The sequence below is a fragment of the Beta vulgaris genome, chromosome 6 (genome assembly GCF_026745355.1).
Source record: "Beta vulgaris subsp. vulgaris cultivar EL10 chromosome 6, EL10.2, whole genome shotgun sequence".
NCBI lineage: Eukaryota > Viridiplantae > Streptophyta > Magnoliopsida > Caryophyllales > Amaranthaceae > Beta > Beta vulgaris.
The window spans coordinates 43,504,123-43,605,764 of NC_079207.1; the positions used below are offsets into that span (position 1 = coordinate 43,504,123).

At 37.4% G+C, this 101,642-nt stretch overlaps 2 protein-coding genes and 2 long non-coding RNA genes across 5 annotated transcripts; 2 read left to right on the plus strand and 2 right to left on the minus strand.

Annotated features, from left to right (window-relative positions):
* Positions 1 to 11,541: 11,541 nt before the first annotated feature.
* LOC130591954 (uncharacterized) lies at positions 11,542 to 18,222 on the minus strand. Its single transcript, XM_057395971.1, has 2 exons — positions 17,500 to 18,222; positions 11,542 to 11,687 (listed from the first exon to the last, which is right to left on the minus strand). The coding sequence occupies exon 1, from the start codon at positions 18,216 to 18,218 to the stop codon at positions 17,595 to 17,597; it is 624 nt and encodes a 207-aa protein (XP_057251954.1). The 5' UTR covers positions 18,219 to 18,222; the 3' UTR covers positions 11,542 to 11,687; positions 17,500 to 17,594.
* A 15,388-nt stretch (positions 18,223 to 33,610) lies between these two features.
* Positions 33,611 to 35,430, plus strand: LOC130591945 (uncharacterized). The gene is made up of 3 exons (XR_008969928.1): positions 33,611 to 33,684; positions 33,787 to 33,857; positions 35,226 to 35,430. It is a non-coding gene; the product is annotated as an uncharacterized LOC130591945 (long non-coding RNA).
* Positions 35,431 to 39,410: 3,980 nt separating this feature from the next.
* LOC130591835 (uncharacterized) lies at positions 39,411 to 40,135 on the plus strand. Its single transcript, XM_057395770.1, has 2 exons — positions 39,411 to 39,553; positions 39,775 to 40,135. The coding sequence occupies exons 1-2, from the start codon at positions 39,411 to 39,413 to the stop codon at positions 40,133 to 40,135; spliced, it is 504 nt and encodes a 167-aa protein (XP_057251753.1).
* Positions 40,136 to 56,860: 16,725 nt separating this feature from the next.
* On the minus strand, positions 56,861 to 71,386 carry LOC125499000 (uncharacterized). 2 transcript variants are annotated; one of them, XR_008969966.1, is made up of 2 exons: positions 70,420 to 71,386; positions 56,861 to 57,163 (listed from the first exon to the last, which is right to left on the minus strand). It is a non-coding gene; the product is annotated as an uncharacterized LOC125499000 (long non-coding RNA). The 2 variants fall into 2 exon arrangements; XR_007275652.2 differs by lacking the exon at positions 70,420 to 71,386 and adding an exon at positions 58,884 to 58,899.
* Between the last annotated feature and the right edge of the window lie 30,256 nt (positions 71,387 to 101,642).

Consider the following 101,642-nt stretch of genomic DNA (forward strand, 5'->3'; position numbering starts at 1 on the left):
TAAGTCACTCAACTCAAGTTCCCAACGACAGTTCCCAACAACTGACGTTTTCTCTCAAACTTCACTCGAAGTTCCTTTCTCTTTCTTCTTTCTCTTGCTTCACTCAAAGCTTTCTCACACTTACAAGAGTTCACTCAAACCCTTTTTCTCAAAAATACACTTTGTAAAACAATGGAAGAGTAATAAAAACTCGATTAATGTAAGTATGAATTCTCTTAAGGAAAGGCACTGACACTTTAGATAACTTAAGACAAATTAACTAAGTCAGACACAATTTTCTCAAATGAATTAGGCGCCTATTTATAGACCTTTAAGACAAGACATGATTTCCACTAACTTAGACCATTATCACATGTTCTCCATGATTTCTAATTAATTAATTAAATTAAATTATTTATTCTAAGTCATGTGCATCATCCACTAATCCATTACTTCATTCCATAGAAGCAGTAACAATACGTGGTTTTGCAAACTTGGAGAATAATTAATCTTATTTAATTTAATTAAATACTTGGAGGATAATTAACTTAGCCACTAAATCCACTAACTCCATAAACATGTAGCAGTAAATATTTAGGCGTGTAAGCTAGAATTTAGGAAATAAATAAATAAAAATCCTTTAGCTAGTTTTTAGGAAAAAATCTTTTTCAAAATCTTTTATAAAAACCGGAAAACTTTTTTATTTCAAAAAATCCGAAACATTTTGAAAACCGGAAATAATAATTTTTCGAAAACTAAATCTTTTAAATAAAATTAAAAGATAAAATATATATTTAAAAAGATAAGATTTGAAAATCAGTTATTTTAAAATCAGAAAATCTATTTAAAATCTTTTCCTAACAAACTTAAACTAACTTCCTAAAATTATGGATCTTAGTCAAATTATCCCTAAAAACTCTAACAACTATATTGGGCACACAATTATCTTAGGCGCACAATATTAGTCACTTAAGTTCCTAAATTAGTTTTAAAGTCTTGTTCCCTAATTATTAAGTCTTGTTCCTAAGCCTTGTTCCTATAGTGCCAGGTCTGTTCCTTTCATGGGAACAGAACCAAGTTCCTTTGAGAATTCACCACGAACTTAATAAAGCTATTACTCAACCTTAACAAGAAGATTAATAAATACCCTAATGTATTCTAATCTTCATTCCATGCTTGATTCTTCATTTCTCGAACATCTTTACTTCGATCTTGATTAATTCTCCGCTTTAATCTTCAATCAAGTATTCTCTTAGCTCGAGCATGAATTACCTTGCAATCAACAAATAAAAATATACTATGTCTTTTGTGGTTAGGTCATCTTCAAAACTCAAGGGTCAACAATTTCCCCCTTTTTGAAGATGGCAACAAAAGGCATATACTAAAAAAATACATATAAGTCATATAAAAATAATTTTAACAAAGTTGTAACCAAGTTAAATTAAGTATTATAGACTCGTTATTTTATTTTGTAAAGTCGAAATGTGAGAACATAGATCATGACAAAAAAATTTACTCTGATTTGCCTTATCTTTCCCCCTTTGGCATCTTCAAAAACATAGTCCACGATTTCAAAAAGATGAATATTATTCACTAAACACATCACATACATCACCAAACTTGTAAGAAATAAGTTGGTTAGTATAAGCAAATAAAGCATTCAACTCTCAAAAACCGCAATCCAAGAATATTAGCCATTCATTTAGACGCACACATGCAAAAAGATCAAACTTAGAATTAAGCAAACCAAGAAGTTCCATTGTAGCATGATTAAAGGAGAAGGATAGAAAAGACAAATATTAAACAAAGTTCATGTTCCCACACAAATAAAACAAGCTAAATGAGAAAAGTTTATGATTTAGGAGAGGGAGGTTGTTCTACTTCTTCCACCACATCATGAAGCTTGCCATCACTTCTTGATGATTTTCGGCCAATGTATCATTTCCCTTGAGCACAATGTCTTCCAACTTCAACAATCGCGAGTTCATTGCTTGAATGGAGGAAGAAAGTTCACCAAGCCGAGCCATAATCTCTTGTTGTCCATCCAAGGCTTTGTCAACTTTGCTCATAACCCCTTTTACCAACCCATTTAAATCCTTAGCTTCCGTAGCAAACTCCATCATTGCTTCCGAATGACCCATTACCAAGGAAAACAAAGAATCCAACCTTCTAGCATGAGCTAGAGTATATGTAGAACCAATGGTAGGATTTTGAGAAGTCGAGGCAGCAAAATAAACCAAGAAACAGAAAAAAAAAACCTAAGGAGCATTGAGGGAGAATAGCAGCTACGCGGCAGGGGGGACGAACAAGAGACTCACAAAAGAAGGCAGAAGGACAGTAGCACACCACAGGCGACGATAACCTTACGCAACATCTGATATGATTACTAAACCAAGAAGTCTAATAATCAAGTATGAATATGAATCTTGAAGATATGAACTGCAAGAACTTCGAACAAACAAGTAAAGAACTCGAACAAGGATATGGATTTATTCAAGAACACTCCTGAACCTTGAATAAAAACTCTAAACACTCTTAAACCACTCCTGGAATTAAGATGTTTAACACTAAGAAACTTATCACTCCTGAAAAGTTATTAGTGGTTTCAATTGTAAGCAAATAAGCACACAATCAAGAATAAGTTTAAACACAAAAAATCACTAAGTCCTTATTGAAAGAAAACGCCTCCCTTATATAGGGTACAACTTATGCTATTCTAACTAGGAAAACATAAACTTATCCTACTCCTACTTTACTTTAGACTCCTAATTAGACTCCTAAAGATAACATGTACAAGTCACATGTTTATCTTTTTAAAACATTAAAACATAAAACATAAAGATAAACATAGCAATCCTAATAGAACTAGGATTCTATGTACCAAACAAGGAGTAATCCTAACAGGACTAGGACTCCTCTTCACTCCTTTCCACGCCAACCTCTAGGTCCCATGTTAGCACACAAGCTAAGACTTGGTTCTTGTTTTTGATTTGAAACCCTAAAGTATCCATGATCAGGTCAATAGGCTCATGGTTAACAAGTGCCTTTGCATTTATATCATTATCCCCCTCCACAAAAGAATTTGTCCTCAAATTCTCATCATCATAGTAAGGAGATAGATCACCTACATTGAAAGTAGCACTTACATTCCCATACTCATCTGGTAAATCAATTTTGTAAGCACTATCTCCAATGACTCCAACAACCTCAAATGGTCCATCAGCTCGAGGCATAAGCTTGTTCTTCCTTTTGCTAGGAAACCTCTCTTTCCTCAAATGTATCCATACAAGATCACCAACCTTGAACCTAGGTTGTTTGCGCCCCTTGTTAGCCTTGTCTTGTATTGGATGTTCATCTTTTCAATCCTTGCCTTCACTTGTTCACAAGTTTTGTTGAATGCTTCTAACCTCTTCTTTGCATCCATGTGTATCTCATGTTTAGGCATTGCAACAAAATCAATAGGAAGTAAAGGATTAATACCATACACTACCTCAAATGGTGAATGAGATGTAGTAGAAGAATGTGCTCTATTATAAGCAAATTCTGCATGAGCAAGCTTGATATCCCAATCCTTTTGAGTCTTACTCACCAATCCCCTTAGTAAAGCTCCCAAAGTGCGATTTGTTACCTCAGTTTGTCCATCTGTTTGAGGATGATGACTTGTACTAAAGAGTAACTTAGCACCTAGCATGCGCCACAAACACCTCCAAAAATGACTTAGGAATTTAGAATCCCTATCAGATACAACGCTCCTTGTATTCCATGTAGTTTAATGATCTCTCTAAAGTATAAATCAGCTACATGTGAGGCATCATCAGTTTTATGCATAGGAACAAAGTGAGCCATATTTAGAGAAACAGATCATCCACCACCACCATAATGGCATCTTTCCCTCTTTGAGTTCGAGGCAACCCTACTATAAAATCCATACTCACACTATCCCATGGTTGATGAGGAACTGGCAAAGGTGTATAGAGTCCTTTATGGAAAGTACTCTTAGACTTTTGGCAAGTAGCACAATGTGTAACCACCAAGTGAACATCTTTTACCATGTGTGGCCAATAGAAGTTTTCTTGTAATGTATCAAGAGTCTTTTTCAATCCAAAATTTCCAGCAACTCCTCCACTATGAACCTCCCTAACTAGAAGCCTTCTCACACCACACTTAGGCACACATAACTTGTTTCCTTTGAAAAGAAAACCTTCATGTAACACAGAAGGACCTTCTTGTCGAACCATTTTCTCCTTGAAATCCACATCTTCATTGTATAACTCCTTTAGATGCTCGAACCCTAGGACTTGTGCATCCACAATAGTTAACAAATAGGAACGCCTAGACAATGCATCTGCTACTATGTTTGTCTTACCTTCTTTATACTTTGAAGAAAATGTGAATGATTGAAGAAACTCCACCCACTTAGCATGTCTATGATTGAGCTTTTGTTGTCCATGAATGTACTTTAATGCTTCATGATCAGAATGAAGTATGAAAGGTTTTGGTCTAAGATAATGTGACCAATGATCTAATGCACGAACAATGGCATAAAATTCTCTATCATAGTTAGAATAATTGAGTTTAGCTCCACTCAATTTCTCACTAAAGTATGAAATTGGCCTCTTTTCTTGCAATAGAACAGCTCCAATCCCTACTCCACTTGCATCACATTCCACCTCAAATAGTTTATGGAAATTAGGTAATGCTAAAACAGGTGCACAACATAGTTTACCTTTTATATCTTCAAATGCTTGTTGTGCTAAGGAAGTCCAAGTAAACTCTCCTTTCTTCATTAATTCTGTGATAGGTGCCATGATAGAAGAAAAGTTTCTAATGAACCTTCTATAAAAGGATGCCAAACCATGAAAGCTTCGACATTTAGATACATTCTTAGGTGTTATCCAAGTTGAAATTTTCACTTTATCAGGATCAACATGTACTCCTTCTTTTGACACAATGTACCCTAAAAACGCCACTTTGTTTACAAGGAACTCACACTTCTCTAGTTTTCCATAAAGTTTTTGTTCCCTTGTTTTATGAAGAGTTGGCGCAAGTGAGCCAAATGTTCTTCCACACTCTTGCTATAGATTAGTATATCATCCAAATAAACAACCACAAATTTATTAAGGAAAGGACGAAGTACCTCATTCATTAGCCTCATAAAGGAACTAGGCGCATTGCATAAGCCAAAGGGCATGACCATCCACTCATACAACCCTTGCTTGGTCTTGAAGGCTGTTTTCCATTCATCTCCTTCCCTAATCCTCATTTGATGATAACCACTTCGAAGATCAATCTTAGAAAAGATTGAAGCACCATGTAATTCATCCAACATATCCTCCAATCTAGGCATAGGAAACCTATATTTCACTGTTATGTTGTTTACTGCTCTACTATCTATGCACATCCTCCATGTTCCATCTTTCTTAGGAACTAACAAAGCTGGCACATCACATGGACTCATACTTTCCCTTACATAACCTCTTTCAATTAGCTCTTCTATTTGTCGTTGCAACTCCTTAGAAGCCACTAGATCACATCTATAAGCAGGTTTGTTAGGTAATGTGCGCCAGGAACAAGATCAATAGCATGTTCTATCCCTCTTAAAGGTGGAAGTCCTTGTGGTAACTCCTCCGGAAAAACATCTTTGAATTCATGCATCAAAGTTTCAAGTTGATCATTGTTAACCTTGATACTTGTAGTCACTTGCCTCACAACCAAAGCATAAGCATAACATCCTTTCTCTACTTCATGCTCGAACTCTTTTGCATTTAGAAAGTAACTTGGTGTCTTAGGTTGTTGTTTAGGTGCCACTTGAGTAGGGTTTAGAGGATGTAATCTAACCCTTTTTGAACCAACCAATACAGAATAGACATTGGTGTCCCCTTCATGAATAACCTTCCTATCAAATCGCCATGGTCTTCCAAGTAGAAGATGGCATGCACTCATAGGTAATACATCACACCATAGCTCATCTTTATAGCTTCCAATAGAGAATGAAATAAGGGCTTGGTTCTTCACTCTCATGCCAGTGTTATCATCCAACCAACTCAATTTGTAGGGTTTAGGGTGTGCCCTTGTGATGAGATTGAGTTTAGACACCACTTCAGCTGCAATAACATTAGTGCAAGAACCACTATCTATTATTACATTACAAGTATACTCACCTACCTTGCATCTAGTATGGAAAAGATTCTCCCTTTGTGCCATGTTAGGTGTGTGATCCACATGTAAGGTGCGCCTAACCACTCCAATAAGCCTTGAATCATCTTCTGCAAAAGCATCCTCTTCTTCATCATCTTCTCCCATGCTTTGCTCCTCTTCAGGGATGAACTCATACTTCTCTTCTTCTTCTTGCAAGGCTAAGTATTCCCTCATGGTAAGGGCTTTCTTGGTAGGACAATTGCTTGCTATGTGTCCTCTTCCTTGACACTTGAAACATTTTCTCAATTCCTCAAACTTCTCCTTAGGCACGACCACTATACTTTAGGTTTTTCCATAGTAGTGTCTTCCTTAGGTGTCATGTTAGGTTTACGGTTTTCGGACCACCTTGTATAGGAAGTAGTAGCTTTTCCTTTTGAATTAGGGTCATACCTAGGTGTGTATGTTCCCTTAGGTTTTTCTTCCTTGTCATGCTCTTCAAACTTCATAGCTAACTTAGTCACATCCTCAAAAGTATGGTAAGAAGAAACTTCAACTCTCTTAGCTATGTTTCTATTCAACCCTTTAATGTACCTTGCTGTTTTGTGCTTCTCTTTCTCCTCTATATCACATATAAGGCCTAGCTTCTCAAACTCCATAGTGTACTCATGTACACTTAGGCTACCTTGGCTTATTGATGTAAGCCTTATGAACTGCCTTTGCTCATAATCATCCAGCAAAAACTTATCTTTAAGCTTCCCCTTCAACTTCTCCCAACTACATAGCTTGGGTTTGTTTTTCTTGGCTATTTCTGCGTGCAATCCTTCAAGCCAAATCCCAGCATATTTCGTGAGCCTTATGGCAGCAACTTTGAACTTCTTTCGATCATCAAGACCCCTATACTCACTTACTTTCTCTAGTTGGCGAATCCACTCCAACAAGTCCTCAGGCTTGCCTTCACTAGTGTAATCCTCAAGCTACAATCCTTTATCATCTGGATAGGCGTTCTTGGGTGGTCTTGAATCACCTTCACCCCCTTCATCTTCCGAATGTATGCCTATATACGACGCACTATTGGGATTGAGTCTCTTGTTGATTATGTCGGCCATAGCATCTAGGCGTGCGTATATCCTCTTGGAATGGTTGCTTGCCTCAGTTTGAGCACGAGCTAACTCACTCATAGCCATAGTTAGCTTGTCCATCTCGGACGCCATAGTTAAGGTGTCTCCAAGTACCTCCTACACCTTTCTTGATCCTAAAGATTGGATCTTGATGCAATCTTGGATGTACAAAGTAGAATCTTGAATGGCCTACCTCTTCTTGAACCTTATCGTGACAATCTTGAAGTGTCAAGATTGGTTCTTGGTAACCAAAGATCAAATCTTGCAATGTTCGAACCTTTCTTTCTTTCTTTCTTGATATGAGAATCCTTTCTATCCTCTCCTCCTTGGAAAACTGATACCACTTGATATGATTACTAAACCAAGAAGTCTAATAATCAAGTATGAATATGAATCTTGAAGATATGAACTGCAAGAACTTCGAACAAACAAGTAAAGAACTCGAACAAGGATATGGATTTATTCAAGAACACTCCTGAACCTTGAATAAAAACTCTAAACACTCTTAAACCACTCCTGGAATTAAGATGTTTAACACTAAGAACTTATCACTCCTGAAAAGTTATTAATGGTTTCAATTGTAAGCAAATAAGCACACAATCAAGAATAAGTTTAAACACAAAAAATCTCTAAGTCTTTATTGAAAGAAAACGCCTCCCTTATATAGGGTACAACTTATGCTATTCTAACTAGGAAAACATAAACTTATCCTACTCCTACTTTACTTTAGACTCCTAATTAGACTCCTAAAGATAATATGTACAAGTCACATGTTTATCTTTTTAAAACATTAAAACATAAAGATAAACATAGCAATCCTAACAGAACTAGGATTCTATGTAGCAAGCAAGGAGTAATCCTAACAGGACTAGGACTCCTCTTCACTCCTTTCCACGCCAACCTCTAGGTCCCATGTTAGCACACAAGCTAAGACTTGGTTCTTGTTTTTGATTTGAAACCCTAAAGTATCCATGATCAAGTCAATAGGCTCATGGTTAACAAGTGCCTTTGCATCCATATCAGCATCAGAAGAAGGACGCAAGAGGACAACGGAGACCAGAGACGCAAGAGGAGATTGCACGAGTTGTATCTGGCAAATCCATCCATTGTGTTGGGAGTTTCTTATGTTTCTCTACTCAACTTTTAATCAATTGATAAACTTGTTAAATTACTATGTCCAGTAATGATTTTCCATTGTAATTCAATTGGATTGATTAGTTATTATGTCTTTCTAAATTTATATGTTATAGGTTAGGGATGCAGTCTTTTATATTTCTATCAATGAATTGAATTTGATGTTTGGGTTTGATTTATTATAATTGCAATTTGATAATCTTGGTTTGTTTTCATGTAATTTATTTGGCCAATTGATTATATGATTAAGATATTGGATTATTAGCGGAAGTCAAATTTCAATATTAGTTCGACGGATTATTAAACGTCAAGTAGTATAATTTTAGGAATAGTTATACACTTGGTGTAATACTCCGTATTTTTGGAGTTATTTCTTTATAAATAAGAAAATATAAAGAATATAATTGAAAGTTTTTTTAGTATTAATTACAAAAAACTAATAATAGAATAATAATAATACAGTTTGAGTAGGTCGTACGAAGAGCCGAAGACGAGTGTTGGTGTGTGTGTTGCTGTGCGAGAAGGCGAGGGCTAGACCTCGAGTGGTTCGAGCGTTGCGCGAGTGTGGTGGTGCGCGGCTAGTCGTCGCGGGACTTCGTTGCCGGTGATTATCACCGACGAGTTTTGCGGTATTAAAAAAAAATCTAATATGTATAGTATATATTATATATTAGTTTTAATATTGTACATTCTGTTTTATATTATTTTAAGTTGTAAGTTGATTAATTTGTAATTTGAGTAAATTATAAATTAATTAAGTTGTATGATTAGTTTAAGTTATTAATCTGATTTAGGTTGTAAATCTAATTTAATGTGTTGTAATTAAGTAAGGTGTGAAGTAAAGAAAGTAGTTTATTGATTTTAGATGGAAAGTTATAATGACCTTTGCTATTCAAACCTGATTTTAGGAGTATTGGACATAAGACTTGAATGGACTTGGTAAAGGTTTGGATTATTAAACTAACTAAAATCAGTTTGGCCCACTAACAGTGACTCTTAAAAGACGCTAAGCTCAATAGAGTACGAAAGAAAAGGAAGTTAATAAACAATGAGATTAGCTATTGTTTATACTTCGAATTACTAAGTCGATATAGTTAGTCACGTATTAGTTGATAATATTATCAAGGACGTAGCAGTGAAGTACTTCCTTAATCGTTTAGGTCCCAATTTCATAAGCAGAACGTTTGCCTAAGACAGCGAAAATTTTCCGTCAGAAGGTACGTACGTGTACCAGTTTAGTTGCAAGTACTAGTATTATGATTAGGTTGTGATTTATTTCATCGGAACCTAGAATCATGATAGGGAACGATTTTGATTGTTGAGATTGTTTGGTAACATGTTTATGATTGGAAATCGATATATGGCATTGTAATGCGTAATTCTATCGTATTATGAATATGAGCATTGGATTTGTATTATTTGATCCATGGTGTAACAAGAGTGTTACAAGAGAAAAGATTTGAGTACTTATCTAAGAAAACATGTTAAACGACTCTATGTTGTTATTGTGGTATGAATGGACAATATTAAGAATGAATTATGGCAATAAAATTGTAGTTGGACTCCCTACAATTGATGAACAATTGGGGGAGTGTGGGACTTACTCTACACTCCTACGCAGGCCTACTGTGACGACAGTAGTCCTTATAAATTTTGATAACTCAAGTAGGCGGAAGGTTCCGTGGGGTATGCATACTAAGGTGATGGATGTGATGTAACACCCCGATAATTCTCTCTTTTCAGAACAACCTTTATAATATAAAAACTTAGAGAATTACCAAAGCATTATGGCCCGTGTGATAAACGTATCGGCTTATTCAGAATTTTGCAGCGGAAAAACAAATGACTAATCTTTAACTTTATTATAAGTAAATAAATAAACAAATGAATAAGTACTTAGAACTCAAACAACCTAAATGAGTCTATTCAACCAAACTTAATAACATATGTTCTTATAAATACAGAAAAATTAAAGTATTCTAGTTACACATTCTCTCCAGATTCCCAATGATGCACATCTGCGAACCTATAATGTCAATGCTATACTGAAACTGCTCACCAAAATGGATCATCATAGGATCAATAAGGCAAAGCCATGATCACACACACAAATAAAGCACGTAATCAGCAAAGTTGAGTACTATATACTAGAATATAAGCATTCATAACATGATACTAATAACAACATGCAGGGATAAATAATAATATAATCATATAACATTCAGCAGATAACTTTTACTGAACTAAACTTTAAACATCTTTTTATTATTCAAATGGAATAGCTATTGGACCTGAGTTGTCCTACCAACAATGCCTTCATTATGAAGACGAAATACGGGAGCTACCACGTATTCCAGACTGACCTGCGATATCGATGAACATTTGAAATAAAAGAGGAATTTGGATCAATCCATCTCCTAGAAAAAGCCATGGCACGCTCACCATAACTCCAACTCCCACTATCCAACTCTAGACGTGCACAAGTCTAAAGTCTACAACTATTCTCGTCACTATAATACTCCGTATTTTTTGAGCTAATTCTTTATAATTACGAAAATATAAAGAATATAATTAATAGATAATTTTAGTATTATTTACAAAATAATAATAATTGGATAATAATATTATGGTTCGGTTTAGTTAATTTTGGAATTTTAAAAGATTAAACCGAGTTTAGTTAGACCTAAATATGCCACACTATAAATAGAGAGAATAAAATAAAAAAATCAGAAAAGAATTTCATAAAACCCTAACTCTCTCTCTTTTCTCTCTCAACGGTCCCTTTTCTCCCTCTCTCCAATTCTCTCTCCTCTCCCTCGTTGTTCTCTCTCTTCTCTATCTTTCTCCCTCGTCGCCTCCTCGGAATCTCGTCTACGGAGACGAGGTTTGTTCTGTGTGGTGTTCGAAGGTGCGAGTGAGGGAGTGCGAGCGTTTGCGATGAGGTTCGTGTTCGAGTGTTGTGCGAGCGTAGCATCGAGGGTTGTGCGAGTGTGCTGTAAGGGCGAGGGTGTAACACCCCCAAAATCCATACACGTCTAAAGCTACGTCGCATCGACTTTGGGAGTGTTACTGCCGCGATGGAACGCAAGGCATAATTAGAAAAAACGGTAACTCAAATTCATTGTCTCAAAACCAAATTGCAGCGGAATAAAAAATGTAATTACAACTCGGGAATCATAGATGACCCCTCTTTATTCAAACTCAAACCATGTAACAATGTTCTATAAAATTCATTAATGATCAAACCAAAAGTTAACTTCAAACTACAGTCTAGCCCCCATATGCTTGATGTCATGCAGCAGCACCAGCTCACCTAGTCTGCTCCCCATTGAAGTATCAATAGTTCATCACAGGACAACAACACTAATAAACACACAGAGTCAGCTATGCTGAGTACGTAATGAACCATTGAAACTATATGAACATAAATGATGCATACATTACAACTGTTATATGAACCTACGTTATCTCACATCCTTTAATCTTTCATTATTTGGCATCGAACGGGCACCGTCATCTTACTAGAATCATACGGGCTACTGAATCCTTAATAGACGACTTGGTCTATTAGATGAAATGCAAATACGGTTTTGTTCCGTCTCACACCATCACCTTAGTATGCATACCCCAAGATCGAACGGAACCTTCCGCCTACTTGAGTTATCAAAATATAAGGACACTACTGTCGTCACAGTAGGCCTGCGTAGGAGTGTAGGACAAGTCCTACACTCCCCCCATTGTTCTATACTTGTAGGGAGTCCACTACAAGTATCGCCATAATCTTCTTTTATTACCAATCATTCTTTTATAACTTTAAGGAGTCATTTACATACTCTCTTAATTACCAAACTCAATCTTATCCCTAGTAACACTCTTGTTACTCTATAGATCAGATTAATAATGCTGATGTTACACTACGATAGAACTTCGCATTTCAATGCAACATATTTCAATGCATCATATTGATTTCACGTTATAACGTCTAACCAGACAATCACAATCAAATGTTCCCTATCATGGTACTAGGTTCCAATAACATGAATTGTAACCTAAACATGATACTAAGCTTTGAAAGTAAACTGGTACGCGTACGTACCTTGTAACGAGAATTTTCGCTGACTTAATAGAACGAGCCGCTTATGAAATTGGGACCTAAATCGTTAAAACAAAGCTTTTAGTGTTACGTCCTTGATAACTCTAACAACTACTACGTACTAAGACCATAACGATCTAACGATTCGAATTGCGCAATAGTTAAAACCTTATTCCAGAACTTTCGTTATAATTCTAATCTAGTGAATTTAACGTCTTTTAGAAGTCAGAATTAGTGAGTAACTAAGTTATTTAGTAACATTAGCCCACTAATTTACCAATCCAAAATGTCATAAGTCCAGCCTGTCTTATGTCCAAAAGTCAAGTCATATGTCCAAAAGGTAAGTCATATGTCCAAGAGCAAGTCATATGTCCAAGAGGTAACTTCCATGTCCAAAGGGTGAGTCATACGTCCACAGTCAGATTTCATGAAACAGGTTACTCTTGAAACAATAATAACTGTAACTAATAATAAGACACACTTTTCCTACTTTCAACTTATTCCAATTACAAACCTAATCAGAATTAATACTTAAAACAGAACAATAACTTAACTAGTTAACAATCTAATAAATTACTAAACACTCTAATTATTAATTATAAATTACAAACCTTTCTTAACTACGAAAACAGTAAATATAAGAATAATTAATAAACTGACATACTAAATTAAGTACAAAATTATACCACTGACTTTCGCCGGCACAAAGATTCCGGCGACGGAACTCCGGTGGCCTCTGCTGTCCAAACTCACACACGCGACCCCGGTTCCTCGCGCACAACCCTCGAACACCGCGACCCCCTCGCAGCACTCGAACCACACACACGCCGCACGAACCCGCGGACGAAAGCCTCGACACACCCGCACAACCTTCGACACGCCGCACCGAAACCTCGCCTTAAATCGCACAAACCTCGAGCCAAACTACGCGCAGCACCAACCCTCGCGCGCTCGAACCACCTCGTCGCTCGCACCAACTCTCGAACCGCACAAAACCTTCGAGCCAACCACGCGCAGCCTTCGTCGGAATGTTTCGCAACGAAGCCAACGAAGAAAGGCAGTGAGAGAAACCCGAGAGAGAGAAGATCTGAGAGAGAGAAGAAGAAATTCGAAAAGAGAGAAGAAGATATGAAAAATCGCTGAGGGAGAGAGTGAAAGGAAGTCGGCTGGGAGAGGAGAAGGAGAAGGTTTAGGGTTTCTGAAATTCCCTTCCTTTTCTTTTATACTCCCTTCAAAAGATAGTCATCCTAGGTCAAGTGAAGATTAGGTTATTCTTTTAAAACTCCGAAAATTCCTAACAAATTCATATTACTAATAATTTATTCCTATTAATTTGTAAATAAATTAAAAATACCTTTTTATTAATTCTTTTATATTTTCTTAATTAATTAGTATTAAAAATACGGAGTATTACAGGCTTCCCCCCTTAAAAGAAGTTTCGTCCCGAAACTTTGAGGTAGCCCGTCTTAACGACGATCTTTTGCACTTCTAAGTCCCAAATTTCACAAGCGTTTTCTAACGTTCACACAATAGATAAGCAGTTTTCACACATAACTAGCATATAACTAACATAATCAACATAATTAACATACTTTAGGGTGAAAGCGCGAAATTCTATCGCATTCTTCCCCCCTTAAAAGAAAAGTTACGTCCCCGTAACTCACGTACCTCTTGGAAAAGCTCAGGGTACTTCAGACGCATTGCATCTTCGGCTTCCCATGTGGCTTCCTCGGTAGTTTGATTTCTCCACAACACCTTGACAATTCTGACGTCCTTATTCCTCGTACTTCGCACTTTGCGGTCTAGGATCTGGACAGGTTTCTCCTCATAGGACAAAGTTTCGTCTATCTCTACGTTTTCAGGTTCAAGGACATGTGACGCATCAGGTACGTATCTCCGGAGTTGGGATACGTGAAACACGTTATGGACCCTTTCTAGTCGTTGGGAAATAATAGCGAAAGCAACTTTCCCTACCCTCGCCAGTATCTCATAGGGCTTATGAACTTAGGGCTTAGCTTCCCCTTTTTCCCGAATCGCATCACTCCTTTCATTGGGGACACCTTAAGCAACACTTTTTCCCCAACTTCGAAATTTTCGTCCCTTCGCTTCTGGTCCGCATAGGATTTTTGCCTGTCCTGTGCAGTCTTAATCTTTTCTTGAATGACTCGCACTTGATCCATCGTCTCTTGAATCATATCAGGTCCTAACACTAACTGTCTCACTGATGTCGTTCCAACACAAAGGGCTACGACACTTTCTCCCGTACAACGCTTCAAATGGTGCCATCTTAATACTAGCATGGTAGCTGTTGTTGTATGAGAATTCTATGAGGTCCAAATGGTCTTCCCATGACCCTTGGTATTCTAAAGCACATGCTCGCAACATGTCCTCTAAGGTCTGAATAGTTCGTTCTGTTTGACCATCGGTAGCTGGGTGAAAGGCTGTACTCATTAATAGCTCACTACCAAATGCTTCCTGGACCTTTTTCCAGAAATTCGACAGGAATCGAGAGTCTCGATCTGATACTATACTTGTGGGTACTCCATGCAATCGAATGACATTTTTCACATAAGCCTTGGCTAAGGCTTCCATACTCCACGTATCTTTCATAGGTATGAACCTTGCTGTCTTGGTTAGTCTATCCACTATCACCCAAATGGTATTATTGCCTCCCCACTCCTAGGTAAGGCGACAACGAAGTCCATGGAATCGAGTCCCATTTCCATGTCGGAATTCTAAGGGTTGAATCTTTCCCTGAGGTCTCTTGTGTTCACTTTTGACTTTCTGGCATGTTAAGCATTTGGAAACAAACTCAGCTACTGCTCTCTTCATACCAGGCCACCAAAACATCTTCTTGAGGTCCTTATACAACTTATCTCCCCCTGGGTGGACAGAATACGTCGTGTTATGACCCTCGCTCATTATCTTTTGTTTCAGCTCTTCACACTTTTGTGGCACGCACCACCTACCCTTATATCGTATGCTCCCATCCTCATGGATCGCAAACCCCTCTGCTTTGCCCTCCTTAAGCTTTGCCTTGACTCGCTCAAGTTTCACATCCCCAGGTTGACTCGCCCTTATCTCTTCTAGGAAGTTAGGTTCGATGGTTAGGGCACTCAGCAATCTTTCTACCTCCCCTTCATGAACAACTTCTATCTGAAGTCTAGAGAATTCCTCACAAAGTTTGTCGGCAACGACTAATGTATTCAGGCTATGGCTAGACTTGCGACTTAACGCATCAGCAACAACGTTGGCTTTACCCTCATGGTATTGGATGTCTAAGTCATAGTCCTTGATGAGCTCTAACCATCTGCGCTGCCTCATGTTGAGGTCTTTCTGGGTGAAGATATATTTAAGGCTTTTGTGATCGGTGAAGATACGGCAGGTTACCCCATAGAGGTAGTGTCTCCAGATTTTGAGTGCAAATACTATGGCGGCCATTCTAGGTCATGTGTTGGGTAATTGACTTCATATGGCTTCAACTGTCGGGACGCATAAGCTATAACTTTCCCGTTTTGCATCAGAACACAACCCAACCCATTTTTGGATGCATCACTATACACATCATATCCTTCGTTCCCATTAGGCAAGGTTAGGACAGGGGCTGAGGTTAATTCTCTTTGAGTGTTTGGAAGGCCTTCTCACTGTCCTCATTCCAGGTAAACCTACAATCCTTCTTCATCAGGTTTGTCATAGGTTTTGCTATTTTGGAGAAGTCTTTCACAAATCTCCTATAGTAACCGGCTAAACCCAAGAAACTTCGTATATCCGTGACATTCTTTGGAGTAGGCCATTCACTCACGGCTTTGATTTTCGCAGGATCGACTGATACACCCTCCTTAGAGATAAAATGACCCAAAAATGACACTCTTTCCAACCAAAATTCACATTTCGAAAACTTTGCATAAAGTTGGTTGTCCCTAAGTGTCTGCAAAATGACCCTCAAATGATCCTCATGTTCCTCCTTGTTCTTAGAATAGATCAGGATATCGTCTATGAACACTACGACGAATTTGTCTAGGTAGGGTCGGAAAATTCTATTCATAAGGTCCATGAAAACTGCAGGTGCATTGGTTAACCCAAAAGGCATAACCGTAAACTCATAGTGGCCATATCTGGTTCGAAAGGCAGTCTTAGGTATATCATGATCAACAATCCTCAACTGATGGTAACCAGACCTTAAGTCAATTTTGGAGAACATCCCCGCACCCTGAAGTTGGTCGAACAAATCATCAATCCTAGGTAATGGATACTTGTTTTTCACAGTGACATTGTTCAACTCCCGGTAGTCTATACATAACCTCAAGCTACCATCCTTCTTTTTCACAAATAGACGGGTGCTCCCCATGGCGACATGCTAGGTCTAATATACCCTTTTCTAGAAGTTCCTCTAACTGGTTCTTTAACTCATTCATTTCTGCCGGAGCCATCCGATACGGGGCTTTCGAAATGGGTCCAGTCCCAGGTACTAGGTCAACGGTGAACTCTACATCTCTCCTTGGAGGCATACCAGGTATTTCCTCAGGAAAGACATCCTGGAATTCTCGGACTATGGGCACATCTTCAGGCCTTAACGGATCATCCTCCACTCTTCTCACTGAACACATAAATAGGGGCCAACCCTTGTCTACGTAGTTCTTAAGTTGTAACGCATTGATAACTTTAATTCCTGGTTCTCGAGGTATCCTCCTATATGACACTCTTTTCCCCGAAGGGTCCTTTAGTTCCACTTTTTGCGCATCGCAATCTATCTTAGCCTGTACTTCCCAAGCCAATCCATCCCCAGAATGATATCTAGGTTTGATAAGTTAAACTCTATCAGATCAGAGGGAAAGTATCCCTCACCTATCTTTAATGGCACTTTTAGGAATCTTTTAGAACAATTAACAGTCTCCCCAGATGGAATGACTATAGGCATAGAAATCGACTCAGACTCGACCAATGTTAAATTTCTAACAGTTGCATGGGCAATAAATGACAAGGATGCTCCAGAATCAAATAAAACTTTAACAGGAGTGGAGTTGATAGAAAATGTACCCGTGACAACGTCTCTACGAGCCTCTTCTTCACTAGCCGTCATCATGTACAGCTTCCCTTTGCCCTTATCTTGGGAACTAGTTGCATTGTTAGCATTAGAGACTTGGTTGCTGGTTGTTGGTAGCGGGCTTGGAATAGTTAGAATTCCCATTGTAATTACCTCCCCCGTTACCATTCCCGTTACCATTTCCGTTTCGGGGCTTGTCCCCATAGTTCCCCTTCCTTTGGCCATTGGGGTTTAGCTTGTTTTTCGAATAGCATTCATAGGCTCTATGCCCCATCTTCCCACATTCCCGGCATTCAACCTTGTTACCCTCACAATCCTTACCAGGATGGTTGTTCGGGCACTTTCTACACCGATATACACGCTCAGGTCTGCGGTTATTGGTGTTATTGTTGCGGTTGTTGTTGTTGGGATTAGGGTTATTATTGGGTCCCTTACCAAAATTTCTCTGAGGGTTTTGATTATTCTGGTTCCCGTTGTGCTTTTTCTCAAACTTTTGACCCTCAGGGTTTGGGTTATCCTTACGTTTCTCGCCCAGCTTACCCCCTTCCTCCCTTTTCCTGATAGCATAAAGGTGGGCAGCTTTGCCAAACACATGGTCCAGAGAGGTGAATGTATCTCCCCCCAGTCTACCCTGCAGGTCAAGGGTAAGTCCCAATTCAAAACGTGAGGCTTTAGCCTCCTCAGTAGGGGCAATCTCTGGGGCAAACCTCATCAGTTCAATAATTTTCGGTAATATTCCTCTACCGACATGGTCCCTTGCTCCAGCATCATAAACTCTTGGGCTTTTTGTTTCTTAAGATACGGAGGGTAGTACTTGTCTCTTAGGGCCTTTTTAAAAGTTTCCCACCCGAAACCCGGTTGGCTGAGAAGGTTGTCCTTAGCCTGGGTCCACCAGAAATGGGCATCCCCCTGCAGATAGTAACTAGCTAAGGGCACTGTTTTCTCGTCAGGACAGGTTAGGGTGAAGAAAAGCTTATCAAATTCCCCAACCCAGTTTTCCAACTCTTCAGGTCCCCCTTTTCCATTTAGTATAGGTGGGTTCCTACGGGCCACTTTTTCAGATAGGTCCCATCCCGGCTGTGACCTTGGGCTAAGTTGGCTGTAATCTGTACTAGGTCACGTATCGATTGCTCGATGTTAAGAGAGGTGTCAGGGGCGCCTCCCGATCGAACCATTCTGCGCTGAAATTAACATAGTAGCTATTTCAGTGACTTACACATAATTTTTGTTTTAACTTATTCAACGAATACACATTTAACATATAAACATATATTGCGAACACCTTTAAGTCTGTACTGACTTGCATTACAATCATCCAAAATAAGATGCCACAATTAACAATAAAAGATAACACATGCACTATTATTGAAAATGGGAATGTAATATTTGTAAAGAATACTATATATATATATATATAAATCAAATAATGTTACTCCCTAATCGGCATGCAAGCCTTATTATCCCTAACATAACAAATGAACAAAAACGATCAAAATAAAACAAAAATCCTAATCCTACATATATGTTCAAAAGAACTATGGGCCAAGACGGTGAGCTTCATCCTCTGATCCAGAATCCTCCATCCCTCCATCAAGGTCAATCTCATCTGCCTCAGGCTCGCCGTCCTCAAAGAATATATCCTCTAGTATGGGTCCTTGGTCTTCCTCGGGGTCTTCTTCCTCGATGGGATCCTCCTCCTCAATGGGATCCTCCTCCTCAATGGGATCCTCCTCCTCAATGGGATCCTCTCCCTGAACAGGATTCTCATCCTCAACAGGGTCTTCATTCTCAGCAGGGTCCTCCCTCAACTGGTATGTCCTCTAGTGGAGGTGGCTCATCATCATCATCCTCCCCATGTAACCCTGGTACAACCTGGACCCCACCCAACACTATAATGAAGGTCCTATTGTTCCTTTCATCATCAGAGACGTAAGTGACTGTCCTAAGATTCTGAAAGTCATCGGCAATAACTCATCCTCAAATGGCTGGTATCTTGGCCTCTTTGCCACAGGTGCTGATGGCGGTTCAGGTATGACCCCTGGGTTCTCAGAATTCCCATCTACGGCCCTATTGCTCGAACTTTCCCCTTCAGATGAAGTAGAAGGGTTTTGACCCCTGGTCTCACGAACCCTCCACTCATTCTCGCAGTATTTAAGGTCAGTGAGGAAGTGCTTTTCGGAAGGGAGGTTCTGGTATCCGTAGGTATGCTTATTCCTATTGAAATACCCTTCTGGAGTCCACATATCCCCATACCTACGATGAACAAATCTATATGGCTCTATATCTGGAACATAACGAAGCATGAAGTGTATCCTAGAGCCCTCAGATCGTAACCACTGTTCCCCTTGCATAATTCTGTAATCCATAGCAGACTTCATTTTAAAGAACCACATATCCCAGTCTTCCCCTACTTGTTTCATCAAAAAGTCCCTACAGCCTATGTCGTGAACCATCTGCGAAAGTAAAAACAAAATAGAATAGTCTAAGTTTTTGTAAAGAGGTAAATGCTCATTTTAACCTTGAAATCCATAAGTGAAATCAAGCTCATTTCGATCAATAAAATGGTTTTTATACTTAAATAAGTTTTGAGTCTAATCAATTTAGACCTATCTTTGTACACTCTCTTAATCTAGTCACATTTGAAGATTTCAAGAACCTTTCACCATTTCAATTACACAGAGAGTACATACAAGTTCGAGATACAAACAAAGTGCAATGATAACATGCCTATGACTTAATGCACATGACATGATCTATATGCTCCTAGCCCATACTACCCGTTTTGAAATCGTTTCGAAAACGTCTTTGAAAATAGGAGCTTCTGGCTCTGAATCCAGTTTTGTAACACCCCCAAAATCCATACACGTCTAAAGCTACGTCGCATCGACTTTGGGAGTGTTACCGCCGCGATGGAACGCAAGGCATAATTAGAAATACGGTAACTCAAATTCATTGTCTCAAAACCAAATTGCAGCGGAATAGAAAATGTAATTACAACTCGGGAATCATAGATGACCCCTCTTTATTCAAACTCAAACCATGTAACAATGTTCTATAAAATTCATTAATGATCAAACCAAAAGTTAACTTCAAACTACAGTCTAGCCCCCATATGCTTGATGTCATGCAGCAGCACCAGCTCACCTAGTCTGCTCCCCATTGAAGTATCAATAGTTCATCACAGGACAACAAACACATAATAACACACAGAGTCAGCTATGCTGAGTACGTAATGAACCATTGAAACTATATGAACATAAATGATGCATACATTACAACTGTTATATGAACCTACGTTATCTCACATCCTTTAATCTTTCATTATTTGGCATCGAACGGGCACCGTCATCTTACTAGAATCATACGGGCTACTGAATCCTTAATAGACACTTGGTCTATTAGATGAAATGCAAATACGGTTTTGTTCCGTCTCACACCCATCACCTTAGTATGCATACCCCCAAGATCGAACGGAACCTTCCGCCTACTTGAGTTATCAAAATATAAGGACACTACTGTCGTCACAGTAGGCCTGCGTAGGAGTGTAGGACAAGTCCTACACTCCCCCCATTGTTCTATACTTGTAGGGAGTCCAACTACAAGTATCGCCATAATCTTCTTTTATTACCAATCATTCTTTTATAACTTTAAGGAGTCATTTACATACTCTCTTAATTACCAAACTCAATCTTATCCCTAGTAACACTCTTGTTACTCTATAGATCAGATTAATAATGCTGATGTTACACTACGATAGAACTTCGCATTTCAATGCAACATATTTCAATGCATCATATTGATTTCACGTTATAACGTCTAACCAAACAATCACAATCAAATGTTCCCTATCATGGTACTAGGTTCCAATAACATGAATGTGAACCTAAACATGATACTAAGCTTTGAAAGTAAACTGGTACGCGTACGTACCTTGTAACGGAGAATTTTCGCTGACTTAATAGAACGAGCCGCTTATGAAATTGGGACCTAAATCGTTAAAACAAAGCTTTAGTGTTACGTCCTTGATAACCTAACAACTACTACGTACTAAGACCATAACGATCTAACGATTCGAATTACGCAATAGTTAAAACCTTATTCCAGAACTTTCGTTATAATTCTAATCTAGTGAATTTAACGTCTTTTAGAAGTCAGAATTAGTGAGTAACTAAGTTATTTAGTAACATTAGTCCACTATTTACCAATCCAAAATGTCATAAGTCCAGCCTGTCTTATGTCCAAAAGTCAAGTCATATGTCCAAAAGGTAAGTCATATGTCCAAGACAAGTCATATGTCCAAGAGGTAATTCCATGTCCAAAGGGTGAGTCATACGTCCCAAGTCAGATTTCATGAAACAGGTTACTCTTGAAACAATAATAACTATAACTAATAATAAGACACACTTTTCCTACTTTCAACTTATTCCAATTACAAACCTAACAGAATTAATACTTAAAACAGAACAATAACTTAACTAGTTAACAATCTAATAAATTACTAAACACTCTAATTATTAATTATAATTACAAACCTTTCTTAACTACGAAAACAGTAAATATAAGAATAATTAATAAACTGACATACTAATTAAGTACAAAATTATACCACTGACTTTCGCCGGCACAAAGATTCCGGCGACGGAACTCCGGTGGCCTCTGCTGTCCAAACTCACACACGCGACCCCGGTTCCTCGCGCACAACCCTCGAACACCGCGACCCCGTCGCAGCACTCGAACCACACACACGCCGCACGAACCCGCGGACGAAAGCCTCGACACACCCGCACAACCTTCGACACGCCCGCACCGAAACCTCGCCTTAAATCGCACAAACCTCGAGCCAAACTACGCGCAGCACCAACCCTCGCGCGCTCGAACCACCTCGTCGCTCGCACCACACTCTCGAACCGCACAAAACCTTCGAGCCAAACCACGCGCAGCCTTCGTCGGAATGTTTCGCAAGAAGCCAACGAAGAAAGGCAGTGAGAGAAACCCGAGAGAGAGAAGATCTGAGAGAGAGAAGAAGAAAATTCGAAAGAGAGAGAAGAAGGGATATGAAAAATCGGCTGAGGAGAGAGAGTGAAAGGGAAGGTCGGCTGGGAGAGGGAGAAGGAGAAGGTTTAGGGTTTCTGAAATTCCCTTCCTTTTCCTTTTATACTCCCTTCAAAAGATAGTCATCCTAGGTCAAGTGAAGATTAGGTTATTCTTTTAAAACTCCGAAAATTCCTAACAAATTCATATTACTAATAATTTATTCCTATTAACTTGTAAATAAATTAAAAATACCTTTTTATTAATTCTTTTATATTTTCTTAATTAGTATTAAAAATACGGAGTATTACAGAGGGTGCGGTGTTCGAAGGCGAGGTCGACTGTATTGTGCGAAACGCCTGCGAGATCGAGGGGTGCCAACGAGCGAATTGGCTGGGCCAGCAATGGTGAGTGCTCGGGTGTGTGCGTGCTGCTGGTGCGATTGTGTGTGCGGTGGTGCGACAGGTTGTGCGAAATGCGAGCGACAAGGGTTAAGTCGGGCGAAGTCGCGTTGTGCGACGAATCCGACTGTGGTGGTGAGAAGCAGCGTCGCTGCTGTGGTGTGCGACTCATGCGAGGGCCGAGATCCGGGGGTGTGGCGTGCGTATGGTGCGCGAGCGAGGGCTGCCGGAATCACGTCGCCGGTGATTTGCGCCGGCGAGTTTAGCGGTATTAAAAACCTAATATGTATATGATATTATATCAGTTTTATTAATGTTATATTCTGTTTTTATAATTGAGTTAAGTTGTAATTAATTAATTTGTAATTCGAGTTAATTAGTAACTAATTAAGGTGCATAATTAGTTTAAACTATTAATCTGATTTATGTTGTGAATCTGGTTTTAGGATTATAACTAAGTAAGGTGGGAAGTAGAGAAATTATATTATTGTTATTAGTTGGAAGTACAATCTTATTATGCGAACCTCATTTTGGACAAAAGACTTGATTGGACATAAGACTTGGTTGGACATAAGACTTGGTTGGACATAAGACTCGAATGAACATATGACTTGATTGGGTTTGGTAAAGGTAGTGGACTATTACACTAACTAAAATCAGTTTGCTCACTAACTTTGACTCCTAAAAGACGAAAAGAAAGGAAGTTCATGAACAATGAGTTTAGCTATCGTTTATATTTTGAATTACTAAGTCGTTATAGTTAGTTACGTATTAGTTGATAATATTATCAAGGACGTAGCAGTAAAGTATTTACTTAATCGTTTAGGTCCCAATTCCATAAGCGGCACGTTCAGTTAATACAACGAAAATTCTCTGTTACAAGGTACGTACGCGTACCAGTTTAGTTGCAAGTACTAGTATCATGATTAGGTTGCGATTTATTCTATTGGAACCTAGAATCATGATAGGGAACATTTTGTTTGTTGAGTTTGTTTGGTAGCATGTTTATGATTGGAAATTGATATGTTGCATTGGAATGCGCAATTCTATCGTATTATGAACATGAGCATTGTATTCATATTAATCTGATCCATAGTGTAATAAGAGTGTTGCAAGAGAAAAGATTTGAGTACTGTAACTAAGAGAACATGTTAAATGATTCTATGTTGTTGTGGTATGAATGTACAGTATTTAAAAATGAACTATGGCAATAAGCTTGTAGTTGGACTCCCTACAAGTGATGAACAATGGGGGGAGTGTGGGACTTATTCTACACTCCTACGCAAGCCTACTGTGACGATAGTAGTGTCCTTATAAATTTTGATAACTCAAGTAGGCGGAAGGTTTCGTACGATCTTTGGGGTATGCATACTACGTGATGGGTGTGAGACGGAACGAAACCGTATTTGTATTTCATCTCAAATACCAAGTTGTCTATTAAGGATTAAGTAGCCCGTATGATTCTAGTAAGATGACGGTTCCCGTTTGCTGCCCACTAAATACAGAGTAAAGGATGTAACGTGTTAGTCTTGGACGAACACTTAAGCAACTACAAGAGGGGGGTGAATTGTAGTTGGAGAGATTTTCAAACTTTTTGCGGAAATAGAAGAATGAATAAGTAAGAAAGAAATAATTGCATGAACTTAGAAAGAAGTAGGAACACAGAAGTTTTACAAGGAAAACTTCCTAGGCCCAATTGGAAGAAAAACCTTGACCACGAGGGATTTTAACTCAATTCTCTTTAATAACTTTTAGGCCAAAAGTCTCTCTTTTGTACAACCTAAACTCAGATCAACTCTGTTCCTCTAGGAACTGGTTCCCTGTCAGCCTGTTCCCCCTGAACAGTTGACTTCTCCCTTGACTTCACTCAAAGCCTTTTCTCTTTCTCTCTTCTCTTTCTCTTTTTCTCTCAAATTGATTACAGACTTAGATTCACTCAACCCAATTTATAATACATCAATTTCTAAGAAGAAGAAAACCGAATGTACTTTCTCTAAGAATATTACATAAAATTCTGAAAGTATTACTAAAAGATCAGTTACAAATGCCTATTTATAGAGACCTAATTTCTCAAGCACTTCTCCACGATTTTCTTCAAAAACTTCTCCATGATCACACGTAGCTTCAGCTACTTCTCCATGATCTTTCTGTTGCAGTTTTACCATTGATAGTTTGTTCAGTTTGGCTTCCACGATCTCAGCCACTTCTCCATGTTCACACGCCTCACAAATAGCTAGGTTGTTGCGGTTCCTAAATTATAGGAACTACCTCAACGTTCACTTTGTAAGCGCCTCCTTAGGTTAGTGTTTTGCGGCTCCTAGATTTTAGGTAACCATAGATGCTGCACAAGCACTTAACTAAAAGCAATATTATGAAATCTTAATATTTTTCATTTGTTACAACCATAATATTAATCGGATAACACAAATAAATTATAAATAACTTTAAACTTGATTAAACACCTAATCAAATCTTCATAAAGTATTTATCATTTTATTTGTGAAACCTAAAGATAATTACACTAATTAAAACTAGAAAAATAAAATAAACGTAACAAAATAAACTAGAGAAATAGATCTAAGGCATAAACAAATTACTTCTAAAAAGAAAACTAAAAACCGAATTAATAAACTAATAAAATATAAACTTTAATTATATGTCACTATCAAAATAGTGAAATAACATAACGTATTGTAGTATCATGCTTAGGATTGTTCGTTATTGCTTTGTTTATGTTTATATGCATTCAATTGTTCATTATGTACTCAGCATAGCTGATTGTGTGTTATTATGTATTTTTTTACCTGTGATGGACCATTGATGCGATAATGGGGAGCAGACTAGGTGTACTGGTGCTGCTGCATGATATCGAGCATACGGGGATAGTCATTAGTATTTGAACCTTAAAGCATTTTAATTATGTACTATAAGATTTACTATGATTTACATAATTGGTTTATGGTTTAAATAAAAGGGGTCGTTGATGATTCCGGAGTTGTAGTTACACTTTAATTTCCGCTGCATTTCAGTTTTCGAGACAATGGTTTGAGTTAACATTTTTCTTATTATGCCTTGCGTTTCATCGCGGCGGTAACACTCCCAAAGTCGATGCGACGTAATCGTAGACGTGTATGGATTTTGGGGGTGTTACAAAACTGGATTCAGAGCCAGAAGCTCCTATTTTCAAAGACGTTTTAAAAGGATTTTAAAATGGGTAGTATGGGATGGAAGCATATAGATTGTGTTATGTGCATTAAGTCATAGGAATGATTTCAATTGTGATTTCGTTTCGTGCCTTGAATTCGTATGTGTTGTTGATTGCTCAATTGAAGTTGTGAAAGATTCTTAAAATCTTCAAATATGAATAAATTAAAAGGATGTACAAGGATAGGTTAGTGTATAGTGGTCCAAAGGACTAAGTTAGCTTTAAGTTGTTATAAAAGATGTTTCCAAAATGGTGTTGAACTAAAACCTTATTTTGCGACAAAACTATTTAATTGCTTGAAACGATCGTTTTATCTCTTAAATACCTATATATATAATATATCTTTTAAAACCTTTAATGTTCCATTTGTGTTTTCTCTATTATTGGTTTTGACGTCTTATTTAAGATGTTTATGTGCAAGTCACTAGAGACTTAATGTTTGTTCGCAACCATAACTGGTTATATGTGCAATTTGATTGTTAGGTGAGTAAAAGATTATGTGTACGTCACTGAAATAGCTATCATGTTATTTTCAGCGCAGAATAGTTCGGACAGGAGGCACCCCTGACACCTCTCTGAATGTCGAGTAATCGATACGTGACCTTGTGCAGCTCACAGCCAACCTAGCCGAAGGTCACAACCGTGATTGGGATTTATCTAAGAAGGTTTCCCGTAGAAACCCACCGATACTGAATGGGAAAGGGGGACCCGAGGAATTAGAGAACTGGGTTGGGGAATTCGATAAACTTTCTTCACCCTATCCTGCCCTGATGAGAAAAATGTGCCCCTTAGCTAGTTACTACCTACAGGGAGATGCCCATTTCTGGTGGACCCAAGCTAAGGACAACCTCCTGAATCAGCCTGGTTTTGGATGGGAAACCTTCAAAAAGGCCTTAAGGGACAAATATTACCCTCCATACCTTAAGAAGCAGAAAGCCCAGGAATTTATGATGTTAGAGCAAGGGACCCTATCTGTTGAGGAGTACTACCGGAAGTTCATTGAGCTGATGAGATTTGCCCCGGAAATTGCCCCTACTGAGGAAGCTAAAGCCTCACGTTTCGAACTAGGACTTACCCTTGACCTGCAAGGAAGACTGGGGGAGATACATTCACCTCTTTAGATCACGTGCTTGGCAAAACTGCTCGTCTTTATGCCATCAGGAAGAGAGAAGAAGGGGGTAAGCAGGGTGAGAAACGGAAAGATAATCCAAACCCCGAGGTCCAGAAGTTTGAAAAGAAGCATAATGGGAACCAAAACCATCAAAACCCTCAAAGGAATTTCGGTAAGGGATCCAATAACGGCAACTCTAACCCCAACAACAATAACCGCAATAACAACACCAATAACCGCATACCTGAGCGTGTGTATATGTAATCCCCCACATTTTTAAAGGATTTTCATAAATATATTAAAGAATTTATGTAATTATATTTAAATCCAAATGAGTTTGGAAAATGATTTGACTTTTAAAAAGGGTTGACTATTTTTAAAAGTCAACTAAAAATATTTTCATAGCTTAATAAAATTGAAAATGTTTTAATTAAGCATGTCTTAATAAAAGTTTAAATATTAAAAGTATTTTGAAAAAGAAGTTTAATGGAATCGAAACTCCTAAAAAGATAAAAAAAAAGGAAAAGAGTCCTGTTGATGATTAAAGTCCTAAGTTGATCATCTTATTAGTCATCAAATCTTTTTAAATCTTATCTCTTTTCCTAACCCTAAAAGGATTAGCCTTTATGTAATTATCCTAAAACCCAATTATTTCACCCTACACACTTATTTTTTCAGAATCACGCCACTTTCTATTCTCTCTCTCCTCATGGTTTTCTTTTTTCCTCTCTTCACTCGTTTTTTCTTTCACCCGAATATGATTGGCCAGATTTCTTATAGTTCCGTTAATTTTTAGCCAAACTTCCTTCTTGAAAGTTGTAGATCTCGAAAAGTTATTGAAGTTAGGCTCAAGAATCACTCAATTCCGATTCTTATTCTATTAGTTATGGCCTCTGCAAGTTTCGCAATTCTGCTGCCATATTTCACTCGCGAATTCGGTATATTACTCTTTTTCTTCCTTTTTCCTTTTGATTCTTTTCCTCCTTATTGTTTTGGTTGTTTTTCTTTTCTTGTTCTTTGAGATTCCATTAAAGTATTAGTTTTTCATTATTTTATTGTTTTTAGCACGTTTATGATTTAAATTATTATTTTATATGAAGAATATATTTTCGGTTTTCATATGTATAAAAATAATAATTTCAGATTTATTATTTTCAGTTTTTATTATGAAAGATATGGTTTTTAGGGTTTTAAATCACTAGAAACTATATATTTAAAGTATGAATATGAGTTTTGATTAGAATATGATTTTTATATGCATTGAATATATTTTCAGAAGGTTTATAAATTTTTATAAATGCTGGAATTTCAGAAAGTTTGTATTTTAAAGGTTTTTAATGATTTTTAATCACTAGAATAGTTGTACTATACTAGGGATTAAAAATAACGAAAGTTTAATACATAAAAACGATTTTAAAGACGTTTAAAAGGGTTTGGGACGTTTTTAAAGTTGCTGTAAATTTTTAGTTCAAGTATTTACTTTGTTATTTTATTTTCTAGGCGGAGAATTCATAGTAGGGGACTTTTAGAGAGTAAAAGTGGCCTACCGTTTCGTTTACACAAGGTACGTACATAGTCTACGTGCTATATGGTTTAGAAACATGCCTTAGGGATGTTTTTATTTATTAGTATCATATATAGGACCTTGTTGTTCATATATATGATTTACTGAAATTGCTTTACATGTTACTTGCCTGTGTGCTACATGTGAACTAAGAATATGTATGAGTATGACTGTTTGTATGGAAGTTTGATGCAAGCAGATAAGTTCAGTTTTTGGTATTAATTCGTGAGTGAATTAATGTAAGTAAGTTTGAATCATGTGTTACATAGATTCTTTGAGATTATTTATTTATCTTATAAGAACCGTGGATCTTATTTGGTAAATATGAGTTATACCTATATAAAGGTACAGTTTACTGTTGGCTAGGTTCAACAGGCAAGTTAGTAAAGAATAAAAGAAGTTAAAGGAGTCTTGAATGATAAGTTGTGAACATTTGTTGATTCTAAGATTAAAAAGGAGTTTTGTGATGTTGATGTGATTGTTAGTTGTGAGTGTTATGTGCTTGGTTGGTGTCAACACAAGTATAAAAATGAATGCAACGTAAAGTGAAACGAGATAGGTTATAGACTTTAGACTGCTGCACGTCTAGAGTTGGACACTAAGGGTTGGAGTACATGGTGGTAGCCCATGGCTTTCCTGGGATTGGATTGATCACCTTTCCTCTTTAGCTCAAAGATTCCTCGATATCGCAGGTCAATTGGAATATGTGGTAGCTCCCATATCTCCTACTTCAGTATAGACAACTCATCCCATAACTATTCCATTAAAGAAGAAATAAAAGTTTAGAGTCTAGTTCAGTAAGAGTCATATGCAGTTTGTTATATGCTTATTATTATTATTTATTTCTACCAGTTATGTTGTAGTACCATGTTTAGGATTATTTATGTCTGATATGTAGTACTCAGCTTTGCTGATTACGTGCTTGTTTGTGTGTGTGATCATGGCTTTGCCTATTGATCCTGTGATGATCCTTCTAGTGAGCAGAGTCAGTATTGCATTGACATTACAGGTTCGCAGATGCATCACATTGGGAATCTGGAATGGAGAGGCTTATACTTAGCATAGTTTAAGTTGTTTTCGTAGGGACATCTTTACTTAAGTTTGAGGTTTTTAGTTGGTGTGCTTTAGTTTCCAAACAGTTGTCATTTATTTCATAAGTTTAATAAAGTTGATTTTATTTTAGTAAATTGTTTTTCGCTGCAAAATTCTGAGTAAGCCGAAACGTTATCACACAGGCGATAATGCCTGGGTAATTCTCTAGATTTGTTATAAAAGTATTTTCTAGAAAGAGAGAATTATCGGGGTGTTACAAAGTGGTATCTGGGAGCTTTAGGTTAGTTTAAGACTTATAGGCGCCTAACTAACTAGCTCATAAGTGACTTTAGTTTTTCTAGTTACCTAGCTTATTGGCTTTTTGGAGAAAACCTTAGTATTGCTCCTACGTTTTATTTCAGAATTTTTTTTTAGAAACACCAAAATCTTGGAAAAGTTAGAGGTACGAAAATGTTGTTTTCGAAAAAAAAAAATTTGTGAGTTCGAAAATTTTTTTTTCGAAAATTTGAGGAGTTCGAAAAAAAAAAAAAAAATTTTTTCGAAAACGTGCTGAGTCCTAAAAAGAAAAAAAAATTATTTCGAGTGAATCTTTTTTCGAGTAACCTTGGAGTCCGAATTTTTTTTATTTCGAAAAATTATTTTAGGCACAAAAGTAATGTTATTTATAAAAAGTGTCTGCATTATTTTTCATGCCTTTAAGGTTTATAGTATTGCATTGTGAGAATGGGTAGTATAAGAAGGGCTTATAGGATAGAAATATTATATGCCTGCATTAAAAAGTTAGTTCAGCATCATCATTATTTCTTCCCTGCAAATAAGTGCATTATTATTTTACTTCCCTGCTAATGATGCATGAATGTTTTTCTTCCCTGCTAATTGTTTATAATTCTTGCCTGCAAAGTGTATAGTTACATGCCTTTGTTTTTGTTTACCTTTTGATTATTTGTGGGAACACGTTAGAGAGAGTGCTAAACCATTATGGTTTATTTGTTGTAGATCCCTAACCATGTCTGCCATACAAGTTAATAGAATTGTCAGGCAAGTTAATAGAGTAGGAAGCCATCATAACCCAATTATATTGAGTGATGATGAGAATGTTCGATGTCATGAGCCTGGAAGTTATAGTTACATTAGCTTGGAGATCAGTATGCATTATGGGTTAAAAGTAGGTATCCTTGTTAGTGATATATGAAGTAATTCAAGAGTTTGATTGTACTAGAGTGCAAACCTGAAAGGACATCTACAATATTATTTGGAGACCCTATTTGAGCGATGTGAGTGTTTTAGAGATGGATGAAATGGACATCAATCCAAAAGTATTTGAAGATCTACTAGATCTAGGAACTCAAGTTATTATTGTTACTACTATTATTATAGTGAAAACTATGGAGACTTTGAAGATGAAATGTTTACTCCATATAAAGGAAACAAGGATGAGAATGATGGTGTAATTCCATAGAGTATTTATTTATGGTTTAAGATTAGTTGTTGGAAAGTAGTCAAGCTACAATGGTTTAAATTTCCTTATTGAGTATTCTTTATATTATTGAGGAATAAGTTGGTTATTTTGGATTGGGAAAATATTCTTATTATCGATTGAGGAATATAAGTTATTATTTCTCTATATGAGTGAGTAAGAATTCATTCTGCGCACGTGATGGGAATATTTTTTTTATTATTCTTTTGATCATGTGATTATATTCTTGCTTGCTTGTTTCTACTTGCACGTTGATGTGAATATATTTTACATGAACGATTATGTGATTATTAGAGAACACTTCATGTTGAAACTTAGTGGAATTGTTTGTTGATGCGATCTTTGATGATCAAATCAAATGTTGCCTTATTATATGACCATGTAAGTTGTGCTGGAACCTAAAGTAGAGTTACGTTAAGTTTCAGTCGCGAAGTAGAGTCTCAAACAATCATGATGCCTTCGCTTCTACTATTCGCCTATTGGCAGAGAATTTGACTCGAGAGAGTTGAGCGTCTCGATTCTGCTGGGACATGTTTGAGAGACTAGCTAAGATTAAACCGTCGTACCTTAAGGGGTAAGCTGACCTTATCCTCTTAGAAAGTTGGATTAGGGAGTTTGAAAAGATTTTTGGGCTGTGAACTGTCCTGAGAGTGTGAAAGTAGGTCAAGTTATACCGTATCTGAAAGATGAGACTGACTTATAGTGGAAAGAGAATGAGACTCGACTCAGTATTATGAAAGAGTTTATTTGGGAATCCTTTATTGCTGCTTAAAGAGAAAAGTTTTACCCTACTTTTATGAGGAAACTAAAAGCCCAGAAGTTTATAAAGCTTAGGATGAGAAATATGACTATCTCTAAGTATTATAGCAAGTTCATAGCATTGTCTAGATTTGCACTTGAAGTAGTAGCCACTGAGGACTGAGGAGTTAAAGGCTCAGTGATTTGAGCAAGCTTTGATTGAGGAAATTCAATTGGGTTTAGTAGATTTTGAAGTGTTAGAGTTGCCTATTAGCATACCTATTGAGGAAATCATAAGGTGTACCAAGTTATTTAGAAATCTGCCTTTGAATATAGGAGGCTTTGTATTTCCATCCGACTTAATTGAGTTCAACCTAGGAGACCTAGATGTGATTCTTGGGATGAATTGGTTAAGTCATTTCAAGGCCAAATCGAATGTGAGATTCAGAAGGTAGTGTTAAGAAACCCTTTGGGAAAATTGACCTCCTATAGACGTTTTGGGAAATCAAAGAAGTTTGGAGTTATCTATGCTATGCAAGTGAGAAAATTTAGGAAAAAGGGGTGTGAGTTATTCTTCTGTAGTGTGCAAGATGTGAGTAAGGAAGCTGAGTTAAAACTTGAGGATGTTCCGATAGTAAATGAGTTTATGGACGTATTTCCGAGTGAAATTTCAGGTATGCCGCCTGCAAGAGTTGTTGAGTTTACCATAGACTTAGTTCCTGGAACTGCACCTATATCTAAGGCACCTTATAGAATGGCACCTCCTGAGATGAGTGAGTTAAAGACGCAATTGCAAGAACTTTTAGATAAAAGTTATATCAGACCTAGTGCATCGATGTAATAGCCTGAATTATTAAGCTAATATTAGATTCAATAATCCGTAATTAACTAAGTTAATGACGATTAAGTAATTATAATCGATACGCTCCGAATTTTAAAAGTGTAAATAAATGTTATATGAATTTGTTGCTAACGTGGATATTTTGTGTTATTAACTAACTAATAACATGAGCTATGTGATAATTAAGTAATTTATGAATTATGATAGGTGCATTGAATATTGCCTCTGAATTATAGGATTTGTGTTAGTAGTTGATATCGAGGTATTAGCCGAGGAAGTAAGATTAAGGAGTTGATTAGGTTAAGATACCTTCATTAAGATATGTGGTATACTTTGGAGAAATTTAGCTAAGAATAATTAAGGATTAGGTAGGAAGTAAGGAACAAAATCCAAGTTGAAGCTTTAGAAAAATCTGATTAGTGCATAAGTAAGTGAAAGGACGATTTTACCCCTATTACTAAACCGGAAATGACAAGTTTTCCCTTACCCATTCTGCATATATGAGATGGGAAGACTCTCATTCAGTATCATCAAAATCAATTCACAAACAACCACAAGAACATCTCTTCTTTTCTCTCTCTCTCTTCACGCCATTTCTGGCGTCCAACAACAAGCTTTTGGCAGCTTGTTCTCTTGGGTTCTTTGCTCTGATTTTTCACATGAAAGCACTTCCCTGGGTTCTTCAAGGTGTTTTTCATACTGGGTAGACGTTAGTTTTGAGGTTTCAACATTGTAAGCCAAAGAAAAACTAAGGAAGGTGAGATATGGTTGATTTTCAGCATGCCTGAGGTATATCGGTTTTAAATTTGATTTCTTTGGGTTTATTATTAACTTTAAGGTGATGAATGTGTTTATTAAGGTCTTAAGGAGTTGCTGGAGGAGTAGTACGAGTTGCTAAGCAAGGGTTAAATTCCTAAACACCAAATTAAGGTACACAAGAACCACCGTTAAAGCTGATTTTCTTAATTTTTGTCTTAAAGCTTGTTTATGGAAATTTTTGAGCTACGAATGTGTGTTTTTATATGGAGAACTTACTGTATTGGTAATGAGTTATAAGTAAGTGATTTCAATATGTTAATTATACTTTAGGATTGATGATTCTGAATAAAAAACCATTGCATGTCAAGTTCCTCTTAAAAACCGATTAAAGCGCGTTTCTGTTTCGATTGTGTTATGGTATTCAGTGCTTCCATTGTTGTTACCCTTACATGATAACCTACTGTAAATACACTTATATTGCTTCTTAATGACCTTGCAACCTATCTTTTTCGTAAATTAAATCAAACCTATTTTGAGAAGAAAACTATACCTAAAAACTCAACTATTCGCGTAACAACTCTTGGACTTGTAAACCCTTGCGTTTTCAAACCTTTCGATGTGTTTCTTTTTATGAATCCCTACTGTATGTACCTATATATGAAGTGAGAATCCTAAACCTTGGCTAAACCCAACTAGTCCTGTTAATTCATCGCCTAGAGCCATTGTTAATCACACCAAACCGAGAACCATCTAAATGGACCTATGTTCTATTTGTGTAAAGTAATCTTTCTTATGATACGAGTACTTATAAACCTTTCACCTACTGTCCTATCTTGCTAAACCATCCTTTAATCACCTTATTTAACCATCACATCCTTTCGATTCATGGTTGTTAAGTCATTATTCCAAATATAGCGGAACTTGACATAACAATTGCGTTTTCGAAACTTGTTTTGATAACTAAGCTAAGTTGATTATTAAGTTGGTTGATCAAGTATTGGCAAATAAGTTTTGAATATAATTAAGTTATAAGTTAAAAGCTATTTCTAAGGGAAGTAACTGCATTGGCAGTGATGAACAATAATTGTAGAGCGGGTTTGCTCTTTGAGTTATTAGAGCGGGTATTGCTCCGGAGCGGGGATTGCTCTGTTATATAGGGTCATGACCTAGAAAGTCTTGCAAGCAGAAGTAAATAAAAGTAGGGAGACGTCCCTCAAAAGTTCCATTTATGTTCCTTCCCTAATTGAAAGTATTTTGAGTTTTGTATCGATATATTTTAGTGAGTTTTGGAAAAGTATAAGTATTGTTTTTGGAAAGTTATTTGTTATGATGTATGACTACTATTATGCTACCTAATTACGAAGGAGGAGTATTATAATATTTATAGCAAAGAAATATCGAGATTCATGGATTATGATTCTATTTAAACATTAAAGTCTAATTTCCGCCACCTTAATATTTGAAAACTAGTGGGACTTGTGTACCAGCGTAGCTGACTGTTTTGTTCCTTTGAACCTGTCCTGGTGGGGGCAGATTCAGTTGTTTTGCAGGAATAAGCTGAAGGTCAAAGATAAACTTTATTTGAAAGTTCGTGATATATGTTTTGCTGCTGCGTGATGTTATTGTATAAATTAATTATGGGATGTAACTTATATTTTTGGATTCAACTTTTAATTACTTAGACTACGATGTAATAATTAAGTATTTTAAGTGGATTTTCATAAACTATGCTCAGATTTATGCAGGTTCTTAACCTTCCAAGGGCAGGGGGTTAGGAATCTGTATTAACAGCATCTCTAATTAGTAGCTTATTCATTTATTTAATTAGAGTTAGTCATAAGTAAGCTGCTAACTATGGAGGGCTGTTACACTTGGTATCAGAGCAAACGATTTGAAAACTTATTACACTAAGTATTTTGAATTTTGAAATTTATAATGATATATATATTCGTAATTATATTTTCAAAAAAAAAAAAAAAATATAATGATAATAATAGAATAAAATAATGATAATAATTTTATGTGATGATGTGAATATGTGTTTATGTACATCAAGTTTATGTGCATATAATATGTATGTTATGATTGTATAAACATTAGAATTCTGTGTAGATGGCCTCAAGATCATCCAGCGAGAGTGTTAACCAGGAGGTACCCTATTTAAGAGAACCTGACACCTATACCGCTGTTGGTAAGTGGTGGGATGATGCTATTGACCATGCAAATGAGGTATTAGGATACATCCGGGAATGGAATGAATTGATGGGGCCGACTAGCAATAACCATTATTGGCGGACTGGAATACAGCATATGCTATAATAAAGACCTTGCCGAGTTGTGAACCGTGGGCTAGTTTCCGTAGAACTTATTGGAGTTTGTTAAGAATGTATGTGGCTACTGGGGCAATCCAAGGGTACGGGGTGACTATGGAAAATATAGAAAGAGCTTGATAAGATGGGAAGGCACAGTGGAGGAAGTTAGGCGAGAGATGGATATCACTATGGAACGGCAGAGACAGGGGCAAATTTATCCGAATGACCCACATTGGAGGGAAATGTATGATCGTATTACCCATAGAGAGGAAGAGAGGATGGCTGGAAGTTTGGAGGTGGATAAGTTCGTCCAGTGGGAACTAGGAGTCACTCTACCTCAAGAACCCAACAGTGCAAGGGTCAAGTATCTACTAGATTCAACCAATCTGGTACACACTTTTGGGGAAGATAAGGATGTAAGATTTGTGGGCCTGACTATTTCCGGAGACTCCGCCAATTAAGCAGTGACGATAGTGGTTATTATTATGATCCTTATAAATTGATTGAGCAAGGGAATGTACCAAGGAGGAAAAGTGGAGGGGAACTTCTGAAATATGTTATTTCTTTATGTAATGCTCAGTTTATCTAAAGATTAGTATGTATGTTGCATGAAAGGTGTAATTAAATAATAAGGAAGAATCAGTTTGTTTGTATCCAAAAACATATATAAATAAACAGCAAGGTTGCAATGCTATCATGAATTTATATATATGAAGTAGAGTTGCGAAGTCATTATATTAAGTAAGTGTAAAAAGAAAAAATGTGTATGAATATTTGACTGAGTATTGCAATTGAATATGTAGGAAATGGCAAGTCAAGAAGGTGCATCCAAATCACTAGAGGTCGAGAATGATAAAGATAAGCAATTACAGGAACTGAAAGAGATGAATGCTCGACTCTTGGAGATACTGGAAAAACAGAATCAGAATAAGAATGACGATGAAGGAAAGTTTTATAAGCGGTTGGCTGCTCATAGCAGCACCACTATGACGGTGAATCTGATCCGTCAAGTTCGAGGATTGGATTACATATATGAGCAAATTGCTGGATGTAGTCAGTTCCCTGAAGCTTTGAAGGTGAAGATGGCTACTTTTTATTTGGAAGGTCCAGCTGACATTTGGTGGAATACCACCAAGGGAATAGCTCAGAAATCAGAAGTTACTTGGACAGAGTTTGTTGAGAAAATGAAGAATAAATTCTTTCCTCCGCATTACGGAGGATGAAGGAAAATGAATTTTTATTTCTGAAGCAAGCGAAAATGTCTGTATTGGAGTATGCAGCAAAATTTCTTGAATTGTCTCGATTTGCACCTGACTTCGTGAGTAATGAAAGGGTGAAAATGATGCGATTCTTTGAGGGTCTGAATTTAAAGTATCAGAAACGAATTGGGACATATACCACCTTTGAAGAGTTGTATGATCGTGCTCTGGAACAAGAGAGAATTGAGATGAAGGATGAGGAGTTCAGAAAGAGAAGAAATGGAGGAAATTTAAAGAGGGGGATTCAAGAAGGCAAAAACAGAAATGACAGCCCACTCAAGTAGTCAGAGGGCTAGCTGGGAATGGCAGAGGAGGTAGAACAGAATGGAAGTGCAATCGTTGTGGGAAGAATCATTATGGCAAAAATTGTTCGGGGCAAATGGTGTGTTTTAAATGTAAAAATGTTGGGCATCGAATTAGTGAGTGCCCTTTGTGGAAGGAATCAGGAAGGATAGGAGGAAATAATAAACAGGGAATATGTTGATGCTGGCAGCTGGAGAAGGAAGTTCAAGTCAAGGTAGGGCCGGAAAAGGGATTCAGCATGGCAATCAAGGGAAAGCAGCAGGGAAGTTATTTGCTGTTAAGACAGAAGCGAAGGAGATTCCTGAGCTGCAGGAGTTGCCAGGTAATGTAATTTCAGGGAGATTTCTTGTATGTAACTTCGATGGTAAGGTGTTATTTGATTCTGGAGCTTCACATTCATTTGTTTCAAATGTGTTTGTTAGCAATCTGCCGTGTAGACCATGTGTGCAACCTTTAAATATGCATATTTGTATGCCAAATGGGGAGTCGATATGTTGTAAATGGATATTTAGAAATTGTGAAATTAGAATAGCAGGGTCCGAATTGCGGGTAGATCTGATACCCTTTAATTTGGATTATTATGATGTGATTTTGGGAATGAATTGGTTAAGTAAAAATAGGGCGGTGATAGAATGTTATGCTAGAGCCGTCAGATTGAGGTCTCCATGCGGAGATAACATTGTGTATAAAGAAGAAATGGTGGGACCGGTGGAAAAAGGTGAGGTGATAATTAGAATGATACAGAGATAATACCTGAAGGTATGGGGTATGTGAATCAAATAGAAGGGGTAAAAAGGAGGAAAGGAAAATTGAAGAAATTCCGTGGTAAGAGATTTCCAGGATGTATTCCAGGAGATTTACCGGGATGCCACCGCATCGGGTGGTTGATTTTCATATTGATCTGGTGCCGGGGGCGACACCGATATCTAGAGCTCCTTATAGGATGGCTCCTGCAGAAATGGCTGAATTGAAAAAGCAATTAGAAGAATTGTTGCAGAAAGGTTATATCCGACCTAGTGTGTCTCCATGGGGCGCACCAGTGTTGTTTGTGAAGAAAAAGGATGGTACGATGAGATTGTGTATAGATTATCGGGAAATTAATAAAATCACAATCCGGAATAGATATCCATTACCCAGAATTGATGATCTTGTTCGATCAGTTGAAGGGGGCAGGAATATTCTCAAAGATCGATTTAAGGTCGGGGTATCATCAAATGCGCATCGTGGAGGAAGATATACCGAAAACAGCATTCAGGACAGATATGGCATTATGAGTTGTGGTGATGCCGTTTGGACTCACAATATGCACCAGCATTTTATGGATTTAATGCAGAGGTACTTTAAGCCTTTGCTCGATCGGTTTGTGGTAATTTTTATTGATGATATATTGGTGTACTCTAAAGATCGCCAAGAGCATGAAGAACATCTGAGGGAGGTATCTGAAATATTGCGAAGAGAGAAACTCTATGCAAAGCTGAGTAAGTGTGATTTTTGGTTGGATCAAGTAATGTTCTTAGGGCATGTTGTAACCAAAGAAGGTATAGCAGTGGACCCTGAAAAGATAAAAGCGGTAAAAGAATGGCCTGCACCTACAAATGTTGGGGAAGTTAGAAGTTTTCTTGGGCTTGCTGGATATTATAGAAGATTTGTGGAGAATTTTTCGCGAATAGCTTTACCGATTACGAATTTGATCAAGAAGAATACAAGATTTCAGTGGACGGAGAAATGTGAGAAAGCTTTTGGGATTAAAAGAAAGATTGACTAGCGCTCCAGTCTTAGCTCTACCTTCTGGGACAGAAGGATTTGAGGTTTATAGTGATGCCTCTCAGGAAGGATTAGGATGTGTGTTAATGCAGAACCAGCGGGTTATAGCTTACGCTTCCAGGCAATTGAAGATTCATGAAAAGAATTATCTTGTGCATGATTTGGAGTTGGCAGCAGTCGTCTTTGCATTGAAATTTGGAGACATTATTTATATGGAGTCTCTTGCAAGGTTTATACTGATCATAAGAGTTTAAAATATATCTTCACCCAGAAGGAAATGAATATGAGGCAACGGAGATGGTTGGAATTACTTAAAGATTATGATATAGATATTCAATATCATCCGGGAAAAGCAAATAAAGTTGCAGATGCTCTAATAGAAGACCTCGTCGGGAAGTGAATGCATTGATATCAGTGCCGAGGAGTTGTATAACGAGCTGGTACAATTAGATTTGCGAGTGGTTGCAAGAGGTCAATTACAGGAGAATTAAATGCAATTATGATGAAATCGTCTCTCTTTGAAGAAATTCGAGAAAAGCAGGAAAAAGATGATTTCATCAAGGAGTTGAAGTTAAGGATAGAAAGAAATGAGCAGACGGACTTCCAGGAATATGCTGATGGGAGTATTCGTTTAAATGGAAGATGGTGTATTCCTAATGACGAGGAATTGAAGAATAAAATTCTGAAGGAAGCACATAGCAGTGCTTACTCAGTTCATCCAGGCAGAGATAAAATGATTCAAGATGTGAAGAAGTACTTCTGGTGGAAAGGGTTAAAGAGAGACTCTCACAGTTCGTGGCAAGGTGTTTAATTTGTCAAAAGGTAAAATTTGAGCGAAAGAAGATGTCGGATTGCTGCAGCCACTGCCAGTACCGGAATGGAAATGGGATTCGATCTCCATGGACTTTGTATCAGATTACCTAAATCAAGAAGGGGAAATGATTCTATATGGTTGTAGTGGACAGATTGACAAAGACAGCTCGGTTTATTCCCATGGGAGTAACTTGGAGCAAGAAACAGCTAGCAGATGCATATATCAGAGAAATTGTTCGATTGCATGGCGTTCCAACCACCATTATTTCGGACCGAGATACCCGGTTCCTGTCACATTTCTGGGAGAAATTGCAAGAAGCTTTGGGATCAACTCAGAAATTTAGCACAGCATTCCATCCAGCAACAGATGGGCAAACGGAGCGATAATCCAAATATTAGAAGATATGTTACGAGCCTGTGTATTGGAATTTAAAGGCTCCTGGGAGGATAAATTGGCATTAATAGAATTTTCCTATAATAACAGTTATCAATCTAGCATTGGTATGGCTCCATATGAAGCTTTGTATGGGCGTAAATGTCGAACACCTATTTGTTGGGATGACGTAAGTCCAGGGATACCGTCGGACCTGAGTTGATTCAAGATACAATGGAGCAGGTTCGAGTAATACGGGAGAAAATGAAAATCGCACAAGATCACAAAAGAAATATGCTGATTTGAGGAGAACGAAGCTGGAATTTAAAGAAGGGATAAAGTGTTTCTCCGTGTTTCACCACTAAAGGGGTGAAAAGATTTGGACTGCGAGGAAAATTGAGTCCTAAATTCATAGGACCATTTGAGATTTACGCAGAATCGGTGAAGTCGCATATGAATTAGCCTTACCAATAGAACTGTCTAGGGTGCACAATGTTTTTCACGTCTCACAACTACGAAGATATATACATGATCCTTCACATGTGCTATCCTACGAACCATTCAAATAGATGAATAGTTGTGTTATGAGGAGAGGCCTATAAAGATTCTGGACAAACGAGAAAAAGTGTTGCGAAACCAAACCATACCTTTAGTCAAGGTATTATGGACCAATCACGGAACAGAAGAAGCAACCTGGGAAAAAGAAAGAGATATGCAAGAGCGATACCCCAGTTGTTCCAAGGTATGTTATAAGTTTCGGGACGAAACTTCTTTAAGGGTGGTAGAGTGTAATAGCCTGAATTATTAAGCTAATATTAGAATCAATAATCCGTAATTAACTAAGTTAATGACGATTAAGTAATTATAATCGATACGCTCCGAATTTTAAAAGTGTAAATAAATGTTATATGAATTTGTTGCTAACGTGGATATTTTGTGTTATTAGCTAACTAATAACATGAGCTATGTGATAATTAAGTAATTTATGAATTATGATAGGTACATTGAATATTGCCTCTGAATTATAGGATTTGTGTTAGTAGTTGATATCGAGGTATTAGCCGAGGAAGTAAGATTAAGGAGTTGATTAGGTTAAGATACCTTCATTAAGATATGTGGTATACTTTGGAGAAATTTAGCTAAGAATAATTAAGGATTAGGTAGGAATTAAGGAAGAAAATCCAAGTTGAAGCTTTAGAAAAATCTGATTAGTGCATAAGTAAGTGAAAGGACGATTTTACCCCTATTACTAAACCGAAAATGACAAGTTTGCCCTTACCCATTCTGCATATATGAGAGGGAAGACTCTCATTCAGTATCATCAAATCAATTCACAAACAACACAAGAAACACTCTTCTTTTTCTCTCTCTCTTCACGCCATTTCTGGCGTCCAACAGCAAGCTTTTGGCAGCTTGTTCTCTTGGGTTCTTTGCTCTGATTTTTCACATGCAAGCACTTCCCTAGATTCTTCAAGGTGTTGTTCATACTGGGTAGACGTTAGTTTTGAGGTTTCAACATTGTAAACCAATAAAAACTAAGGAAGGTGAGATATGGCTGATTTTCAGCATGCATGAGGTATATGGTTTTAAATTTGATTTCTTTGGGTTTATTATTAACTTTAAGGTGATGAATGTGTTTATTAAGGTCTTAAGAGTTCTGGAGGAGTAGTACGAGTTGCTAAGCAAGGGTTAAATTCCTAAACACCAAATTAAGGTACACAAGAACCACCGTTAAAGCTGATTTTCTAATTTTTATCTTAAAGCTTGTTTATGAATTTTTGAGCTACGAAATGTTGTTTTTATATGGAGAACTTACTGTATTGGTAATGAGTTATAAGTAAGTGATTTCAATATGTTAATTATACTTTAGGATTGATGATTTCGAATCAAAAACCATTGCATGTCAAGTTCCTCTTAAAAACCGATTAAACCGTTTCTTTTCGATTGTGTTATGGTATTAGTGCTTCCATTGTTGTTACCCTTACATGATAACCTACTGTAAATACACTTATATTGCTGCTTAATGACCTTGCAACCTATCTTTTTCGTAAATTAAATCTAACCTATTTTGAGAAGAAAACTATACCTAAAAACTCAACTATTCGCGTAACAACTCTTGGACTTGTAAACCCTTGCGTTTTCAAACCTTTCGATGTGTTTCTTTTGATGAATTCCTACTGTATGTACCTATATATGAAGTGAGAATCCTAAACCTCGGCTAAACCCAACTAGTCCTGTTAATTCATCGCCTAGAACCATTGTTAATCACACCAAACCGAGAACCATCTAAATGGACCTATGTTCTATTTGTGTAAAGTAATCTTTCTTATGATAAGAGTACTTATAAACCTTTCACCTACTGTCCTATCTTGCTAAACCATCCTTTAATCACCTTATTTAACTATCACATCCTTTCGATTCATGGTTGTTAAGTCATTATTCCAAATATAGCGGAACTTGACATAGCAATTGCGTTTTCGAAACTTGTTTTGATAACTAAGCTAAGTTGATTATTAAGTTGGTTGATCAAGTATTGGAAAATAAGTTTTGAATATAATTAAGTTATAAGTTAAAAGCTATTTCTAAGGGAAGTAACTGCATTGGCAGTGATGAACAATAATTGTAGAGCGGGTTTGCTCTTTGAGTTATTAGAGCGGGTATTGCTCCGGAGTGGGGATTGCTCTGTTATATAGGGTCATGACCTAGAAAGTCTTGCAAGCAGAAGTAAATAAAAGTAGGGAGACGTCCCTCAAAAGTTCCATTTATGTTCCTTCCCTAATTGAAAGTATTTTGAGTTTTGTATCGATATATTTTAGTGAGTTTTGGAAAAGTATAAGTATTGTTTTTGGAAAGTTATTTGTTATGATGTATGACTACTATTATGGTACCTAATTACGAAGGAGGAGTATTATAATATTTATAGCAAAGAAATATCGAGATTCATGGATTATGATTCTATTTAAACATTAAAGTCTAATTTCCGCCACCTTAATATTTGAAAACTAGTGGGACTTGTGTACCAGCGTAGCTGACTGTTTTGTTCCTTTGAACCTATCCTGGTGGGGGCAGATTCAGTTGTTTTGCAGGAATAAGCTGAAGGTCAAAGATAAACTTTATTTGAAAAGTTCGTGATATATGTTTTGCTGCTGCGTGATGTTATTGTATAAATTAATTATGAGATGTAACTTATATTTTTGGATTCAACTTTTAATTACTTAGACTACGATGTAATAATTAAGTATTTTAAGTGGATTTTCATAAACTATGCTCAGATTTATGCAGGTTCTTAACCTTCCAAGGGCAGGGGGTTAGGAATCTGTATTAACAGCATCTCTAATTAGTAGCTTATTCATTTAATTAATTAGAGTTAGTCATAAGTAAGCTGCTAACTAGGGAGGGCTGTTACAATCGCCTTAGGGAGCTCCTGTATTGTTCGTGAAGAAAAAGGATGGGAGTATATGTATCGACTATAGGGAGTTGAATAATGTTACCATTAAGAACAAGTACCCTTTGCCTAGAATAGATGACCTATTCGACCAATTGAATGGAGCAGTGTGTTCTCGAAGATTGACTTACGTTCAGGATATCATCAATTGAGGGTAGCTGATAAGGATGTACCTAAGACTGCCTTTAGAACGCGTTATGGTCACTACGAGTTCACTGTAATGCCATTTGGGTTAAAAAAAAAAATGCTCCTGCTATATTTATGGACTTGATGAATAGAATCTTTCATGAGTTTTTAGATAAGTTCGTAGTGGTTTTCATTGATGACATTTTGATATATTCGAGGAATGAAACCGAGCATGATGAACATTTGAGGATTATTTGGAAACCTTGAGAAAGAACCAACTATATGCCAAGTTCTCTAAGTGTGAGTTTCGTTTGGAGAAAGTAGCATTCTTGGGTCATTTTGTGTCTAAGGAAGGAGTCTCAGTAGATCCTGCTAAGATTCAAGCTGTGAGTGAGTGGCCAACTCCAAAGAGTGTGTCTGACATTAGGAGTTTCTTGGGTTTAGCTGGCTATTATAGGAGATTTGTGAGAGATTTCTCAAGATAGCAAGACCTATGACTAATTTGATGAAAAAGGAGTCCAAGTTTGAGTGGAATGAGAAGTGTGAGGAAGCTTTTCAGATCTTGAAGGATCGTTTAACCACTGCACCTGTCTTAACCCTACCTGATGGGAATGAGGGATTTGAGGTCTATAGTGATGCTTCAAAGAATGGTTTGGGTTGTGTGTTGCAACAGAATGGTAAGGTAATAGCTTATGCGTCGCGTCAATTGAAACCTTATGAGGCTAATTACCCTACCCATGATCTAGAGTTAGCTGCCATAGTGTTTGCATTGAAATTTGGAGACATTATCTTTATGGAGCAACTTGCAAGATATTTACAGACCATAAGAGCTTGAAGTACATATTTACCCAAAAAGACTTGAATATGAGGCAAAGAAGATGGCTAGAGTTGATTAAGGATTATGATCTAGATATCCAGTATCATGAGGGGAAAGCAAATGTGGTTGCTGACGCCTTGAGTAGGAAATCGAGTCATAGCTTGAGTGCTTTGATAGTCCCTGAGGAGTTGTGTAGAGATATGCAAAGGTTGAGCCTAGAAATTTTAAATCCTGGGGAAAGTGAGGCTAGACTTAGTAATCTTTCTTTGGGAGTGTCAGTTTTCGATGAGATCATTGAGGGTCAAGTGGGGATGAGCATCTAGACAAGATTAAAGAGAAAATGAAGCAAGGTAAGGAAGTAGACTTCAAGATTCATGATGATGGGAGTCTAAGGTTCAAAGGGAGGTGGTGTGTACCACAGAAGTGCAATGACCTTAAGAGACGTCTTATGGATGAGGGGCACAACTCCATATTCTGTGCACCCTGGGGGTGACAAGTGTATAAAGGACTTAAGGTGATCTATTGGTGGCCGAACATGAAGCGAGAGTAGCTGAGTAGTGTCTAAGTGTCTAACCTGTCAGAAAGTGAAGATAGACCATAAGAGACCCATGGGGAAAGTCCAACTTAGAGGTTCCTGGATGGAAGTGGGATTCGATTTCTATGGACTTTGTGACTGCCTTACCAAGATCGAGGAGTGGAAATGATACCATTTGGGTTATGTGGATAGACTGACCAAGTCCGCTGTTTTCATACCTATTAAGGAGACATGGAAGAAGAAGCAACTCGCTACAACCTATATCAAGCATGTAGTGAGTTGCAGGAGTTCCAAAGGACATTATCTCGGATCGTGACTCTAGATTTCTATCTAAGTTTTGGAAAAGGTCCAATTAAACCTTGGGACAACATTAAAGATGAGTACCGCCTTTCACCCTGCGACCGATGGTCAGACTGAGAGGACTAACAAACTATGGAGGATATGTTGCGAGCTTGTGCTATAGATTTTCAAGGAAGTTGGGAGGACCAATTAGATTTGATTGAGTTTTCTTACAACAATAGTTACCATGCGAGTAAAGATGGCACCTTTTGAGGCGTTATATGGACGGAAGTGTAGAAGTCCCATTTGCTGGAATGACTTAGTGAGAATATAGTTTTGGGGACTGAATTATTGAGGAGACCGTCAAGAAGTTAATTGATTCAGGCTCGAATTCAAGCTGCGCAAGATAGGCAGAAGAGTTATGCAGACTTAAAACGGCGGAAGATGAGTTCGCTGTAGGTGATAAAGTATTCCTGAAAGTATCACCCACAAAGGCGTTATGAGATTTGGGAAAAAGGGCAAGCTGAGTGCTAAATATGTAGGCCCATATGAGATTTTGGAGCGCATTGGGAAAGTAGCTTATAGATTGGTTGCCAATGGAGTTTGAAAAGATGCATGATGTTTTCATATATCCCAACTTAAGCGCTATATCCCTGATGAGCGCCATGTGTTAGAGCCTGAACGAGTTCAGATAGATAGTAGCCTCATTATGAGGAAAGACCTGTCAAGATTCTCGACAGGAAAGTGCGTAGTACGCGTAACAAGGATGTTCATATTGTCAAAGTTCTTTGGTCTAACCACGAGTCAGAAGAGGCAACGTGGGAAGCCGAAGAGGATATGAAGAAAAAGTATCCAGACCTATTCCTTGAGGTGAGTTACGAGGGCGTAACTCGTTTTCTTTAAGGGGGTAGAATGCGATAAATTTCGCGCTTTTTGTCTATTTTTATGAGATTTTCATGCATATGTATGCCTATGTTGGGCAATTTGCACATGTTAGTGCAAAAGAAGTAGAGTCTCCGCATAAGAAAAGTGTTCATAAGTAACACAAGTGTTTTAAAAATGGGAAAGTGCACGAGAGGCACTACCTTTTCTCCAAAAGTTTTCGAAATGTTAGTGTAAACTTTTGAAAGTACGAGGGTTTTGTGTTAAGTTTCGGGACGAAACTTCTTTTAAGGGGGGTAGACTGTAATCCCCCACATTTTTAAAGGATTTTCATAAATATATTAAAGTATTTATGTATTATATTTAAATCCAAATGAGTTTGGAAAATGATTTGACTTTTAAAAAGGGTTGACTATTTTTAAAAGTCAACTAAAAATATTTTCATAGCTTAATAAAATTGAAAATGTTTTAATTAAGCATGTCTTAATAAAAGTTTAATATTAAAAGTATTTTGAAAAAGAAGTTTAATGGAATCGAAACTCCTAAAAAAAAAAAAGGAAAAGAGTCGTTTGATGATTAAAGTCCTAATTGATCATCTTATTAGTCATCAAATCTTTTTAAATCTTATCTCTTTTCCTAAACCTAAAAGGATTAGCCTTTATGTAATATCCTAAAACCCAATTATTTCACCCTACACACTTATTTTTTCAGAATCACGCCACTTTCTATTCTCTCTCTCCTCATGGTTTTCTTTTTTCCCCTCTTCACTCGTTTTTTCTTTCACCCGAATCTGATTGGCCAGATTTATCATAGTTCCGTTAATTTTTAGCAAAAACTTCCTTCTTGAAAGTTGTAGATCTCGAAAAGTTATTGAATTAGGCTCAAGAATCACTCAATTCCGATTCTTATTCTATTAGTTATGGCCTCTGCAAGTTTCGCAATTCTGCTGCCATATTTCACTCGCGAATTCGGTATATTACTCTTTTTCTTCCTTTTTCCTTTTGATTCTTTTCCTCCTTATTGTTTTGGTTGTTTTTCTTTCTTTTCTCTAAGATTCCATTAAAGTATTATTTTTCATTATTTTATTGTTTTTAGCAGTTTATGATTTAAATTATTATTTTATATGAAGAATATATTTCGGTTTTCATATGTATATAAAAATAATAATTTCAGATTTATTATTTTCAGTTTTTATTATGAAAGATATGGTTTTTAGGTTTTAAATCACTAGAAACTATATATTTAAAGTATAATATGAGTTTTGATTAGAATATGATTTTTATATGCATTAAATATATTTTCAGAAGGTTTATAAATTTTATAAATGCTGGAATTTCAGAAAGTTGTATTTTAAGGTTTTTAATGATTTTTAATCACTAGAATAGTTGTACTATACTAGGATTAAAAATAACGAAAGTTTAATACATAAAACGATTTTAAAGACGTTTAAAAGGGTTTGGGACGTTTTAAAGTTGCTGTAATTTTTTAGTTCAAGTATTTACTTTGTTATTTTATTTTCTAGGCGGAGAATTCATAGTAGGGGACTTTTAGAGATAAAAGTGGCCTACCGTTCGTTTACACAAGGTACGTACATAGTCTACGTGCTATATGGTTTAGAAACATGCTTAGGGATGTTTTTATTTATTTAGTATCATGTATAGGACCTTGTTGTTCATATATATGATTTACTGAAATTGCTTTACATGTTACTTGCCTGTGTGCTACATGTAAACTAAGAATATGTATGAGTATGACTGTTTGTATGGAAGTTTGATGCAAGCAGATAAGTTCAGTTTTTGGTATTAATTCGTGAGTGAATTAATGTAAGTAAGTTGAATCATGTGTTACATAGATTCTTTGAGATTATTTATTTATCTTATAAGAACCGTGGATCTTATTTGGTAAATATGAGTTATACCTATATAAAGGTACAGTTTACTGTTGGCTAGGTTCAACAGGCAAGTTAGTAAAGAATAAAAGAAGTTAAAGAGTCTTGAATGATAAGTTGTGAACACTTGATTCTAAGATTAAAAAGGAGTTTTGTGATGTTTATGTGATTGTTAGTTGTGAGTGTTATGTGTTTCGTTGGTGTCAACACAAGTATAAGAATGAATGCAACGTAAAGTGAAACGAGATAGGTTATAGACTTTAGACTGTGCACGTCTAGAGTTGGACACTAAGGGTTGGAGTACATGGTAGTAGCACATGTTTCCTGGATTGGATTGATCACCTTTCTCTTTAGCTAAAGGTTCCTCGATATCGCAGGTCAATTGGAATATGTGGTAGCTCCCATATCTCCTACTTCAGTATAGACAACTCGTCCCATAACTATTCCATTTAAAGAAGAAATAAAAGTTTAGAGTCTAGTTCAGTAAGAGTCATCTGCAGTTTGTTATATGCTTATTATTATTATTATTTATGTTGTAGTATATGTTTAGGATTATTTATGTCTGATATGTAGTACTCAGCTTTGCTGATTACGTGCTTGTTTGTGTGTGTGATCATGGCTTTGCCTATTGATCCTGTGATGATCCTTCTAGTGAGCAGAGTCAGTATTGCATTGACATTACAGGTTCGCAGATGCATCACATTGGGAATCTGGAATGGAGAGGCTTATACTTAGCATAGTTTAAGTTGTTTTCGTAGGGACATCTTTACTTAAGTTTGAGGTTTTTAGTTGGTGTGCTTTAGTTTCCAAACAGTTGTCATTTATTTCATAAGTTTAATAAAGTTGATTTTATTTTAGTAAATTGTTTTCCGCTGCAAAATTTTGAGTAAGCCGAAACGTTATCACACGGGCGATAATGCTTGGGTAATTCTCTAGATTTGTTATAAAAGTATTTTCTAGAAAGAGAGAATTATCGGGGTGTTACAGTATAGGTGTAGAAAGTGCCCTAACAACTATCCTGGGAGAGACTGTGAGGGTAACAAGGTGGAATGTTGAGAATGCGGGAAATTGGGACATAGAGCATATGAATGCTACTCGAAGAATAAAGCTAACCCCAATGACCAAAAGAATGGGAATGGGAATGGAAACAGGAATGGAAATGGGGGAAGTGCATACAATGGGAATTCTAACTACTCCAAGCCTTCAACCAACACCAACAATCAGACATCTAATGGGAACCATGCAACCAATTTCCAAGATAATAAGGGTAAGGAGATGTTGTATATGATGACGACTAGCGAAGAAGAGGCTCGTAGAGATGTTGTCACGGGTACATTTTCTATCAACTCGACTCCTATTAAAGTATTGTTCGATTCTGGAGCATCATTGTCATTTTATTGCCCATTCAACTGTTAGAACTTTAGCATTGATCGAGTCTGAGTCGATTTCTATGCCTATAGTTATTTCGTCTGGGGAGACTGTTATTTGCTCTAAGAGATTTCTAAAAGTGCCACTGAAAATAGGGGAGGGTTTTTTCCCTTCTGGTTTGCTAGAATTTAACTTATCGAACCTAGACGTCATTTTGGGGATGGGTTGGCTTGGGAAGTACATGGCTAAGATAGATTGCGATGCGCAGAAAGTGGAATGGAGGGATCCTTCGGGGAAAAGGGTGTCATATAGGAGAATACCTCGAGAACCCGAGATTAAGGTGATCAATGCTTTACAACTTAAGAACTACGTAGACAATGGATGGCCTCTATTTGTGTGTTTGGTGAGAAGAATTGAGGATGACCCGTTGAGACCTGAGGATTTACCTATAGTCCGAGAGTTCCAGGATGTTTTTCCTGAAGAAATACCTGGTATGCCTCCAAGGAGAGATGTAGAGTTCACCGTTGACCTAGTACCTGGGACTGGACCAATTTCGAAAGCCCCATACTGAATGGCTCCAGCAGAAATGAACGAGTTGAAGAACCACGTGGAGGAACTACTCGACAAAGGGTATATTAACCCTAGCATGTCACCATGGGGAGCACCCGTCTTATTTGTGAAAAAGAAGGATGGTAGTTTGAGGTTGTGTATAGACTATCGTGAGTTGAACAATGTCACTGTGAAAAACAAGTACCCATTACCTAGGATTGATGACTTGTTTGACCAACTTCAGGGTGCAGGGATGTTCTCCAAAATAGACTTCAGGTCAGGTTACCATCAATTGAGGATTATTGATCATGATATACCTAAGACTGCCTTCAGGACTAGATATGGTCATTATGATTTTATGGTCATGCCTTTTGGGTTAACTAATGCACCTGCAGTTTTCATGGACCTCATGAATAGGATTTTTCGACCCTACCTCGATAAATTTGTCGTTGTGTTCATAGACGATATACTGATCTATTCTAGGAGAAAGGAGGAACATGAGGGTCATTTGAGAATCATTTTACAGACACTTAGGGACAACCAACTGTATGCGAAGTTTTCGAAGTGTGAATTTTGGTTGGAAATAGTGTCATTTTTGGGTCATTTCCTCTCCAAGGAGGGTGTGTCAGTAGATCCTGCAAAGATCAAAGTTGTGAGTGAATGGCCTACCCCAAAGAATGTCACAGATATAAGAAGTTTCTTGGGTTGAGCCGGTTACTATAGGAGGTTTGTGAAAGACTTCTCCAAAATAGCAAAGCCCGTGACTAACTTGATGAAGAAGGATTGTAGGTTTAACTGGAATGAGGACAGTGAGAAAGCCTTTCAAACAATCAAGGAGAGGTTAATATCAGCACCTGTCCTAACCTTGCCTAACCGGAATGAGGGATATGATGTGTATAGCGATGCATCCAAGAATGGGTTGGGTTGTGTTCTTATGCAAAATGGGAAGGTCATAGCTTATGCGTCCCGTCAGTTGAAGCCATATGAAGTCAATTACCCGACACACGACCTAGAATTGGCCGCCATAGTTTTTTCCCTAAAAATTTGGAGACATTACCTTTACGGGGTGACCTGTCGAATCTTCACTGATCACAAAAGCCTCAAATACATCTTCACCCACAAAGACCCTAATATGAGACAGCACATATGGTTAGAGTTCATTAAGGACTATGACTTAGACATCCAGTACCATGAGGGTAAAGTCAACGTCGTTGCTGATGCGTTAAGTCGCAAGTCTAGCCATAGCCGGAATACCTTGGTTGTTGCCTACCAACTTTATGAGGAATTTTCTAGACTCCAGATAGAAGTTGTTCATGAAGGGAAGGTAAAAAGATTGCTGAGTGCCCTAACCATCGAGCCCAACTTTCTAGACGAAATAAGAGAGAGTCAACCTGGGGATGTGAAGCTTGAGCGAGTCAAAGAAAAGCTTAAGGAGGGTAAAGCAGAGGGGTTTGCGATCCATGAGGATGGAAGTATACGATATAAGGGTAGGTGGTGTGTACCACAAAAGTGTGAAGGGTTGAAACAGAAGATAATGAGTGAGGGTCATAACTCGACTTATTCCGTCCACCCAGGGGGAGATAAGTTGTATAAGGACCTCAAGAAGATGTTCTGGTGGCCTGGGATGAAGAGAGCGGTAGCTGAGTTTGTTTCCAAATGTCTAACGTGTCAGAAAGTCAAAAGTGAACACAAGAGACCTCAAGGAAAGATTCAACCTTTAGACATTCCGACATGGAAATGGGATTTGATATCCATGGACTTCGTTGTAGCCTTACCTAGGAGTCGGGGAGGCAATAATACCATATGGGTGATAGTGGACAGACTAACCAAGACAGCAAGGTTCATACCTATGAAGGATACGTGGAGTATGGAAGCCTTAGCCAAGGCTTATGTGAAAAATGTCATTCGATTGCATGGAGTACCCACGAGTATAGTATCTGATAGAGATTCGCGATTCCTTTCGAATTTCTGGAAAAAGGTCCAAGAAGCACTTGGTAGTGAGCTATTGATGAGTACAGCCTTTCACCCATAGAGGACATGTTACGAGCTTGTGCCTTAGAATACCAGGGATCATGGGAAGACCATTTGGACCTCATAGAATTCTCATACAACAACAGCTACCATGCTAGTATTAAAATGGCACCATTCGAAGCACTGTATGGGAGAAAATGTCGTAGCCCTTTGTGTTGGAACGACATTAGTGAGACTGTGGTTTTAGGACCTGAGATGATTCAGGAGGCAGTGGATCAAGTGCGAGTCTGTAACAACCCAAATCTATAACCAACCTAATTAGGAACTAAACACAACGGAAATCCTAATCCGGGCCATTACCATCACACTCACCACGAGTGTGGACCTCAAAAACGCTTAACTTACTAAAACTTTTAGAGTCCAGTGAATATATTAGAACCTCTAACTCTAATAAACTATATTAAGTGATCCTCAAATATTTTAAACAACTAGATATATTATTAAAATTCTACAGAAAATTCGACAAAGTTCCATTTGTAATATGGACCGCCTAAAACTTAATTTAGGACTCGCGTCCGATTCGTAATCCTATATCCTCAAAATCCAGCAACCCAAACAAGTCTAGACTTTACAAACTCAAACCTTTTTAATTCAATTACAAATTAACTATTAACTATAATATTACAAAGTTGATCGTCCTCGCCGCGATACAAATAGTATAAAGCATACAACAAACTTCCAACATCGAACCTTCTTCATTATACATTACCTTCATGTACCTGCATATATCACGCATGTAGTATCAGCCAAACTGGCTGAGTAAGATTTCTTACTAAGAGGCCAAACATATATGAAGGTAGGATAACATTAATCATATCCTACAAATTGTTTTTCTTTCAAAACATATAAATAAAATAACAACTTTATAAAATCATTTCTTTCTTTCTTTTCCAAAACAAATCCTTTCTTTTCTATTTCTAAATCAAATCCTTTCTATTTCCTTCTTTAAATCAAATCCTTTCATTGTCTTTTTCTTTTTCTTTCACGAAGAAAGAATCAAAAACCTAGGGAATGGAACGAACTTTCCTTGCCTTTGGGCTAGCTAGGCCCTCCGGATAACTATAGACAAAGACCCCTAGTGTGCACACCCTACATACGGCCACACCGCAGCAGAAGATCTAAGTCCGAGGTACTGATCAACGTACCCCCAACTATTTTGTAATGTCGAGACGATCCCGACAAGGTTCCAATTTCTTGAGACACCATAAAGGCAATCCCAACCAGTTTAAAAACATAAAACTATCCATAAATCTTTTTCCGTAACTATTCTATAATTCAAGCTTTGAAAACAAACTATCTGTAATAGGAGGAACATCCTCCTATTCAACCAATCTCAACTCAAGAGAGATACATACCTTTATAATCTTTTCTCGTAAATATTAAAGTTTTAGTTGAAATCTTATCTTTTGTAGACCTTTCTCGTAACCATTAAACATTTGATTAAGGAATCTTACCTCTTAGGAATCACAACAAAAAAACCACCTCCAAAACAACTCTTTAGTGAACTCGAAAGCTAAATCGCAATCCAATTCCAACAACACCTTCAATAATCTTCATCTCCAAATGAGATTCAATTCCATAATCATCCTCCAATATTAACCTCAAAATAATAACAAGACTAATTACTAACCATTCTCACAAATTCTCAATATAGAAATTATCTACACTAACCATCTCAATTCTATAATCTTCAAATCATAATTCTAAATTGTAGAATTGAACTAACTAAACTTCAACTCTTGCCAAATTAATTCAACAACATCTCTTCTTTTATAAACCAACACAACTACAACACCAACACCAACAATCCCAACAACAACTACACAACGCCAACCCAACAACAATAATACTATAGCAACATAATAGCAGCAACAATAAATAGCAACAACCCACACCACCACTACGACAACAGAATAACAACCTATAACAACTACTCCACAATTCAATAAACCATTTTAACAATAAACCACCACAACATCATTACCCCAAAATCCATTAGGAAACATTCACTTGAAAACATTCAAACTTAAAACACTCGAAACTAATATATAATTTATTAATTTCAGCAGAAACTTAAAATGGGCATAACTTCCTCATTCGAACTCCTAATCAAGCGTTTCTTGAGCCTAACTTGAGTTGAATTTCGATACGAACAACTTCTGTGAAATAGTATTTTTGCTAAAAATGCCCGTAAATTTCCTAAAAACACAAAATACGAACCTGAACTGGTAATTCAACGAATTACAGCATACTATATTCACTTGAACATTAACAAGCTTCCTACTATGTTAAACTAACTATTAAACTTATGAATGAACATTCAACTCAATAAATTCCACACCCAAACTCTAAAAATCAAAAACCCCAATTCAATTTCAATCTAAAAACCCTAACTTTATAAACTTGAGAAAAACTGAAATTAAACCATGAATTCAACTTACCCACAAACAAGGAAGATAAGGATGAAGGATGAGACACACGAACAACAATAACAGTCCTAGTAGGGGTGGCGCAACCACCACGAACCGACTTGAAGACTGAGCGGCAGCACCGCTAAAAACAACAACAACAGTGACGAAAAAGAGGAGGAGAGAGAAAACAAGAACATCAATGGCGCCGACAAGGGGGAAATTCCAGCGAGGTAGAACTGCAGGCGAGAGAAGATCGAGGTGTCTGGGTTTTGGGTTTTTCGGGTTGGGGTTTTTGTGTGTACCACGAGAAAGAGAGAAAGAAGATGGGTTTTGTTTCCCAATTAAAGAAGCCACGAGAAAATTAGAGGAAACCGACCTCATGAATTTCCACCAAAAAGAACTTAGTTTCTAATTTGCAAAATATTGCTCAACTAATTGCACAAAATCCAAAATATAAAAATAATATTAATAATAATAACCTTATATAATTAAGCATATAAATATATTACAAACAAAATAATATAATACAACTCCAACTCAAATAAAATAAGAATTTCCGAAACATAATTAAGTTAATGAATATAATTAGCATTAAATAAACGTTCTTAAAAATAGGGCTATTACACTCTACCACCCTTAAAATAAGTTTCGTCCTCGAAACTTCAAAACATAAACTCAATATCAAAATCGAGGAGCAAAGAAAACAAAAGTGGCAAAATTTTCGAAATAGGATTCTAGACATCTCATTCGTAGAGATCTCGTTTCAAAACACATCAATTCATTTGTAAACCAAATCAAACTCTTTAATACACAACTTTGAAGCAAATAACTCCACTTTCTCATCATTTTAAAACTACTATTTAATCATTTCAAAGATATAACAAACTTTCAAACTTTAATCGGATAAATTCTCCTTCTTTAAACCCAAACAATTAATAATAATATAATAGAGCTTTAATCTGAATAAGAGCTATTAAACTATCCCCTCCTTGAAATGAGTTTTGTCCCCAAAACTCTTACCATGCTTACACCGCACACTCTAACTAATCCTTAAAGATAGAGTCACATATTTTCACATAAACACATTGTTACATGGATGAATAGAAAGCCATGTAATCACACAAAGCACAACAAAACATACATAAAACAGCGTAACAATTCTCGAGACATTTCACGCTTTATTCTCAAGTAGATCATTTTTATTTCAAATCATCTCAAAGACCATTTCAAATTCCCGCGATAATAAGTGAAACTTTCACTAACTTTACTAAAAGAAAATCTTTTTACATGAAATCCAAAGAGCGATAATGTAATATTATAACATTCGAGATATAAACGCTAATAACTATAATATAATAACGGTCACAACTCCATTACAACCAAAACTATTAGACTCTTCACCCCTTAAGTAAGTCTTGTTCTCAAATCTTTATCTTACTTCCTTTACATAAGGAACCAATAAATTACCAATTTCCCATAAACTAGTTTCCACGTTCGCCAAACAATTCACCTAATTAATACAATAATAGCGGTTATAGACCCACAAACGCGCTTCTTATGCGCACTCTTGCATATAATTACCTAAGCATATGGTTTACATGTTATATATAATTACATATATACACATATTTGAATACACGTCAATCACATTAAACAACAACTTCAAATGATTCACATATCATTCATACACAACGTAAAGGCAAGCGCGAACTTCGACGGCTTGATTTATTTTACTCCTAACTTTTACTCAACTCATTTCTCAACTTATTTAACTACACATGGATATGAAGATCCGTGCGTACCTAAAAACAAACCCCGCTCTGATACCATTTGGAACAACCCGAATCTATAACCAACCTAATTAGGAACTAAACACAGCGGAAATCCTAATCCGGGCCATTACCATCACACTCACCACGAGTGTGAACCTCAAAAATGCTTAACTTACTAAAACTTTTAGAGTCCAATGAATATATTAGAACTTCTAACTCTAATAAACTATATTAAGTGATCCTCAAATATTTTAAACAACTAGATATATTATTAAAATTCTACAGAAAATTCGGCAAAGTTCCATTTGTAATATGGACCGCCTAAAACTTAATTTAGGACTCGCGTCCGATTCGTAATCCTATATCCTCAAAATCCAGCAACCCAAACAAGTCTAGACTTTACAAACTCAAACCTTTTTAATTCAATTACAAATTAACTATTAACTATAATATTACAAAGTTGATCGTCCTCGCCGCGATACAAATAGTATAAAGCATACAACAAACTTCCAACATCGAACCTTCTTCATTATACATTACCTTCATGTACCTGCATATATCAGGCATGTAGTATCAGCCAAACTGGCTGAGCAAGATTTCATACTAAGAAGCCAAACATATATGCAGGTAGGATAACATCAATCATATCCTACAAATTTTTTTTTTTTCAAAACATATAAATAAAATAACAACTTTATAAAATCATTTCTTTCTTTCTTTTCCAAAACAAATCCTTTCTTTTCTATTTCTAAATCAAATCCTTTCTATTTCCTTCTTTAAATCAAATCCTTTCTTTATCTTTTTCTTTTTCTTTCACGAAGAAAGAATCATAAACCTAGGGAATGGAACGAACTTTCCTTGCCTTTGGGCTAGCTAGGCCCTCCGGATAACTATAGACAAAAACCCCTAGTGTGCACACCCTACATACGGCCACACCGCAGCAGAAGATCTAAGTCCGAGGTACTGATCAACGTACCCCCCAACTATTTTGTAATGTCGAGACGATCCCGACAAGGTTCCAATTCCTTGAGACACCATAAAGGCAATCCCAACCAGTTTAAAAACATAAAACTATCCATAAATCTTTTTCCGTAACTATTCTATAATTCAAGCTTTGAAAACAAATTATCTGTATTAGGAGGAACATCCTCCTATTCAACCAATCTCAACTCAAGAGAGATACATACCTTTATAATCTTTTCTCGTAAATATGAAAGTTTTAGTTGAAATCTTATCTTTTGTAGACCTTTCTCGTAACCATTAAACATTTGAGTTAGGAATCTTACCTCTTAGGAATCACAACAAAACAACCACCTCCAAAACAACTCTTTAGTGAACTCGAAAGCTAAATCGCAATCCAATTCCAACAACACCTTCAATAATCTTCATCTCCAAATGAGATTCAATTCCATAATCATCCTCCAATATTAACCTCAAAATAATAACAAGACTAATTACTAACCATTCTCACAAATTCTCAATATAGAAATTATCTACACTAACCATCTCAATTCTATAATCTTCAAATCATAATTCTAAATTGTAGAATTGAACTAACTAAACTTCAACTCTTGCCAAATTAATTCAACAACATCTCTTCTTTTATAAACCAACACAACTACAACACCAACACCAACAATCCCAACAACATACACAACAAGCAACCCAACAACAATAATACTATAGCAACATAATAGCAGCAACAATAAATAGCAACAACCCACACCACACTACGACAACAGAATAACAACCTATAACAACTACTCCACAATTCAATAAACCATTTTAACAATAAACCACCACAAATCATTACCCCAAAATCCATTAGGAAACATTCACTTGAAAACATTCAAACTTAAAACACTCGAAACTAATATATAATTTATTAATTTCAGCAGAAACTTAAAATGGGCATAACTTCCTCATTCGAACTCCTAATCAAGCGTTTCTTGAGCCTAACTTGAGTTGAATTTCGATACGAACAACTTCTGTGAAATAGTATTTTTGCTAAAAATGCCCGTAAATTTCCTAAAAACACAAAATACGAACCTGAACTGGTAATTCAACGAATTACAGCATACTATATTCACTTGAACATTAACAAGCTTCCTACTATGTTAAACTAACTATTAAACTTATGAATGAACATTCAACTCAATAAATTCCACACCCAAACTCTAAAAATCAAAAACCCCAATTCAATTTCAATCTAAAAACCCTAACTTTATAAACTTGAGAAAAACTGAAATTAAACCATGAATTCAACTTACCCACAAACAAGGAAGATAAGGATGAAGGATGAGACACACGAACAACAATAACAGTCCTAGTAGGGGTGGCGCAACCACAACGAACCGACTTGAAGACTGAGCGGCAGCACCGCTAAAAAACAAACAACAGTGACGAAAAAGAGGAGGAGAGAGAAAACAAGAACATCAATGGCGCCGACAAGGGGGAAATTCCAGCGAGGTAGAACTGCAGGCGAGAGAAGATCGAGGTGTCTGGGTTTTGGGTTTTTCGGGTTGGGGTTTTTGTGTGTACCACGAGAAAGAGAGAAAGAAGATGGGTTTTGTTTCCCAATTAAAGAAGCCACGAGAAAATTAGAGGAAACCGACCTCATGAATTTCCACCAAAAAGAACTTAGTTTCTAATTTGCAAAATATTGCTCAACTAATTGCACAAAATCCAAAATATAAAAATAATATTAATAATAATAACCTTATATAATTAAGCATATAAATATATTACAAATAAAACAATATAATTCAACTCAAACTCAAATAAAATAAGAATTTTCGAAACATAATTAACTTAATGAATATAATTAGCATTAAATAAACATTCTTAAAAATAGGGCTATTACAGAGTCATTCAAGAAAAGATTAAGGCTGCACAGGACCGGCAAAAATCCTATGCGGATCAGAAGCGAAGGGATGAGAATTACGAAGTCGGGGAAAAAGTATTGCTCAAGGTGTCGTCAATGAAAGGAGTGATGCGATTCGGGAAAAAGGGAAAGCTAAGCCTAAATTCATAGGACCATATGAGATTTTGGCGAGAGTAGGCAAAGTCACTTATCGCCTGGAATTGCCCAACGACTTAGAAAGGGTCCATAACGTGTTTCACGTATCCCAACTCCGGAGATACGTACCTGATGCATATGGAATATGGTCATTTTCTACAAATCCTAGTTCTGTTAGGATTCATACATAGTGTCCTAGTTCTATTAGGATTCTATGTAATTTAATTATTTATTAGGTGTTTAATTTCAGTTGTGTGATGATAAAAGGAATCCTATTATATTTAGGAGTCTAATTCCTTTGTCATTGAGTCAAGTTAGGAATCCAAATAAGATAAGGTATGATAACTCTTATCCTAAGTTAGTTCGGATTTCCTAAGTTAGGCGTGTGCTAGGTTTATCTTTGTTTAGTTTGTGTTTATCTTATTAGCATTAAGGTGATAAGATTTAGGGTTTGTTAAACGTGTATATATAAGTACACGAGTTTATTTAATAAAGTTTAGAGTTTTCGTTTACTTTGAGTAAAGTTATCAAGTGCATGTTGCATTGGTTTTGATCGTCGTATCAAGAACGCATAGATCGTGGTTTATGTGAATCTACTAGTTGAGGCTAGGTAGAAATCCTCTATTTCTTGAGGGAACATATAGAGTTTATCTTTTGTTTGTTATTGCTTTCGTACATAAGTTCGTAAAATCACAAAAGAGTTCGACTAAATCCATAGAATCACATCAGTACCGGATGAGTCACATGTCCTTGAACCTGAAAACGTCAAGTTAGATGAAACCTTGTCCTATGAGGAGAAACCTGTCCAGATCCTAGACCGCAAGGTGCATAGTACGAGGAATAAAGATGTCACAATTGTCAAGGTGTTGTGGAGAAATCAGAATACCGAGGAAGCCACCTGAGAAGCCGAAGATGCGATGCGTCTGAAGTACCCTGAGCTTTTTCAAGAGGTAGGTGAGTTACGGGGACGTAACTTTTCTTTTAAGGGGGGAAGAATGCGATAGATTTCGCGCTTTCACCCTAAAGTATGTTAATTATGTTAGTTATGTGTAATTATTGCTTATCTGATGTGCGAAAGTTACAAAACGCTTGTGAAATTTTGGGACTTAGAAGTGCAAAAGATCGTCGTTAAGACTGGCTAAGTCAAAGTTTCGGGACGAAACTTCCTTTAAGGGGGGAAGCCTGTAATACTTCGTGTTTTTTGAGCTAATTCTTTATAATTACGAAAATATAAAGAATATAATTAAAAGATATTTTAGTATTCTTTACAGAATAATAATAATAATAATAATAATAATAATAATAATAATAATAATAATAATAATAATAATAATAATAATAATAATAATAACAACAACAACAACAACAACAACAACAATAATAATAATAATAATAATAATAATAATAATAATAATAAATAGTGGGCAAGATACAGATGGAGAAAAATGATTCAGATATGAGTTAAGACCAGATAAGGTCAAATATTGTGTTATGTTATATTATGTTAAGTTTCTGCCTGTACTTGCCATCGATTTCTATTACGTGATTAAACTTTGCCGGCGATATATTTAAAAGATGAAATATTTTCCGAACAATTACCAAATTTGTTTCTTATATGAAAAAAAACGTTTTGGTTGCTGCAACGACTTAGGGGTTCATGTAGAAATTCTGAGATATTGTATAAATGATTTTATACTAAGATATACGCTCTCAATAAAGTGTTCTGAAATATTGATTAAGTAGTTGGATTTAGTAAAATATTTTCGAAAGGATTTATCTATAAGATAGGTAACAAAGAACTATTTTATGGAATTGAAATATAGTTGTCTGTTTCATTTGGAAGATCTATGGTTTTGTTAAAGTAGTATAGATTATCATCTCATCTTATTTCTAATGTGTATGGTTTTGTTATATCGATATTCAGCTATTAACGATATAAGTATATTTTAAACCACTAAAATAGATTTTTGGTTGAATAGTGTGTACTCAATTTTTCTGATTTTGTTATTGGAACCTGTCCTGGTGGGGGCAGAGTTCATCGTTAGTGATCTTGCAGGTTCGTGTATGGAAAGCTCAGAATGGAGTAAAAAGAAGAATTTGGGTATCAAGGTTGGAATTAGATTTAATGGTTCAGAGGTTGTATTTAGGAGTATATATCCTTATTTGTGAATAAAATTTATATTGCTTTGGGAATCGAGTAAGGTATTATGTAATCTGTTATTTGGTTATTGAGGATGATTTGTTGTGGGCCCTGACCCACAGGTCCAGGATCGTTTTATAGATTATGTTTCCACTGCGAGTAAGTATTTAATTCGAGGTTTATTAAGTGTTGATTGAGATTTATGAATGTTAAGTGTAATTAGCTAGCAGCTCGGAAGTGCGGGCTCTTAGAGTAGCACACAGGTATGTACATACGTTGTGTAACCTAGTCGGCAAACCACTTTTAACTCCTTAAAAGTCTCATACAGAATATTCTCCGCCTAGAAATCAATATAAACTAAAATTAATACTCTTAAATAAAAATACAGCAACTCTAAAATATTTAAAATCCTCTTTAAATATATTCAAAAGCTTATTTTAATATCAAAACTCCAATTACTTTTAATTCCTAGCATAGTACTACCATACTAGTAATTAAAATTCTTAAAATTCTATAAATAAAATCCTTTCTGAAATTCCAGCAACTTTAAAAATCATAAAACCTTCTTTAAACATATATAAACATGTTTAAAATAATTTCATTTGACTTTTAAAAATAGTCAACCTTTTCAAATAGTCAAATCGTTTTTAAAACTAGATTATGTTTAAATATAAATATACATATACTAAAATATATTTATAAAATCCTTTTAAATTATGAGGGATTACATGTGAGACGGTGTAAAACCCCAAAATCCATACACGTCTACGGCTACGTCGCATCGACTTTGGGAGTGTTACCGCCGCAGTGAAACGCAAGGCATAGTAAGAAAGGACGTTAACTCACATCCCTGTTTCGAAAACTGAAATGCAGCGGAAATAAAAGTGTAACCACAAATCGGGAATCATCAACGACCTCTTTTATTCAAACCACAAACCAATTAACTAAATCATAGTACTCTTATAGTACTTAGTTGAAATGCTTTAAAGTTCAAATACTAATGACTATCCCCGTATGCTCGGTATCATGCAGCAGCACCAATACACCTACTATGCTCCTCATTGTAGCATCAATGGTTCATCACAGGTCAACAAACACATAATAACACACAATTAGCTATGCTGAGTACATAATTAACCATTGAATGCATATAAACATAAACTAAGCAATAATGAACAATCCTAAGCATGATACTACAATAACGTTACATCCTTTACTCTTTATTTAGTTGGTAGCGAACAGGCACCGTCATCTTACTAGAATCATATGGGCTACTTAATCCTTAATAGACAACTTGGTCTATTAGATGAAACGCAAATACAGTTTCGTTCCGTCTCACACCCATCACCTTAGTATGCATACCCCCAAGATCGTACGGAACCTTCCGCCTACTTGAGTCATCAAAATTTATAAGGACACTACTGTCGTCATAGTAGGCCTGCATAGGAGTGTAAAACAAGTCCCACACTCCCCCCATTATTCATCACTTGTAGGGAATCCAACTACAAGTTTATTGCCATAATCCATTCTTAATACTGTCCATTCATATCACAATCACATAGAATCATTTAACATGTTCTCTTAGTTACAAGAATCAAACCTTTTCTCTTGTAACACTCTTGTTACACCATGAATCAGGTAATACGAATACAATGCTCATGTTCATAATCTCATGTTCATAATACGATAGAATTACGCATTCCAATGCAACATATTGATTTCCAATCATAAACATGTTACCAAACAATCTGAACAATCAAAACATTCCCTATCATGATTCTAGGTTCCAATTGAATAAATCACAACCTAATCATGACATTAGTACTTGCAACTAAACTGGTACACGTACGTACATTGTAACGGAGAATTTTCGTTGTTTTAGTCAAACGTTCCGCTTATGAAATTGGGACCTAAACGAGTAAGTAAATACTTTAGTGCTACGTCCTTGATAATATTATCAACTAATACGTAACTAATAATGGGAGTCTAGAGAGAGAAACTCCCGCTTCTCTCTAGAATTGGCGCCTATCACTGTGTGCTTCTTTTGAATCTCAGCATTAGCTGGAGCAATGGCAAAAGGTTCAAAAAAAGGAAATGGTGATAATAAGAAGAAGAAGAATAGTTCTAATCAAGCTCAGAAATCGAAAGTGAAGTTGTTGTGTCGTCCGCAATCAGGAGATGCGAGGAAAATGAAGAGTACTAATGAGGTGCAGGAATTGCCAGCATTAAGCTAGAATTCTAAGGAAGTTGATGATGAATCTCATGAATCCCTTGCTATGGAATTATCAAATCAAGATAAGGCGAACTTTGAGGCTGCTCGTACAAGGTTATCGGATTGGATTGCGTCAGTACAAACTCCGATAAGACATTCTGGACCTGGTATTGTTCAACCCTCTCCTCATCCTATGCAGAATCTGAATAGTAACCCAGGCACTGATTGGAATAAGTCATTGTTTGGACATATAAGAGAGGAAGGACTTGATTTAACTCAACCTGTTAATTCCTTGACTGTTGATCCTAAGAACATGGTGAAAATTACTAGTGAGGATGTCGTTCCAGAAATTGAATATTGGAGCTCTGAGATTGTGTGTTACATAATGGGGGTGAAACCTCCATTTAGAATCATTGATGGTTTTATTCATCGAGTTTGGGGAAAATTTGGAGTTACGAAGGTTTCGATGATGAGTAATGGCGTGTTTGTAGTGCGATTTCGAAATAAGGATGAAATGAGAAAGGCTATTAATGCTGAACCAATCCTATTTGATCGAAAACCTGTGATTATGAAGGAATGGACACCAGATTTAGATTTGTTAAATGCAAATATTAAGATCGTTCCAACTTGGATACGATTACCTAGATTGCCTTTGAAATACTGAGGTGCGAATACATTGAATAAACTTGTGAGTAAGATTGGTAAGCCCATCAGATCTGACAGGGCAACTGCTCAAAAGGATATTCTCAAATATGCTAGAGTATTAGTGGAGGTGAAGGTAGATCAAATATTTCCAGAAGAAATTTCATTTGAAAATGAAACTGGCCTTACCATGTCACAAAAGATTCACTATGAATGTAGACCTATTTTTTGTGGTGATTGTAAGGGTATAGGTCATACTGCTGAGGAATGTAGAAAGAAAAGATTTGAGGTTGCAGCTAAGAAGATCAAACCTCAGAAGACTTGGGTTCCTAAGAAGATAGGAGTCAATGAGAAGGCTGCTAGAGTAGAGGTTACTGCAGGGGAGGCTTCTGGGCATAATGTGTTAGCTACAATGAAAGAAGAAGGGCAGGCAGGTGAACAGGAGGAGGAATGTATGGCAGAAGTTGTTAAGGGTCCAGTAACTGTAAAAGAAGGTACATGAGTTGCAATGCTTACTAAAGAAGATGATGATAGTATGCAGAAAACAAATCAGATAGAGACAAAACATAATGAGATAGAAGCTGGGAACACTCAATGTATAATGCAGGAAGGGGAAGGTCCTAGACTTCATCCTAATGGATAATATTGGGATGTGGAACATTAGAGGGTTTAATAGTCCAATGAAGTATGGTGATGTTAAGTGGTTTGTTGAACATCATTCTATAGGACTACTAGGCCTTCTAGAAACAAGGGTAAGAAGTCATAACTTTCCAAAAGTGTTTGCTAGATTTGGGGGGAGATGGAGTATTGCTACTAACTATGTGAGTCATAAAGGAGGTAGGATTTGGTTATTATGGTGGCCCTCTTATTACTCTGTAGATATTGTCAAGAGTACAGCTCAATTGATTCATAGTGAAGTTATTCACAGAAGTTCTGGAAGGAAATGGTGGGTTACAGTGGTTTATGGTTTCAATGAAGCTAGTGAGAGATCACTTTTGTGGGCTGAGCTGAAGGATATTAGTAAGAAGATTAGTGGAGCTTGGGTGGTGGGAGGTGACTGGAACAATGTGTTACATTTGAATGAAAGAGTTGGCTTTGCTATTACATTTGATGAGGTGTTTGATTTTAGACAATGCTTGAGAAATTGCCAACTGCAAGAACAGAAGAATTTTGGATCATTCTATACATGGTCTAATAAGCAGGAGGGAGATGGGAGGGTATTCTCTAGAATTGACAGAGTGGTGGTGAATGAAGAATGGATGAAAATTTTCCCTGAGTCTGAGACACATTTTTTACCTGAAAGCTTATCTGACCACTGTCCTTGTCTTATTAAACTTGAGCACAAAAATATTACTAAACCTAAACCATTTAGGTTTTTTAACATGTGGGTGAAAGCTGATAGATTTCTGGAGATAGTTCAAGAGGTGTGGAGGGAAGATATTCAGGGTGTTCCTATGTTCAGAATTGTGAAGAAATTGAAGAAATTGAAAGGGCCATTGAAAGAGTTGAATAAGGAAAAAAATTCTGATATTGAAAAGAGAGCTGATGAATCATATCAAAAACTTATTCATACTCAGCAGAAGGTGCATTTGGATCCTACAAATCAGTCATTGTATGTTCTTGAAGAAGCAGCTAAACAAGAATATATTGCTTTGAATAAAGCAAGGATTAACTTCCTTCATCAGAAAGTGAAACTTGAATGGTTGCAGAAAGGTGATTCCAATACTGGTTACTTCCATGCTGTTCTGAAACAAAGAAGAAACCAGAATAAAGTTTCTAGAATTAGAAACTCAGATGGTGTGTGGATGGAAGAAATTGGTGATATTGAAGATGCATTCCTGGAATTCTACAAGAAGCTATTGGGGACAACTCAATCAACCTGTACTCATGTCAGTAGCAGTATCATAGGAGAGGGGCCTATTCTATCTAGTCAACAACAGACTGAGATGATGTTGCCTTTTACTGGTGAAGATGTGAAATGTGCTCTCTTTGATATTGGTGATAATAAATCACCAGGACCAGATGGGTATAAAAGCTACTTCTTCAAACAAATGTGGCCTTGTATAGGAGAAGAGGTTATAGAAGCTGTGTTGAATTTCTTCCAAACTGGCAAACTTTTGAAGCAGGTAAATGCTACCACTCTCTATCTCATTCCTAACGTGGAGCAACCTACTGATGTGTCTCAATTCAAACCAATTGCATGTTGTAATGTAATATACAAAGTTATCTCTAAAATGCTTTGTAGTAGGCTGAAGAAGGTGTTACCAAGTTTGATAGATCAGGAACTTAGAGCATCAAATGAACAGCTAAAAGCATCTAATGAAGAGCTTAAAGCATCTAATGAAGTGTTCAAGGCATCCAATAAAGAGCTTAGAGCTGAATTTTCTAAATTGAACAAAGAAGCTATTGAACGTGAAAAGAAAATGAGAGAAGATATGCTGAAAATGTTTGAAGACATGAGGTATAAGTTTTTTAGCTTATTCATTATTATACTTGGTATTATCAGGAACAATGGTTCATGACTAATTATAACGTTTTTTTATGGGTATCTAATTATAACGTTTTTTATTTTATCAGGAATAATAGGTCGTGACTATTTTTCGAAATTAGCAAAGGGGAGCTATGATAAGGCTTGGATTATGTGAATTTCTTCGTAGATTATGGGTACTGCTAATTAGTTTTTTTTAAGATTTACTTTGAATTATAAGTTACACTGAATGTCAAATTCGAAGGTGTTACATCTTCTATTATCTCATACTTTTGTATTTAATAGGTTCATCTAATATATATGAACAGGGAAAAAGCTTATAGATTACACGATAACAATAATTCGTAGTCCATACCAATTTGGGCAACAAAATAGAGTTCGTACATTGTCATTTTAATTTAGCGTTTGATTGAAAAATATGTACAACAATTCGTAGCCTAAAGTATTTTGGGCGACGAAACTGGTGTTGCTCAAGACATCATGTCATGTAAGACTACAAAATATAATGGGCGACAAAAAACAGTAATTGTTGCACAAAGTTCAGTAATATTGGCGACGAAAAATAAGCAGTTGCCAAAAGTCAGTCAAGTATGGGCAACGACTTAAGAAACTCGTTGCCTAACTGTCCTCATAAATGTGCAACGGATACGGACTCGTAGCAAAAAAGACCATTATGGGCAACGAATGTAACTCGATGCCCAAGATGTGGTTTGTGCAACGGCCACAATTTTCGACGCACAAAATACAATGGGCGTCGAGCCTAAGACGACGAAATTGGCGCGAAAATTTTTGTTGCCCAAACCTTTGTGCAACGAACTTGTCCCATTGGGCGACGAATATTTTTGTTACTCAAAATATATTTTATTGTAGTGTAGGGTTATTTTACATAACATTCTCATATGCCAGGACCTGTTATATGGTTATAAAAGGAAGAATATTCCTGCTAGATGTACTCTTAAAGTAGACCTGAAGAAAGCTTATGATTCCTTAAATTGGGAATTTACAAGGGAGCTCTTGATTGGTTTGAACTTTTTACAGATGTTCATTGATTGGGTAATGGAATGTATCAGTACTCCTGCTTATTCACTGAACATAAATGGAGGTCAGTTTGGTTTTTTTTCAAGGTAGGAGCGGAATCAGACAAGGGGATCCAATATCTCCCCATATCTTTGTATTGGCTATGGAGTACTTTACCAGGTTGATGAAAAAGATGAGTAAAGGAATTGAATTTGGTTTCCATCACAGGTGTGCTCAATTAAAAGTGCATCACTTGATATTTGCTGATGACCTTATGCTTTTTAGCAAAGGCAATGTTCAATCTGTTGTTCTGCTGGTGAGAACTCTTAAGGCTTTTGCTAATGTTTCTGGATTGGAAGCAAGCCCTGAAAAAACTGCCATTTATTTTGGCAATGTGAAGGAGGAAGATCAGACTAGAATCCTACAACTCACTAGGTTCAAGAAAGGTACATTCCCTTTCAGATATTTAGGTGTACCTATCACATCTAAGAAACTGACAAGAGCTGACTGTGATGTGCTCATTGACAAAATAATGCATAGGATAATGTGTTGGAGTTCTAGACACTTATCTTATGCTGCTAGAACCACCTTAGTCAATGTTGTATTGCTGAGTTTGCATTCCTATTGGGCACAAATTTTCCTTTTGCCTAAATGTGTTCTAAATAGAATCACACAAATATGTAGAGCTTTTCTATGGGAAGGAAAAGTTGTATTACATAAGACACCTTTAGTTGCTTGGGACTAGGTGTGTAGACCTAAGAAGAATGGAGGTCTATGCATCAAGGATTGTGTCAAATGGAATCTGGCTGCTATTGGGAAATTCGTTTGGCAAATAGCTCAGAAGCAAGATCTTTTATGGATTAGGTGGATTAATGGAGTATATTTGAGAGATCAGGATTGGTGGGAATATGAAGCTACTAGCAATGCTAGTGGAGTATGGAGGAGTCTCTGTAAAATCAAGAATGTGTTTAAGAGTGCTTATTCTGGTAATTTGTGGCTTAATGGCACTCAAGGTTACACAGTAAAGGAAGGGTATACTTGGCTGCAAGGTCATTATGAAAAGGTTCCTTGGCATTACTAGGTGTGGAATACAACTAACATCCCTTAACATTCTTTTGTTTCATGGTTGGCTGTTTTGGATAAACTCAGGACAAGAGAAAGGCTAGGAAAAGCCAGAGTTTGTGTGAGTACTGAGTGTCTTCTCTGTGAATCTGGAGAAGATTCCTGCCAGCATATATTTTTTCACTGCCCATATAGTGATAAAATTCGAAGAGTTCTTATGGCATGGCTAGGGCTGAGGATTAGTCAGCAGGATAATCTGAGTACAGCATGGAGGAAATGGGAAAGAAAGTTTACAAACAAGCACAGAAGAAAAGTTTGTTATACTGTGATGACTGCTATGGTATACCATATATGGAAGGCCAGAAATTTCGCTCTTTGGAATGCTGTTGTTATTCATCCACAGGTTACTAGCAAAAGTATCCAACTTGATGTTTGTGGAAGATTTAAAGTCTTGTGGAGCTTGAATGGACTGATGATGATACACATTGGTTCCAGCAACTGGAGACTAGTCTGAACTAAGTCTGTAATTGGTTGTGGTGTCTTCTATTTAATTCTCTGTAATAATGTCTGATGTAGTAGTCTGGTGTTTGTAATCTGGTTGGTTTTTGTTTTGTTGGTGTTTGTGTGGGTGTTTGTAGGTGTTGGCTTCTGCTTTATGCTGTAGGTTGTATTGATGGAGCTTTCATGCTATTTTGGTAATACACTTACATTTTACCAAAAAAAAAAACTAATACGTAACTAACTATAACGACTTAGCAACTCGAAAAATAACGATAGCTAAACTCATTGTTTATGAACTTCCTTTTCTTTTCTATTCTATTGAGTTTAGCGTCTATTAGGAGTCGATGTTTGTGAGCAAACTGATTTTAGTTCGTGTCATAGTCCACTACCTTTAACAAATCCAATCAAGTCATATGTCCAATCAAGTCTTATGTTCAACCAAGTCTTATGTCCAATATCCAAAATCAGGTTCGCATATCAAGGTTATATTTCCAACTAATAACAATAATCTACTTTCTTTACCTCCCATCTTAATTAATTACAACCCTCAAACCAGATTTACAACTTAAATCAGATTAATAACTTAACCTAATTATACAACTTAATTAGTTGCTAATTTACTCAAATTACAAATTAATTACTTACAACTTAAATTATATATAAACACAGAATAAAGAATAATAAAACTGATATAATATATTCTATACATATTAGGTTTCTTTTACCTCTAAACTCGCCGGCAACCGAACACCGGAGACCGACGCACACCACCACACTCGCGAACTACTTCCGCGCGCACAACCAGGTTTGTCGCACAAACATCTCGCACCACTAGCATCCCGCAACCAGATTTGTCGCATAACCAAATTCGCACGACAACTTGTCGCACCAATCGAATTTGCACAAGCCTCGGAACACTGGTCGCACCACCTCCTCGCTGGTTCGCACAACAGCAACACAATCGCACCAGCCCTCTCGCACCAGCAGTCGCACACAACCCCCCCCCTCGCTCGAACGCTCGAAAAGCCTTGCACGCTCCTCTCGCACAGCGCGCGCGCTCGAACACACTCGTCCAATCCTCGTCACTTGCAACACACACGACGACGTACACTCGCCCTCACACTTCGCACCCTCGAACTGACCTTCGAACGAGACCTCGTCGCAGCACTCGAATACGACCATCGGACTCCGTACTCGCTCGCACCAAACACGCACACCCTTCGCACTTCGCTCGCACGCTAACCTCGTCGAAGGTTCAGAGGAGGCGACAAGAGAGGAGAAGACCAAGAGAGAGGAGAGAGAACTGAGAGAGAGAGAGAGAGAGAAAAAAAATGGGAGTGACGGCTGAGAGGGAGAGAGAATTAGGGTTTTTATTTTTTTTTCTGATTTTTTATCCTTATTCTCTCTATTTATAGTGTAGCATATTTAGGTCTAGTAGGATTCTGTTTGATCTTTTATATTCCGAAATTAACTAAACCGAACTATATTATTATTCTATTATTATTATTCTTTGTAAATAATACTAAAATACCTTTTAATTATATTTGTTCTGGCTGAATTTTTTGACAGGATGACATTGACGCAATGACGTGATGACTCGATGACATGATGCCATCTGACATGATGACGAAGTAACTATGACTTGAAGACGCGGCGTAGGACGCGAGATTGGAGCTGAGCATTAAGTGGTAACGGTTCAGCTAAATGAGGAAGGAGTGTAATGAGGCATTAATTCAGCCGTTAAAGAACAAGGATCATGACGTTGGAGCATAAATGAGGAAAATCTCCCATGATTGAAGGACCGAAATTAATGTAATAACTAGTGAATTCATTATGTATTCGTTGAGAAAAAGCCAAGGGGGGAAAAGAGGCATACAAAAGGGGGTAGAGAATCATTAGTCATTTTTTACGCATTATTATCGAAAGAACACTCGAGACAAAAGTACTTTTGTAACGTCACTCACTAAGAAAGACAGTGAACCATAGGAGATTGGTGGATCTCCATCCACCCGTGGTTTTTACCCACCTTCATTGGGGCTTTCCGCGTCACCATTTTTGTGTGTTCATCCCCTCTGATCCCCATTGCATTTGTTTGTCGCATTGTCTTAAATATAATCTGATTAAATCGTCCCAAACTTTAATTTCGTCGTAAGTGATAAATTTTAGCATAAACAATTTGGCGCCCATCGTGGGGCATAACCAGACCATCTACTATTCAAAATCCATCAAATGGGAGAAACACCTAACCTCGAGGACATGCAGAGACAATATGAACAGATGAGAGCAGAAATACTCAAAATGAAGCAAGCCAATGAGCGGCTAGCTACCGACTTCACGACGTCGCAGGAGAGAATCCAGAAATTGCAGGAAGAGTTAGCGTCGTCCAAAGCTTCGAAGGTCCGACGTCGCGCTAACCTGAACGACATCCCTTTCATGGGGAACCTTTCTGAGTCGGATAGTGAGGAGCCTGAAAATGACGAAGAGCCCGAGGATGAAGATCCCTTAAACAATGAGAGAAACGATCAAGGCGAAGGAGAAGCGAATCTCATGGCGAAGCGCATGTCCAGATCGAAAAGCAGAATAAGCGCTTAATGAAGCTCATGTCCCAGCTCCCCGGGCTCCGACGCCAAGCATCGTGGAGCATCGACAGGTTATGCAGAGTCACATTCGTCGAAAGGATCGCGAGGGCTGTGCTTCCCAAAAAGCTCAATCTGCCTACCCTCGCTGCTAATTATGATGGTTCAACCGATCCAGGCGAGCATGTCGCCCAGTACAAGCAGCGGATGTGGCAAGCGTCAATTCCTTGGCATTTGGTAGAGGCCTGCATGTGCAAGTCTTTTGGAGCCACGCTCACCGGTCCCGCTCTCAAATGGCTCGGATCCTTCAGGCCAGGGAGCATTGACAATTTTTCCACCCCAGTCAATAAGTTCTATGAGAAGTTCGAAGGCAGTTGTAGCCTGGAAAAGCAGACGAGCGACTTATATGGCGTCGTTCAAGGACCTAAAGAATCTGTTCGCGATTATTATAATCGCTTTAATAAAGAAATGATTAGCATTAAAGATCTTGATACTAAGACTGCTATTGAATGTTTCAGGAAAGGATTAATCTTGCGATCAAAGCTATACAACCGTTTGACGAAGTACCCGTGCCAGACGTTCAAGGAAGTCAAGTCGCGAGTACTAGCACAGATGAGATTGGAGGAAGATGATGCCATCCTCAACACCATATCAACCCGACGTGCACCAGAGACCCCTGCTGACCGGAAGGCTTTCGTCCCCAAGAAGAATAATTGGCAAAGCCACCCATATAGTCGCTCAAATCAGGTAAACAATGTTACTGACGTTGTCGAAAATGCAGGTAACGACGCAAGGACGGAGTCGTCGACCTTCCCAGATCTAGACTCTTACGAATTTTCCGTCGATGTCGGAGGCGTCGTGAATGCTTTGTCCAAAATCGGAGCGCCCGTTCGTTGGCCAAAAAAGAGCGACCGACCGGAAGCGCAAAAAGATCAAACAAAGTGGTGTCAGTTCCATCATGACCATGGCCATAAGACGGAAGAATGCATTGCGTTGCGACGAGAGGTCGCGTTCATGCTTAATAAGGGGCACCTTAAAGACCTCTTGAGCGATAAAGGTAAAGCGTCCTTCGGTAGGAATACCCGCAGTCCGACCCTCCTGCGTCGCCCACGCACGTAAAGGTAATCAACGTGTTTTCTGGTGGTCTGATGTATGTGGACTAACGTATTCCGCAGCCAAAAGGCTAGCAAGAGAGGGTACTCCCTCGTCCGCCGTTTTTAAATTGCAGGTCAGCTGAAGAACGCAAGCTCGAAGCAATGGAATAACCTTTGACGACGACGACGTCTGCGACGTGGAGCATCACGATGGATTAGTCATATCCCTGACTGTCAGTAATTGCTTGTTAAGGGTGTTAGTCGATGGGGGCAGCTCACCAACATATTCAAAAGGCCCTCGAAGGTATGGGTTTGTGCGATAAAGATATTACTAAAAATCTACTGTTTTGGTAGGTTCAGTGGAGAGGCCAACATACTGTCGGAGAGATCACATTGCCAACGCTAGCCAAAGGCGTCAACCTGCCAACCAGATTCAACGTTGTGGATTGCCCGTCCGGTATAACATCATTCTCGGCACTCCATGGATACACAAGATGAAGGCCGTCCCCTCAACTTATCATCAGTCGCTGAAGTTTCCAACCAAGTGGGGCGTCCAAGAAATAAAGGGCGAGCAGAAATCTGCAAGAGAATGCTATAGTTCGTCGCTCAAACCCCCAAAAGCGTCCATCTAGCAATTAAAGGATGGATCAGCGCCCGACGCGCCCAGCGAGCAGGACGTGGATGAAGTGATGCTCGATCCATCCATCCCCGATCTGTCGTTCGAATCGGAGCGACGTTGTCGCAAGAAATACGAGGTCAGTTAGTTGATTTTTTGAAAGCTAACCAAGATTGTTTTTCTTGGTCCCACGAGAATATGACAGGAATCAGTCCTGACGTCATCACGCATAAGCTCAACGTCGACCCCGCTCACAAGCCTGTAAAACAGAAAAGACGCAAATTCGCACCCGAAAGGAATCAAGTCATCAATGACGAGGTTCAAAAGCTGATCGACACCGGAAAGATTCGTGAGGTAAAGTATCCAGATTGGTTAGCCAATGTCGTGGTGGTCAGCAAAAAGAACGGGAAGTGGAGAGTCTGCATCGACTTCACAGATTTGAACAAAGGTGTCCCAAGGATCCATTCCCTCTCCCTCATATAGATGCAATGGTCACGCGACGGCAGGTCACGAGCTTTTAACGTTCATGGACGCATATTCCGGGTACAACCAAATATTGATGCATCCGGACGACAGGAAAAGACCGCGTTTGTACTGATAAAGGTATATATTGTTATAAGGTTATGCCTTTTGGTTTGAAAAATGCAGGTGCCACATATCAGCGATTGGTCAACCAAATGTTTAAAGCCAACTGGGCGACACCATGGAAGTACATAGACGATATGCTCGTCAAATCCAAGCGAGCAGACGATCACTTCCAGCATCTGTCGGAGGCTTTTGATGTCCTGCGAAGGTATGGCATGAAATTAAATCCCACTAAGTGCACATTTGGAGTGTCTGCAGGAAAGTTCTTAGGGTACGTCGTTACGCAACGAGGAATTGAAGCCAGCCCGGATCAAATAAAAGCCATCATTAACATTCAATCTCCACGAAGCGTCAAGGAGGTGCAAAAGTTGACCGGTCGTGTAGCGCCTGAATCGTTTCATATCCCGGTCGTCTGAAAAATGCCATCTATTTTATGACGTCATAAGAAAGAATAAGGGCTTCGACTGGTTGCAGCAACACGAAGACGCGTGCAGAAACTTAAAAGCTACTTAGCGTCGCCGCCATTGCTGTCGAAGCCAAATATCGGAGAGACGTTGCAGCTTTATCTCGCGGTAAGCAATGTGTCCGTCAGTGTCGTCCTGACGCGGGAAGCAGAAAGCCAGCAGCTACCAATCTACTATGTCAGTAAGTCTCTGCTAGACGCGGAGACCAGGTATTCTTCATTAGAGAAGCTCATTTTAGCCATAGTCGTAGCTGTTAAAAAGCTTAGGCACTATTTTGAAACACATACTGTTATCGTTATGACTAACTATCCTATCAAGTCTGTCTTGCGACACCCAGAATTGACAGGACGCATGAGCAAGTGGGCAATAGCACTCAGTGCGTACGACATCCAGTTTCATCCAAGAACAGCTATCAAGTCACAAGCTTTGGCAGATTTTGTGGCAGACTTTAGCCCAGAGCTAGAAAAGCTTGCGGACGACGAAGTCGCAAAGATTAATCAAGTAAACGACGACTCTTGGATACTGTTTGTTGATGGATCTTCTAATTTTCGTGGTGCAGGTCTGGCATTGTGCTAAAGTGCCACAAGGGGGCAAGATAGTACGAGCCATTTGCTGTGAATTAGAGCGACGAATAACGAAGCCGAATACGAGGCGCTCATAGCAGGAATGACTTAGCAAAAGACATGGGAGCAAAAGCATTGAAAGTCTTCAGCGATTCACTGCTGATAGTCAGCCAAGTCAAGGGCGAATTCGCGGCAAAAGACTCTAAAATGGCCATGTACTTAGAAATAGCTCAGCGTAAAAGTAAAGTGTTTAATTCATTTGACTTTTGCAGATACCAAGGGACCAGAATACGCAAGCGGATGCATTGGCCAATCTCGGATCTTCTTTAAGGGACTTTTCATTTACGTCCGTCCCTATAGTTCATTTGGCGAATCCTGCTATCGCTAGGAGCGTTGGGGACGCTGTCACGACGACGGTCGAACGGCTTCAAGACAACCATGAGGTCGTCAGTAACATCGGTAACCTCGCATCTGAGAGCGACCCTGACGCCGAGGAGGTAAGTGTCAGTTGGACAAAACCGCTTTATGATTTTCTTGCTAACGACATACTCCCAACAGATAAGGCAGAAGCACGCCGAATTCGGTTCAAAGCGTCGCAATACGTACTCATTCAAGGAGTACTGCTCAAAAAATCTGCCGCAGGCCCCTACCTGCGTTGTTTGGAAAAGGATCAGTGGGGGCAAGTCCTGAAGGACATGCATGAAGGCACTTGTGAAAATCACTCAGGAGGACGCAGTTTATCCAACAGAGTGTTGCGCATGGGATACTATTGGCCAACAATGAAGAAAGATGCAATAAGGTATATCGCCAAGTGCGATAGCTGTCAACGACATGCAGGTATGACGCATAAACCTTGTGAAATTTTGCATCATACTCTAACACCCTGGCCTTTCATGAAATGGGGCATGGACATAGTGGGTAAGTTACCCCCAGCCCCAGGCTAGAAGGTCTTTATGCTGGCACTAACTGACTACTTTTCTAAGTGGATTAAAGCAGGTTCTTTTCAACAAGTACGCGACAAGTGATTTCTTTTATATATACTAACATTATTTGCAGGTTTGGTGTTCCGTCCGAGATAGTATGCGACAATGGGTCGCAATTCAAGCAACGAGACAAGACGTTTCTGCGATGAATGGAGCATAACGTTGTTAACGTCAACACCAAGATACCCGCAAGCCAATGGACAGGCTGAGTCCAGTAACAAGACGATCATTGACTCTTTGAAGAAGCGACTCACAGCCAAGACGGGTAAATGGGCGTAGGCGTTGCCTTCCATCTTATGGGATAATCGCACGACACCGCGCACTGCGACTAGATAAACATCGTTCTCACTAGTATATGGTTGCGAGGCTGTCCTGCCTTCAGAAGTGAGCGTCCCGAGTGCGAGATGTAGTCTAACGACGGAGCGACAGAACCGCGATGAACTTGTAAACGACCTAGATACCATTGAAGAGTTGCGCGACGCAACATTGGTACGCATGGCGGCCCAGCAGCAAATAGTCGCAAGGAGTTTTAATAAAAAAAAAACGTCCAAGCCAAGTCCTTCGTCGAAGGTGATTGGGTCCTAAGGAAAGTATTTCAGAACACACAAAAGGCTAACGCTGGTAAGCTAGGACAGAAATGGGAAGGTCCATACCAAATTAGCAAGGTGGTAGGCAACGGAGCCTACCAATTGGTCCGACGTGACGGAAGCTCCGTGCCACGTAGCTGGAACGCTACACACCTCAAACGATACTTCTTTTAAGCTAATTAATGCATCTTGTTTTCCTTCATAATGTGAAAAGTAAACTATAGTACTATTGTATCTGTCGCTAGTCGCTAGCGACCATAGTGTTCTCTCACTGGGTGTTGTTGAATTTCAGGGAAGTCGCCCCCGTCAATCTTAATAACGTTGCCACGATTTTTGAGACAACAGTCAGACTTGCATCTTACAACCATTTAAAGTCCTATGATCCTCTATTACCCCAGCTAATGCTGTAACAGGCACTAGGGGAAAAAACATAAAGGGCTGCGCAGGAAGGGCTGCGCTTTTCGTAAAAGCGCAACCCTACTAGTGAAGGGCTGCGCTTATTTAAAAAAGTGCAGCCCTACTAAGCAGAAGGGCTGCGCTTATTTAAAAAAGCGCAGCCCTTCACTAGTAGGGCTGCGCTTTTTTAAATAAGCGCAGCCCTTCTGTAGGTAAGAAGGGCTGCGCTTTTAAAAAAGCGCAGCCCTACTAAGTGGAGGGTTGCGCTTTTTTAAAAAGCGCAGCCCTTCTGCTTAGTAGGGTTGCGCTTTTTTAAAAAAGCGCAGCCCTTCCTGAAAAAATTTGAAATTTCGGAATCGCGGGCTTTGAAATATTGAGCGGGGATTCGTCAAATATATTATCTCTCATTCTCTCTCCTCTCTCACGTCCCTCATTATTCCTTTCCTCCTTCTCTCTCATCCTCTCTTCTCTCTCAAAATCTCCCATAAACATTTGCAACAAAAACCTTGAAATGATTTGCACTAAACATGGCGACGGAGTCCGATTGCCTATTGTGATACCTTTTCGGAAGCGGAACGAGCCAACGAGTCAAACTCACCGCTATGCCGTGACGTTTAGGCTTTTTAAGCCATCCGAGTTCGTTTAAGCCTCCAAATAGCCATTTTAAGTTTTTCCGAAATTTTTTTTTTCCTTAAATTATGTATTTGGGTTTTGTTTTATGTATTTAAACATTATTAGGTTGTAGTTCTTGTATTATCAGATCTATAATGTTCTTGTATACTTCTCTTTGTTTATATGTTTTGATTAATGTTCTTGTATAATTCTCTTTGTTTATATGTTTTGATTAATGTTCTTGTATACTTCTCTTTGTTTTGATTAATGTTCTTGTATACTTCTCTTTGTTTATTTTGATTAATGTTATTCTTGTATGCTTCTCTTTGTTTATTTTGATTAATGTTCTTGTATACTTCTCTTTCTATATAATTTCTTGTATTTTCATCTTTGTTTTGATTAATGTTCTTGTATACTTATTGTATACTTCTCTTTGTATATTAGTTTTTGTTCCTTTTTTTCATTTTCGTTTCATTCTTTTTATTGTTTTGGGTTTAGTATTTTCGTTTCGTTTCTCTTCTCTTCTGTTTAATTTCAGAAAATGTGAGATTATGAGTAAAAAAATGACAAAAAAAAATTTTTTTTTTTATTTTTTTTTTTTTTTGGTAGGAAGGGCTGCGCTAGTTAGGAAAAAGCGCAGCCCTTTAGCCCAGAAGGGCTGCGCTTTTTATTAACTAGCGCAGCCCTTCTGGGCTAGAAGGGCTGCGCTTTTTCCTAACTAGCGCAGCCCTTCTAGCTTAAGGGCTGCGCTTTTCTAGCGCAGCCCTACTTAAAAAGTGAAGGGCTGCTACTGAAAGGGCTGCTGTCAAAAAGCGCAGCCCTACATGCCTTTTTTAGCGCAGCCCTTCTTCATTTTTCCACTAGTGAGGGGCACAGTCATTTCAAAGTCATAACTGCTTACGACATATCATCTATCTCTCCGACAAATGCACGTAAGTATCTATGTATTTCCTATGTGTATTCAAAAGTGACTTAGTCCAAATGTTACGTCTGAATGACCAAAGATGGCTTACTAAGCGCCTGATCATCCTCTAAGAACGTCAGAATAACGACTGAGACATATGCATATAACACAAAGTAAGGACACAAGATTAACTTGGTTAAAGTTCAAAAGCATCAAAGTAATGGTCACCCCTGTAGGTGACCCAAAAGGTCAAACGATAAAAGTTATGGTCACCCCCGTAGGTGACCCAAAAGTACAAATCAAAGAGTCACTCCCTTGAGTGACCTAGAACAAAGTTTGATTAAAAAATTCAAGTGAAAGGGGCGGAATATAAAATGATTAAAACTTAAACGTCAGGGGCCTCCTCAGCTTCCTTCTCCTCTGACGCTGCAGATGGCAAGGCAGTGGCTGGAACTTCCTTCTCAGTTTCAGGGTCAGGCGGCACATCGACTTTTGATGAAGAACCCGTCGTTGCAGCCATCTTCCTCGTCCATCAGATCCTTCATGGACCCCATGAATTAGAGGAATAGGTCAATGTCCTTCTGTGGCGTCCATGACGCCGCCTTTTTCATTAGGAACTGATTCATTAGCTTGGCCATGACCCTGGTCGTCACCTCAGCCTCAAGAAGATCCAGCTCATTCTTCTGCGCGTCAATGCTTGCCTGGAGAGTCGGGATCTCCGGACGCGAAGATTCTTCCAGCTTAGTTGCCCTCTACCTAATCTCTTCCAGCTCCTCTCCATTCTTCTTCAGGGTTTCCCCCATATCCTCCATAGCCTTCTTGCAGGACTCCACTTGAGCGCTTTTGGACTTCGCGTCCGATTCCGCCTTCTCCAGTCTCTACCTCATGGACAGTTGACCCTTCAGCAGAGACGAGATCTCCCTCTTAGCCATTAGGAGGTGTTGAGAAGACTGCATAGGAAAAGGAGAATGCGTGTCATAAAAAAAAACATAAGTCATTGTCATAGTGGCATAGTGTCTCGGGAAAAAATATATATATATATATAAAGCGAGTGTCTATACCTGGAATAGGAGTTCTAGCCCATCTGACATCATGCGAGGAAGATTATGGTCCTTGATTCTTTCCATTGCGCTTGGAAAAAGGAACATGTCAGCCTCAGGCCATATGGACCTATCCAACGACATGAAGTCATTAGGGACGGTCACAGTATAAGAAGGCCCGCTCTTGTCTGGAGGGGCCAGGAAGTCAGTCTTGCGCGTCTTAGACGCGACGTCATGCTCGTCATCCAAGTGGACGACGACAGCCGTATCCTTCTTTGTCGACGCTGATGACAAGGACGCAGCGTCGGCAGAGGACTCCCTCTTACGTTTGCGCAGCAATTCAGCCAGTGCCTGCCCGTCGAGACTCCCATAGGACGCGACTGAGATGAACCTGTCCAATAATGATTGAGTCATTAGTGTGAAACCAGTCCTGGTAATGTCCTACCCAAAAATAAAAAAAAATCAGAGAACATAGATAGACTAACCAGATGCCATAGATGAGCAACTGTCTTGAGAAGCAAAAAGAATTCTTCTGAACTGCCTGTCTTCCTATGAAACTTTCAAAAATTTGTCGCAAAGGCTCTTAGACTCATCACGATGCGACAGTAGTTTACGGTTAAGACCTGCTGTAGAAACGATGTAAGAGTAGTGTTAACGACACGACATGAACTTCAAAAGACTGAAAATAAACACACCTTCGGTATTCCAGCCGTGAACCAAAGACGTCCCAGCTTCCCCTAGCGACGACCTCTTCACAAACACAAACCTGTTTTTCCAACCTCTGTCATTCGACTGGATTCCCCCGACTAGAGGTTCTAACCTCGCCTTTGCATGCAGGGTTATTCTATTTTTTGCTTTGACCCTAATTTCATAGTGTAACAGTAGGTCGTAGAGGGTGAAGGCTTCTTCCCACGACGCCGTCACCCTGTCGATGACACTCAGAATCTGCCAGACCTGGGGCATAATTTGCCCAGGACTGATCTGGTAAATCTGCATCAGATCCCTTGCTAAGGGGGTGAAGGGAAGTCTTAGGCCTATTTTGAAAGGGTACTCGTAGAGTACCACCCATTTGGGGGGACATGACTCTGGTGGTTCGTCAGACTCGGCATTCCTAATGACAGTACTTTCGGGCAGATTCCCTAAGTCTAAAAACCTTAATAGGTCTTCTTCTGACATCGTTGACAGTTCATCTTCATTCTCTACCCTTTGTTCTACGACTTTCTCTTTCCCTCTCGATTTTTCTTGGTTTTTTACGAATGTTCTAATACTGCGTCTGCTAGGAGCCATAAGTGCAAGGAAGAAAAGAACTGCGAATTAAAGGAATTAATGAGCGGAGAAGTGTGGGAATTACCTGGAATCACTAATTGATTTTTCGGCAGAGAGAATAAGGGAAATTATGGAAACTGCCTTACTTAAATAGAGAGAAAGATTTGGAGTTGAAATAAAAAAGTTAGAATCCTTAACCGCCCAAGATATTTATGCCATCAAGAGTAATCATGACATTGTGCCAACGGTTAGAATTAAAACGACTATTTAAAAAGAAAACTACCTTTTGTATTTTGAGACCATTGGACTACCAAATATAACCGCCTAAACGGATCTCCTTTCCTTCCTTGTGTCTCCTTGGGGAATTTTTTCTATAATTGACAAAAGCGAGATTCTTCTTGTGATTTTTGATATCTTGATGATTTAGAGAGAATTTCAATTGATTTATTGATTTTTCTTAACAATTGTCTCATGGGTTTTGGGTTACCCCGATTCAACAATTGGGGGCAAATTGTTATGGCTGAATTTTTTGATAGGATGACATTGACGCAATGCCGTGATGACTCGATGATATGATGCCATATGACATGATGACAAAGTAACTATGACTTGAAGACGCAGCGTTGGACGCGAGATTGGAGCAGAGCATTAAGTGATAACGGTTCAGCTAAATAAGGAAGGAGTGTAATGAGGCATAAATTCAGCCGTTAAAGAACAAGGATCATGACGTTGGAGCATAAATGAGGAAGATCTCCCATGATTGAAGGACCGAAATTAATGTAATAATTAGTGAATTCATTATGTATTCGTTGAGAAAAAGCCAAGGGGGGAAAAGAGGCATACAAAAGGGGGTAGAGAATCATTAGTCATTTTTTACGCATTATTATCGAAAGAACACTCGAGACAAAAGTACTTTTGTAACGTCACTCACTAAGAAAGACAGTGAACCATAGTAGATTGGTGGATCTCCATCCACCCGCGGTTTTTACCCACCTTCATTGGGGTTTTTCGCGTCACCATTTTTGTGTGTTCATCCCCTTTGATCCCCATTGCATTCGTTTGTCACATTCTCTTAAACATAATCTGGTTAAATCGTCCCCAACTTTAATTTCGTCATAAGTGATAAATTTTAGCATAAACAATATTCTTTATATTTTCTTAATTATAAAGAATTAACTCCAAAAATACGGAGTATTACAGACGGAACGAGACTGTATTTGCATTTCATCTAATAGACCAACTGAAGAAACAGCAAACATTTGCCTCATGGCAAACACTGACGAAAAAGAAGATGAAGAAAAAGTTGAGGTAAGTCAACATGGACTTGAGTCAGACCTAGATGGTAAAACTAGGCCTGAAATATATGATCTTCTTTATGATGCAATTCTTGAATGTAGAGATGAACGTGAAAAACGTGAACAAACGGAACAAGCCTTAAAAGTCTGCAAGGAACACATAGAATGGCTTAAGAAAATGAGAACAGATGTTGAAACAAGATTCTTTGATTTATTTGATAAAAACCTGAAAATCAAAGAATATTATGAAAGTTTGAAAAATGAAAATTATCTAATTAATTTAGAGATTTCACACTTGAAAGAGTTTGTCCCTGTTCTGAGTTCCTTTGATATAAGATCAACCCCTTTGAAAGGATACAGATCTGAGATTGAAAAAATGAATAAAGAGAAACTTATTTTAAAGGAACAGATCTGTAATCTTAAAAAGGAACTAGTTGTCGCAAGGAACAGAGGCAAAATCATGAAAGTTCCTAAGTGGATTGAGAAACCACAGACCAAGAGGAAGGAAGGTCTTGGTTTTGAAAACTACAAGAAAAGGAACAAGACAAAGAAATATGTTGATCTACCTAGTGACAAGTTTTGTATGTATTGTGGCAAGGTAGGTCATTACATAAATCAATGCAATGTCAATTAAAATCTGAAATGATTGGGAAAAACGTGACAATAAGTAAGAAAAAATGGGTTGTCAAAACAAATCCTAGTCAAGAACAGGAACCCACGAAAGATGGGGTTCCTACAACTAACACCTAGTTGATTTTTGCAGGTTGGAGTGAGGGAGAACAACACATGGTATCTCGATAGTGGTTGTTCTAAGCACATGCAGGAGACAAAACGAAATTTCTCTCACTCACAACCTATGAAGGTGGAAGTGTAACATTTGGTGATAATAAGAAAGGTAACATAGTTGCTATGGGTAAGGTCGGTAAGTCACCACTACACTCCATTGAAAATGTATTTTTAGTTGAAGGTCTAAAACATAATCTATTAAGCATTTCTTAATTCTGTGACAAAGGAAATACTGTAAAATTTGATAAAGAAAAATGCTTGATCATCAACATCAAAACTAAGAGGGTTATCTTGGAAGGAACAAGGAAAGGGAACACATACATTGTGGATCTAGACCTTGTTCCTCAAATCAATTTAACTTGTCTTAGTGTTATTGAAGATGATTCACTTCTTTGGCACAAGCGTCTAGGACATGCTAGCTTTTCATTACTTGAGAAACTTAGATCAAAAGATCTTGTTTTAGGATTACCATCCATAAAATTTCATAATGATCAAGTTTGTGATGCATGTGCACGAGGTAAGCAAGTAAGATCCTCTTTCAAATCTAAAACGATTGTAAGTACCACTAAACCATTAGAATTAATTCATATGGACTTATGTGGAACCATGAGAATTCAAAGCAGAAGTGGAAAGAGGTATGTACTTGGGATTGTAGATGACTACTCTAGGTACACTTGGGTTATTTTTCTCACTAGTAAAGATGAAACTTACGATGAGTTCCTTGTCTTTGCTAAAAGAGTTCAAAACTTAAGTGGACATAAAATAATGCACATTAGATCAGATCATGGCAAGGAATTCGAAAATTATAAATTTGATGATTTAAGCAGAGATAATGGCATGGATCATAATTTCTCTGCCCCTAGAACACCACAACAAAATGGTGTTGTAGAAAGGAAAAATAGAACTTTGGAGGAAATGTCTAGAACCATGTTGATTGCTAGTGAACTTTCAAGGAACTTTTGGGCTGAAGCTGTTAATACTGCTTGTCACATAATAAATCGTGCCATGATGAGACCAATCATTAATAAAACTCCTTATGAACTTTATTTTGGAAAGAAACCAAATATCACTATTTTAGAACATTTGGTGCAAATGTTATGTGCATAATAATGGAAAAGATAATCTTGGAAAATTTGATGCAAGGAGTGATGAAGCAACATTTTTAGGATATCCTCACATAGTAAAGCTTATAGAGTATATAACAAAGAACTATGTGTGTTGAAGAAAGCATTCAGTAATCTTTGATGAATCTGACAAAATAATCCAAGATACAGGTTGATGACTATGAGATAGGGTTAGCACAACCAGTACAAGGAACCAGATTCACAAGAAGAAGAAGAATGAAAGAGGAAAGGAACGAGGATTTGAAAATAATGACATCAATGATGTTCTGTTCCTCAAGAGGAGAAGATGCTCCTGTTCCTTAAATGAAGGAACTGAGTCCACGAGGCTAACTGAGGAACAACTGAGCAGAGTTCCTCATCTACTCGAGGAACTCATGAGGAACAACATGTTCCTATAAGAGAGTTTCAACCAAAACCTTGGAGATTACAAAAAATCAGCGACATATCCAAAGTCGTTCAGACATAGCTTTCAGTGTTGGTTTGTGTGCTAGATTTCAAGCAAATCCAAAGGAGTCTCACCTCACTGCTGTGAAGAGAATTCTTAGATATCTTAAAGGAACAGATGATCTTGGACTCTACTATCCAAGAAGTGATACATTCGAACTAAAAGGATATGCAGATGCAGATTATGCTGGAGATCTTGTAAATAGGAAAAGCACCTCAGGTATGGCACAATTCCTTGGTCATAGTTTAGTTTCTTGGAGTACCAAGAAACAAAACACAGTTGCTTTATCCACTGCTGAAGCAGAATATGTAGCGCTGCTGCATGTTGCTCTCAAATGCTTTGGATAAAACAACAACTTAGTGACTATGGAATAAACTTTGAATGTGTTCCTATTTATTGTGACAATACAAGTGCTATAAGTATATCTAAAGATCCAGTGCATCATTCTAGAGTAAAGCATATACATATAGACATCATTTTTAAGAGAAAATGTTGAAAAAGGTTTGATTAAACTTGAGTTTTGTCAAACTGATTATCAGATTGCTGATATCTAACTAAGCCTTTGCAAAGAGATAGATATGAAAAATTAAGGCTTGAGTTAGGTTAATAAAAATTAAGTGATTGTTCCTATGTCATTCCCCCATGTTTGAATCAATTTGAGTGACTTTGTGTGCTAAAAATAATTGTGTTTAATTGCCTAAGACCATTGCAAATTGGAATGTTGCAAAACATAAACATGAATTCAAAGAAATTAAACAACTCACAAATGTCACATAATACTCCCCTTACTGTTCCTAAGGTAAGAAACATGCATATATGAAGGAATTGATATGTAGCATTAGTTGTTCCTATAGCACAAGTTCCTTAGCATTTATTTTCTTTCAAAAATTTTCATAAAAATCCGAAAAATCCGAAAAATCCCAAAAATAAGGGGAACCAGTTTAATTAAATCTTGTTCTTTTTTTATCTTTTCGTTTTTTTATTTTTTATTTTTTTTTGCTTTATTTTTTTTCCCGCGTGTCATAATTACTATTACATGCAAAACTTCCTCTTAATTCATCTAAGAAACCGTGTTCCTCTAAACTCTTCATCTTCACCATAGCCGAAACCTCATCACACCTTTGATACTCCATAAAAACCTCCAAACCTTCCAAATCATGGCAAAAACTTCAAGAAACTCTCCTTTTCCAACATCAAAACAACCGACACTTCAAAAATGGAAATTCTTCATCTCCAACAAAACCCTTGAAACCGACATAATTCAAGAAAACCCCATAGAGGAACACAATTAGAATCTCCTAGAAGGAGCATGCGTAGAAGAAATTAATTGGGGAAGACATGAAGAAGAAACCCCGGAACAATCTCAGGGGGAAGAAGAAGAAATCACCTGTTCCTTCCAAAGGAACTGTTTCTTCTCTTCCAAGAAAGGGTCGAACGAAGTGAATCTAGGTAGTTTTGGGTTTTTGCGTCGATTTAGAATGGGCAATAAAGTTGAATTTCAGAATTAACCTCCATTCTAAAGGAACAAGGCATGGAATTCTTGTTTGAATTCGCCTTTAATAATGCTCTTGTTCCTCTAGCTATGGATGATTTGTGCAAATTTTGTTAATACTAATGGAACTTGCACAACTGAGGTTAGAGGAAAGAAAATAAGGTTTAATCAAGCACTTTAGCAAAGTATGGGAAGTTCCTTGCAAAGGAACTGATTTGTATTTAAACGGAAAGGAACTGTTTCTTTCCGAATTTTCCTCAAGACAAAATTTAGAATATTTTGGAGGAACGCTGGCCAAAACAAATCAACCATAACCTACTCTCTCCCCTTCACAAAGTACTTTTAACTTGGTTTGGAGAGCACTCATTCCTCGAACTGAAAAGAGGAATGAAGTGGGTCTCTTGGATATGTGTTACATGTTTTGCTTGGACCACCAATACAAATCAATTCCCTTCCCTCTTCATTCAACATCTTACTCATTGTATTGAAAACTTGTGTTATTGGTACGGTGCCTTGATAACTTCTTACTTCATCACTTTGAAGTAAGACTTACGGTTGGACCACAATAGGAGTCAAACAAGGGAACTCTTGAATGAGAAGACCTAAATGGACTTGGTTGTCTGTCCAAGAAGGGTTCTCATTCAAGGAAGATGGCTTCCAGTTCCTCAGAAAAGAAAACTGCCTAACTGATTAGAAGAAGATAATGATGTTATCTTGGATAACCCTGTTCCTAACCGGAGGAACCGAAACCTAAGAGGCGCAAACACATTGCCATAAGCCTAAACCTCTGTTCCTCGAGAGTAGGAAGAGCACTCGATAAAATTGCTCAGTTTCTGTTCCTTCCAACAAGGACTCTCCTTAGTCCTTTCGGATAATGAGGAACAGGACCCTCATCTCAAGGAACCTACTCCACCACCATCTCCAAACTCTCTGTTCCTTTCACAAAATACCCTCCATTTCACCTTCATCCTTCTCTGTTCCTTCCAGTTTTGAGCAGTTGAAGGATGAAATAAAAGGCCCAAATCCTTTTGCTTCCACCTCCACAACTCTTCCACCCACACCACCATTTCTTCCTCCCATTTATCACCCTTCACCTTCTGTTTCCATTCCCGAACAGATGACCTTCCACTAACCCCTCCAGTTCCTTCACAAATCCCCATCTGCCTCAGTTCCAAGGGTAAGGAACAGGAAACTCCGGATGATGCTAACTGGGTTAATGAAGTTGCCTTCCTGCCAACATATGATAAATTTTAAATCATCTTCATTGGACTTTGGATGCCAAAACTGATAATGTAAGTCTTATGAAGATTGAGTGATACGTGGTTGCGCAACAAAAGAAGATGGACTCTATGGCCGTGCCTTGGAGGAGTGAAGGAACAGGTTGGACTCAACTCATGGGGTGGTGATGAAAATTAGAGGATGTGGTTGAAGAAAAGTTGTAGAGGAACACCATTCCCCTTCCCTTTCTTAGTTTTTTTTTGTTTTGTTGTTCCTGTTTCTTTCATCAAGGAACACAACTTTTGTTTAATCCTTTTTCTTTTCTTTCTTTGTTTTGTTATGGAACAAGTGCTATATAATCAATGACTTTTGTATATTGTCTGTGTTTCAAATGACTTTGCATAATTTCTTCCTTGGAATGGCTAGTATTATGTGATTGATGTTTGAGCAAGTTTACTCTTTGATTTTCTAACTTAACCACAATGGTGCTTGTATATTGGTCTTAAGGTGTTAAATCAATTCATCAATACATGCAGAGTCTATTCTTTTTGAGGATGACAAAGGGGGAAAAGATTTAAGGAACAAACTGTACATAAACAAAAATTGAAAATTGAAAAAAAATTAAAAAATGGATAAGGTAAATGAAAAATCAAAAATAGGTTAAGGTAAATGAAAAATCAAAATTCAGTTACTCACATAATTGTGTTTTATTTTTCATTTTCTTCTTTATGTTTTTTTTTCATTCACTTATATTATTTGTTATTTTCCTTAGTTTGTACCTTTGTTGTCATCATCAAAAAGGGGGAAATTGTTGAACCCTAGTTTTGATAATGACAAAGAAACAAAGAAACAAACTAAGTAGTGAACTAATGAATTATTTAAGTGTATGGTGTTTAAGGTATCAATGAAGGAACTGGGAGAATACGAAGTCAAGAAGAAGTCAAGAGAGGATTTCAAAGGCTAAGTAAAGAAGTTTCTATGATACTGGAGCAAGCATTGGATCAAGAAGAATAGAAGCTAGGCGTTTTATTTTCTAGTTCCAATGTAAAGGAACAAAGAAAGAATGGTAAGGAACAGTGGCATTATTTGAGAATGAGTTTGTTCCTTTGTAAGGAACAAACTAAGTGGCACTAGAAATATGTTAAAGGAACTGTTAATAAAAGGAACTAGACTTAGGCGTGACAATATAACGGTTAAAATATATTGAGTAAGTCATGCCTAATTATAGGAAATTAGTTATCTAATTTCAAATGATAAAATCAGTTTTAAAAAGAAAATCTGTTTTAAAAAGATTTTATTTTTCGGAAAATAAGAAAATAAATATCCGGTTTTAGAAAGATTTTTTAAAGATATTATTTTCTTAAAGATTAAAATTCAGTTTTAAAGATAAAAAGGTTTTATAAAACTGATTTTCGGATAAAGCTCAAGGAACTCCTATTACTTAGGAGTAATGGCTAAGTTATACCACGTTCATTTATAGTTCATGGGATCATGGGACAGGTGTGAAACGTGTTCCTTAGGGAAGGAACATCATGGTTAATGGACTAAACATGTACTCTGTTTTAATCCCACGTTCTTCATGATTAACACTATAAATATAGAAGTCTAGATAAGTTCCAAAATGTGTCTGACTAAGTAATTAAGTGAGTTTAACTAATTAAGTGTCAGTGCCTTTATTCTCTCATAATAGCCATTTGTTCTTTGCCTTCTTACTCTAATTCCACTAAGCTTATTTCGATCAATTGTATTTTGGTTTTTGGGGTAAGGGAAATTTGAGTGAAGTTCTGTAAGAGATAGGCTTTGAGTGAAGCTTGTATGTGTGAGAAAACTTCGAGTGAAGTTGAGAGGAACTGCTGATAAGGGAACAGTGGCTCAGGAACTTGAGTTTAGGAACTCAAGGTGTGGCTCGAGTTAGAATTAGGTTGTAACAAAGTTGTTTGGCCTAATTACTGAAAGTGTTGAGTTTAAAATCCCTAGTGGTCGAGGTTGTTTCTTCTTGTTGGGCCCAACAAGTTTTTCCTCGTAAAAATCCCTTGTGTTCCTCTAGCTTGTTTATTCGTTTAAGTTTTAATTTCCGCAAAAAGTTACATTTATTTCTACACCTACAATTCACCCCCCCTCTTGTAGTGTTCCTAGGGAAATAACATAAGCCTTGCGTTTCATCGCGGCGGTAACACTCCCAAAGTCGATGCGACGTAGTCGTAGACGTGTATGGATTTTGGGGGTGTTACACTTGGGGTGGTCTTTTATATGAATTTCTTGTTCATAATGGGTTTATATTAATTGTTATGACCACGGAAGTAGGCGTAAGATTAATATAAATACACGTTTTCTACCTTGGAAGAGGAGATAATATATCATAGGAAATTCGATCATTGCAACCCAATATTATTTCAACCCAACAACTAGTTTAATCTCATTATAGGAAGTAAAAGGTGAAACCCGAAACCTAGAACTATCTCTCTCCTATTTGGTTATACCTATTATCCTGCCCTTTCAGTGCTATAATTAGTTTAGTTCTTATTTTTAATAATTTAGTTTATCACCATCATTCACTATTTTCGGATCGTCTAAATAATATTAGTATCTCTTAACTTGGTAGTTGATCATACCTCCTTGTGGAAAATGATACCTTGCTCACCTATAGTACTATTATACTTGACCCGTACAGTTGCGGTATTTTAAGGTACATTTAGGACCGACCACTCACCACTAAATATTTGCCAAAAGAAGTAGTACTAGACATTCCCATTTCCTTGCTAATTAGATGCCTATAGGAAGGACTAAGGTTGGGAGAAAATACAATTTTAGATTTTTGAAGGTTAACAAAAAGTCCCGACTGATGACCAATGTTTTGTAACAACTCCATTATAACTCTAGAGTTTTTTACAGAAGCCTTTCCAAACAAGAACACGTCATCAGCGTAAAAGATGTGTGATATGTCAACATTTTTTTGTGATTTTGAAAGGAGTCCAACTTTTATCTAGAACCTTGGTTTGAATTAAACGAGAAATTTTTTCCATGCAGAGGACAAAAACATATGAAGAAAGTGGATCTCCTCGCCTTATTCCTCTTGAAGGATAAAATTGATTAGTAACTTCCCCATTCCATAAGATGAAAATTCTTGGAGTGCAAATGCAACTCATAATTAGTCTTGTTAAGTTAGAGGAAAAACCAAACAACTCCAAAGTTTCTTTAATGAAGCTCCACTCAAGACTATCATAAGCTTTAGAAAGATCAATTTTCAAGGCCATAATTTTTACATTCTTTTTAGCCTTCTTAAAACTATGAGCCACTTCCTTAATAACTAGGATGTTGTCCAAAATATTTCTATTAGGAAGAAAACTTGACTGAATGGGATTAATAATTTCTTCCAGAAAGGGTTTAATTTTATTTGCTATACTCTTTGTTAAAATTTTGTAAGTAGTGTTACAAAGACCTATAGGCCTTAGATCTTTTACTTTAGAAGGATTATCAACTTTTGAAGTTAAAGTTATAAAGGAATCATTAATAAACTGTGGAATACATGATGACTCATAACAAGAGATAACTAGATTAGTAATAGAATTCCCTAATACCTCCCAATGCCTTTGATAGAAGATAGGCTGGATGCCATCTGGACCTGGAGTTTTTGCTGGATGCATGCTCCTAAGAGCCATCCAAACCTCTTCACTTGTACAAGGTCTATTCAAACTCGCTATAGCCTCCTCAGAGAGACATCCCTTAAAATTAATTACATTACTAGCCAGAGAACTAATTTAATGGTGGCAAAAAGTTCACAAAAAGAGAGACAACTAACTCCTTAATCTCTTTATCCTCCACTAACCAATCCCCCGTGATTGTTTTTAAGGGTGACTATATTTGCTCTGCTAGCCTTAATTTAAGAGATAATGTGAAAATACTTGGTATTTCGATCCCCAAACTTATGCCAATCACAGCCAGCCTTTTGAGCCATTCAATTCTCTCCAACTTAAGGATGTTACTATATTCCAGTAGCAAATCCTTCTCTAGAGATTCGAGAAAAGTAGAAGCTTTTTTACACAATGCAATTTGAATACCATTAAGTCTTGCTAAAATCCTTTTCTTTTTGTTAAGGGTTGCAAAATAATGATATTTAAGCCAATTTTTAATCTGAATAGTAAAGAAATCCCTACTTTTCTCGAAATCCTTAGAGTTAACCCCCCAAGCTCTTTTAAATAAATCAAGAAATAAGCTATGTAAAAGTCAAGATTCTTTGCAACGGAAAGGAAATTGCTTTGAAAAAGTTGAAGTTTGTAAACAGGTAACCAAAACTGGACAATAATGATCCGAGAAAGTTCTCGGTAAATGTAATACCTGGGTGTTTGGAAAGTGGGTAATCCATTCTGAATTTGCTAGTGCTCTATCATGTCTTTCTCTAATCAAGTGAATATCCTCTCAACAGTTGCTCCAAGTGTAGTCAGGACCCTTATATTTCAGATCCATCAACCCAACATTATCCATCCAACTTTCTAAATTTCTTCCTTGCACCTGAGTAACTTCTCCCTCCCAAATTCTCTGATTGATTAACCACCTCATTGAGGTCTCTGACCACCATCCATGGAGTATTATGAGGAAGGGGATTATCATTTAACTCCTTCCAAAGCTCATTTTTTTCTCCACTTTTTGCGGGTGAATGCACCCCTGTGATGACCACTTCCGGAGAAATAGGGAAAATCTTGAAAAGAGAGTGGAAGTACCTATCTGAAGGTCCCACAAAGTTTATGAGTTGTACACTATTCTTCCAAATCAGCCGAATTCCCTCTTTCCTGCAAACTGGAGGAATAACTTTATAACCACAAAAACCTATTTGTTTTATTACTTGCCTAGCTCTATCTTCTTTAGCTTTTGTTTCAAGTAAAATCACAATGCCCGAATTATGAATATGTAATAAAGACTTCAAATGTGGAGCAAACTCATTACTACCTACCCCTCTTTATATTCCCTAGTAAAACAATCATTTCTTTATATATAGGAGTTTTATTAAGATCCCAAGACTCACCATCACCCTCCTGTCGATTCACCTGCTGCATGCCCAGCTGCCAATCCCTCAATTCCTACATCCTTCCCATCGCCCATATGTCTTGTTCCAACAATTGAGTTGACCTAGCAATTATCTTCGATGCTATGTTCCTCCATCCTATGTACCTTGCTTCCATTTGAATTCCCAGCTGAAGGCCTTGAAAATTGAAGATTGATAGCAGATTCTAAGACAATGTGACGTCTAGACTTTTGCTTTGAGATAGGATGCAAAATGATGGCTGGTTTCTTGATGCCATCACTAGAGCGCTTGGAAGAGCTTTGGAGGGTACTAATTCTTCCCTGGATAGCTCATGTTGATGCTTTCTAAGATAGTCGATTAATGATTTGATTAGTGATATCTTTGTCTTTGGAAATGGTTTCGTCTTGAGGAGAGACCACAATTGAGGGGTGGGGAAGTATGAAAATAGGGGAAGAGTGTGAGGGGTCATAATTTTAGTTATGTAATGCCAGTCCGCAAACCTGAGTGGCAACATTTTGGTTGTGTTTGAGTTTTGGGGAGGAAGTTGGATCCTCCTGCATGGAGGAGGAAATGATGAGCTCCAATGCGGGTAAAGTGGGGGGTTTTTGAGCTAGAGGCCTGATTACTATTGAGGAAGTTAGGTTTTCTTTGTTCTTCGGCTCTGGGTTGGATATCTGAGGAGTTAGGGGTTGGGTTTGAGGTATTTGCATGGTGTTTGACATTTCCAAACTCACATCCAAAGGAGCTCAGCATTCCTTTCTCTTTCTTATTTCCTTTTGAATTTCCTCCATTATTGTTTGAGCTATTGCGAGTCTTAAAGTTTGTTTTTTATTTGCATGTAGTCTCTTTTATTTCCTCTCCCTTTCTTCCTTTATATTCTGATCTCCTTGCTCGTAATAAGTTGGTGTGAATATCAATCGTTTTTTCAGTAGCTCTAGAGTTCCGTGCCTTTCTTCCCCAATCACTTCTTTTTCTTTTTCTTTTTCTCTATCCTCTAATGGGGCAGTTAATAAGTTGGTGTGAATATCAATCGTTTTTTCAGTAGCTCTAGAGTTCCGTGCCTTTTGTTCCCAATCACTTCTTTTTCTTTTTCCTTTTCTCTATCCTCTAATGGGGCAGTTAATTGGTTGTTCTCCATTTGTCTCTCGTTCTCCTTACTTGGCAATAACTTCCAGTAGTTACCTCGGGTTTCCTTCTCAAAATTTCTTCCACCGTTGATGTCTTTTCCACAGCTTATGCTCTGCTTTCTAACTTAATTAACTCTACTTCTCTTACCTACTTCTACATCATTGTTCTTTTGCACCTCATTTAATATTGTTTTGCCTTGAACTTTTCTCCTGCCTTTACTTACCAATAGACAGGGGCCATATCCATCCTCACCTAATTTTTGCATTTTTTAACCGAATATTTGCCCTCTCCAGATTGGGACTCAAAAATTTCTTTTCTACTCGTATCTTTTCGTTCGATTGATGAAATAGTAGCCCCACTGCTTGTTTTCTCCCCCAATAATTCAGTTTGCCCCTGCTCTATCGTACTTTCCTCTATTTGCATGTTAGTGGCTTTAGGCTTAGTCATTTGACACTTGTCTTTTAAATGCCCAATCTTTCCACAAGCAAAAAACAATACCCCAATATTCTCATACTCTATGCGCTGCCATGCTGCACCAACTTTTACCTTTAAGGGGGTTTACCAGTGATAGTTCAATACAAATTCTAGCAAAGCGTCACTTAGTTATCATATCAGTATTGTAGTTAACTTTTATCGGCTTACCCACCTTTTTTGCTATTGCGAATAGCGCATCTTTTCATAATATTCTATCTATAATTCTGGTAGTCTAATCCATAAAAAAATATTAGTGAAAGCATTGGTAGAAGCTGGGAAGTTTGGCTTCCATCTTGTAAGCATCAAGTAATGGTTTAGTATAAACCATGGTCCTCTAAAAAAGTGCTTTCTTGAAGTCATCCATTAATGAGAATTTGAAGAAGTAGACATTGTGGCCTACATCTATCACTTCCAGCCCTCCCTTTGGGTTCCATATTCTTCGAACTCTTTGGGCCATGAATTCAGGTCTTACTCCAATTCCAAGACATTTGCCATTAAGGTCATTTGCCATGGTTCCCATAGTCTCTTGAGCTCCTCCTTAGAGAAGCTTACCACCCTATCATCAGAAGGTTTTATTTCCTCCACCTCATCCTCCCACTCCATGGAGGTTAACATTACTTTTCTTGCTTTTGAGAACCATTGGGAGGATCTAGCCACTGTTTCCCGAAAGGATGGTTTTGCATCATATGGTTGCCATGCATTCCATCTAGAGCCTTCACTTGATATGGGCTAGCTTTGATCCTGTTCAATTTCCATACTAATGGATGCAGATAGTATTTTTGTGGGGGTGATTCACATTCCTCTTTATGTGCATCTCCTGCTGTTGTTGTACCATATTGACTTGGTTTATGACCCCTTCCTTCTGTAAAAGGTCCATAATCTAACTCATGCAACATACTGACTATCTTACACTAAGCAATCACTTGAGTTAGAGGTGTCAATCTGGGTCACTGGCTGGGTTTGGGTTGACCCAAGCTGGATTGGAATGATTTGGGTCGGAATAATCTGGGTGACAGTGTGTCATGGGTCGGAACTGGGTGGGTCGGGTGAAACTGGGTGAGGGGATCTCGGAACTGGGTCGGAATTGGGTCGGGTGAGACTGGGTCGGCCAGTATCTGGGCTGGGTGAATTTGGGTCGGAATGGAATAAGGTGAAGTCGGTCCAAATCGGCTTTCAGAATGACTTGGGTCGGAAGAAATCGGCTTTCGGAATTACTTGGGTCGGAAGAAATCGGGTTTCAGAATGACTTGGGTCGGAAGAAATCGGGTTTCGGAATGACTTGGGTCGGAAGAAATCGGATTTCGGGTTACTTGGGTCGGAATAAATCGATGTCTGAATAACTTGGGTCGGAATAAATCGGCTTCGGAATGACTTGGGTCGGAATAATTCGGCTTTTGGAATTACTTGGGAAGAAGAAATCGGCTTTCGGGTTACTTAAATCAATATCGGAATAACTTGGGTCGGAATAATTCGGCTTTCGGAATTACTTGGGTCGGAAGAAATTGGCTTTCGGGTTACTTGGGTCGGAAGAAACGATACCGGAATAATTCGGCTTTCGGAATTACTTGGGTCGGAATAAATCGATATCGGAATGAATTAGGTCAGGATAAATCGACCTTCGGAATTAATTGAGTATTTAAGAAATCGACTATCGGAATGACTTGGGTCAGAATAAATCGGATTTCGACTTGGGTCGGCATAAATTGAATCTCGGTAGGACTTGGTTCTTGGAACGACTAAATATCAAACCGGCGGCACCGCGGCGTATTGATTTGGGTCGAGATTGTTATAAACTTATAACATGTGATATCGTCATATTATGGTATAGATTATACTTTATAGGGGTATATTATAGTAATTATACTGATATTGTGAATTGTGATTGAGTCATTGTGAATTTTTTAATAATACATTGAATCATCAATAGTTTGATACTTATATTACTAATTTGAAATGTTACTAAAGTAAGACTTATAAGTTATACTTATATTATTGGGCCATTCACCATTATTGGCTATTGGTAATTGACTTATTGCCTAAGTATCGCCTATTAGTTATTCACTTATTTAGTTATTCTTATTCATGATTGCATACGTATTCAAGTAACAAGTAACAACTAACATCTAACAAGTAACAACTAACAACTAACAACCATAAAGATTATTGATTATAGACTTATAGTGTTAGAGTTAATAGACTATTAAACTTAAACATTTTGTTAGTTAGTGACTTACTCACTCTCAAGTCTGAATCAATCACTATATAGCAACAAAAAGAGTTAGAATTAAAGAATTAGGTTGACATTAAATCATTAATGAAAGCAGTAGTTATAAAATTGTTCGACTTTCATCGTTCATGAAATAAACTCAACAAGTAACAATGATCAATATTAATCACTTAATCGAATATGTCATATGAAGATGATACATAATCATACACTTTATCACTAGAGGATGAACATGAAACATTGAAGCTATGAATGTAAATCATAGTCAATATGAAATAATCATGTCATTGCATCAGTAGAGGATGAAACATTGATCGAATTTCGTTAAGTTAAGGTTGACATAAATCAAATGATCATAAAATTGATTGTCTTCGACATTAATCAAAAGTCAAAACCATCAAATGATCATAAGATTGATCATCGATGTTATTACACGGTTTTAACAATAATCGAAGCATATTTAGAAATTTAGAATAGATTGACCGACTTTCATCGTTGATGTTTCAGATTTGGATCTTAAAAGATAGTAAGTAACTAAGTTGTTATATATATCGTCGTATAGCAACTTAATCATATGTATCGTTGTAGATCTTAATCAAAATTCATACTAAGAATCTGTCTATTTCATTACTTAAATAATCATACTTAACAGTTTATACTTTCACATCATTCATAATCATTTTTACATGAATCATCTTGTCTAAAATTAAAAATACTAATTAAACTTCTAAAGTTTATAATTTTTATTAATTTATAATGTTACTAATTACTAAACAAATTTACAAATCAATACTAGAATTACAAATTGGTATTAGAAAGTGAAGAATTATAAAGTTAAAAATTAGAAAAAGAATACTTAAGTTTGTCATAACCTTAGCTATTTGATTTGAGAAAGAGTAAATCCAACCATTGATATTTTATAATCCATGTGCTTGGTCACTCTTGATGTTCATTGGTCAAAAAAAATAAATCAAGGATCATGGTTTGATACCATTGATTAGTCAATACTAAATCTGAACCCTTCATTTTTTTAATCTCTAAAATCAGAAATCTAAAATCAACTCTCTAAAATCTCAGCCATTCACTCTAAAAATCCAACGGTTCAGATTATACCTAAAAACTAACCCTAAAATTCCCTACTATATAAACCCTTTTTAAAACTCCCCCTCATTTTTTGCCTCTTTCTGATATTTCTCTCCTCTCATTCAGATCTGAGTTCCCATAATGCATTCCAATATCACTCCTCAAAGCCTTTCGCATATACCTTCAACTCCCATTTTGTTCAAAGCTTGTCTCCCTCTTCGGTAATTAGGGGAAACCCTTCATTTCTTCTACTAAATTGTGTCAATGCCCATTGATTTGCAGGAGCTATGAAGTGGCAAAGATGAGGAATTTATCGGACTAAGTGGTTGCAACTAACAAAATATGATGTAAGAGAGGAAGCAGAAGTGTTGAATGCGAAGCTTATGGAGGAGGGGGTTTCCTAATCTAGCCAGACCCATGATTCTTTCTCATGTCATTGGTTTGTGGCTGGTTAGATATGAATAACATGTTTTTTTTTTCTTTACTTTGTATAGTTTGTTCATTTATTCATAAACGGTCTTGATATTGGCAGATTATCAGTTGTTGTCTCATGTCATTGGTTTGTGGCTGGTTAGATACGAATATCATGTTTGTTGTTGTCTATTGTTGTTTGCCGTCGACTCTCACAGTCTTGTACATTTATACTTTTCTCACTCATTCTCTCTCGGACTCTCGGCTTTGCTCAGCAAAACCATTCTCACTTCGGTCTTCAACATCACCTTATCACACGGCGGCGCAAAAGCTCGTCACTAACGCAAAAACTCAAGGTTTTCCGGCAACTTTTTGGTGTTTTTCGACTAATCTATGACAGGTACACGTTATCTTTTTTTTCCGTTTGTTTTCCCTTTTTTGATTTAGTTTCCTAGTTTCGATTTATTATTTGGTGTTTTTCGATTTAGTTTCGTTGTTTTTCGATTTAGTTTTCGACTAATATATTATTGTGTCGTTGGGAATGTCATACTTGTTACATTTGATTGAAAATTCGGAGATTGAAATTCGAAGATTGAATGGAAATTCGGAGATTGAAAATTTCTGGGTTTTGTTTGCCTTCTGTAAGAAACTTTTGTTTAATGCTTGTACAAATTTCTTGGTAAATACTAGATTTGTAGTTTTTTTTTTCGTGCACGCAACTTTCCCATCAATAATGGGTGTTTCTTTGATCTGCTATTATAAAATGAAAATTGATGTTTTTTGGCCTTGCATCTTTTTGCCTTTCATCATGTAATTGCGCCTCATGTTAATCATAATTTGGCTACCATAAAGAGCATATTAATACTTATATCATTGTGGTTTTTTCAAAACAATGGAGATCCTTACTAATTTTTTTGTACATAAATATTTGTGGGTGTTTTGGACTTTTGGAGAAGATTGAAGCATCAAACTTGTAATGGAGTATTTTATGAAGAAATATTTGGGATTTTGAATGTTTTAAATTTGTTTTATAATAGGATGTTTGTTATGTAAGAGGCTAAGAGTTGTGTAATTGTATCTTATGATCATATTGTTGTTTTAGAGATAATTTTTATCCTTTGTTTAAAATAATCATATGGAGGCAAGGATGCATGGAAGAACTTGAATAATTTTAATATGTTTTGGTAATTATAGTAATTCTAATGATTTGAAAAAAAAAACAAGGTATAACTAATTTACATACTTCATTCTTAGCGAGATAATGATTTGAGCCTATTGAGTTTATCGAGCTTATCGAGCTCGAGTCGAGTTGGAAAAAAAATTAACGAGCACGAGTCGAGCATGAGCTTAACGACTTTTCGAGTCGAGTCGAGCAGGGCTTGCGAGTTTTCGAGTCGAGTCGAGCGATCGACTCGCTCGATTAGCACCCCTAGGCACGAGATTGTTGTACTTGGTTCCTAGAAACTTTCGTGCTAATACAACTATCTTGAAATCTTTCAACACGCTAATTCAACCTAAATCTTAATGTTTTGAACAACTATTAATACGACTCCAATGTATTAGTTTTGAACTATTAATATGACCCTAATGTATCAGTTTTGTAAACTACAATTATGTATAACGAAGGAATTTGGGGTTGAATATTGGGGTTTTCAAATTTAAATGCGGTGGTTACAAATGATAGACATCTTAATTATGTATTTATGTCTTGATAAATAATATTTGTCAATTACTTTGACAAAAAAAAGTGACGAAATATTTTCTGTTCAAAAATTATATAAAGTGACCAAAAAAAAGTACTCATTTACTCATTGTTGGGTTGTATTGGGTCGGAATGGTGTTGGGTCGGGTTTACTTGGGTCAGGTGGTAATTGGGTCGGGTGGTAACTGGGTTGGGTTGAAATTGGGTTGGGTCATAACTGGGTTGGGTCATAACTGGGTCGGTAATAGCTGGGTTGGGTCGTAACTGGGTTGGGTGATAAGTGGGTGGGTTTAACTAGGTCATTGACGGGTGAAGTTGGGTGCGGGTTATTTTGGGTCGGAAATAGGTTGGGTCTGGGTCGTTGTTCACGGGTGCGACTGGGCACGGGTCAAACTGGGTTGGCCCAATTCAGGTTGGTTTACCAATTCCACGGGTTAAACTGGGCACGGGTGAACGCTGGGTCGGAATGGGTCGGCTTTCCAACCGACCAATCTCGGCTCGGAACATGTGGGGTCTGGGTCGCATGCGGGTTCACCCGTGGGTCGGCCCACTTTTTGACACCCTCTAACTTGAGTAATACACTTGATTAGATGAATGATCTTGGAAGAGCATGCAACTCCAAAATACGAAACCCACTATTCCTAAAATAAAATAGAAAATAATCTGTGGACTTTCCTTTCTAAAAAATTCAAAGGTTCCTACATGTGAGACATGCAAGAAGAGATCCTGATGATGAAAATTCTAGAGAAAGAAATTTTTTGCACTTGTACACCTCTATCCGTTTTAAAAATTATTTAAAGACAAGATAATATTTCTATTTTTGAAGACTTAAAATGCACATCTCTATTATATAAGGAAAGAGGAGGAGCACAACAAAAATAATAAATCCTTTTGTACCCTTAAGTAATAAAATACAAATTCACCATCTTTTACCATTATATTCTCAATTAACAAAATATATCATCCTTAATTTACTGGTTTTCAAAAAAGAGAAGAAAAATATACAATAAATTTTATGAACAATTTTTCGTATATATTATCACGCAATTCAGTGGCGGATCTAGGAATTTTAGATTGGGTGGGCCAAAGTCGACGTATATAAATATAAAATAACTTTAACTATCCATAATTATTGAAGATATGAAGTAGTTACACTTTTTTTATTTTTAGTTCTTTATCCTTAATTACAAAAATCTATCAAATATCCTTATAACAATAAAGATAATTTTAGTTGTATATTATTGATTATTGTTATGCTAATTTGATTATCTCCGTGATTAAGCTTTATAATACGCAATAACTAATATAATTTTTTTTTTATAGAAAAGCAGATGTAACAGAGTAAGTATAGTAGTACCTAATAGAAAGTAAACGTAGTATAGTAATAATTAGAAGTTTTTGGTAGAAAAGGAATAATTTAACATAGCTAAAAAAGAAAAAAAAAGATAATATTGTATCTGAAAGAAATGATAAGAGGAAGGAAAGCAACTACCAAGGAATCAAATGCTGAAGTTAAAGGGAGAAGATGTTCAAAATTGGAACAGTAATCGGGAAGAAATATATTTTTTAAAAAGTGGCAAAATGTTTGCAAAAGTGGGAAAAAAAATCTACAACAAATTCAACACACTAATAACAACTGAACTACGACAACAACCATGGGGTGGGCCATGGCCTAAGTAGGCCCCTTAAATCCGCAATTGATATTTTGTTTGTTTTCACTAGAGGTGGGCACGGGCCGTGCCGGGACGGCCCACGTGCCAAGCCCGCGTGCCTCGTGCCACAACGTGCCGTGCCAAAACGGGCCAAGAAATGCTCGTGCCGTGCCGGGCTCGTGCCAAGTTGTAAAATCTAAGGCCC

Coding starts and splice junctions, on each gene's coding strand:
- LOC130591835 (XM_057395770.1), top strand. CDS start 39,411: ATGCAGAACCAGCGGGTTATAGCTTACGCTTCCAGGCAATTGAAGATT. Junction 39,554..39,774: donor TATATGGAGTCTCTTGCAAG/GTTTATACTGAT, acceptor TGGTACAATTAG/ATTTGCGAGTGGTTGCAAGA.
- LOC130591954 (XM_057395971.1), bottom strand. CDS start 18,218: ATGAGGTTTGCCCCAGAGATTGCCCCTACTGAGGAGGCTAAAGCCTCA.